The sequence below is a fragment of the Necator americanus genome, chromosome V, assembly GCF_031761385.1.
Source record: "Necator americanus strain Aroian chromosome V, whole genome shotgun sequence".
In the NCBI taxonomy this organism is placed as follows: Eukaryota; Metazoa; Nematoda; class Chromadorea; order Rhabditida; family Ancylostomatidae; genus Necator; species Necator americanus.
This window is the reverse complement of record NC_087375.1, coordinates 34,609,335-34,746,656: the sequence shown is the minus strand read 5'-3', so window position 1 is coordinate 34,746,656 and position 137,322 is coordinate 34,609,335. Positions and strand designations below refer to the sequence as shown.

General features: G+C 37.4%; 9 protein-coding genes across 15 annotated transcripts; 3 read left to right on the top strand and 6 right to left on the bottom strand.

Annotated features, from left to right (window-relative positions):
- Positions 1-22,641: 22,641 nt before the first annotated feature.
- Positions 22,642-27,169, bottom strand: RB195_016122 (uncharacterized protein; the record flags this gene model as incomplete). Its single annotated transcript, XM_013439495.2, has 5 exons — positions 22,642-22,870; positions 25,603-25,742; positions 25,798-25,965; positions 26,041-26,231; positions 26,998-27,169. The coding sequence occupies 5 exons, from the start codon at positions 27,167-27,169 to the stop codon at positions 22,642-22,644; spliced, it is 900 nt and encodes a 299-aa protein (XP_013294949.2).
- Positions 27,170-27,527: 358 nt separating this feature from the next.
- On the bottom strand, positions 27,528-35,895 carry RB195_016121 (uncharacterized protein; the record flags this gene model as incomplete). Its single annotated transcript, XM_064207139.1, has 29 exons — positions 27,528-27,557; positions 28,229-28,367; positions 28,668-28,795; positions 28,878-29,009; positions 29,108-29,235; positions 29,657-29,758; positions 29,824-29,917; positions 30,583-30,683; positions 30,750-30,885; positions 30,940-31,071; positions 31,332-31,469; positions 31,544-31,657; positions 32,060-32,141; positions 32,206-32,340; positions 32,460-32,649; positions 32,858-32,990; positions 33,072-33,187; positions 33,310-33,415; positions 33,518-33,589; positions 33,668-33,831; positions 34,046-34,166; positions 34,239-34,358; positions 34,453-34,578; positions 34,645-34,797; positions 34,849-34,912; positions 34,994-35,139; positions 35,374-35,473; positions 35,547-35,680; positions 35,767-35,895. 29 exons carry the CDS (start codon positions 35,893-35,895, stop codon positions 27,528-27,530), a joined length of 3,465 nt encoding a protein of 1,154 aa, XP_064063020.1.
- Positions 35,896-37,770: 1,875 nt separating this feature from the next.
- RB195_016120 (uncharacterized protein) lies at positions 37,771-39,591 on the top strand (the record flags this gene model as incomplete). Of its 2 annotated transcripts, none has more annotated exons than XM_064207138.1 (3): positions 37,771-37,795; positions 39,271-39,398; positions 39,520-39,591. In XM_064207138.1, the coding sequence occupies 3 exons, from the start codon at positions 37,771-37,773 to the stop codon at positions 39,589-39,591; spliced, it is 225 nt and encodes a 74-aa protein (XP_064063018.1). The 2 variants fall into 2 exon arrangements, with proteins under 2 accessions (XP_064063018.1, XP_064063019.1); XM_064207137.1 differs by lacking the exon at positions 37,771-37,795 and adding an exon at positions 38,265-38,364.
- Positions 39,592-41,232: 1,641 nt separating this feature from the next.
- RB195_016119 (uncharacterized protein) lies at positions 41,233-42,217 on the bottom strand (the record flags this gene model as incomplete). Of its 2 annotated transcripts, XM_064207136.1 has the most annotated exons (5): positions 41,233-41,323; positions 41,390-41,489; positions 41,611-41,670; positions 41,813-41,965; positions 42,199-42,217. In XM_064207136.1, 5 exons carry the CDS (start codon positions 42,215-42,217, stop codon positions 41,233-41,235), a joined length of 423 nt encoding a protein of 140 aa, XP_064063016.1. The 2 variants fall into 2 exon arrangements, with proteins under 2 accessions (XP_064063016.1, XP_064063017.1); XM_064207135.1 differs by lacking the exons at positions 41,233-41,323; positions 41,390-41,489 and having other exon boundaries at positions 41,510-41,670.
- A 1,600-nt stretch (positions 42,218-43,817) lies between these two features.
- Positions 43,818-44,483, bottom strand: RB195_016118 (uncharacterized protein; the record flags this gene model as incomplete). The annotated part of the gene is made up of 1 exon (XM_013439491.2): positions 43,818-44,483. One exon carries the CDS (start codon positions 44,481-44,483, stop codon positions 43,818-43,820), a length of 666 nt encoding a protein of 221 aa, XP_013294945.2.
- Positions 44,484-45,091: 608 nt separating this feature from the next.
- Positions 45,092-62,197, top strand: RB195_016117 (uncharacterized protein; the record flags this gene model as incomplete). Of its 3 annotated transcripts, XM_064207134.1 has the most annotated exons (9): positions 45,143-45,166; positions 53,974-54,097; positions 54,831-55,016; positions 55,089-55,199; positions 55,432-55,495; positions 55,562-55,611; positions 58,614-58,736; positions 60,297-60,449; positions 60,506-60,543. In XM_064207134.1, 9 exons carry the CDS (start codon positions 45,143-45,145, stop codon positions 60,541-60,543), a joined length of 873 nt encoding a protein of 290 aa, XP_064063014.1. The 3 variants fall into 3 exon arrangements, with proteins under 3 accessions (XP_064063015.1, XP_064063014.1, XP_064063012.1); XM_064207133.1 differs by lacking the exons at positions 58,614-58,736; positions 60,297-60,449; positions 60,506-60,543 and having other exon boundaries at positions 45,092-45,166; positions 55,562-55,694; XM_064207132.1 differs by lacking the exons at positions 45,143-45,166; positions 53,974-54,097; positions 54,831-55,016; ... (2 more) ...; positions 55,562-55,611; positions 60,506-60,543 and adding exons at positions 58,458-58,530; positions 58,848-58,860; positions 60,163-60,239; positions 61,872-62,197 and having other exon boundaries at positions 58,587-58,736.
- On the top strand, positions 61,820-62,197 carry RB195_016116 (uncharacterized protein; the record flags this gene model as incomplete). The annotated part of the gene is made up of 1 exon (XM_064207131.1): positions 61,820-62,197. The coding sequence occupies one exon, from the start codon at positions 61,820-61,822 to the stop codon at positions 62,195-62,197; it is 378 nt and encodes a 125-aa protein (XP_064063013.1).
- A 92-nt stretch (positions 62,198-62,289) lies between these two features.
- On the bottom strand, positions 62,290-131,826 carry RB195_016114 (uncharacterized protein; the record flags this gene model as incomplete). 3 transcript variants are annotated; one of them, XM_064207127.1, is made up of 120 exons in its annotated part: positions 63,688-63,730; positions 63,794-63,904; positions 64,188-64,226; positions 64,316-64,444; positions 65,225-65,321; positions 65,394-65,468; positions 66,405-66,460; positions 66,542-67,030; positions 71,962-72,086; positions 73,456-73,523; positions 74,247-74,361; positions 74,677-74,747; positions 75,155-75,244; positions 75,322-75,399; positions 78,751-78,785; positions 78,870-78,994; positions 79,353-79,426; positions 80,224-80,332; positions 80,405-80,475; positions 80,984-81,076; positions 81,467-81,529; positions 82,297-82,416; positions 82,531-82,632; positions 83,321-83,383; positions 83,618-83,714; positions 84,211-84,284; positions 84,403-84,511; positions 85,005-85,075; positions 85,796-85,849; positions 85,936-85,989; positions 86,101-86,154; positions 86,247-86,300; positions 86,393-86,455; positions 86,518-86,614; positions 87,532-87,605; positions 87,956-88,064; positions 88,116-88,186; positions 89,612-89,656; positions 89,794-89,838; positions 89,919-89,963; positions 90,048-90,104; positions 90,234-90,290; positions 90,395-90,451; positions 90,616-90,672; positions 90,731-90,778; positions 90,846-90,942; positions 91,225-91,298; positions 91,418-91,504; positions 91,586-91,630; positions 92,341-92,440; positions 92,510-92,583; positions 92,644-92,694; positions 93,990-94,098; positions 94,161-94,231; positions 94,307-94,348; positions 96,159-96,258; positions 96,328-96,401; positions 96,462-96,512; positions 97,689-97,797; positions 97,860-97,930; positions 98,009-98,050; positions 98,917-99,016; positions 99,086-99,159; positions 99,221-99,271; positions 100,058-100,099; positions 101,059-101,158; positions 101,228-101,301; positions 101,396-101,449; positions 101,582-101,641; positions 102,015-102,123; positions 102,187-102,257; positions 102,334-102,378; positions 102,527-102,559; positions 102,921-103,022; positions 103,197-103,334; positions 103,405-103,473; positions 103,647-103,732; positions 103,842-103,921; positions 104,960-105,020; positions 105,383-105,525; positions 106,294-106,439; positions 106,508-106,582; positions 106,667-106,752; positions 107,139-107,218; positions 107,395-107,455; positions 107,785-107,927; positions 107,993-108,063; positions 108,139-108,166; positions 108,224-108,369; positions 108,438-108,485; positions 108,565-108,592; positions 109,662-109,813; positions 109,938-110,022; positions 110,114-110,166; positions 110,798-110,879; positions 110,938-111,017; positions 111,121-111,201; positions 111,373-111,457; positions 112,270-112,316; positions 115,835-116,002; positions 116,446-116,517; positions 116,681-116,788; positions 116,872-116,955; positions 117,015-117,207; positions 117,293-117,416; positions 117,506-117,563; positions 117,629-117,815; positions 118,129-118,205; positions 119,133-119,316; positions 119,445-119,530; positions 120,742-120,837; positions 120,904-121,023; positions 121,127-121,231; positions 124,429-124,535; positions 127,040-127,239; positions 127,397-127,501; positions 128,193-128,315; positions 128,411-128,542; positions 130,541-130,693; positions 131,746-131,826. In XM_064207127.1, 120 exons carry the CDS (start codon positions 131,824-131,826, stop codon positions 63,688-63,690), a joined length of 10,662 nt encoding a protein of 3,553 aa, XP_064063008.1. The 3 variants fall into 3 exon arrangements, with proteins under 3 accessions (XP_064063011.1, XP_064063008.1, XP_064063009.1); XM_064207128.1 differs by lacking the exons at positions 63,688-63,730; positions 63,794-63,904; positions 64,188-64,226; ... (95 more) ...; positions 112,270-112,316; positions 116,446-116,517 and having other exon boundaries at positions 115,830-116,002; XM_064207129.1 differs by lacking the exons at positions 63,688-63,730; positions 63,794-63,904; positions 64,188-64,226; ... (103 more) ...; positions 130,541-130,693; positions 131,746-131,826 and adding exons at positions 62,290-62,338; positions 67,435-67,540; positions 77,086-77,124; positions 113,651-113,720 and having other exon boundaries at positions 71,926-72,086; positions 108,220-108,335; positions 108,403-108,485.
- On the bottom strand, positions 114,170-114,526 carry RB195_016115 (uncharacterized protein; the record flags this gene model as incomplete). The annotated part of the gene is made up of 1 exon (XM_064207130.1): positions 114,170-114,526. One exon carries the CDS (start codon positions 114,524-114,526, stop codon positions 114,170-114,172), a length of 357 nt encoding a protein of 118 aa, XP_064063010.1.
- Positions 131,827-137,322: the final 5,496 nt, after the last annotated feature.

Below are 137,322 nucleotides of genomic sequence, written 5' to 3'. Positions count from 1 at the left end.
CGACGATGACGACCGTCAGTAGCAATATCCATCGTCGTACATACGTCGTGTCGCATTATTCACTGATGTCAAGGACGGCAACGTCTCAGTATTTTTGTCGGGTATATACGACTAATACCAGGACAAAGAATCGGATTAAATACGCGTGGGAAAAAACGAGTTTTCAGCAGAAAAAAAAACACTACCACCAAAAAAAGCGGAACTCTTACGATAATTCTTGTATTGCATTGTGAAGAGAAAAAAAAAGAAAACTGGTCCAAGCGTAGCGGTTTTATTGCCTGGAAAACGCTTCATTTGACAAGAAATTCTGTGTGTGTGAAGTGCTCATAAAACAAAAAAAAACCCCACATGGTTGTTGTAGAACCGAAATGCGAGGATTTTTTCCCCGGCACTCAATGCGCAAAGAAACGGAATCACAAAAAAAAATGATTTGTTCGCAAAAAAATAGTAAAATAATGATTTGGATTCGGTAGAAGAATCGAAGAAAAACGAAAACGAAGTCATTGAGGTGATGAGCTGAAATTTCACGCAATTGTGTGACTAAACAAAAACACTTATTGTTTACCTATACAATTATTTATAGAGTCGTTTGTTTACTGATGCACTTCAAAGAGACCTGCGCTGATTCCACGCTGTTGAATTTCATTCGACGACGGATCCGCATAACCTTCTGGGCGCTCTTTATAAGGAAAAAATATATGAAATTGAATAAATATAAAAATTATAACAACAATGATACAATAAATAATACAAATATTAAAAAAAAATTCTACTTTTTTCCCTGCTCAATTTTCGTGTCATTACTCTAGCTGGCCTGCAAAATCCTAAAGTAAGGTTCATATGTGTTCTCAAAAACAGAAATTCTTTCCAAACGCATCAGTTTGTGAGGTGGAAACTGTAAAAGAAAGAGAAATCCGAAAAAAAAATGCTGGAAGAGAAATTTGAACTCATTTTTCCGTTCCAGTTCATAAAAAATTCACGAAGCACTAGCCAAAAAACGCAGTTGGATGGGTATATTATGAGAGAGTATCTTCACCGTTTTAAGAAATTACTGTAGAGTCTTAAAAATATCCAACAAGAATTTGGAAGAAACCCTCTAGTGTTAGATTATGCAAGTTCTCCACGCACTTATGTTTACGCAAGCTACCGCGACGCGTCCGCAGCAAATCGCACCGTTCCTCCACCCTCCTCTGCCTCTGCTACACACTCGCTCGACCCTCTAACCTCTCATCCAAAAAGATACACGTCACGACCTAATATATGACTTAGCCTCACACTACTCAGAGAATCTCAGAAAAAAAAATACGGTAGATAAATGCTTCCCTCTCCCCTCTAATGGTTCTCCTTATATAGGTTTAATCAGCGTTTCCAAAAATATCTTCACATCCTTGAGAAAAAGTAAATTAATTTTCCAGTGACGTGAATTTAAAGCTTTAAATCACCTCGGTCCAGAATGAGGGAAGGTTTTGTTGGGTTTTCCAAGGTTTTTTTTTTAATCTATATGGGAAAAAGAGAGTTCACTAGTGTGCGAAAAGTTCTTCGGGACATCTATGGATCATTTGTGCACCTATGAAATTTGTTCCCAATCATAAACAGTTTTAAAAACTTATATTTATTATATCAATATCAATATATGTCAATATTAATTATTTATTATATTAATTTATTTATTATATATTATTAATTATTTATATAATAATTTTAATATATTATTAATTATTTATTGTATTAATCACTATTTACTAATTATATTGTTATTTATTTATTTATATTTTTTAATTATTATTTATTAATTATATCAATATACTTATTATATCAATATTATATTTATTGCATATTATTATATTTATTATTTTTTGTTTTTGTTTTTCTTTTTCTATTTACCACAAATATTTTTTGCCATTCATATGCTTTATTTTGTTATTGACATATTGTACAATTTATTGTGTATACTGTATATTACTTACATTATTTATTATTTACTGTATATTATTTTTTTTGTTTTATTTTATATTTCAGTTCATTATATTCTTACTCGTTCCACGGAACCAATATTTCATATTGCTATATTCCATAGCAATATGAAATATTGGTTCCGAATTTTTTTTAACTAATTTTTTCTTGAATTTTTTTTTATCCTGCCTGAAATATTGCTATATTTCATAGCAATATTTCAGGCAGGAACTAAAAAAGAGACTACCAGAACAGAGATGGATTGTCTTTTTAAAATACCGGTTCGGTTCGTTCGGTTAAGTCATAAATCCTAGAACGAGAAAAAAGAGAGAACGAGAAAAATTAACGGAAGGAAACGATGGCACGTAAATTTCTTGACCTGTATTGAATTGCATGACGGCTAGTTAGCCACGGATGCTGAAATCGGAAACAGATGAACATAGTGTCGTTTAAAATTGTTTGCTCCAAGGATTCCAGAAAAAAAAACTTGCTTAAAATTGTTCTTTCTCTCAAGAACCTCTTCAAAGCAAAACTACAAAACAACTTAAAAAGAGATCAAAAAGGGATAATTATGCGAAGAAGAAATGATGTTCGAACTCTTAGCGGAGGGAAAATTACACCGGAAAAAGGATAGCATCGAGTAGAAAAGTTAGACGAGATCCTCACACGGCATCACATTTGTTCGAGGCTAACGGCCTTGAGGAAAAAAGTGGGGAAATTTTGTGTTCAATGTGAAAAATGAGCTGTAAATAGATGCAAAATTAGATTTGAAGAGCACAAGTAGAAATTGGATGACAGGTGGGAAAAATTTACCATAAGTTTGGAACCGGTTAAGGATTTAGTTCAGTGAAAATGGAAACTGCTTTTTTTCATCGGCCTTAGAAGACGAGAAATAAGAGAAAGAAATTTTCATTCTCATAACTGATGCAAACAAAGAGGAATGAGTGTTTTTTTAAGCGAAGAGCAAACAAATAAGTAAACAAGTAAATAAGTGGCAATATGAGTGAGTGTGTTGATCAATCGAGAAAAAAAAATTTCAAAAAAGAATTGCTCGAAATTTTACTTGTTTCCCATTTTCTATTGTAACACAGAACTACACAGTTTGCTTTAAAAAATTCTTCACGTATCGTTCGTGCAGCGATTTTCCAGATTTTTTATTGAGTTAAAATCCAATCTGATTGTTTTAAAAAATTAGTAAATTTTACCAGTTTCCTTTCTTTTCTTCTGTCTCTACACTATTCATTCCAAGGAGAAATGCATCGCCTTTTATTGATCGTGGTCAGGAATAATATTTTCTAGCGCCTTAATTTCTGGTATACTGCTGCTCTCAGCTTTGTGGAATCAGAATTACTCATTTTCTGGAGAGGTAAATAAAATACAGTAATTTTTTTTTGTTTTAGCGAATTTTATGTCGATTTGAATCGCAGTCGTTATATAAGTGAATTAATAACACAGATCCTAACAAATCAAAAAATTCACATCCTTATTTTTCATGGATTTCTGGGAAACGCGCAGAAATTTTTGGCTTCGCAACTGTTGAAGCTTTGAAGCTATTTGCCAGTAACGAAGTTTAAAAATAAATAAAGTGGAAAACGCGAGAAAAGAAAGCGTGAATCAATCAATAAGGGAAAAAATTAAGGAAAATCAATTAAGGATCCATTGAAAAGCAAGTAATTGTTTGTGAAAAATCAGTTGAACTTAGATCTATCCAGACAGAGAATGTTGTTTTCTTCAGAAATAAACACATCAAGAATTAACATCCAGTATATTTTCCTAAAAATAGATCCATAAAGGTGGAACCGATACGATAGCATTTATTACTGCAGCGGGAACTGCAGAAAAATGTGCCATCGCTATTACAGCTGTATTCAAAAAAAAAGAAGACCAACTGGCTGCAATTTCTTTCTAAACTGAAAAAAATTCTGAGAAAGCTGTATCTGAAGAATGCGATGAGTTTAGAGAAAAATGCGGTTTGCTTATTTTCCGGAAGAAATGCACTGAAAATTCGGGAGAAATGCTTTGAAACACCTTCAATTCACGTAAAAAAATGTGCTGAAGTTGGGAAGTACAGGAAGTAAAAGGGACTAAATGAGCAAAACTTTGAAAATTCGGAAATTTTCCAGGGAAAGAAAGAGTTGAAGCAGATGGAGGTGAACTCCAATACGATTTCCACTTCTTTAATAATAGAACAGACGCCGCCGATCCTAGCGTAGAGAAAGTCCATCAGGATGCTAGACGCGGGAAAAAAGACACTTGAAAATTTAAAAAGGCATCGAAGCGCTCCGAAGCGGTTCTGACAAACGAAAAAGACTCTTGAAAAGTCGTTTTGCTTTTGAAGGACATACGAAATTACAGCTGCAAACGTTTCGAGGAGGTGGCTGAGAGAAATTTCTTCCAGAGTATCCAATTATCGGAACAGCTTCGGAGAGGAAATCGTCGATAATTTCAGCATCTCATAGAACTCATAGGGAAATTTGTAGCTAAGAATTCCGAAACTGCTACTAAAACGATAATAAAACCGCCGAAATGTATATGTGGTATGAAAAAAGTAATATAAATTAAAATTAAATTAAAATTTTCATTAAAAAAAAGATGAAAATTCTTCAGTTTTTCCCTTGGGCCCCCATTCTTTCAGAAAGGAAAACTGAATAGTTCAAAAGAAGCGCCAAAAACTGCAGGAATCCCTGGAAGTCGTTGTCAGGTAGTCCATAAAATTCTGAAAAATATCTAAAAATTCAAATTAAATACTCCCTCAGAGATGTTTTTCCGCAAAAACTTCAATCTTATGAAAAAAAGAATGAGAAAAAATATTAAAGTGAAATATTTGCGGGAATTTATTAATCTAATTGTCTATTTATTCCACTCTCATGCATAATCGTGAACGTAGCGTGTATGCATGAGTTACTTCAGAGGCGTCGCGGTCACCCAGATAAACATAAGTCCTCCCGAAGAAAATACTTTAGTTAGACCTGTCAACGTTCTTTCTTCTGCTCTACCTTGCTGCTCTTTTCGTTTCCGGTTCTTTTTTTTCATCACCTGAATAATTTCATTCTTCTTTTTTTTCAAAGGTTTCCTGCTTCATCTTAGCGTTCAATCAAAATTTCTAGTAGCTCTATCCACATTATCTGGAAAATTGGAAAGTCGCATTGTTCCGAGCCAGCACAAAAGACGCGGGATGGAAAAAGAGTGTCCAGTGCGTTGCTGAGAGCTTGCGACAACGATGTGGGCGTGGTCGGATTCAGTGCACGCTTAATTTCCACAAAGAAAATCCTCCAATCCTCGAACATAATTTCATCAAGAATCACGTAAAACAGTTTTGCAACTTCGAATTTCACATCTGTAGTGGAGAATTCGTGGAAATGGGCCCATTTTGTGATGATTCACGTGCAATCGGCACAGAATTGCGATAGTTATAGTTTTTCTGGATGCGTTGAAGAGAACGTAAGCTGCTGACGCCGCTCACCTTCTTGTAAATCATTAACTTTTTACGGTTAAGTGTTCTGCTCGTTCACGTTCATCACGAAATTTTCACCTTTCCGCAAACAAAAAAAAAAATCGCCAAGAATGTGGATTAATCAGGATACGATGACAACTCCAACAATATCTATTGCACATACATATTAGATAGGTTAAGTAGAAAATAAAGTTTGAAAATAAAGTTGTTTAGAGTTTGCTAATAAAATAATATAAATAAATAAATATAATGAATACAAATAGTAAAAATAAATAAATGAATTTAGCATCATTTACATAAATCATTTACAAAAACTGAGCGGCCTTCCTAGTTTTTTTTCCCCTTAAAAAGCTATTCAACCTCCTCCTTCCTTTCCCAAAAATATTTTGCTACGTAACCTTACGACCAAGTGGCAACAAATTTATATAAAATACTATAAAAAAAACGATAAAAGATGATAGGTATATATGTCAAAGTTTCCAAAATATCAATTCATCTCTTTACAAAAGCTACTATTTTACGTTGGTAGACCGTAGACAGAAAAGAAGAAAGCACTGCCCTGAAAAATTAAGAGCTACACGAAATTTTCTGAGTGTATGCGAGAAACAGGAGGCGGTGTACCAGGCGGTTCGACCCGGGTACACACACACACATACACCTGCGCTGGTTGTGATTCCTCAATGGTATCGGTTGTACCGCACATAAAGTTAGGTTTTTTTCCACGAAGAACAAGAGAATTCCTAGAAATGAAAAAGTGGGGAAAAGTGGGGAAAAGTGTGAACGATTTTAATTAATTTTTTTTGTGGAACAATCCATAACATTATGAGTATCCACGTCTAAACATAAATAATCATAATATACAGCATAAATATATAGATAATAATATATAAACATTAAAGGATTTATCATACTCAATTATTTTATATAATTAACTATAGAAAATTGGTACTTGCCTACTACGAAAAAAAAACCGATCTCCTACTAATAAAAGGCGAAACGAAATTCACTTGTCCGCCACAAAAAAAAAGAAAATTTTGCCGACTTTCCCTCTGCTATCACGGGATATAAAATTCCACAAAAAAAATCCTTAAAACATAACGATCTAGTGATTTTAATTAGAGAATTGTCCAACCATTTCTTTCCGATGCCACTATGTTACGAGTAAGTACAATACCGCTACTAACTTGTGTCCCAAAATCCGTCGCCGACGGATTAATCCGTCGCAAACCGTCGGAATTCTTGGAAATGGTTAAAATTAAATTTTGCAAGTACCATTCGAAAGTAAATGAGCTGCTGATTTCAAATATACTTCGAGAATTTACTTTGACAAATGTGTAGTCTGAAAACGGGCAAAGCTTCCTCAAGCCCCGTTAATTACTTCACACCTCCGCAATCCTCCATTGGCATATCCGCAGATACATCTCCATGAAAGAAAGGGTGTTCATAGGATTTCCGCTTATTTCTCGAAATTGGACAAAATGTTTATTACACGTAATCAGGAGGTTATTTAGAGCATTTTGGTACCCCACATCATATGTTGGTTCGAAATTTCCATTCTCTTCAGAAATTCACGAAAGTGCTCCATCGAAGATTAATAAAACGGCATGCCTTCAAAGCTGTGAAAAATCTCGAAATTTTTCAGCAAACAACTACTTGACAATAGTTCATACTGTAAGTTCCTAGCTTTGAAAATGTCTATTTTTTCCAGTGTCAAACTTAGAACATTACTCATTTCGTTATTTGGTCCAATTTTTGAACAGCTGTCAACAGCTTAGAATGAACGCTAAGTCTCGCGATTCGGTACTTGCCTAGAACTCTCCTTCCTTTACGAGAAGTGAATTAGGCGCTAACATTGGATGACAGCTGGTCATGGTTTTCGAGTGACCAAATTGGAGAAAATTTCGTTTGTTTTCACAAAACAGAAATTTTTGCAGTCTCTGTGAATTCTTTCAGTACCTCAAACAGCTAGTTCTTTTCACAAAAAGACGCTTTTTCGAATGATGTTGAATTCACTTTTATTTACAAGCTTCAAAATTTCAACACTGACTCCGCCCTCTTATAGAGCAGGCGATATTCTATAGCTGGAATGGTTATCGCGGCCCAGGCATGACGCCAGGGATCTCACACCTTCGATAGGTGACTCCCCTGGCGATTCGGCGTCACAGAGAGACAATGATGTTCGAACATAAATGAACAGTGACAACAATCCTACATAGTTCTTATTCACAAAAACAGCAGTGATAATTTGAAACGGCTAGGAAGGAAAATGACTGACGAAACTAAACCAAGAAATAAAAAGAAGAGGAGAGGGAAGAAAAGGAAGAAGTGAATATTATTCTAATTAAACTGCAAGACACGAAAAATTCAAAAATTTAAGATGTTCCTTTTTTTCTTTTTTTTCATCCATAAGACGTCTTAATTTGTTACATGTCTGTCTTTTTCAGGAGGTTTGTTTCGTTTGTTTGTATTTCTTTCCGAAAGCTTGTGAAATTGAAGCCGTATAGTTCTGATGACTGAGAACTGTGTAAGATTGTTGTCACTGTTCATTTATGTTCGAACATCATTGTCTCTCTGTGACGCCGAATCGCCAGAGGAGTCACCTATCGAAGGTGTGAGATGCCTGGCAGACCATGCCTGGGCCACGATAACCATTCCAGCTATAGAATATCGCCTGCTCTATAAGAGGGCGGAGTCAGTGTTGAAATTTTGAAGCTTGTAAATAAAAGTGAATTCAACATCATTCGAAAGAGCGTCTCTTTGTGAAAAGAACTAGCTGTTTGCTGAAAAATTTCCGAGGAGATTTTTCACAGCTTTGAAAGCATGACGTTTTATTAATCTTCGATGGAACACTTTCGTGAATTTCTGAAGAGAATGGAAATTTCGAACCAACATATGATGTGGGGTACCAAAATGCTCTAAATAACCTCCTGATTACGGATGTAATAAAGATTTTGTCCAATTTCGAGAAATAAGCGGAAATCCTATGAACACCCCTTCCTTCCATGGAGATGTATCCGCGGGATATGCCAATGGAAGGATTGCGGAGGTGTGAAAGTAATTAACGGGGCTTGAGGAAACTTTGCCCGTTTTCAGGCCACACATTTATCAAAAGTAAATTCTCGAAGTATATTTGAAATCAGCAGCTCATTTACTTTTGAATGGTACTTTCAAAATTTAATTTTGGCCACTTCCAAGAATTCCGACGGTTTGCGACGGATTAATCCGTCGGCGACGGATTTTGGGACACAAGTTAGTAGCGGTATTGTACTTTATTTTATTTTTCATTTTAACTTTTAATTTATTTTATTATATATTTTAAGACTTTTTTGTAAAAAAATCTATATGGAAGAAATAGTTGTTCATTTCTCATTTATGCTGGACGAGAAAAAGTTTTCGGAATTGCAAAACTCTCTCCGACGAGAATTTTCGGTTTCACATCGAAAGCGATAATTCAATTTGATCCGATAGGTCATTTATTCCATAAAAGAAATCTATCCGTAACATAACTCGAATTCGTCGTAGAGAACGCTGGAAAATGACGGATCATGACGTTTGGAGGGGGTTCGGCGAAAGCGAAGGAATGCGAGACCACGCCCGATGCGTACGTGCTTGCGCGCGTCGTCGTCGTCGTCGTCCGCCGCAGCGTCCGCAGCGTCATCAACGAAGCAAAGAGGCTTATAAATCATGAGAAAACTACGCCTACGCTTGAGAGAATTCATCGGAGAAATTCGAGAAATTAGCACAATTCCTTTTAAACTGGAAAACTCCTGTATCTGAAAAGCTTTGCGAGAACTTTAAACGCTCAACGAAGATCTTTTTTTTTCTTCGGATTTCTCTGAATGATATTGAATGAACGACGCTGTTGAATCCTGGCGGAAATCCGCTCCATGAGAACTTTTAATACAGGAGAGATGAGAAAATCGAAGCGAGCAGAGCAACTTTAAACTCCTCGAAATGAGAATGCGTTCGACAAAGAAAAAAGAGAATAAGTCACAGTAATGGGAACAGAGAAGAAAAAAAGTGAGTTGGTGTGAAAATAACAGCGCGGCGCCGCGCGATGCTGTACGATGCGTGCAATTGCGGTTATAAGGGCGATTGATTACCGATCGCAATAACATCATAAGTATGGATGCGGGCTCGGAACCGGTTCACTTGTTTGTGTTGTTCATCTCGCTTTTTGAAATAATCACAATCTAGGGATCACACGTTAAAAATGTGAACCCATGAAGGAAAAATCTCAAAATCTCCCGGAGAGACAGCTATTATCCGTATATATACGGACATACTATGAATTTATACGGATTTATTTTCACACGAATTTATTACGGATTATAAATTCCTCAGAAAAAAAGTCAATCCAAGACTTTAAGGCTTTAGCGAAATTAAAGCAAGCAGCTATAAAGCATCGAATGACAAGTTTTAGCCGAATGAAAAATTTATAGGTACTCGTTGAGGAAACGATTTCCTAAGAAAAATATCCAGAAAAACGTCGAGAAAAACTTGCCAAATAGCTTTACGAGCATGAAAGATTGATAGCTATGAGCCTGTACTCTCAGGAATTAACCAGTTTTAGGAGAGAATACGTAGCTGAGGTGAAAGGGAATGAATCCAGATATAAAAAGAAAAAGCTGAAAAGTTTTTTCCACCCGAGCAACGAGTAAAATTTTTCAACTTTCAAAATGTGTTCGATGAGTAAATTTGATGGAAAGTTCTAGGAAAAAAAACATTTGCGTCGAAAAATTGCCACAAATGATGGGATTTCTTAATTTGTTTTGAAATCTGAAAACAAAAAGTTGATGGTAATTTCAGTAGTCACCAATGTCCGTGCGTAAAGAAAACATAAAGAGACTGTACACTCATTTTAAAAAAAAAATATCACCTTGAGACGTTTGAACGTTCACTAATCACTGAGCCATTAGATCTTTGAGAAATAAAAAAAAAACTGAACGTTTACGTTCCGAAAAAGAAGATCTCTAAGATCAAAAAACAAAAAAGAGAAACGAAAAAATGTAAGAAAGATATAGGAGAAACGTGGCAGTATCTGGAAACAGAACAAACCACGAAAACTTGCACTTGACGGAAAATTCCACGGGAATTTTGCCGCTTCTTCCATTGCATAGAATCCGTATTCATTTTACTCAGAAAGATGCACGAATTATTAAATCCATAAAAATCACGACTTCCTTAATTCCTTCATTATTTTCCAGTTTTCATTCACTAATGGAATTTGAATGGTCAACCTATGACCAAAAATGATGGTGGATTAAATTAAAAAGCCTATTCACAGTCATATCGAAGAAGGAAGCAATTGAATGAAGAATGATGATAGTTCTTGGAGAGATTGGACCGAGAAAAAGAGGAGAAAGAAAAAGAAACTGAAAAAGAAAAAGAAAAAAGAGAGAAAAGGAAAAGGTACTGTTCTGAAAAACTGAGCGGTACACGAAATTTTCTAAGTGTATGCGAGAAACAGGAGGAGAAACGGATTACCGGTTCGACCCGAGCACACACACCTGCGCTGGTTATGATTCCTCACCTGGTACCGGTTGTACCGCAGATAAAGTCAGGTTTTTTTCCACGAAGAACGAGAGAATTCCCAGATATGAAAAAGTGGGGAAAGATCGAACTCGGCATCAAATATATGTCTGATATTATAAGGCACACTACACGATCACTACCATTCAGTAAAAAAATTGTGGTTGTTAGGAAAAAAAAGCGCAAAATCGAGTGTAAGTCATTTTTTTCAATGAGGTTCAGTATCCCATATAACTTTCTGAGAAAAATCGATAGACGTTTAAGGTTCAGTTCTTTTCCTCGGATAAATTTAATTGAATTAAGTGATTAGTATTAACAATAACAATAAATTAATAAAATAAGAATAAATAATAAAATTAACATTAAAAATAATAAAAATAAGATAAAAAATAAATAAAATTAATAATAAATTAATTATTGTATTAGTAGTTAGTAACTTGACTAGAACGCCGTTCCAATCAAATGTTACACAATTTGGCAAACTTGGTTTTTTTTTCCTAGAACGTCCCGTCTTATTATAAAGAATAATTTAAAAATTTAATTTCTATAAGGCAAGTTTAAGTGAAACACTGAAGTTCACTCGGATTTTGCGTTCCTAGCAGCGCAAGATCGGGCGAAATCCAGGTGTTATGAGAAGATTTTCTACGAAAAAAAAAATTAAAAATTTCTCTATTTTTCTACGAAAAAAGATGAGAGTCCTAAACAACTGCAGAGAACAGACAACGGAAAGTCCTATCATGCAAGTCTACCTTTTCGTGTATTACCTAAAATCAGAGCGATGTTCGTAAAATAATAATTAAATGTTAAATAAAATTGTCCTGTTCCAGAATATTCAATTATTACCTTCTAAAAATATTAAATAAAAAAATAAATTTTTAAAACTTAAAACGTCAATATCTTCAGACAAAATGACTACTGTATAATGCCTCAGTGAATTCCAAGATATAATTTTTCTTCAAAGAAAAAAAAACGCACATCACTGACAACAAAGAATGAAGAAAATCAAAAATTTCAGAAAAAAAAAGCTTCGATGCCGCACGAATCGTGAATCTTAATCGTGAAAACGCAAAAAAAATTAATCAATTAAAACTTAAAATTAAGGATTAAAATTAAAAATTGAATTAAAACGAAGGAACGTTAGAAAAGTTATCATTGATAATGTCATTTAATAAATCGTAAGCACAAAAAAACATGATCAACAGTCGAAGCAACACATCTAAACGATCGGAAGGATCGCTAATAAATATTCCAGAGTTAGCACCGCTAGCCCACTGCTGGTACTCATCGTAACGGTGTTACTTTCGCCGATACAATGAGCGGAATACAGTCAGATCCGTTGTCGCATAACCTGCTCCTCCGCAACGGCACTAATAATACGGTATAAACCCTCCTCCGTCTAGCTCAAACCAGCTCATATCAATCGAATAAATGAGGTAGTGGCGGAATTCGTTCGTGGTTTGAGGTCTCAACCGTATTATTAGCCGTGGAACACATCCTTATCCCTGAAGATCAAGTAGCACGCGACCGTAGCCCACAATCCGCTAACTATTTTTACTGTTATGTTTCGACAACAACAATAAATTACATCCACGGCCACAACTCAAAACCGATAAAAAGTATACTCCAAGACATTCGACTCACTCAAGGACGTACTAACTAATTGCTCAATGACAGCACTCACGTAGAGAGGAAAAAATCTCGTAGCGCTTTTTACCATCGACACAGGGTCAAAGCGAAAATCGTCGCTCGCTTAGAAAGTGAAAACTGGCTGGACAAAGAAATATGGTAATGAGAAGAATTTCAAGGGAAGAATGATAATAAAAAATATGAACTAGTGTAAAAGACAAGAAAAAACAGTAATCAATGCACAAAATGAAATTTCGAGACTTTTCCCACTGTTCCTACTACAAAAATTAATAATAAATTAATAATTAATAGTTAATGATAATAAAATTAGTACGATATATTCAACAAGTGATATTCACTTACTGATCGATTAAAAAAACTTGTTCAAATCCCTATAAAAATATCATCAAGTAAATTTATTTCTTAGTCACATTTCTTCAAAAAAAAAAGAAATCTCTCGCTGAAAAAAAAACTAGCAAAACTTATCAAATGTTTCTTCCCGGAAAAAAATACAAGAAATATTTAACGATAAAGTCAACATAGTCCATCGATTATCCATGAACGCTTTAAGAGAATCCTGAGAAAAAAAAACATTGTGAAATAAAAGTAAGTACTTTATTCGTTTAAATCCTTAGATATACACATTTATTTTATTAAAAAGGATAAAAAGAAAGTATTATAAATGAATAAATAAACACAATATATATAAATGAACAAGAGATGTGGATGAAATTTTCAGTTTCAATTTTAATTTTTTTTTTCAATTCCCAAACACTCCTAACCACGATAACTATAGATTTATTATTATTCAAGGTATAAATAAGTGATATTCTGCGTCCCAAACAGATATGAGCAAAATTCCATTTAGAGACGTTAAATATCAACTGATCCTCAATAATGTTTCCAGAACCGTAATATCTCTGAGTACTTCAATATAGCGACTCTTTCGGATCTAATTTCATCCCATCTTTATTTCTTCAAAAATAGAACCTCCTTAATAAATAATAATGAATAGAATTTAGTGTTTCAGAATTTTCCAGTGATTTCCATGTGATGTCAAGAAAAAGCTCTATAAATTTTCGATTCTTTTTGAGTTTTTTGTTTCAGCCGTCGAAACATCGTTTTTCAGGCCTTAGTCATAGCGTAGATAAAAGCAACGGCATCACAATTATGTCCTCTTATCTGTTGTTGATCATTCACTTTGTGGAAGAAAGAAAACCAATTACACTCTGGGGAACTCTTTAATCTTCACTTTACGGAAGTCCGATCCGTCCTGGAATATCTAAATGGTGCTGGAAAACCGAAACCTATTTTTCAATTTCAAATTCCTAATTAGCCGGAAGAAGTTGGACGGGCGAAATCTTCGAAAGTACAGAAAGAGCAATGAAAGTTTATATGGAATTATGTTATTACTTATTATTATTACTATTATTATTATTATTATTATTATTATTATTATTATTATTATTATTATTATTATTATTATTATTATCTAATTCTTATTAGTTCGCTTCGTCGAGCTCTGTCAAGAAAGGCCAGGAAGACCTTGCGTTTTTTTTCGCACCCTCACCACATTCCTTGGTCCTTCAGAAAAATGAAATGCTGGTGAGGAAGCAACTAGAAGAGCGAGTGCAAAGATTAGTCAAGCGAACGAACCAATCCATCTACGGTTCGAGGAACGCCCTAAAGGGATCTTCTGAATCCTAGCAAAACTGCCGACGAGATCAGGAAAATGTATGCAACATTCTCCTCTGAGAAAGAATTCAACTTCTTATCCTGGGAGGTGGGTAGTCGTTAAATTCCAAGTGCTCAGATTTGTAAGTATTAGCATGCGAGATAGGATACATACTATCCGGAAGCGTGAGAAAACATTCCTCTTTTCTTAAATCTTCTCATATGCATATTTTATAAAATTTCCAGAGTAAATAAAATTTTTCTCTTGAAAAGTCTCTATTTAGTAGAGTAGATAATCCCTTTTATGACACATACAAATATAATCTCGTGGACTGCCTTTTCTGGGAAAAGGAAGGGAAAAGTTTTAGAGAGAAGAGAAAAATCTCTTCTTAAGAAAAACGTACTACAACAGTCGTGTCGTAATATTTGAGAAAAAAACCAATTATTAATTCACCGTAGCGTAGAGGAATATTCATAAATAATGCAAGTGCGTATCGCATCGAATGGTCACAGCATCGAATATCACTGCGAATTACACATAACGATCGTATTCCATCATCACATTATATACATATTACACTAACATTTTGCAAATGACTCCCATCATAGCAACGTGCACAACACGAACGCGACGACATTTCCGCAATTTCTTAAAAACTAGAACGTTCTAAAATCGCAGAGCAAACGGTGAAGGAATCGGGCACACGGCTTTTTTTCGATGGATTACAGCGAAATCAATCGTGCTACATCATTAATAGGATTTTCTACGTTTCTGAGATAATCAGGGTTTAGTGGTGCCATGTGACAACTGATTCCACAAGGTGAAACGCAAAAAGAGAAAACGGATGTGCACGCATCACAAGGAAAAAAAGTCAGTCGCTGTGACACTGGGAATTGACCGCAGGAAGAGGTACTGTAAAAGAGAGGAACAAGCGATCACTCTGAAAAATTGCTTTGGTGATTAGGTTTTGCACATATAAAGGCAGCGTATGCCGATTTTGATGTGGTCATTTCACAAATTCGGAACTCACAGCAAAAGTTCGGATAGTCGATCGATAGACGGAATGTAGCGTTATTCCGTTCGTAATCATTCGTTATTCGTAATCATTTATCTCCTTCTTGGTTGCATCGGAAGCAGGTGTTCATCACAGATGAAGTACAAAGAAGTCTAGGTTATTAAGGGTAGTTAAAGGTTGCGAATCACGATTTCGACGCTGTCCGGAACCCACAGCAAAAGCGTAAGGTTAGGGTAGCAGACTGCGGAACTCAGGCTCATTTTTTAAAATTAATCCTCGTGAAGAAAACGCCGTGGGAGGACGAAAAACGATTCCAGCTCCAACGCGAGCCACCTTCGTGCACACGCCGCATCCAAGTGCGAGCTGTCGAAAATCAATTATAGACTCTCACCAGCCTATTTATATGGAACCAATGAATAGGCTGCTGTGGGGACTGGAGAGTGCATGTAGAGGCGCGTTCTTACGTACCGATGGAAATAAATCGGTCCCTACGCCTTTTTTATGGCGACTGGGGAAAGATGAGCGGAACTATGTACGCTGGGTTCCGCTGTCTACTACCGAAACTCTACGTTTTGTTGTGGCATCTGCAGCAAATGAAAAAGGGATATGCTACCTTTAAACTTACCTTACTAGTAGGCTTATCGTTCGCTTTATAACTTTAAAGAACTATTTTCTATACTCTTTTCTCTCTTACAAAACAGAAATGAATACAAATCACGAAACGAAAACAACCAATAGCTAACGCAACAACAATAAAACACACATTCTTGGAAAATGTTCAAAGAATTGAACCCTCGCTGTGTAATGGACTTCTGAATAACTTCACCTTTCTTATGGTTCACTTGTATCACCTGTGCTCCGTCGTTCATCGATTTGTTCGAGCGGGCATCAGTAATATTTCCATTTGTCCCGATCGCGCGCAAGTGCTCCCCAATGGCATCTCTTCTCGCGATGGAGCATCGTATTTTTCTTTGAAAGACTGAGTAAAAAGGTCTGACTATCGGGTGGACGGTCTTCCTGCGGTGAGCTTGATGTCGCGTGGTATCCAGACGCTTACAAGTTCGACCAACAATTGTTGTTGAAAAGCATCATGTGTCCAGCCCACCTAATTTTGCTTTCCTTGGCATATGCGAAAGCGTGTCTGATCTTCGAAGTAAACTAAGAAGTGAACTTCGAATCTCCTCTTTCACATGCGTAAAGCGGGATTCTCCTAGTATCACCTTTTTAGTTCCGCGTTCTATGACGCTGATCGCATTTTCCTCCTGCTTACAGGAGGCTTACAGGAGAACTTACACGTTTCCGAGGCATAGGTCAAAGCAGGAAGAAAGTGGTGCTCAATAGAGGAGCACAGAACCAGATGTTCTTAGTCCTCTTCACTACATCCTCAATGCTCTTGTCTCAACGCTCTCCAAGCCGCTCATCTCCTCCTACTCAGCTCGGAGGTCAGGTCGTTCATCATGTTCAATTCCCGACCCAGATAAAAGTAGCTGGTGCATTCGGGATATGTTGGTTCAGTTGAGCGTGGATGGGGCATCCGAGACCCATCTGTTCCGCAAGAACATCGTCTTTTGTAGATTCACCTGAAGACTGATGCGTCCACATGTTTCGTCGAATTCGATCCCCGACATAAATAAGGGAAATGTGCACATTTCACATCCACAGCAGCTGATGGCGCATTGGTGATACTTCTGACTGTAAGTTTCTCCTGTAGAAACGTGATTTGCTTTCGTATTTAACGTTTGAAATAGAAACGGAAATTAGCATTCAGCAAATATGGCTGAATGGTAATTTTAAGATTTTGCGTGGAAGTTCCAGCAGTATCCAACGCCTTGAATTTTGCGCAACTCGTCTGCGCGACACGTGCTCTTCCTTTACTCGACACATATCACTTCTCCGCCCTAGGAAAATTAAGAAATTAAGGATTTGGTTAATAAATTTGGCCATAACATTTCCGTTATGGAGGATTGAGGCAAGTTCTTTTCTACTAATAATTTCACTTTCATAGTAAGATAAGTGCGAGTCCTTGAAAAAGCCTTTTTGTTGAATATGTTAAAAGTCGTTAGATTACTTTGAAAAGTGCGGAAGTTTATTGGCATGTGAAAAATTGTGATCAGTGTATGTATGTGTAAAAGAAACTAGCTCTCCAAAACTGTTATAGTAAAGATAGATCGACACCAGCAATGTGGATGATTATCTGAGGACACTCTCTACGATATATCCGCAATCAGAAATCCCTGCATTCGCGTAAAGTGAACTGTAAATGGTAGGAAACGAAAGAAGTTTATATTAAAGTTTATAAGGTATCCACCGCCATTCCGACCTTGTTCCCCTCCTCATCGCTGACCTCTTCAATTACTCGCTCTACTCACTTCAATTACTCAAGCTTCAGGACAGTTGGGTGGTAAGTAGGTAGTCGAGAAAATGTGACAAGCTGCAAAAATCCATCAAATTCTCAGTCTTTCTTTTTCGTGGATTACGAACTGAAAGTTCTCCAGTCTAATAGTCTTTACAGATCTTCTTGTTACTTTCAATAGAAGCGTCTTCTCAAAATCCTCCCAAATGTTCCACAAAAAGGGTTATCAGATAAAAATCGACAGAGGTTATTCGACTTGATTCCTAAAACATGGGAGAACTTGAAGGTACATCATTCGCAACTTTCTATCGCATTAGTCTATAATTACATTTATTCTGACAAAACACAGTTCAGTTCTTGCTTAAGAAAGCAATATGTGCTGACTGATCGTTCTTTTCTGCAGGAAGTATGGACACACTGCATTTTTCGTTAGAAAGAATTTCAGGTCTATGAGTGCGAACTCGAGGAAAAAGCTCTTCAACTTATAAGAAACCCCACGACGGATGAAAGCGGAGCAAGAAGATTTGAGGAGTAAGATTTTGATATTTTTAACAACTTGATTAGTACTCTCATAGAGATGATCATCCTTCATTCTTTTGAAAAGATGAGAATCCCGAAAAGAAAAAGCAGAACGTATGTAATAGTTGGAAAAAAGCACAATGAAAATTCCTGCAGGTCATTTCCGACAAAGTACCGCAATGCACTGGACTTCTTAAGGGTGGCGGTTAAGAACTGGACATTACCCTCCGAAGAGGTAACCTCTGTTTAAAACGATGAATGTGGTGTAACATCTTAGGTATGAGTGAATGTATTAGATTTCGGTTGTGCTTACGTTTGGTGAAGTGGTGAAAATTCAAAACTCGCTTTTAGACGGGAAAATTCGAGAAATTCGGCTGCAGCTTCACTTCGAAAAGAAAGACTGAGAAATATACAGTTGTCTGTGTTTTTGAATGAACACACTGACTTCGACTCAATCGTCAATAAATCATTTTTATCACCTTTGGTTGCATTGGAAGGAGATGTTTATCACAGATAGAGTGAGAAAATGCTCAGGTCCCACATCCAGAGCCGCAGGGAAGATCGGTGTGATTACCAAGGCTAGGCTTATTCTACCCGTTTATAACCACAGCTCCTCTGGTAAAGAAATCCTGGTTATCAAGGGTAGTTAAAGGTTGCATATCACGATTTCGACGTGGTCCGGAACCTACAGCAGAAGCATAAGGTTCGGATAGGAGTTTGCGGTACCTGGTACTAGTTCCGCTCATTTTTTTTATGAATTGTCGTAAGAAAACGCCGTTGAAGACGCCGTGTTTTACCACAATTTCAGTCCCAACGCGCCACCCTCGTGCACGCACCGCAACCAAATGCGAGTTGTCGGGAATCTATGAGGTTTCCTGAGCAATCTATTCAAATAAAACCAATGTATAGGCTGCTGAGGAGATCAGAGTGTGTACATGAAAATATATTCCAACGTACTTCGTAGGTACTAAAGCGGTTTCCACTCTTTTCGTACGTCAATTGGGGAAAAATGAGCGTAATTACGCTGAGATCTGCTACTCGAACTCCACGCTTTAGCCGTGAGTTCTGCACTAAGTCAAAGTCGTGATATGCTGCCTTTAGGGGAACTCCTTGATTTCTACTCATCTTCTGTCTACTAAAACTTGTTCAAAAAGCATGGAATACGAAAAAAAGGCGACTATAAAGAACAAAAGCATTGCAACAAATACAAGAACTGAAAAATTGCTAAACTATTGTCTGGTTTATTTTCAACTTTTCCAGTTAAAAAGATAATTTTTCAAATTTTCATCGTATCTAACATTTCATCGTATATAAGATAACACTTTTTGCGAATTTCTCACTTTTTTCAGACAGAACTACATTTTTTCATAGTTTTAAGTAATTTTTAGCAGGTTTGATTTGACAAGAAAATGGAAATTTACAGCAAAAAGCTCGAATCGATAAACTTTTGTCCACCATCATTTTACATAAAAACTGATGAGCTGGATACAGATTCTACTGTAATGTGACCATCATCTATCCAAAAGAGGGTTAGCATTAAAATTTTGGTTGGAAGAAAAAAAAAACATTTTTCTAACCGAATTAGATTTGCTTCAACGAATTCTCTATTTTTTTCACTATCAGCTTTAATTACTTATTTAGTTTAACTAATTTTTTATAAAAGAACTGATATGAGTGTATCAAAATAGTTGCTGAAATGTGCCCTTCTCATCCGATTTCATATGAATTTACCGGATTTCTTGATGGTATGTACGTTTTAGTCCAACATAGTGATTCCACAATATCAACGGACATACTTGCTATACCAAAATTGAAGTGAATTTCAATTTTCCAAAATGTTGACGTTACCTAATTTCCTTTCCTCGGCTCTTACTGAAAACCTACTACAGAAACTACAGAGCAAAAAAAAAACAGTAACAGCTGGCTGCGTTAAAAATGTGGAAAGACTGTCAGTCAGAAAATTACGCCTTCCACAATGCATCACCGCGTGACATGACACAGCGCGTTGTGCATGACGAACAGACGGTTCAGTCCAGAAAAAATATGAACTGAGCGAAGATTTTGATGGAAAGGTGGGCCAGCGGGTTGTGGAAGAATATAAGAGGGGATTTAAGCGTCGTAATCGTTAACCTGAAGAAGAAGAAGAAGAAGACCCGTTGAAGATGAACTTCTCCAACATTTTTCCCCTCAATTTCCATTTCTACTCGGAAAATATTTGCTGAGAATATCTCCTATTAGTAATTTTACTTCAAAAAATATTATAGAAAAAACAACGAGCTGAAACGACACAGAAATCATGCAAAAAGCTACTGGAATCATTGGGAGTGGAATAGAATTAGCACTTATGAGGAAGGTCTTCAAAGAAATTTCAAGGAATGCCTTTTTTGTCTTGTATAGAAAAATATCAAAATATGATCGAGTTACGTATTATTTATCATTTTTTTATTTATCAACTCTGTAGAATTTCCGCTAATTTTTTTTGTGAACAAACGCTGAAAAATTGTGCCGGAGGTAGTTTCGCTGAGAAGAAAAAAGTTTCTTTCCGATAGGAAATCTTAGCTTAAATGACAGAATGATGAAAAATCGTTCCTTGGCAAAACAAGAAAGACTTTGTCGGTTTAGTGGAACTTTTGCCCGTTAAAGTAGCAAAGTTTCTCAAATTCTAATGCCATCGCAATTTCTTGTCATCGTTTCATGTCTCGAAAGAATTTTCAATTATTCAAAAAAAAAATCGAATACTGTTCAGTATGAAACCGAGAAGAGAATTAGAGAGAAGAAAAATTCCATCTCAAACCTCCGATTCTGCCACCTATGGTTTCCAAATTCTTGGAATTTTGCTTCTGTCTAAAGAGATGGGAGAGACTTGGAGCAAGCTTAACATCGTCATTTAGCACTAACAACTGTCGCTATGTGACGGATATGTTATTGATTATTAAATAGAGGAATATTTTAATTGTTTATATGCTCTATTAATTCAAAAACCGGATCTTGCGCTATTGATATTCACGTTCTGAACTGAATCTCATTATGAAATAGGTCGATTCCTCGATGCCAACCAACGCCTAAAATTTAAATCCGATTATTATTATTATTATTATTACTATTATTATTATTATTACTATTATTATTATTATTATTATTATTATTATTATTATTATTATTATCATTATTATTATTATTATTATTATTATTATTATTATCATTATTATTATTATTATTATTATTATTATTATTATTATTATTATTATTATTATTATTATTATTATTATTATTATTATTATTATTATTATTATTATTATTATTATTATTATTATTATTATTATTATTATTATTATTATTATTATTATTATTATTATTATTATTATTATTATTATTATTATTATTATTATTATTATTATTATTATTATTATTATTATTATTATTATTATTATTATTATTATTACTATTATTATTATTATTACTATTATTATTATTACTATTATTATTATTATTATTATTATTATTATTATTATTAAAGTAGCTGAAATTGCGAGAATAACATGAAAAAATTTATTTGTACTCTTCATTTCAAAAGAAATAAAAAGATGGAAGTAAGCTCAAAAAGAAATTTATACCCGTCAACTACTCAATGTCTTGAAACTGATAGGGTGCAATCCTTGAAATTATCGGAATCTCCTACATACTTCTCAAGGTAACAATCGGGAAATGATGCGAAAAAAGATACAGAAGAGAACGCGAAAGAAAGAAAAAAAGAAAGAGAGAGAATTTTACGCCAATAGAGAATAGACTTCAGAAGAAAAAAGAAAATTTTATACTGTCATCCTATGCTCTCCTTACGTAGATTTAAATGGTTGCAAACAGAGAAATCGGTGATGAATTTAGAATGAACTGCGAATTTTGGAGAGATAAAAATTATGTAGACGGCAAAAGAAAAAATTATCTAAGCAAAGATATTCGCTACAGAATGAAAAAAATCGCGTAGTTTACAGGAGCTCTTCATGAAAGAATTTGTTAAGGTTTCTGGAAATTTTCTTCAGCAAGGATAAGCAACATGTTTTGTCCGAACTGAGCGTAAGAAGAACCTCCTTCTTCCGAAACAAAACACAAAGAAAAAAGAAAGATGCACGACATCAAACGATCTAATAAGAATTTGGCGCGGCGCGCTGCCAGTAGATATCCAACTGTTAATGGTTGATTGATGGACATTTTTATCATTACCGAGGCAGAAAGATATTGCGGCGGGTCGACGCCAACGCAAGAAGGTCGCCAGCACACCACACTACGTACACTCGCACCACCGTACCCAAGTACATTCGCCCGCGCACAACAAAGGCGCAAGCACCTAGTGGATATTTTCGACATGACACTGGGTGATCGCTGGGTCAAGACGTCATCGACGTCGACGTCGTACGTACAGCAGCGCAGTAACTACGGGCAGGGACGCGGAAGATGTCATCCGGTCAGCATCTGCTCAAAACGACGTCAAAATTCGAGATCCACGACAAGTACAGGATTTATTTCAATTTCCACAATGACACCTTCTCATCTTGTGAAGCTGCTATCACTCGATCCTCTCCATTTACTTCCGTCCACAATATCTGCGTAATAGACTCCGTATGTAAGTTGAGGTAGACAAGAATGGTGAGTTTTTGCACAGAATACGCTCGTATGGATCCATCCCAGAAGCCTGCCAACAACGTTTTCCCGGAGGTGGAAAACGCTAAGCTTCCAACACCTCGCGCGCTAAAAATTTACAGGATCAATTTAGTTTGAAGATTTAATTTGAGAAACGTCAGTCAACTAAGTTAACAAGTAAATATTATTGACATAAACGCGGCTTCTACTGGTTGTCTCGGTAAAAAAAACACTTATTTTTATTTATTATAAAGGCACACGTTACGTATACATATATCATATTTTTTACTCTAATTATTACTATTTATTACTTTATTTCTTCATTATTTCTTTATTTATTATTTTATTTTATTTTATTTCATCAACATATTGTAGTTGTGTTACTTTATGTAGTCAATTTACACAGATGAAACAGATGAAACTATAAATTAAATAATTTGCACAAATAATTGTTCAGTTCACAGTTCAGTTACAGTTACAGTTCGCTTCCAAATTATGAAGTAAACTAGTTACCATTTAGGGCAAAGTACACTTTTTCCGATATAGCTAAGTACATTTTTAAGTATTGGTAGTATTTCCCGCACAATCTCCTAAACCTTCGAAAAAAAAACACGGATAAAACACTTAAGAAAAGATTCCTTCTCAGTTTATTCCTTTATTTACTTGTTGTTGAAAGCAACAAACATTTTTAGAGTGAAATAAAGACGGAAAGGAACGAAAAAGCATATTTTTTCCTTTGGGCCTTCTTTCTTTTCCTTTTTTTTCTCCAATTCTCTTAAACTTGATCAATCTCTTTTTACACGGAAATGAATCAAGAGCCTCAGAAAAAATCGCAGGATTCAAGAATTATGTATGTCAATTTACGTGCTTGTGTAAGTCTACGACATTCTAAACCGTATTAGAAACCACCTACCGTATTAAAAAAAAGAAAGGAAAATAAACAATGCACTATAAAAACCATGAGAATAACGTCGTACTTGCCTATTTTAGTTTATTGATTAGTTACTCGATTTTTTGGTCTGAATGATTTTTCCGTCTCTATTTTTCCATCCGTGCGTTTGCGTTATTTCGGGTAGGTAGAAATAAGTCATACTCGACTAAACACTTCTCAATCAATCATTTTACAACGAGACACGGAGAATGAGGTTATTTTACTACAAAATACCAGGAAACCCCACATTATTTGCACTTTGACGCACTAGAAAATCAATAGATGTGATTGTGATATTTGAAAAAAGCGCAACTCAAACATTAGTAGACCCTAACTCATCTCAAATAAACAAAAATTGCAAAGTAACTAGCTGGACGAGGTAAAGGTAGGGATAAAACCGTATATTAATGGCAGGCGCCTAGTCTCCAATTGAAGTTCATCCTAACCACATCAGATAAGCTCGGAACAAGCAATAATTGCTGGTATTTGTAGAAGAATTAGAAAATTAGAAAATATTCATAATGATTCTTTTAGTACCTAAGTGGTGAACGTTAGGATTAAGGTAGACTTCCAGAAAATAATGTCGAACGAAAAGTAACAAAAACAGAATATGTAAACAAATTCGGGCGCCGCTCGTCAAGAATGGTTCAGAAATTTGCACACAGATACGTGATATGTGCTTGGCAATCAACACATGACATTCCAGAAAGTAATGCCAGCAAAACGTCTCCGAGAACTTTTTCTCCTACAATACAACAATCTCCTAGTCTCACAGAGAGTACAGGACACCTTAATATGAGGCGTACATTCCGAATCAATCAGTCCCAATGGATGTGTACTTTTGGTAGGTAAGGTTCCCATAGTGTTACAAAAAATTCTTCAAAAACAACGTATGGAAAGTAGTGCAGTATCGAATGCAGCATGATCGGCGTAGTAGGAGGGAAGATTGCAATTTTATACAATTATACTGGAACAACTATCCTAAACTATAAAGTGGCTAAAGCGCTCGGGGTTTTTTAAACCCCTTTTGGGGTTCGCCTACGCGTTCGACCCTAATTCTGAACCATTTGGGGTTTCTACGTGCAGTCTTACAATGACTTGCGAAGGCTAGTCGATATTTTGTTGATGAAAGGCTTGGTTGGCATCAGAGCGGTCTCGAAACATCGATCAATCGCGCAGTCACAGCGAGACTCTTACCGACTGCATTACACCCGCCAAGGCTCAAGCTGTATTTATAAGAAATGAAAGTAGGAACTAAGTTTATAAACCGTTTTAGATCATAAGAATACCCAAAGGAGAAGACCAGTACAGTACACTGCGATTCTCGTTAGAGAACCGTATGAATGCAAAGAACACGAATGTTAGTGTAAGAATATCCTTCACTAGAATAGAAAACTAAACCACTTGAAAAGAAAAGGTCAAATATCAAAGATAGATTGAAAAGTGCTAGTGAAATTGACAACGGAACTCACTCCCTCTCCTACTGCTTTCCCAGATATACTCTTTCAATTAATTTTCCACTCACTAAATACTGAGCGCAAAAAAAAAATGGTTTAAAAAAAACTATTCAAAACATAAAACTTGGTAGAGTTTACAGATAGATAGCTATTCCTCAGAAAAAAAAAACAGAGAACTAATTTTCTGAGCAACCTATCGTAGATTTCTGGAAAAACATCACCAAAAAAAGTGATGAAATAAACTTTATGCTGATAGCAAAATATGAAAGGAAGTATCCTGGGATGAATGATGCATCTGACAGCATTAAAACTTTCGAAAAACACAGATAATGGAAATATAATCAGTATTGGAAAACCACACAGCTGCAGCGACTAATTAAATGTGAAATTTTGTCAGATAAGTAGAATAATAACCGTCAAATAATTGAATTATAGGGCAGATTTGCACTTGCCTTTGAGGATAATCAATTTTTCGGCGTTCTCCATGAAAATTAGCTGTGGGTACCAGTAAGAGTGGAGACTTAGAAGAACCGCATGCTAGGGAAACAGATGTCGCTGCTACACAGAACACGGGATCTTTGAAGAGAGTGACCTGCAGTACCTAACATCATCTAAAGTAATTTGTGAAAAGTTATGGGAAAACCTACCTCAGCCTCAACCTTTCCCTCGGAAGAGATTCGCGTGATAGTACCTGCTTCGTCTCCTACGAACAATACTTCGTCAACAGAAACAATAGAAAGAGGCAGCTGTTTCAATACCACCCGATTGCGATCTCCTGAATCCACTAGGACGAACCGGAGAAGATGCTCTTCATCCTGGATATCAGTTCTTTTGGTTGTGGATAAAGCCCCCAAAAAAAGATAAATAAGAGCCTGAGAAATAATACTCACTGCCGTATCCGGATACACCAGGAGTGAACCAATCATAGTGGCCCTACAGTAACCGCAATGAGACAGTTTCAAAGTATGTCGAATCTTATCGTCAGATCCGAGCAGAAGCACTCCGTAATTCCTTACATGTACCCATAACAAGTCATCGTCGTAAGCACCAATAGAGGAGATGGCTCGCTTCTCTTCATCCACTACAAAACAGGGAACAAACATGAGGAAAGCGTTAAACAAATTGATAGCATATGGAAACACTTTTAGTGTAGTCGCCATACGATAGCATTTTCCTACAAAACTGCCTACCTCTGATAGATAGAAACAGAAATAAGGACACAAAACACCAAAGGGGAAACGTTACCGTAAGATTTTTTTCAACAAAAAAAGCGCAAGCAAAAAGAGTATAGTAGGGTCAAAACGACATGAAACACGGGGCGTAAGCAGGTGCAGGTGCTCGAAGCGGCGCAGTAGCACTAGCGGTTGGGATCGAGGCGGGACCATCGCGAACTGCAGCAATGAGGGGTGCTAGTAACGGTCCTTTCCTCACTCCACCGCACCGCTTCAAGCGCAGTCGCTTACGCAGCTGCACCGTCCTTCATGTCGTTTTGACCTGACTATACCACAAGGCAATGACACGGTTCAAACTGGGTCAACCGCGCTCTTATTTCTTGAAGCTCTATATTCCTTCTTTCTTTTAGTAGCTTAGCCTTCTGCAGGCACTTATCCGGCTGCGGGTTCCTAACGACCGCCCCCCCCCATTTTAACTCCCAGAACTTGTTTTCGAAAAGTTTTCGAATCTCCACCGCGCCGCTTCGAGCGCAGCAGCTTACGGAACAGCACCCTGGCCCATGCCGTTTTGACCTTACTATATGTACATCACTCCTCTAACTTTCACTTCAAGCTTGTTATCTAAGGAGAAAGAGCACATTGGCAGGATGAAATCAGAATCCAAATAAAAATCACCATAAACTGTCCGTATTAACACATAAGTCTCAGCATCGTATAACTCGCATCTTCCCGCAGCTGTACCAACCAACAAACCGTTGCAGTTGTTCTTGTTAATTAATGCACACGAAGTCACACCTCCCATAAAACCATGATGAACAAATATTGGTTGTGGTGGAGGTCGTGACATACCTACGCGAAATTTAGCTGTAGCTGATTCAGCCATTAATGCATAAGGCCAAGAATTAATCAGGGACATTCGCACCTTAAAATGTTCCGAATAAAGACCTAATATACAGCATTCAATTTTATCTAGAAAATCTCAAATGTACAACCAATGGCAACAAGTAACAGAAAATAAAGATTAGAACACCTAAACAAGTCACCAAAGGATTAATAAATGAATTTCGGAACCCTCAGTAAATACATAACAATAAAGTACACCTTTGAACAAAAAAAAGGAATTCTGATAAGAGATCACTAATGTCGCCAGTAAAGATCCCGTGAAGAGATAGAATCGGATCAGAGCTCCATCAAGCAGCAATCGGCTATCGAGAGTCGCGCTCACGCCGTTCTTTCTAAAAATTTTCATTTCAATAAATAGTAATAAAACCAAAATCTTGTGCAACAACACGATCTTCCAATAATAAGAAACTTCCTATCACTTCTGTGTGAATTGGCTACATCTTCAGAACAAATAATCCTCAAAGTATCAAATGAGAAAGCTATGTTTCATTTCGTGTCTCCATATATAACACACAAGAGTTGAATACGCAGTTTCGCTATTGACAAAAAGGCTCCTGGCACATCCTTCCTTCCTTTCTTATCTCCTTCCTCATCCTTTAATGATTCACATGGGACCAATTCCTCAGTTGTATTTCACTGTCAAGTTTCGAATGGGAAGATTTCTTGCCGAATTCAGCGAAAATCAAATTCTGTTGTGTGTCGAGAGAATAAGAAAATGGAACTTTTCTTTCTATGGCTCCTGTAAATTTGCCATTATCCCCTTTTCGAATTCCAAAAATGAAGAATTATGAAAAAAAAAAACGCATCAGCATTTGATATGCTAAACAATGCATATTCTAAGTTTTCACTTTCAAAACGGATCTTTCTAAGCATGTGAGACGTGAGATTTCTCAATAGGATAGTAGAGCTTCTTTCTCGATAAAAAAAAAATTCCCTTACCAAGTAACTCCACCGACACTTGAAGCAATAGAAAAAGCTAAATTTTTGTAAACGTTATGCCTACCCTATCCCGTTCTCTTTCACGATCCCGTCGATCCAGTCGTATTCGTTCTCGTTCTTTATCTTTTTCTCGGTCCTTATCTTCTTTGTTTGTTTTGTCCTTTTTCTCGTCCCGATCTTTAATCATGTCCACTATAGCTGTGCTGAAATAGAACGAGATTCGCTGTAAGAAAGCATTTGGAGAAATTTGTTTGGAAGAAATAAGTTTCAATCAAACAATCAAAAAAGCAAAACAACAAAATCGTTCAAATATTGCTTGAATAATGTGCCCACAATTCATTTTTGCACCATTAACGAGGTACTATGCGAAACGTAATAAAGACTAAGCCCGCAATATGACCTGTCACTAATTCGAAGATCCTTTCAACACACATGAAGGTATTTTTGAACCCGTTATATTCTAGAAAAATATCTATTTATAATAAATTCATAAAGATTCTGACCTGATATTCTTTTGCTGGTGAGTAGAAAGCGTAGGGAGAAATTCCTTCAGAGCCAAAAGAGTTTCAGCGCGATTGCTATACCCCAAGAACTCTTCAAACTCTTCCATTGTGAACTTTGTCAGGATAGCCTGGAAAGCAATCTTATCAATTCCGCACACAATATTAAAACAATGAAGACGACAAGAAATGAAGGAACTTAAACAAACTTACAGAGTAAGCAACAGTTTTGAGGCTGTTAAGTGCTCGGTAGAACGCTTTTCGAGTGATTTCGTCACGCGATGAAAGATCTTTGGCTATCACCTTCTGCACAATATTCCCCAGGAAGCTGTCTAACGAAGGGTACTGAAACGGAGAGTAAACAACATCCAAGTAACGATTTCCGTAACAAAATCTTTTCTCATAGTGTTAAGGTGGTGAATAAGGAAAAATATGGAGATTACCTTTTTATACACAATAACAAGTGTGCAGTAGAACAATGCTGGAAGCGGATTTAACTCCATTAAACGTTCAATTCCCTCCGCTACAGCTTCTCTGGTCATCGCTCGTGAATCCAGCAACTCTCTCAGATCTGATAACAGCTTTCATGGATATTAAAAATCATTCAGGAACAAACGAACTCAAAAATTTTAGAAGAACCATGTTTAAAAAAACTCAGAAATTTCAGGGAAAAGAACAGGGAAAAGGGTCACAGGCTTGTAAACACTGTATAGTCGGGTCAAAGCGACTTGAAGCACGGTGCATTTGCGTACGCGCTCGAAACGGCGCGGTGGAGGCAGCAGCTGGAACCGAGGTGGGACCATCGAAAGCTGCGGTGATGGGTGGTGCCAGCAAGAGTTCCAGTACGCTCGTAACCGCTACGCCACATCGCACCACCTCGAGAGAAGCCGCGTACGCAATTGCACCGTGCTTCATGTCGTTTTGATCCTACTATATTTACGATTTGCATCACTTGTGTTCAGGTTAGTGTACATTAAAAGGAAATAACTTACTAGCAGTTTGAACTTCGAATTCCTCAGGTGTGGAAGGGTGTACTTTGTGGTACTCGAAAATCAATTCAGGTGCGCTGAGAGTTGGCTCACCGGTGTCGACATCTGAAAAGTTTCATAATTTTCAAAACGTGGCTGAGCAAAACCTACAAACAACTCCAAATCCCCACTTCTTCCAGTAAGCAACTTTTTGAATACAAGGCCAACAGAATTTTGATACGCAGGCTTTAAAACGAACAAAGGCAGAATCCTGATTATGTCTTCCTGAAAAAAATGCAATGATTACCATTCACTAATGAAAATCGTGCTTCATCAGTACTCATAATCCTTAGGAAGACCACATCTTGACAAATCTATCAATGAAAGAAAAAGAAATGAGTGAGAGCGGGGTTAAACAGGGATTTCTTAGTCCGAGGAAAGAGATGCGAAAGAGATATAAACCAACGAAAGCATTTGCGAAGGCGCACGTGTACAAAATAGGGTAGTGGTAAAAAAAAACCTAAGAAATTGCAACACAGTGCTCAACGTCCTTTTCAATTCACAGTTATCATCTATTTTTGAGAACTTTTACAAGCTCAACAAAATTGCGGGTAATGGTTTTCGAGAAAAAAGTAGGCCCAAGATACAGAGATGCATAGAAATCCTGCGCGAGATAGTATCAAGGGATATGTGTCCTTCATTCTTTCATAGGTGACAAGAACGGGTATAAAATCGCGAGAAATGGTTAAAAAAAATAAAATAAAGAAATGATGAAGAGAACACGAAAGTTCTCCTACGCCAAGGAGGAGGGTAAGAAGGAAAAGGAATTAAACACGAACAAAACGCTACGACAAATTAGAAGAAAAAAAGAAGAAAAAATATACATCCGTTTAAAAATCATGATAAATAAAAAAAACTTTGCAGTGGTTAAATAGAGCAAAAACACCAACCCTCTCCAATCCATTAAGAATGGGGATTAGCGACCGTACATCAGTGTGCCTCGTTTCATGCAGTTTCTTCATTCGAGAAACGACTTCCCTCGTCGCGGTATCTGCAAGTAAAGTTCCTTAGCGTTGGTCATCCTTATGTGGTGGGTACTTTAATCCGAATCACTAACGTCGTTCGGTTAGGAGATGAACGACACGAGCAACGAGAGATTCCGCTCCCACAGGACATTCTTCGAGAAGATGTAGCATATCTTGATTATCCATTCCTATGGCTTTTATGGAATTTTCGATCGATCGTAACAAGATCTAGAAGTCGGACTTGTGTGGAACGCTTCTTAGAATTAAACATATAGAAAGTGCCTTTTTGAGAAGAGTTGATGCTTTCGTATACGCTTGTGCAAGTGGAAAAAGAAGGGAGGTGTCCATGGGCAGGATGGCAAGATAAAGGTGAATCCCACTGCGGAAAATTGGCTCACTGAACTCAGTAGCGTGCTGAAAAGTGTACGACATGAAAGATGACATGAGATGAAAAAGGACTCCACGATAGTATATTTCCAGTTGTAAGTCCTATCTGTTTTCTTATGAAAGAGGCTAAAAATAATAGAAACTTTATAATGATCTTATCCTGATAAAATTCTCCTTGTATTTGTGCGACAGAATACAAAAACAACAAGCTACGAACTTTCACACGAATGAATAAAACCTCATTGCTTTCTTCAGACTAATTTCTGATACAGACTGACTAAACTCACATTATAGGCAACAAAATATGGAGGAGGAGTTGGTAATGTACATTCGTTCAGCTGTTCGATGAGCTTAAGTCGCAGATCACGGTGCATGTACTTTAGAGAGCACAACTCCTTCAGAGTATCCACGCAAAGCTGCTTAACCTAAACCACTAACTCTTCGTTATATTTGTGGATAACAGTGCGAAAAGAAGAAAATCGAATCAGACGCAACCAACCTCTGCTCGATCGTAGAAGCATAATTTGAACAACAAATCAACCAATTCGCTACGTTGCCGATTCCGTGTTAATAAGAGTTCACGAAGCGTGGTTATACCAAACGCACAATATACCTTAAACATAAGTATTTAATAGCGTCGTAGGAGTAAGCTAGACAGGAATCTGGAATTTTAGTAGCACCACACTTTTGTACGGTCACCAATATTTACATCCCGAGTTCTTGCTCTCAAGATCTACGAACGGGATAATAATTTCATTTCATTCCGCGCGCTAATCATTGCTACAATCAGCATTTTATCGCGATTTATGATGCATACTTTGCCTCTGAAAATTGAGGAATTCAGTACTGAGTTACTGCCACAGAAATGTTTCTGAGACTATCAAGGGTTACAGCGTTCTAGAATAGTGTTTGAAACTATTACTCGGCCGAATATTCTACACTTATCGAAACGTTGTTCAAAAAAAAATTAGACCATTCTGATCTACATAGAAACAAACACTGGTTAAAAACCTACCTCATCCAAACAAGCCTTTTCTAAAATTTTCAACGCATTTGTTGTGACCAGAGGACAATCGAGCAGAAGTTTGTGGAAGAGCCTAAACAACATATTTGCGAAAAACATAATAGATCACGTACATGAACAAAAATGCGATGACATACGCTTCTTTGTGTTGTCCCTTATCCAAAAGTTTCTGGAGAAGATTGCAGAGAGTGGTGTCGAAATTCTCGAAAAGTTCCTTTTTAGGAGCTCTACCGTACGAGGACATATAGTCATGGTTGAAGCAAACTGTGAACCTAAGACAATAGAGGAAAAATTTGAATTTCGAAAAGTCGAGAAAAATCAACTCGTGTGGCTCACTACGCGCAGAAGCAAAAACAAAAGTAGAACTTCGGAGGGAACTATTAGAACTCACCCTTGATATTGTGAGTACAGTTCCGTTACCCATAACAGAGCGAGATCTGTACGGTAACGATGCTGTGTTGCATCGACAATGAACTCTATTAATTCATTGTACAGTTTCTCTGGTAACGGATGGAATCGTGTGGCTATACGGACAAGGACTACGTGATGCATCGACATGGTTCCTCCTTGCCGAGCTCGTCCTAAATTATAAAAATCTTAAATAAGCAAAAACGAATGTAGCAAATTCAGAAGCGAGAGAAAAAATCTGGCTTGCTGACATCGAGTAACAAATCCACCTCAGTCGCAATCGTTAGTACCCGATTACAACCGGACTTTTTTCTACTTCAGTAACGAGACGTAAACACAATAAAATCAAATAGAAAATGTAACAGAAAGGATGGGACCAACGCTCTGCCTTCATTATAGACATGAAACAGCACTCAAATAGCGATTGTATTTCCTCCCTTGACAACTCCTTCGTATTCGAGTAAAGATTAAATTGTTGTTTCATCTTCGATACGGGAGGAAGCGGAGCTGGAGTCTAAAATTCTTAGAAATTCATGAATAGCCGCAGTACACATTTATTCTCCATCATAGGAGCGAATGAAAATGAAAAGCTCACAGGTCCTGGTAAAGCTCCTATTGGTACTACGGGAGGTTTTTGTTTGGAATGACCTCCCAAATGTATGGCTGGAGTAGGAGGCACAAAGGCTCCATCCTTTCGGGCGGATTGCCTTTCTAAAAACGAAGAGATTACAGGAACTTCTGAAGACCAAAAGTATCGCACAGCCTTTTAGAAGGAAACAGAATAAATTTCTTGAAAAGAAAACTAGTAGCAACTACAACAGTAAGTAACGTACCCATGAACTTCGCTAACTTCTCCTTTCGCATTTGCTCTGCACCGGGACCGAGCTCCTGCGCCGTAGCCTGAGTTGCCATACTACGAGCAAGATGGCGACGATGTTGCTAAAATAAACACTCTTCAAGCATTTTGGACCCGTGAATATCGAGAATATCAGAAGCACCAGAACTAGATCGAAAAAAAGGATAGCAAAATAATGATTGTACCTCGGTTCCAGCCGTAGCAATCTGCGTAAAACTTGAAGCAAATGCGGCAGGCATTTCATCTGGAAGAGTCACCTGAAATGAGCATTTAATGATTGATGCGCTCATCGAACCGATGCAGTGGATACTTTCAAGGGATTCTGTTGTGCTTACCAAAGAAATTAGCACAAGATTGGCTACAAGCTTAGGATTAAGCCTTTCGTAAATCCATTCAGCTGTGATGTCGATGGCTGACTGATGAGCGGAGTCGGGAATCGGCGGTACCCCTTCTGATGTCGACGGTTCGTCATCTTGGTATTCATCGTCATCCAACACAACTGTAAATAAATAAGGAATAGGAATAGGCAACTTTCTCGCTTCAGTTAGATATGGTGAGCGGTCACAAAATATCCTGTTTTTAACTCCATAAAGCAATGTTCAGGATGCCAAACAAATCAAATGTAATCCTGTCGAGTTTTGACGGTGCAAAATTGATTTTCCGACTATTCTACTGTTCTACATGTTTTCTAAACCACTATCTTAGTCACCCACCTCCAGATCCTTCGCTGCTTTTCGCTCTCTTTTTCGCAGCAGGCTCCTCAGCTGCTGTTTGTCGTTTTGATGCCTTTCGTCGCAATTCAGCAATATTTGGCGGCATATTCCGGTTGATCTCCTAAGACGAATGTTTTATATGTTTTCCATGTAATTCCCTCCTTAAGACAATTATTGCGCATAGAAAACTCACACTTTGAGACGCTCCTAAATCAGTGAGCAGAGTTGTGATTCTGGGGTGTAGAAGCAATGATGCTGAGTGCTTCAGAATACGAAGAAGATGAGCTTTCAATTCCTTACGCATTGATTTCACCTAAAAACCAGAATATATTGCTACAATCCACTTACATGAAAATGCTCTGAGCAACAGAAGGGCGGATTCAACAGAAAAGCTATGAAAACAATACCTGACTGGCTCCAAGGGTGGGTGGGAGGTTGATATGCAGAGCTTCAAGACAATCAAGAATTCGTGCCATATAATCGGGCCGTCGCTTTGCAACATTGCAGAGGACGGTTAAAACAGTGAGCAAATTCTAAATTTCAGACATAAATTTGAAAATATTTGGAGTGAGGGTTTAAACAACTAGGCCCATCCCCACCTGCGCTGATATATGCGGTAATGTTGTTTGATCCATAAGAGATTGTAAATTAACTGCAGCTTCTGATTGGAGCTTTCTGTATGAGATAAAGCGATGATCTCGAGGGACATCACTCAACGACATCACGTCCTCACCTCTGCTTACGTCGCTTTCCTAATCATACAGTGTTCAATGGACAAAAAAAATGCGTACTTCACAACATACCTCCGTTTTTGGTGACTGTGAAAGCACTATCGCTTCCAGGAATTTAAACGTCATTGTTCGAATACTAAAGCACACGTAAAATAAGAACAAAAAAAATTTAAAAAAATAATAGAGAAAAGAAAAAGGATGTAGGATATTTCCTTACCCTTCATTGTCAGAATCTGCATGACTAACTATACGTCCTTTCAAAACCGAGAACGCTTCCCAGCATTTCTCTGCATCTGCGTCAGCTTTTCGCCCGCAGGCCCATTTCAAAATGTAGGGATAAATATTGGCACAAACTGTTATAACCTAAAACGAGTGATGAACGTCACTGACACATAGAGTACGATGGAGCTTAACGCTACTCTCTGCATGAATAGTTGGGAAATAAAATTATCCTGAGTGTATAAATGGATGAAAAGGGCTTAAAACAAAAAAAAAACAGAAACCGTGGCAGTTTCATCGTACTAAGCCTGCTATTAGTGAAAACCCAAGAAGGATTAGAAGTCCATATTCAATAGCGTAGAAAAAAAAACCACCTACCCGTTTCATAACAATCACACCTCCTCGAGATTGGCTGCCTGACATCAACAGATAAGAAAGATTCGTTATAGCTTTCTTCAAAACATCTGCATCCTTTTTGCTAAAAAATAAGCGAATATGTAAAAGTAAACAAAACAAGAGAACATCAATAAAATTAAAAACCAGCAGCCTACCATGCTTTTTCTATAAAATTAGCAGAAAAGCAGCGCATATGGAAATCCTCAGAAGAAGTGAATTCAAGCATTTCATCAAGGAAATTGTCCAGAAGATGACCAGAACTGTCAACATTCAGTAACAAATCTTGTGCCTGAAAAAAAATAATCAGATGTTTAGGACAAATCCAATGAGTATTAAAAAAACTGTCTAACAAATCTAATGAGTATAAAAACCAACTTTGTTAAGAAATTCCAATTTCTGTTTAGTATCAGAAGTCGATTGAGCCTCTCGAATGAGCTCTCCGATTCTATCCGCCAACGAATCATTGTTCTCCAATGGTTCTACCAAAATTCCCGCATTTTCCATGACTTCTGCGGAAAAATACCTAAATAGTAGTCATAAAAAAATAACACGAAAGTGCAACAATGGAGATGCCCGAACCACATCAAATCCAGGACAGATCACACAGCCTCCAATAGATGAAATACTAACGCATCAACGAAGGAATCAAGCAGCAAACAATAAGAAAATTCTACTGATTATTATATACATAACCTAGTAAAAGTAATTTAAACAACGTCCCAAAGAAATATAGGAATAAACCTCACAAAACTGACAGCACCGTAGACTTAGGAGGTTAAGCGTGCGATATGTTGTTATTGGGAACTGCTCACACAATGCACAGTAAGAGACACCATAAAATAATGTTCTATTGTTCTGAGATTTTCATTTTCACGTCGTAGTATATGTAAGGTTAGTTCCTTTCCTTCTTTTGTTTAGATATTTATTGTTTTGGCAGTACAGTACAGGGATATGTAGTTGTATGTGCTCTATTGTGTCTATTGCTTTTTCAATGATTGTTTGCGTTCTGTTGTGTGTGTGATAGTTCGCAGGATTGTAATTTCTGTTTTTTTTCCTTTCTCTTCGTAGAATTCCCCTCCGGACTGTTTTCTGCCTTCCGTCATCCATTGTTATCGCATATACGTGATGATGCGAACCTCTGGATGTGCTGGAAAGGAAAGCAGTATATGTGTAGCAGGGTCGTATTTATGAAATATAATCTCTTTTTGTAATGTCTGTTTATATTGTATGTTCATTTACATCCAATTGTTTTTGTACTATTTACCTGTCTACTTCTATCTATTTAGTGTATCTTTGTACATCTCTGACCATCCAGGTTTCATGCAGGCTGGTCAGTATCCGTTGAGGTTTCTAAAAAAGTTGCTCGGATTGTAATTGCTGTTTATAGATTCTCCCAGTATTATCGTTCAAAACAAGCATACCACGAATCTAGGGTGGTACGGATTTCAGGTGGAGTATTCGTATTCGGGATCGTAGATTATGAAGAGAAGGGTGACTCCGTCCATTTCTTGGTAATTGGCGTAAAAAAACGGCCCGAAAGATCTTGCGTGTGCACACGGCTGGCGCGCTCCAGTCGAACTCGTTGTAGAAAATAGTGCCAGCCCTGTGCGGCGCCTTATCTTTCGGGCCGTTTTTACGACAATTAGGAAGAAATGGACGGAATCACCCCCCTCTCCTTAATCTTCGATCTCGTATACGAATACTCCACCTGAAATCCGTACCACTTCATATTCGTGGGGTGATGCCTTTAAATTATCCGTACCCGACCAGTTTTGAATCCAGTCAAAGCGGTAGCTCTTCGATACCTCGTTTTCTTTTTCTTTTGTTTTCTGGAAACACTAGACGAGACACATTTAATGGATAGTTTGCGCTCCATTCTGATGTGTGGTAAAGAGAGGAGCTGAGTTATGTGCTAGTTTCTGGATCTAACTGAATGTTAAGATAAATAAAGTTGAAAAGGATGTTAAACTACATAGTACAAATTTGACTACTCACGAAGGAAACCTAGTTATTACTAATTCCCCTTAAGAAACACCTTGAAACTCTTTATACTTAGAATAATTTCAATAACCATGTTAGTAATGATAATGGTAGTATAGTCGGGTCAAAACGACATGAAGCTCGGTTCTCTTAACATTCTGTGTGATAAATCCATGGGAAAAAGGGCAAATGAAGTGAAGCAGGATTTACTCGAGAAATTTAATAAATCCACATGTTCATCAGATGTTTCAATGTGGTTTTTGTCTTGAGAGAAGCGTGAGTTTCCAGAAAATATCAAAACATTGTTAGGTCAAGCGTTTCATCGTCAAAATACGTGGATTCTCCCGAAATATTCTCTGATCACTGTTGGAAAGTATACCGTATTGTCAAGGATCAAGGATGCAAGAACTCAGTGACTTATTCGGTCAGTGATTGTTCAATGAAAACATACTGGGAAGTTTGTATCCATCGAAGTTTGTATCCACGTTATAGAAATACCCGCAACCATATGAATCGTCTTTTCTGTTGTCCCTGGGAATCCCCAAATCACACTTGTTCTTGTTTTCGGCGGGAAAACAAACTCTCCGCTCTTGTAATCCAATCAAGCAAACCCCGTATAAAGTCGGCGATTACTACTTCCAGGATCCTGGATAACCTTTGTCATTTTTGTTCCACTATTGCTACGATGCGGATGAAGATAAAGTTCTCTTTCAAAGATCCTCTCCTTTTCAGTAAAAAAAAATGACAGGTTTTCTTTTCCGTTTTTTTTTCTTTGGTGGAAATCTACTAATCCAGTCATCAATAATTTTTCCGTATTCACGAAATCTTTTATATATCCGCGTTTTAAACATTTGCAGATGAGACTCCTTACAATTTTCATATTGCTTTTATTAATGGTGGTACCAAACACCTCACGTTTGCTATGCGGTGTAGAACTGGTCACAAGTAACCTCATGGAAATGTTTGTCATGCTTGATTGTCCAGATCTTTTAGGTAATTCTTTAAAAGCTTGTATGAATAGGTATTACTCAACACATCCTGGACATATACATCACAGTGTTTTTTTAAAATTTTTTCAAAAATAAAAGTGAAATGAAAAAAGAGTACTAAGTATTACAAGTGAATAAAAGTCTTCCATAAAATAATTAAACAAAAAGTCGTCCTCTTCTATGGCCATGTGATGCCCAGAGTGCATCACACTGCGATATAGGTACCGTATCAAGAAACTGACGATGTTGGAGTCTCTGTGCGGAAATGTGGAGCTGGAAGTATCGTTGCTTTTCTCCTAATAACTCTAGTAAATTCCATGTAGGCTCCGACGAGGAGCATCGGGATACTGTAGATGGTAACAGTACTCGTAGCAGTACTTAAAGGCATCACTCCACGAATCTGAGACGGATTTCAGGTGGAGTATTCGTATACGGGATGGGAGACTATGGAGACGGGGGTGATTCCGTCCATTTCTTCCTAATTGCCGTAAAAAACGGCCCCGAAGATACGGCTTCAGGCGTTTTGGCGCACTATTTTCTACAGGGAGTTCGACTGGAGCGCGCCGTTTTTTACGGCAATTAGGAAGAAATGGACGGAATCACCCCCCTCTCCATAGTCTCCCATCCCGTATAGGAATACTCCACCTGAAATCTGCACCACCTCAGATTCGTGGGGTGATGCCTTTAAGTAATCTACAGTAGTTTACATGTTTTTTTCTCGTAATTTTCAGTGATTCAAATAGTTCTGTTCCTTAAAAAAAACGAGTCTTGAACATTCTGAGTGCAAGAAAATGAACCAAGATACGATGGAATTTTTTTTTTCTATGAGAGTATCATCAATAGGAAGTGGATCACTAATTAGAAACCAAGATATTTTAATATACGACGAAGTTAGAGCTGAAATTTTCAGAACGGCACAGGAAATGCTGCACGGATCATGGCGTCTGTTATATTTTCCGGAAACCATGGAAAGTATGTGACAGAGATTATTGCGGCTGTGTCTACAAAATTGCTGGAAAAGCTGGAGGGATTTGCCAGGTTAGGTGTCGGTGGTCTTCGATAATTGAGAAAAACCCATTCCTGTTATGATCTCACTTTTCCGTTCAAGGATTACTTTCTTTGTTTCATTTACGTATTTCCTTTTATTTTCTCTTTCCAGGCTCATGGTGAAAATTTCTGTAAAATTGTTACGGATACTGGTCGGAATGTCTACGATTACCATGGAAAATGAATATGAATTTCCAATAACGCACCAAATAAAGAATATTCATTTTACATGCGTCTACTATTTATTTTTCCTCGAAAACATATAGTATAAATACATATATGGTATAAAAATAAATAATATATATACAATATATAGTATGAATATTTATGTATAAATACATAAATACATAGACAAAATTTGTCTGATTCCCAGATGGATTCGACGCATCCGTGTTCAACAACATATGCGCTGTACTTGTTTACTGTTCAGGAAGTTTAAATGCAGATTATACCTCATTCGAGACCAGATAGAGGCTGCATAGAATTTAAAGGCATCATCCCCTCTGGCGTGGTATGGATTTTCGTTGGAGTATATCTATATCGGATTGTAGATTATGAATGCAGGGGTGGTACGGCTCATCTCTCCCTGCGTCATTGTAAACAGACCGTTTCGAAATGCGGTTCCTTACGACATCCTTGCAACACGCCACCCCTGCGCCCCGCCTCCGCCTGCGATTCGTCGAATGAAATGAATTGTCTATCACGGCGTCCAAATGGATTTTCGACGAGAAAGATGAGGGGAAAGATGAGCGGAACCACTTCTGTATTTTCATAATCTACGACCCGATATAGGTACACTCCAACGAAAATCCATACCACGCCGGATTCGGGGGTGATGCATTCAAGCGAAATCAAAGTGAAGTCTATTCCTTCTTGTTCTTGTTTATGACACATTTATGTATAATAAGTATTACGATTGCAACTTTCTCACTTACTAAACACAGGAAGTGTTCAATAAGTGAGGAAGTAGCAATCGTAATTCCTATCGTACAGAGGTAATTGAGGAAATATGGATCGAATTGATCGTTAGTGACAGCTATGTATAAAATGTTGCATAGAAGAGGAAGACGTGTCTAACCTTACTCTATCCGCTTGGGATGCGTAACAAGTCAGTGATTTTATCCTCCCAGACAGGTCTGGTACCAATGTATGGAACGTGGATGAATGAGGAGCTTGGTTGACACGAGAGCGGTTTCGAACCATTGATAGATGGGGGACTCATAGCGGAATCTCTTAGCGACTGCTCTACACCCGCCCATGAATATATAGAAAATTTTATTTTTATTCTATTTTGCTCTTTCGATTACCAATCGAAACCAAAAAATAAGGGTAGCCTGGTAACGTGTTATTAAGTTTTTTTTTTTTTTTTTTTTTTTTTTTTAAAATTTTTTTTAAAAAAAAAATAAATTTTTTTTTTTTTTTTTTTTTTTTATTAATATTTTAATATTTTTTTTTTTTTTTTTTTTTTTTTTTTTTTCTCCAAAAAGATACTAACTGATAATGCTTAGTGAAGTTTACTTTATTTTTTGCTTTGTTTTCTTTTGTAAGCTTTTTCCTGAGGATTTATCCTTATTCTCTAGCAATTTCACATTTCCCGGAAGTACATACATAGTTATATGTCTGGCATTTTTAATAACTTGTCGATTATAGAACTTTTTGAAAAAGAAGAACATTCAGAATTTTCGTTAAAAAAAATTCATGAAAAAAAAACAAAACAGAGGCTAACATCTTATTGAAAAAAACCCGTCGGAAAGAGTGATTTGTCCTAATCCGAAAAAAAGACAAATTGACTAGGAAATGTTATTTTGGTTGACGAGTTTTCCATTCACTGTTGAGCTAAAACGCCGCATGTCCTCATACAAGAATTATAGTCCGGGAAGTTGTTCTCATTTCCAAGTGTTCCATAGAATGAGAATCTGAACGACGGGTTAGCAAATAGGAGAAAAATTTATCTTTTTGGAAAAAGAAAAATTTGTTCTTGCCTCATGCATGTTCTGTACTGGCTGGTGTAGAAGTAACGATCACTTTTTTCACCTCCAACCGCAAATTTTCCAGAATCATAACGTAAATTGCAGAGATATTCTAAAAAAAAGCACCAAGAGTTATGGTGAAAATTCCACTACAGGGAAAAAAATGAAATCTTTTCCTGAAGTTGGACAACAGAATCCGGCATTGCATTGATATCCGCTTGAACAGGATTGACCAGCGGTTGTGCATTGTTGTGGAATGAGATGATCCGTGGAATATTCAGCTCGACATGCAGCTAGAAAATAAAATAAATAAATAAAAACAAGTAAATAAAAACATATCTAAGCGCAGAAAATCATTTGTAAGTCTTATTATTTCATATTATTGTTCTATAATAACATTATATTAGTTTGTAATTGAAAAAAAAAGTCAGCCACATCTCATTGATGCTTGGAGTCCGGCGGTAGCGTCGTCCCTCTGGAGTGATGTGGCTCCATTCCCATCAATACATATCCTCTTGCATTCAGCGGCACTTTCAAAACGATTTCCATTTCCGTTACAGCCATTGTACATGAATGGTTGACAGATTCCTTGAAAAAAAAGAGTGATCATGGATGTTCTTCGATAATTTTTTGTTTGAGTAGCTCCCTTAAGTGGTTACGCAATTAAATTCGTTCCTGTTGTAATAGTTGTATGTGGATAGGATTTCTCTTATTCAGAAATTTTTTGGTAGAATTGAAAACTGTTGCTGCTTTTCTTTCTTTAAAATAGCCATATTAAGGCACTTCTTGGAACGAAATACTAAGGAAGCTCCAAGTTCAACCTTCTTTGAATCTTGGCATCGTAGAGTTTGATTGTGTACTACTTTTTAAGCAGAACTAAGATTGTTATTGATCTTTATTCTGGCTAACGTTTCGGCGTCGTCGCCTTCTTCAAAGCCTGGAAAAATACTAAGGAATACTAAGGCATTGTAGATAGGTCTGAGCTTTGTGGATAAAAGAAATGATTAAAATAAATCCCCTGGCGTATCAATCCATTTGGGATGCACCAACGTGTTTTTACTGCAATTCGTAGTCGCTGAGGTTTTGGAATGCGTTTTAGCCTATACAGTGACTTCCGGGAGTCATCAGAGGATCAAGCTAATTTCTATCCTTCCAGACAACTGTGGCACCATTTTATCAACGTCAGAGGGATGAGGGGCTTGGTTGGCACTAGAGCCGTTTTGAACCATCGATCGCACCGTGCCACAGTGGAGCTCTTACCGGTTGCGCTACACCCACCCTAATGATTAGGTAAGAGAATCGAAAATAATATAATAATTAGGCATTCCTGGTGAATGTTTATCCTAAAAATCCAAACACATGTACTCATTTACTCATTTATCTACCTTTTCGTTCAACCGCATCTACTCGCTTTTCGAAATATATCGAATCATTCAAAAATTAATTTAAAAAAACTAGAATCATATTGTAAGAACGTCCCTTTGCCCCCACAATGTTCTCGTACTAACCCGTAATTTTGATTTTTACAACGTCAGAGGCGTCCCAAACGAAAAAAAAAATGGAAAAAGAAGGAAATGAAAAACTCTAAAGATGACTAGAAAAGAAGCATGAATGTGATAAACGAGCCGACGTTGTACCGAATGGATTGCATCGGATTTTGACCTACCTGTCAATGTGGGGGGCATTACTCTTCAGCATTAGTACATTGCCCTAGTATAACTGCATTTTTATACATACTTATACTATTGCATATATTTCCTACATATATTATTATACATGATTATATGTACCTGTGATTTTATAAATATTTATACATATTAAGGTAAGCATCGTAATTTTAGAGTCTCTTACATATTTTGACTTATCAGGAAGGATTTGACGCCCAACTATTAACCTGGATAGAGGAATGTTAAGATAATCTTTATCTCCGCTTTAAATAGCGCAACGATGGACTGATACTACCTATCATCGTTTTTCGGGCAAGTTTTAAAGGATTTACTCTCAGCTGATCGTTAGGTTGCACCTGTGGTAGTTTTTTTTTTGAAATCATTCTTTTTTCTCTTTTTTGGAACTTCCTGCTGTCTTGAACTTCCCTCTCTATTTGTAAAAAAAAATTCTGTTCTCCTAACTAACGTTGTGATTTCTCGATGGGTACTAAAGAATCGACCCAACCCACGTTTTTTGTCAATTTTTTTCCGATTGAATTTTTTTTTCGTAGAACTATAGAAGAAGAATTGTTTCAAATTCATTTCTTTTTTTCCAAGATAAAATTAGGGTCGATATCAATGATGCGATGATCACCACTGAAGATCCTAAATTGATCGCCAATATATCGCATCGGTTGACCCAATTTTTCCCTTATCCACAACAGTTCAACGAATTGTTAGACGAATTGTTTCCGGTGTAATTCGTCGTATCAAACGGAAATGATAAAGTAAAACTAACTCTGAACCGAATCGAAGTAGAACATCTGTCGCTGTTGTGTGCCAGAGCAAAAATCACCACGAACCCGTGGTGCTGTACAGTCCTTAACTTGATTATCGTATTGAACGGAGAAAGTGGGTTGGGTGGTGGATTTGTACGATGAGGTCGATTGACTCATTCCTGAGTACTGAGTCGTAGAGTTGTACGGCTGCCATTGTTGCAGGTTCTGACCCTGCTGGAACTGGCCTTGTTGATAAGACTGGGGCTGACCCTGCTGATATTGTTGAGGCGGTTGATAGAGCTGAGCTGACCCCTGCGTGTACTGAGATCCTTGCCCCTGGGGATATTGCTGGATCTGGCCCTGCTGATACTGCTGCTGAGGTTGTTGGTAGAGCTGAGCTGACCCTTGGGTGTACTGAGATCCTTGCCCCTGAGGGTATTGTTGAAGGGGACCCTGTTGGTACTGTTGCGGCTGATCGAATTGATACGATGGCGATGACTGGACTGGTTTGTATTGTTGTTGTTGTTGTGGTTGAAATTGGTATTGATATTGTGGATACTGTTGTCCTGCCACATTATTTGGATTCTGATAATTTGTTCGGAAATTCTGATAGCTTCCGCTGTTCTGTGCAACTACAGAACAGATCAAGGTTGTGATCACGATCGTATTGAGTTGAATCATCCTGAAATTGAGAAAAATAATTTTTAGCATGGTCGAGAGGAAATAGAATGAACAAAATCGGGTTGTTTTGTGAAATTTTACCTGCTGTACCTTCTATTTTTAGTACTGTAGCCGTTTTTATGAGTAGGTCAAGAAAAGTTTATTGCGTTTTGAAAAACAACTATTGAAACATGCGGATAGTCATGAATTTACGACTTTTCACTTAAAGTTGGAGGTCAACAATTTCAGGCGCGATAATTCATAATTAATATTATACTATCATTATTATTTACTGTACTATTAATGTTATATTAATATTATACTACTATTATTATATTATTTACTATATTATAGTATTACATACTAATTGCTCTTTTGACAGAAGCAAGCCATCGATATATGATTTATTGATTGCTTATTGATTTGTTGGTCGGCGTATTAAACTAAAATGTTTTCAAATAAAAGGTAATTATGAGCGTGTTTTTTAATGGATGCCAATGAAATGAGAAACTGGAGAGAAAACATCGAAAATGTCACGAGGCTTTACTTTTTCAGTTCAGCTAGAGGATCGTTAGGAAAGTGTTCGGGAAAATTCTGGGTAAATCGAGGAACGTTATGGAATCAAGTGAATGCGTCAAAGAAAAAGGAGAGAAAATCACTCACTTTTCTGCGATGCTCGAATGTGTCGAATATCGGGCGGGCAGGTAAGAAGAGCATACTTTGCTTATGTACCAACCAGGCTTGTTTGCCCAGCAAATAAGCTTTCAACTCGGCGCGTTATGCCATTGCCACTGTCGGCAGCTGGTTGCTCTTTCGTGACCCCTAAATCCTTGCTGTTATCGGCAATGTACATACATCAGAGAATTTCTAGGATTATTCGTTGTTTTTCTCTTCAGAAAACTTTTTCTATTCAAACAACAACAAAAAAAAAACATTAGCTTCAACTTGTTATTACTTCTTAGACAAACAGAATTCTCCAAAGCTGCGTGTGCAATCAAGGTGACGATTAGCGCAGGAACTTTTTTTATCCTATAAATTTGCTGATAATTTAGCTAGCAAACAAGACAAAACAAAAAATAAAAAATAAGAGAAATTTAGCTCCAGCGGTTACTGCCAGCTGAAATCTCCTTTAAATATTTTCACATTTTAGCACAATTTTGTCGTATTATGTTTGACCAGAAGTTCCAATGGGATCTAAGAAATCACATTCATTACATTCATTACATGGTACAAGGAAATCCTAACCTAGTGCTTGGCTGTACTCTAAATAAATAAAATTCAGAGCTTAATGAAAAAATCTATAAAATCCATAAAAATTGAATAGATCCTAAAATATAAGTCTACTTTAAGTTGGGCTAGAATTTCCAACGAGTATCCTAGCAGTTACAGTGCCTACCGTTTTTGTTTTCCTCAGAAACATACAGAAAAAAGACTCAAGTAAGACAGTTGCTGCCGAAAAAAACATACGTCGCTGAAAGAGCGAGTGCCGTAAACCATTGTCTCTGATTTCGTAACTCGCTTCCCTTCCCCAACTGTCGTACCCGGCAGGACTTTCCCAGCCAGCCGGCACACTCTCTCACGCGGCGCGCGGGAAACATTGCCATTGGCAATGTATTACGGTAACGCTCCTACGCCGGCCGCAGTATATAAGGGCCGGCTCCGAACACTCGGGGTTCCAGTTCCTTTTTTGTTTTTATTATGGTATCGTGATTCCGTGCTCATGTTCCTGTCTTTTCGATCGGTTTCCGCACCACAACCGCATGCCCGCATTACATCATCTACCCTGGCTGGCTGTTCCTGGGCCCGAACCGCAACCACAATCCATCTATCGCCGAGGACCACAACCACTGAGCCTATGACAGGCCCCTATATTCTTTCGCCGTTAATGTCGTGTATTTATGCATTGCCGTGTGGTGTCGTTATTAGGGTAAACCACTTGTATGTAATCACTCGCACCGCATTATAACCGCAGAGAAATAGGTTGAGGGGTGGGATCAGGGGGCAACCCCGAGGCCTCCGAAGGGGGAATCGGGGCAGAGGGATGGACCCTGGGCACGTGCCCGGAGGGTTCGGAGGCGATAAGCCGCCACTCGGTAGCTAGCCCAGCGCAGCCCCCTCCGGATTCGGGCAGTCGGCCCCGGGTCCCACCATTGATGCCCACCGCTCCTTCTCGGAGCGGACCCGGTGTACGACACCAACGCGCAAGTCGGACTCTCGTCGCAGCAGCGCGATTCAACATAAGTCATAGGTGTGTGCACCCCATATACACCCGTCGTTAACTGATCTTACGCTTAAGTTACGTAGGGTGTTACACAGGGTGATTTATGGATTTTCTGCTTCAATATCATGTTAGAACTTCTAGATAGATTCTATAGGTATTAGGGTGATTTCAGAAGCGCCATGATGACATCGTTCCCATTTTTTTTTAGACTAAGGTCCGCGGCCAAAAAACTTTGAAAATTTTTAATGAGCCTGATTATTTGTGCGATGATCGGGAAACGTTGTATTTGGCGTAGAAAAGTCTCAGCGATAGTGTTAAACAAAGACCTGATCCACTTTTCAAACTGTGACTGTGTTGTGACGCTTTTCTCGAGGTCAATCGTTCAATTTTTTTTCGGTAGATGACGTTTCGCTCATTTATGACACATTGCGCGCTCGGATAAAAAAAGGGAACATGTGGATATTTAGGAGCGCTGACAATGTTGGTGTTCTTTCGCTGCTGTTATAATTGCCGAATATCATCCTACTGTATCCTTTTGAATATTCGAACATTCACTCGTGCTAGTATTCAAGAAAATGAGAGTCCATAATATTGATTATTCGAGTATTTGACTCTTGTTCTGGAAAATTTTTATTTTCAATTTTTTTTATAATCTCCATTTTACTGTTAGGTGCTCGATGGCAGACCGTGTAAAACGAGTAGGTTAATTTGACTACTTATTTTTCTACATACTCATAGCTTCTACAATTTCATAGTTTCTTAATCACACAACGATGATCGTCCATCATTGTACTTACCATCAGTGGCTTTTCCACAGTGTTCCATCATTCTGGGAGGATTACAATTTCCAGGGACCAAACGCTGAGGATCTGAGATTCATAGAGCAACTCTGCAGCGGATGAGGTCAGTGAAAGATTTGAACAATTTTTGCTTCAGGGAACGTTTCAGAGCCCGAAACCAGTGTTGTCTGATGGAGCGATGCTCGTGAAAAGAGGTGGATGTGGAGCAGTTTCCTAACCCAAAACCTCATGTTGGCAGTGATTGGCCGAAGCGACATGCGCACTCGCACTCCCCAGACTTCACTCAATCAGACTACCACTTGCTCCACTCCTTTAAAGACAACATATCACAAATTCAACAATGTTAGGGCTTCTACGGATAATTACTGAGTTTGGGATGTAGGTTCCGAATAAGAGCGTGACCCTGCTCAATCTTCCTTAATCGTTCTGGAGAATTTCTGGGACCGTGGCTGGTTTCTATATTGGAACGCTCTTCACTTGCGCCAGCATATTCAGCATTTATCCACTGATTTTACTTGAATAGGCTGCTGAAGAAATTTCAGGAAAACTCTCAACCGCTCCCCGCGTGAACGCGTGGCGCGTTCTCATGTACTTCGTAGGAATAAACTCCGTTTCTCACGCAGTTGTTTCAGGACCGTAAGGGGGAATTGAGCTGAACCTCGTTCATACTCGTAATCTACACTCCAAACTCTATAATTGCCTAGAGAGAACCTAACATCGTGATATGCTGCCTTTAAGCGTTCCCTGGAGCAAAAACTGTTTATTTCTTTAGCATGCTGGTGTGCTGTTGAGTTGTTCTTTGAGACTCAGCACCTGGTCTTAGGGAATATTAATTCTTCCAGAGTGATGGAACACTGAGATCGACTCTAAAGGTGAATTCATCGATATATCAATCATCAGTATGCGATTGATGGACTATGAATTTGTAAAGTGTATGCGTGTATGAAAAAATAAGTAGTTGACCTGATACAGTAACTAATTCATAAATAACTACATGATAAGTTTACAACTAAGGACAAAAATGAAAGTCCTTCCTTTTTAGTTGTTGTGGAAACAAGTAGTCGAAACTATAAACATAACATACAGTCAGCATGTTGTTGTTTATTAGAACCATATCGTAAGATGTTATTCTTCTTCTTTTCGGGAAAATGTTTTGTGCTAGTTTCGCTCGACTAGTGCACACATTTAATGAATGTTGATGTAGTGTTTTCGGAGAAAACGAGCGATCTATCATGCGGAATCGTGTCGTCGCCGTTTCTTCCGAAGCTCGTTCAAAGTTTTCGGTTTTCGTCAACTTTCTGCGTGCCGCACGCACACACACACCCACACCTATACACAATGGGGCAACTTTTGGCGGTTGTTCGAACTTTCTCAGGCATAGGAGAGAGTGAGAGAGAGAGCGAGCGGGCGAGTGCGAGCGAGGAGAGTCAAACTCTCTCTCCAACCTGTTTCAATCTATGGGGGCGTCAATAAACAATCGTTCACCGGACAAACTCCTTTTCCGTTTGTTTCGCTGCTATATGTGTTACCCGTAGCCGTGTCCTCATAAATTCTCAGTGCACCGAACTTCCCTCACTCTATATATTCTTTGTTAGTAAGGCGGTCTTCAGTAGATTCTTTTACTCATATCCTGAATAAGTTCATGGTAACCAATCCATCACGCCTATCCTCTTTTTATCCTATATAGGATCCAAACTACTACCGCTGGATACCTTAAGGACAGTGAGTTAAGCTCATGCAAATCTCACTTCACTTATATGGACTTCACTTACATGGGCCACCATAATTTGAACCTCATGATTGAATGGTGATTTGAATTTGAATCTTTGATTGATTGAATCTCAACTTAGCGTCGGAAACGGAAAAAGGAAGCATTTCAACCGTTATTCGGAATTTCCGTAACCGACATGCGATCGCAAGCGATTTTGCACTTTCTGTATCTCCACTTGGTAGAGAATAGTGAAAACACGGTTAAATCCTTCAATAACAATGGAAAAAAGTAAAAAGATAGAGAAAGATAAAAGAGAAAAGAAGATTAGAAGACTAGGGTATCAATCCATTGGGATATGCCAATGCGTTTCACTGGTTCTGGTTGGCTCTGAAGCGGTTTCGAACCATCGACCGACCATCGACACAGCTGTCCTCTTATCGGTCCTACATCCGCCCGCAGCAACAATAAGACTAATAATCTAGAATTGAGTTACTCGTTTTACTTAATCGGCGGATATTACGATTGATGACGCTGTTTCGTGCCTTCTTCGCCGATGCGTCTGTCTGTCCGGAGCTCTGGCTCTGCCTCTGTGGTCCCGTCCAATCTTCTCAAAAGCTCAAGCAGGATCCATCCATTCATTACTGTTCCATATTTTGCGAGACCTGGGGTCTTGAGTGAACTGCCAGTCGACGTCGAACAACCTGAGTACCCCAGGTCAGGAATGTCGGCAGTTCGGCGTGTTTATACGGAGAGTTCCTGCCGCAGATTCCACGCTACCTCCAGATATTTGACCTATTCGTGTTGAGCTTTGGGAGTGAACTGTACCAGAACACCTTTCTGCAATATCCTGCTAACTTCCGCCGAATAACTGTGTAAGTTATGTAGCTAGTACGTGTCCAGAAACGCCTGATTGCGCCTAGTATAAACAGGACGACCGCGAGCATCAGCGAAGTAGCAATCAGACTCGTATACGCGGATCCAGTTGGAATTATCGCCGTTACAATCAACAATAATTCCTAATGTGAGATTCTTGCTGAGGAAGGAAAAGGTTAATTCCGATCCTTCTGCTTCGTACTGCTGGTCAAACGATAAAGGAAATGCGCGAGTTACCGCTCTGTAGCACTTCTCTCTACAGAAATTGGAAATAATTCAAGGACGTAGTAGAAACTGATAATTCAAGGACGTCTCCAGTCTCAGCCTTATCCTGTTTTGCAGAAAACTGCAAAAGTAAGCACTTTTATTGCATTCACATCGTCTATAAAATCCAAATGACCTCGATTATGGCTCACATTAGAAGAGAAACACTCGCATCATATCATAGTAGTACAACCCGGATATTTCTTTTTCCTTTTCTTCCAGTTGTTCCTTCCACCACTGAAGAAATAATAAGCTGATAGCGCTATGAATCTTTCTTTCTCCCTCCTTCTATAATTTTCCTTTTTTTCTCCGAAAGTCGAGGAATGACCGAGCCAGACATAAATTATAACCTTCTGATAAGTGATCTACAGAAATGTTCAATGATTCAAATTGTCACTTTTTGTTGATAAATCAATCGGTGATTTTAGATTTTAGATTTTTCAACTTCGTTGAACAAACATCGCTGTAATATATTTAAAAAAAAACCAAAAATATTCCCGTTTTCAGGGAAATGAATGTTGTAATATAGCTGTAATATATTTCAATAAAAAAATCAAAAATATTCCCGTTTTTAGAGGAACTGAATCATTGAATACTTATTGGAAATTTCCAGCAGTCTCAATCAAAAATTGATAAAAATTTAATTTAATTAAAAATATAAATTATAGATTACAACAAGATTTCCTGATGTTTACTCCAATATTTAGTGTTACAATTTAATATGAAAGTTTTCTTTCACACAATACCCTTCACTCCCTTCATTGCATGGAAATGATGTGTTAAGTTTTCTATCATACGTTACGTCTTTTTACACTTATTCGCATGACTGCTCTCTTACGAGTCAGAAAGAGTGCTTTTGTGTTTAATTTGATGGTAGAACCAGATTTGTAGCTGTTATATTTAATTGTGTTAGACGAATGGTAATTAAGAGCAAAAATGTTAGTATAAAATAAAAATTAAGGTTCTTAGCTCTTCGAAATTAGAGGCGATTGTTTTGATAAGGCACACCTTTTAACTTTATGAGGGAGTTAAAGGATAGTTAAAAGAGTACAGCTTAGAGTCCTCAATTTGATAAATATAAATTTATAAATTAAGTCAAATTTTTATTGACATTTGATGAGCTGTACAAGAGGTTTTTAAACAGTTTTATTATAGATAATAATATAATGATAATCAGCTCAAAAGTCAATTCGACATTCAACTATGCCGAGGTTTATTGAAAGTCAAACTTTTCAAGTCCTCAACTAGCTTGGATTTAAAAAGAATAATCTCATTTATGAATCAATTAGGTCCCAAGAAAATAGCTGTTGAAGTAATCACTGAAAAAGCAGAATGTAGTTGTTTTAAAAATTATTTTCTGTCGGACCATCTCTTCCTTTGTGGAGCTTAGGAAAAAGTAAAAAGCAGAAAGTAGCTTTGAAAAAATTTATTTGTAAAAAGCCTCGGAGAAAAGTTTATAAAAAAAAGCATGATTGCTTTGGACCTCTGAAGAGGGGTTCACGTGCTATACACCTCAAACGTTGACTGGTTTGAGTTCAAGAGCAACCTCAAGAGTCCATATCGAGGATGGGATGCGTGCTTGTCTACATCGTGGTGGTGGTGTCCAGAAGGTTCCGAATCAGTGGCAGAATTACCGTTGACAGAAGATTGGGGATCGTACAGAACCTTCGCAAAGGTTCTCAACTCTTGCTCTTTTTCTTGAAAAGATATGGAAAAAAAGGATTCGGAAGGAAGAAGAAAAGAAAAGATAAAAGGATTCGCTTCAAGCAAAACCAAACAACTATGTGTCATTAAAAGTTCGCTTAAGCTGAAGGATTTTTTTTTATTAATCATTGTTAATATGTTAAAAACTTTTAAAAGGGATTTTTACTGTTCTTATATGAATTATTCTTTTTTATTTTTATTTACTTATATATTTTTATTTTTATTAAGCTATTATTTTTATTACTCTTGTAACAAACTGTTTTCCAGTATCTTAGAGAATGTCCCGGACAGAAGTTGATACAGTACAGCATAGAAGAAAGTGAATAGCTCGTAAAGTATGTTGTGTACATAGTGGTGCTTCACCGAAGTCCTTAATATTTACTTGATCCTTGAAGACGTTTATATTATTCTTTTTTTTCCGCTGAATGGAGAGGGAGAGACTTGTCAACGTCACCGTGTTTATTTGCTCTTTATTTCTCTCAAATGCGAGTTGCCGCGTTGTTTACTGTGTACGCCCATGCTATTGTCGCTTAGCAAACGTCGAGAGTATAAAATCAGTTCGTGTTTGCCTATTCTTGAACTTTGGTACTATTTGACATTCTTTTTTTTCATATGTGGTGATGATTTCCATGGGTTACATTCAATAATCATTTCTGGTTAAAATTTTCTTATTTTACATTATAAACGAATATTTTTTTCTTAGATCTTTGAGTTTTTCTTGATTTTTACGATGAGAAGTCCCACTACAAAGCCTTCTGTACAAGTACAGTTTTACTTGCATACATTTTTGGGTCCTAGTATTTTTTTTGTTCCACATTTGTTTTTTTCACATTATGGGACCCGGAAGTTTTTTTGATATTGGAGCTTCTGAGGGATGATCATACAGTTAACGCCAATCTCCACATGAAGCAAATCCAGAAGCTGAGAGCGGAGCGGTCTGCGAAAAATTCCCAACGCGCCCAAAATCCCTCGAAGTCGTACTGCTAAATGACAACGCAAGACTTCACACGGCACAGGCGACGCGACAGTTTCTGGATGGCTTCGGCTGGACGACCGTGACCTATCCTTCTTAAAGCCCGGATCTTCCCCATTTGACTATCACTCTGTTTCGATTCCTGGAGGTGCAGCTCCGCGGGGAAAAAATTTCAAAGAGCTCGGAGACCTCAAAAACGTTCTCAAAGACTTTTTTTAATCACCGCAGCCCTTCTCATTCCGGAAGAAAGGCTTTGGGACCTTACCCATTTAGTGATTACATGTTTCTGATAATGATGGTAATTACATTGTTGAACCTTGATTTGCACCAATGAAATTTTGAAGAAAAAAAATTGTTTAAAAAATGAGAAGAAGGTATGCAAAGACCCAGCATAAACCTAATCATAGTCCATACCAAATTTATTGTCTCGCCGGTCGCCGCGTCATAGCTGTAGGCGATGCGGATGCACAGATCGATACGGTCAAGCGGTGAAGTGTCGGTGAAATACTTTGGCCTGGTTGTTTTTATATTGCTACTGTCGAGCCGAAGTGATTACCATGTGGAACGAACGGTTTTGGTGAAATATTTGCTAAGGACTACAAATAAATGCTCTCCTTAGTTACTGGTAGAGTGTATGTCCATTAAAAACTCGTTTTTCGCGTAAGATTCTCTGAAAACTTTTACTATTTAAGAAATAAAAGTCAATTAACTCTATACCTTGTGTTAAAATCAGCTGGAGTAGTTATTTTGCTAGATTATTTCGAGGGATTCTTTTCTTTACCGTTTATTTACTTATTTACTCAAGTACAATGTGAAAAAAAACTAGAATTTTCTTCACTCTATGAACACAGCTTCTGTAGGAATACTTCTTTTAAACTGTTTCAAATGTCGTAAATGTAACTTTACGCAATAAATATAATTCATGTTTATTTTTTACGGTGAAATATTTTATTCTAAATTTACAGATGATCGTTTTCATACTGTGCGCTTTACCTGCTTCACTTGCTCTGGATTGTTTGGTTGCGAAAGATGTTGGAGTCGAATGCGATAAACCAACACAGAGAATGTTCTATTACGACAGTCATTACAGTAAGTTTACCATTCCTTAAAAAAGTTATTATTAAGAAGTTCCCTTATCATTTAAGAGGTTTCGCCTTAGCAAGAATCAACAGTTGTACTAATCTTCAGTTCATTCGTATTACATGTTGTTTGGGCAGGACATCAAACTTTCAATTCGTTCCTCAGCGACTCACTTTCCACAAATTTGAAGCTGTGACGTAAAGCAGTTGGTGTGAAGTCGGGAAACTTCTGATTTTGTAGTCGTTCTGTTTAAGTTTCAAAATGTCAGAAGAAATCAGGTTACGGTTATTCCCAAAATCGTTATCCACCACTTACCTGGCCTACAGGATCATTAGGGGCCGATATAGTACGCTCCTGACTGTGATATCAGTTGAAGGGGGTATATAGCTGACCCCAGATGCGTTCATCCGGGTGACCGCGACGCGTCTACCTGAAATTACCCTTCTTCTCTGCTTCACCCTTTATGCTTCTCCATGCACGAATCAAAGATGCCACACCTCCTCATGGTTGAACATATTTAGAGCCGACTATAACTGCTGATAAGTGGGACGAATGACCTCTTTTTTCCTGGTGGCCAAATTTACAAAATTAAATTAAATACTATACGTGTAAATGTAAATGAAATAGTAGTATAATAACAATAAATATAATATAAAATATGAAGCACTAAATTTTAAAAAACAATATAATAAATAAAATTACAATAATAATTAGTAGAAAAATTATCCCGCCGAATTTCCAGAGGTATGTCAACCGTTCCAATACCGTGGATGTGGTGGGAATTCGAATCGTTTCTCAACCGCTCAGGAATGTCGTGAACAATGCCCGAACGGGGGCACAAGCGGGACAACCACAATGTCACCTGTTCTAGCTGGAAGTGATGCCGTCTTCATTCCAAGAGGAAATTCTCACGATCAATGGATGAAAGGTCGTTCAGAATTCAGGCGAATCAGATCCGGGAACAAAATCAAAGTCAAAATTTCTTACGTTTCCATTTCAGCTGAAAAATGTGGCTCGAACTATTTGATACCAAATGCACAGTACATTCGACCGAATCCCTCTTGTCCTCCCAATCACTCTTTGGAGAATGGAGTGTGTTGTCCCACGAAAGGTTCGCTTAAATAATCTAATTTTTAATTTGTGTAAAATTGGCGAAAAATTAAAATTGGAGGATTTTCTCGAGTGAAATTCCCTCTTGAAGTAGGTCATCGTGAAATTAGTTGGGAATCGGTTGTTAGTTATTATTTATTAAGTATTAATATTAGTTATTGCTACTAGTTAGGAAAGATTCAAAGTTAGGAAAACCATAGACACAAAATTTCCATCTTAATATATTCTTACAGATTATGTGTGCTCATTACGAGATGATTCCGGATCATTCATGGACGGGATAGAGGATAGACCTAGGTATGTTTGTAATTCCTTGGGTTCAAATAAGAACTGAAAAAATTTTCATGAAGATTTCTATCCTAGGTTCGCATGGAACCATGCGGTGAAATCATGCGATCGCTTCAGTTACTTCGGTGCAAACGGGAACTACAATAATTTTCCTAGTTTTTACAGTTGTTTAAATTATTGCAAAGATTCCACAAAAATTATTCTGTAATAACTATGGATATCCAGTCTTCACCATTATTTTTTTTCAGTGACCTTATGGATGCGGTTCGTAAATACGGTGTAAAATATATGTAGCTACCAGTAGAATTAATAGTAAAATTACTATCAAATTTTTTTAAAACAAAAGTTTGTCGTACCATCCAATATTTTCGAAGGAATTTTATTGTGCCATATAAGTTTTCGTTTTTTTTCAAATTTTTACTGTGCCATTTTTATTACAATCTGCAATAATAATTTCAAACACTCTTATTGCTTCCCTCAACGATTTAGCTTTACTTACATGATTTATGTTACTAGTATGAACGATATGAATAAATCGTGTTTATTTAGTGTATTTGCACACACATTTAAATATAACGGAAAGATTTTATCTTAAAGAATCAACCGATAAGAACAGAGGTGACAGAAATAACTTAAGAAAACTATACTATTTATGTATGCATTGTAAGCATAAGAAAAATTCAAGGTCAATTTTTAGGTGAACAATTTAACCTGGGCGAATATATTTTACTCAGTTTTTAAACAATTCTCCATTTCTAAGTAGAAAATGGGTTCCTCTAAATTTGAAAAATATGGACCAACGAAAACAGCAGTACATATATGGGGTTAATAAAATACAAAAAAGCTCCACAAGAGAACGAAGCTGGGTGGAGTAGCCAGAAATGACCTAAGAGCGGGAATGCACAAGGAATCATATGGTCATAAGGTTACCAGTCGAAACACGGTGGAGAAAAAAAATCGTTCAAAATTGAAGGGGCCGTAAAAGCAAAAACTTGGATTGAAAAGAAACGGAAGCTGAAGAGGGAAATATCCTACTCATAAAGAAAATCTGGACATAAAAAAGAAAAGAAAATCCCATTAATTAGTACTGATAGCTGAAGTCCACCTTAGAAGTATGACAGGACGATTGACCTAGCATTGAGGATGTACAGGAAAACGTGAGGATCGACCTTGCTTGGGTTTTGGTTTCCCGAAGGCGAAGGGAACGCCAAGGCTGTGATAACGATCAATTGCTAATGTTTTGGTGTCAGATTCTTCGTCAAAATTAAAAGTTTCAAAAATCGATTCAATTCCTTTTAATTCAATCCAAGTCCATCCTTCAGAACACATCACCACATTAAAGGCATCACTCCATGAATCTGAGGTGGGTACGGATTTCAGGGTGAGTATTCGTATACGGGATTGTAAATTATGGAGAGAAGGGTGATTCCGTCCATTTCTTCCCAATTGCCGTAAAAACGGCCCGGAAGATACGGCTTCGGACGTTCTGGCGCACTATTTTCCACGAAGAGTTCGATTGGAGCGCGCCAGCCTTGTGCACGCGGTATCTTCCGGGCCGTTTTTTACGGCAGTTAGGAAGAAATGGACGGAATCTCCCCCTCCTCCTCTCTATAATCTACTATTCCGTACACGAATACTCCACCTGAAATCCGTACCACCTCAGATTCGTGGGGTGATGCCTTTAATTCAATCCAAGTCCATTCTTTAGAACACATCACCACATTGAACAAGCACGTGAATCCCAAACCTATTAATTTAAAGTATATATAGTATATTAATATAAAGTATATATAATATATTAAAGGCTGAAATCATCGTCTTTACTTCAGTAGCAGTAGGATTGTAATAGTGATGGTCCATGTGTGATAGACCTGCTTCTCTATTAATAATAGGAATGCCTTCTGGGACCTTGGCATTCAGGAGTTGGTCAAAAATTCATAAAAAGTCATATTCTACATACAACATACGTTTTTGAATCTTTCTTCAGATCCCGAATCATTGATCTAACACTTCCCCTCCGTTTTCAGGTCCTTGGCAATCTCTAGTATATAAATCTTGGCCTCAATGAAATCTCTGGGAATAATAACATGCTCGAAAGTACTGTACCTCTTTTTGGAGTGTACCTCGAACATTTTTGAGGGTTAGATATCATGTATCTGGTCGGATTTATAAGAAAACAGGAAATGGAAACCGATACAGTTTCTGGATAGCAAATTCAGTATTGCGTTCTCGATCGCTAGCTGATCGGAAATCTGATCCGTGATCTGATTTTTCTGGTGTGATTCTATGTGGTTTTTATGCACATGACTAACCACGACACAATACAAATAATCTTTTAAAATAATCTTTTAAGCACAAATCAAAAATATTTCATTATTAAGGATTGTAAGAAAAATATTTCATATCGAAAGTACCATGAACACGAAACCTGAGGTACACATCTAATCGAATGGGACCTTCTCGATAATTTCGATCGTTGACCGTAACGCCCCGAAATTTGCTTTCCGTGAGTTCAATGACGTCATTTGTTCATGAAAACCGATGCTGAGATCAAGAAAGAGAAGAATGAGTACACAAAAAGTGTAAACTTTTCCCGTAGCGCCACTCGGATTGATTTCTCTGAGGTCAATGACGTCATTCGTTGATGTAAACCGATATTGTGGTGCTAATCAAACTAGTTTTTTTCTTCTGTTGGCCAAAATGTTCCCATCAATGGTTGCTGGTATATAAGGTAACGGAGAATAAACAACACGATCATATGTTTGCTGTATTGTTCTAATTCTAACTAACATTTTATTTTAGTTAAAAAATTACTCGTATAAAATCTAATCCAGGTCTAACCCTAAATTCTTCTTTTCCAGAAATGCTTTTTTCGCCTGAGTGAGAGCTCTCTAACACCTCGAAAAAGCGTTTAAATTTGCATTTTCTTCATTTTTTCCCAACAATTATTTAATTTTTCAATGATTTTAGAATGAAACTCACTATTGTTGTTATTCTACTGTTAGCGATAATATCTACGGTATTGTCGGAACGAAGTCGACGAGGTAAATCCTAACTCAAAATGTTCTTTGATTACAAAAATCCACTACTACCTCTTAAGTGCCCCGTTCCTCATCTTCCCATGAAGGCTGGGGTCGCCGCTTTGGTGGCTACCCTGGTGGCGGTTGGGGTGGTGGAAACGGATACGGAGGTGGCGTGAATCAAGGATATTACGGCGGATACAATCCATACCAACAGTCTGGCGGATGGGGTGAGCTTTTTCTCGCATTTCGACCCTTTTGATAGGTCTTAAATTTGAAATTTCCGATATGGAATCAATTTTCCTGAATGCAATCTCCGATAATATTTTAATTTTTTTCAGGTTGGGGAAAGAGGTAATGAAGAATCCGCAAACAATTGTACATTTGTTCCAATGTGTAAATCTTTCAACTGGTGATCTTTGTGTAAAAAGATTAATAAAAGTTTTAATGCAAACTTCTGTGAACAAAATAATAATAATTCTGAAATAATGTGGATAATTTTACGGAGAAACCACAACCCTGTTTGTTAAAAAACCTAATCATCATCGTAAAAAAAAACCCACGAGAAAAAACACAATGTAGATGTCCTTGGGGGAAAAATTTGGGAAATTGTGCCCTAGAGGATCTAATGAACTTACTAGTTGTTGAGTGCTATCTACTGTGGCAGAACTGCCCATCCGAGATGAACTCTCACAAACCTCACTGATCAGGTATAGCCCAAACTTGAGGACCTGGTTCGATCGTGACGTGCTCATGGGCCACACACGGTAATTTCCCATCGTATGTCGCTAAAGCAATACTTCGAGTTAAATGGAACGATTAAATCACTGAATCTTCTATGACAAAGTGATTTTGAGGGGCGCTCATTGATTTCGGACCGCTCGCAAGTGGACGCGGCGCGTGTACGAACTAGGCGTGGTGCAACGTATCTCGTAGGGACTGAGCTCGTTTCCCACGACGTTTTTCAGGACTATTAGGAGGGATTGAGTGGAACCACTCTTATACTCGTCGTCTAGACCCGGAACTATATCTTTTCCCACATAGGGACCCGAAGTCGTCAATTTCGTGATATGCTTCTTTAAACAACTTTCTGGAAAATATTCGACATCAAAGGTTCCACAAATACAGATGCGGGCAAACCGAAGGCGGAAGGCTTCTTGAAAACTGTAATCGCTCACCGTTACGATCCGATCTGCTCTGTGTTGAGTTCAATGACGTCATTTCTTTTTCCAGAATGAAAACCGATCTTCGAGTTGAGGAAAGGCGAAGTGCATAAACAGTCTAATCCTTGCCCGTAACAATCGAAAATTTTTCTATGAGCTTAATGACATCACGCGTTAATAAAACCGATATTATAGCGCGTATCGAACTAGTTTTATGCGCAGGTTGTTGGCCAAACTGTTGTCACTGTCACCCATAGCTGGTATATAAGAGAACGGAGAATAAACAACAGACGATCGTATGCCGATCTTGTTGTCGTAGAGATTATCTGTCCTTGTGAAAGTGTCTCTCGCGAAGAAATTAGCCAAGACGTAGCGCAAATTTCTTTCCAGATATTTTTTTTTGCGAATCAGAACTGTGCATCGTTTGAAAAAAGTGCTTGAATCTCCATACTCCTTATGATTTTAGCTTTTATTTACTTTGTAATGATTTTAGAATGAAACTCATTGTTGTTGTTGTTGTTGTACTGTTAGCGATAATACTTACGGTTTCGTCTGAACGAAGTCGACGAGGTACATTTTAAAACCACTTTTTTTCTTGAACGGCAGAAAACTATACTTTTTCTTAAGTCCGTCGTTCCTCGTCTTCCCACGAACACTGGCGCCGACATCATTGGGGTCGTGGTTACGGTGGCTACGGAGGTTGGGGCGGTGGTTACGGTGGTGGTGTATATCCAGGATACTATGGCGGATACTATCCATATCAGCAATATGGTGGATGGAGTGAGTTTTTTCCCACTTTGCTACCCACTTGATTGGTTTTTGATTTAAAATTTCAGTAGAAAATCCGTTTCCGCTTTCGCCTCAAATATTTTAATTTTTTTTTTAGACTGGGGAAAGAGGTGATGAGGAATTCGTTAACGTCTGTACATTTGTTTCAATGTGTAAATCTTTCAACTGGACACCTTTGTGTCGGAAATTCAATAAATATTTTGATACGAACTTCCAAGAACACTGAAGTAATGAGATATTTTTAGAGAAAAAACCAGAGGTGAGATGGCTTTAAAAGAAAAAAGGGGAAAGAACACTGTAGACGTTTTGGAAAGAAAATCCGGAAAGTAGTGCCTCACAGGGTCTGATGTCCCAAATAAGCGTTTCGCTACAATGACATAGAGAGTAAAGTTGTCCGTTCATCCGACATCTAATCAAACGAACCACAAAAATCAGGTGTATTCCTCGAAGAGAAGATCTGGCTTCGAATCCGAAGCATACAAAGTGACGAGAGCTGCTCACGGTCATAACCTCTTCGCACCGTACATCATACAGGTGATATTTTGAAATAAAAAAAAGATCGAGGATAAAGTCACTGACGTATTAATCCACTTGGGATGCGCCAACGCGTTTTACCGGAATTACTGGAATTCATAATCGTTGAGGTTTTGGAAGGCGTGTTGGCCTATACAATGAGTTGCGGGGTCCAGCCGATGATCAAATCAATGTTTTTATCCTCCCAGGCGGCATCTGCTACCAGTTTATCGACCCCGGAGAGATGAAAGGCACGATTTGCACAAGGGCGGTTTCGAACCATCGACCGTGTGGTTACAGCGGACCTCTAACTGACTGCGCCACACCCGCAAATTCGCGATATTTTGAAATAAATAATGCAATTAACTTATTAAATCTTCTTTAATTATGCATACTAAAATCATACTAAATTATTAAACAAAGTCATTCCGTCCGTCTGACACAAAACCCCACTGATGATCGATGACTACGAGTATCGGAAAGTTGGGCATCTCGCTTCGCGGAAGCGGATACAGTCTTTCAAGGATACCCCGTGTGATAATTGGGATGGTCGGCTCTGCCCCGTCCTCGCCGTTAACAGACAGGACGTGGGACACGTATAGGAATTAACACATTATTCGAGTGTACAGGAGGATAGCTGTCAAGCATTTCCAGTTTCTAGACTGGAAAAACCTCTCCGTCGATGGATCTCCGAGGATATAGGGAAGAAGACTCAAAAAATCCGCGTATTTGCTCGCCTATTTAACACCACCGTTCTTCCTGCTTTGAGCTACGCTTTTGAAACCTAGCGGTTTCGCTGGCAGGAAGAAACTGCGGTCAGCGTCACCGAACACGGATTTGAAAAGGTGATGCTAGGAGTATCCCGCTTTACGCAACCAAAAGAAGGGATTCGAGGTTCAGTCCTACGTCAACGATCGAAGGTCAGAGACGCTGTCGCATATGTCAAGGAAGGCAAACTCTGGCGGGCCGAACACGTGATGCGTTTCAATGACAACCGGTGGACGAGAGCCGCAAGCGACTGGATACCACGCGACATCGAACGCACCGCGGGAAGACCGCCGACCCGATGGTCAGACATCTTTACGAAGTCCTTCATAGAAAGATATGATGCTGCTCGAGTCCCCCGTGAGATGAGAAACTACTGGACACCATCTGTGCGGGATCAGGACAAATGGAATTGTTACTGGTGTCTATTTGAGCAAATCAAAGAACAACGGGAGCCCTGAGGTCTCAAAGGGTCTCCTCTGGGTTAACGTACGTAGATATCCTGGTAACAATGTGGTCATGTCATGTGTATATGATCGTATCCGCTCGTAAATTAGTACTCGTCGCTCTTCGCGCCGTACATAGTTTCTGAAGCGGCATTTCTGGATCGTCGGATACTTGGATTCTCTACGATTTCAATAGATGTCGTTCGTGTCTGGATTTCTTGACAAAGAGAGCTCCAAGAGCAAAATCAAAGAGAAGCAACATCAAAGAACAGCAACTGTGGATGTTTTTAGGATTTTAGGAATGAACTTTACAATGATCTGCTCAATTTTTGTTTGTTTTTTTCCTGTTAATATTTGAAATAATCATAGTAGTAAATCGATTGTAAAAATGATATTTTACTTCGTTATTATTCCTAAATGTTGCTACTCGTGTGCGACATAAAAATTTTTTTTATGACATATTTATTTGCATTTGTGACCACATCGACAAACTATGGGAGCCATTTATGTCGTGGTATCGTATGTACTGTCGTTAAGAAGAATAAGATTATACTTTTAATTTTTTTGTCAAAATAGATTTGAGGAATTTATTACAACTCATCTCTCACACGAAATAGAAATTTCTAGAAGAGAAAATAGAGAGAGAAAAGTTCAAATAAACCGCAAAATAAGTCGAGAAACATGGTTCACATTGTGTGCGAATTAATTAATTTAACACTACTCTTAAAAAGAGTAGTGGTGGTGAGCGCTGTAGTCTTTCACAGTCATGTAAATAAATTTTTCCTCAGAGATATAGTGGTAAGGGAGGAAAAAGAGGAAAAAATGATCAAAAAAGGACAACATCATGAGAAAGAACTGTAGGCAGCGTTAGGATTTCATCATGTGAAGATGAAAAACAGTATGCGGTTCCAGGAATCTATTGTTCATCTCCTGAAATAAAATATTGAAGTTAGTCGGATTTTTTCTCTAATTCGAAAATGCAGCTCATAAAAATAAACAAGATATATAGTTTATAAATTATGCACAATAATTTACAGTAAATATGGTAGTATAAACAACTTACAAATATTTAAAAAAAGTTCATTTTTAAAAAGTAAATATGTGGGCCTCCATCCTTCATATATGCTGATTTTTAATTTTACGCTTTTTTGACCATCAATCATTTCCAATTCAGTTTTTGGACCCAAACCCCGCTGCACTAAATCTTCAATACGTCTTTTTCTTAAAATATCTTTTCCCATGAATTCCTACAATGCATCGAAAAGGACGCACGACAACAAAGAGTACTATTACATACTTTTACTCTACTTTTACTTTAAAAAAGCAAAAATACTAGAAATGTAAATATATCAGAATGAAGTAGAGTAAAATTTCAAAGTTGTTTTTTTTTAATCAGAAGAAAATTTTGCAGTTATCCCGGTGCAAAGAGATTTCTCATATCGTGACAGAAAAAAATTTCTTGAGAAGATGTGAAGTAATGTTCTTTGATTTTTACTTGTAATCACTTACCCTTTGTAAGATTCAGCGAGCAATCTTACTGGCCATTTCCTGAAAAAAAGTAGGATAGAATATTTTGAAAATTTTCGAAATGTATAAAATTTATATCACCACCTTTGCTCCATACTGGCTACTGGAAACGATTTTTGTGACGAAGAACCTGAGATAGCATAGGATGATGGTGCTTGGCCAGCGCTTGGCGGTGTCGGATAGGTGTCGATATTTCTGGAAAAGCGATTGTTGCTAAAAAAAAAACCTGAGAAGTTCCACATTCAAATTTCTCATCAGTTTTCTTTACTCGCAATTGGTAAAATAAGAAAATATTCGGGAACAACATAGGTCTACTGGTGAGATCTGCAAACTTCAGGACCAAAAAAAACATTTTCCATGAAAACTCCTTACGTTCTTGAAGTTTCTTATGAACTTCGAGATTTCCTCTTCAAAAATGAAAAAAATCTTTCGGCTGACGGATCAGTGAAAAAAAAAACTGGGACAGTAAGAGACTCACCCGTTTCCAGACATTTCAAGTAATCGTACTGGCCATGTTCTGAAAAGGTTACTGTAACCGTTATCCTGACAGAATACATAGAAAACCGCTGTCAATTGGAAAATCCCGTGAATTCTTTGTAGACATACCTTCTTCCCTCGTAGTTAGGTTGATACTTGAGTGCTGGTGAGTTCGAGATCGGAACCGTTGCACCTCCGGTGGCATAGGACGACAATTTCCCTGTGTATGACGAAGAGTACGAGTTGCCAGGGTTATTTCTGTAAAAAAAGGAAAAAAATATTGTAAAAAAAGATTTTTGAGATGTAGATGTCGGTGATATCTCTGCGAACGAACTTAAGACCCAGAAATTTTTCCCAATGACTTTCCAGGTTTCTCAGTAACAAATTAATCTTCATTGATGACAGCTCCTCTTCATCCAACAGAAATTTCTTTTTGCTCCTTGTTTTTATAATCCTAACAAGCACTTTTTAATGCTTAAACCTAACTAAATGTTTTTCTCCGGGATAAATAAATGAGAAAAGGAATTTTAAATAAATGACTTAAAGTATAAATTTTCAGTTAGAGGATCAATTCGGAGGGAATTTCATTTCAGAGAAAGGGCGTCGAAGTAATAGAGAGAGGGAGAACTTTTTTTTTCGCAAACAATTAAAAAGAAGAGGAGCTCTTAGGTCCGATTAGAATTTTGCTTTGAATTTTTTTGAGATTTCATATTTTCGTTGTTGTTTTTTGTTATCTCATAAAAATTTGACAAAGTTGTCAGTTTTCTTCCATACGTATACGACTTGCCTATTTCCGGATTCGCTAAGCAATCGTACTGGCCATCTCCTGCTTTCCGATTGTGGCATCGGTTGTGGTTTCGTAGGAAAGAGATAGACAGACTTCTCAATACTACCTATTACAGTATTCTTATTTGAATTTGTCATCTGTTGTCCACCCAATTGTCTGAAAACATCGTTTGTTGCATAAAATCAGGTGTTTACAGAATTTATCGATTATTTGAACAATTCTTTTTTGGGAATTATTTGTTCTGAACTCACTGAGCAATTCCTGGAGGAGCACATCGAGCTGTATTAGTGTTGTCAACGTAACAAGCGAATCCTACGAAGCATCGGACACCCACACAAGCGTTTCCACCTTAAAATTCTCTCCAGTTCTGTTTTCCAGGATTTTTTTTCTGCTGCAACGATATATGAGAATTGTGGTCACCTCCAAATGTCGCCATGGTAGTTGTCCCGGGTGCTACCGTCGTGCGACCGCCGGAAGGTCTTCCTACGCCAATTTCTAGAAATATTTCATTCATCTTTTTTCTAAAGGCAGATATAACTTTTTCATAAAACCCGAATCCATAAAAGTGAAGGACGTTATTGTCGACGTAGTTGACACAGCAAGAGAATTTGATTTATTGCGAAAAACCCGTGAATGATCACGTGCGGGCAACGGTTTTGACCTTGTTTTCTCGGAGGGTTAAATTGATGGCAGCATGCCACGAGACTGACAATGCTGAGATCACAAGCATTATCATGATCACGCCCAATTCTCCTTACTCTTTCCGAAAAATAGCGTGGGAAAAGACATTCATGCTCGAACTTTCCAACGAGACACCTTATAACTCGCCAATTCTGTACATGTCCAGGTTCTCGCAACAGCCTACACATCGCGCTTGAATACGCTGTCAGGGAAACCTTAGTAAATTTCCTTCGCTCACAGATGCGGTGCGTTTGCGATCGCGGCGCGTCATGAGGTGCGTTGTAGGAAAATTTGAACACGAAGGTAGTTTCTCACGCCACATTTAAGGATCATTAAAAGAGGTTGACCGTGCTTATGCTCATACATGTGATCTACACCAATAATCTTATCTTTCCGTGGATAAATGCCAATATTATTAACTTCGCGGTAATTTGCTCTTAAGGGAGAAACGTTCAGGAGCGGCACACCACTACAAGCTGTTTCCATAAAAATTTTGAACTTTGTTAGCAACTTGCTTTTCCTTCGGGACTTTCCACAGTTGGACAAAGTTTCCCTTAATTTTCCTTCTAGCAGGAGAAAAAGAAAACCTATGAAATTGTTCAAATGGGATGCGAGTGCAAGTTGTTGCACTCCATCTCATTCACTCCGATTGAAAATAAGTTTTTCTCTCAAGTCATAAATATTAATCCTAGATGGGACCTTATCCTTATGAATACGTAGCTTTTGAAGCAGATAAAGGAGGAAACGTACTACGGATGGATGATGGGAAAGGATGACCAGGCCATTGACCAGTTCTTGGAAGACCTCTGAAAAGATGAATATTCTATGGAGCTCCAGAAAATTGCAGAAAACTTGGAACCGAAGGCTAGGTAGAGTTTTGAACCAACCGTGTTATCGTCGGAGGAGGTGCAGGACGATGTACTCCTGGAGGAAGCGGCTGGACTGGTGGTGGCAACGGTTGTAGCTGTGTTCCGGGGACTCCAGGAGGAGGTAAGGGATAACCTCCCATAGAGGACGTTCCTGGATTTGTGGGCAGACCAGGCGACGGGATAGAGATCGGTGCAATAGGACGGAAATTTGGAGCGGTAGGATATGTCGGCGGCGGCAGTGGATATCCCGAACCAGGTGGATTTATACGAATTCCTGGAATCATTCCTGGAATGATGGGTTTCCAGGTGTATCGTGGTGTCGTAGTGGTCGTTGGTCGTTGTGTAGTGGTTGTTGTTCGACGTGTTGTTGTTGTTGTCGTGGTTGCCCTGGTGGTTGTGGTGGTAGGTGTTGTCGTGGTGGTAGCTCGTGTTGTAGTGGTTGTTGTCGTAGGAGCCGCAGTCGGCTGCGTGGATGGTGGTCGAACTGACGGTGGATTTGGCCCGGAGCTAAATTTTTATTATTCAGTATTTAGCTATTATTTCTAATTACTCATTCAGTTCAAAAAGAGAAAAGAAAAAAGGAAAAAGAATAAAAAGAATGGGAGGAAAAAGGCCTAAGCATAGTTAATATTTTCCACTTGAACAAAGGAAAATTTCTAGGTTTCTTTAGGTTCCAAAGATTCATCGGACAATTAGACTCAGAACTTCAATCCAACTCAAAACGCAGCAATTCGATCATCGATCCTTAATTCTGTTCAAGATCTCCGAAAAATTCCACCTTCATGAAAAATATGGGTTTTTTTTAAATCAAATTTGCTTGAGCATTTCATTCTTATTCACTCAATTGTTTTTTTTTTAATTTCTGCTCTTGGGTTCGTTCCCTAACAATATTTAGGTATTACTGGACTTACGTTCTCGCCACACATACAGCTACAGGAGTACAGGAACCTTGAGTACAGGACGTTTCTTGATATATGCATTTTTGAGATGGAGAACAGCTCAATCGAGAACATGCAGCTGGAAAAATTTCTGGATAACATCACCTGTAGTGAAATAAATTGCGAAATCTATTTTCATCCTTAAAGGCATCACCACACGAATCTGAGGTGGTACGGATTTCAGGTGGAGTATTCGTGTACAGGATCGTAGATTATGGAGAGGTGGGGTGATTCCGTCCATTTCTTCCTAATTTCCGTAAAAACGGCCCGGAAGATACGGCTTCGGGCGTTCCGGCGCACTATTTTCTACAAGGATTGGAGCGATTGGAGCGCTCCAGCCTTGTGCACGTGCCGCATCTTCTGCCGGCCATTTTTTACGGCAATCAGGAAAAAATGGCCTAAATACCACCTGAACGTACCTATTGTGAACCGAGATATAATTATTTTATACACTAAATATTAATAACTATAACAAAAACTCATAGCTACAATACCATAAACAATTCTGGCAATCTGCACAAAGTCTTCAAAAATACGTTGTATTTTGGAATCAAAAACATCGATACCATTTCCCCACATTTTTGCCTCTGATTCCTTAAAATTTCCGCATCCAGAAAAAAATTGCGGACGTTTGAGTGGAAAATTCAAAGAGTTTTCTAATGTTATTGGAGAAAAATAGCTGAATTTTTGTTGATTACATGAAAGAGTAAATACACACAAGAAACCTCACCTGAATCACCTGGAATGCAGAGGGGTACTGTACTCAACGCTGGACATACAGTGCTCAAACATGTCACAGGTCGCGTCACACACACAAAAAACGGTGCACACTGGATATCATCGCAGCTTACGGGTAGAACAACACCAGGTGGAGCTGAAAATTTTCTAACTGCTCCTCTTCTTTTCTTAATTAAAAATTTCAATCAAAATTGAATTCGTTCTTTTTTTTGAATTAAAAAGCGGTCTTATTGATTTTTTTAACCGCTTCTCATCGACGGAAAAACTCACCAACATCGAAGTTAGGAAGGTTAGCTGAATTAGCACCGCCTGCGGTGGCTGGAAGAAGCAGGGTCTGGAAAATTCTGAGTTCTTTTCTAGCCTTTCTAAACTCATAATATCTAACTGCTTAAAGATGTTTAGAGTATATTGAAAAGATAAACATCTAGTGTGTTTTCCTGAATTTTTCTACAGGAGTTTGGTCAGAAATGGCCATTTTTCTCTTTAATTCTAAAGTTGTCGACATTATTTTAATTTTTAAATGCATTGTGAAGTATTTACCAGTAAAATCTATTTCTGTGTACAAGAAAAAAAAACTTTATTTGATTTACATTCTAAAAATTTTTTTAAAAAATTCATTCTAAAATTTCAAATGAAGATTAAAATATTGATTTATTAAAAGGAACTGTAGAAATAGAATACGAAAATAATAAGACGAAAAAATTAAAAAAAAGAAAAGTTTTGGGATGAGCTGAAGTTTTTGATCTGTGGATGAATGGTGGTGCTGTGTTCGCGAATATTGCTGGTCAAAAATCACGTGACCTTTTTCTTTCTTAAATCATCCTTCTTAGGAAACGATTGATGAGAATTTTTTTTCGCTTTTCTCATTTTTTTCGATTCACTTCCTTTCTGGACAAAGTTTTTATTCACGATATTTCTGATTAAATGACACTCACCGAAAGAGGAACAGCAATTCGAAGGAGTCGTGCCATATCACAACAATTTTCAAGGCACGTAGGTGTATTTATAAGCAGTAAACAATACTTTTTCGATGTTATCGAATCAATTTCGATCAGAATCGGTCACGGACTTATTTCTTAATCGAGTTAATATCACATCTATGTGTGGCTCCTTAGATGATGTTCAAGGTTCCCGCATCATGTAATTTGAGCCATCATCGTGTCGGCTCGTGTTTGTTTGTGGATGAGATTCCGATTTTGCGCTCTTATCGATCTATTAGGGTTATCAAAGCGGATAATTTTCCGCTAGATATCATCTGTTGACAAAAACGAAATTTTGGAGATCAATACGATCAATATGTTTGTTAGACGATCAATATGATGTTTAGAAGACGTTTCTTCTCAAAATCTTCACTTCTTTCCGATTTGGATCCTTTCCAGAAAGTTTCCGCTCTTAAACACTTGAAATTCTGACCAACAATTGGATTTTCATGCGATCTTTTAGTCCTGATAATAATAATTGAATAATTTACTCATTACTTCATTCATTACAAGTTTTCGATTGGAGGAAACTCAACGTTTATTGATTTTAGTGGTATTTTTTAATTTTCTAATTTTAATTAATAGCATTTTAATGGTCCAACAAGTCACAATCATGGCTTAGCTGAGCAACAGAATTTATTTGGGCGAAAAAAATCGCGACAAATGAGGATAAATGAGCAGAACAAAATATCATCAATGGAGCGGGTTAGCATATAAAAATAGAAATGTTTTATTTTTTTTTTCGTTCAAATCACTAAAAAATTAGTTAACCAGAGACCAATTCGAAATAATTATGATTAGAATCACATTTATCACTGCAAGCACAACGAGAAAATTCGAGGAGAAAACAAATTTTTCGCTTTTCTCAGCAATAAACAATACATTAAGGAATGATTCGAAAAAGTGAAACACGGCCAGGATAATCGCTAGGAATATCAACTGATGATCGTTGGTGATCAATTGGTCGATTGTCGAGCTCGACAATCGATTCTTCGATATGTTGTTGACGTTGTGAGGAGTTGACAGTTATCAATTATGAGAACTAAATAAAATTATGATTACTTTCGATGAATTCCGCTCATGAATTTGATCTACCGAGAATTGCTTCTGCAAAATGAATTTGTAAGCGATTGATTTGGAAAATGTTAGATTTTAAACATGTTTGGTGGCACATACGTATTTTAAATGCATTGTAAAGTATTTACCAGTAACGTCTATTTCGAAAAACAAGAAAAAACTATTCATTTGAGTTACATTCTAAAAAAATTTTTAGAATGTATCTCCAATTATTGCAGATCAAACATAAGGAGTGATCGATAGATCCGCGATAGTGCTGCTCTTAGCGCAGAAATAGGAGGATCGGATCATTTCCACGATTTTTACATTATGAGCGAAACCAGTCACCGCATTACTCGACTCTTTCACCAGTTTTTTCAGAGGCATCGTGTCAGGATAGGATTTTGACGTGGTGCAGGTCCTACAGCGAAAATTTCTAGACTTCGGGTAGTAGATAATCCAGCGCGGTTCCTCCCTCTTTTCACTAATCGTCACGGGAAAACAGCGTGGAAGACGATTAAAGGTATCACCCCACGAATCTGACGTGGTATGGATTTCCAATGGACGAATTCTATACGGGGTCGTAGGTTCAGGGATCAGGGGTGGTTTCACTCACCTCTCCCTAATCGTAGTAAAAAAAAAACGGTGTGAGAGACCCTGTTTTTCACGACGATTTCAGTTGCAACACTACAGATTGCGTGTTTTCTGCCCGGTTTGGATAAAATTGTGAAAATTGTGCCCATTTCTTTCAGAAAACCCTCAAACTCCACCTCCACATCCATCCGGATGGACTTTCAGCCACTTTAGGCGTGTACACGCGCCGCATCCACCTACGCAGCGGTCGGAAGCCAATGAATTCTCCTGGACTGCGTATTCAAGTAAAACCTAATAATAGGTTACTGAGGGGACCAGAACGTGTACATAGAAGTGCGCTCTTACGTACCCCGAAGGAATTGGAGCGGTTCCACTTCGGGGTTTTTTTTTGCGAAGAATGTGGAAAGATGAGAGGAACCACGAGGGTTCCATGAGCTACCATCCGAACTCTACGCTTCCGCCAAGAGTCCCACAGCAGGCAAAATCGTGATACGCTCCCTTTGAATCACAGGGAAAAAATGATGTAAAACGATGTAAATGATGAGAAAAAAATGATGGAAAACGGGATTGTGAGCTGCGTATATCGCGATCGTGATCTTCCATGGATCCTCTATCCTTATCCATGAAAGAGTAAATCTGACAGATGAACCAAGCCGTATTTATGAAAAAAGACATGTGTTTATTCAGTGAAACAGTTTTTTCGCGAGAAAAAACATACGAATCGTTAAATTGCGTCTAGAGGAATACACAGGTGATCTGAATGGTGGCAATGATAAAAGTAATAAAATATTTCCATTCCGCTGTGAACTGTGTACGAGAGAAATCAAAAATCTAGTACTAACTTACATGACAAACATACGAAACTGCGCTCACCGTCAAACCACTGTGTTCGGCTCGTCCCCGTATGCAGTCATCATGTCTGGTTTTTTCGGGAATAATTCCGGAGTTACTGTAAAAAAATACGGTAGCAAGTTGAGCACAATCTCAAGTAAATATATAGGAATTTATCCTATTTGTTACCACCTACATAGGTTCAAAAAATGCACAAGCAATTCTTAAAATCGAAGCAATACAGTATCCTCTAGTGTGAATATACCAGATCGAAGCTGTTCGTTTCTTTTCAGAACCGTACCGTAACGGCTTACCGTAATGTTGACGACGACAGCTTCGTTTCGGTACACAATCGCTATCCTTGCGATAGTAACCACTTTTGCACGTGCAGGCCGGTGTAGTGCATTTTTTGGAACATTTTTTCTTCTGCAAAAAAAAAACTAGTTGTATTTTTCGTGAAGGATGAGGAGAATTCAGCGGAACTTTTCTAAAATCATATCCATTATGCCATTATCATCGATGATCGATAATTATTTTTGAAAAAAAAATCAGTGATACAAACCTTTATGTAAAGATTATCGCATCTTGCCTCGCAAGAGTTACCACAGTCATTGTATTCTTCATTTTTTCCGCAAACTATAATAGAGTAAACTATAATTCACTCTGACCCGAACAGTAGCGAATATTTAGTCGAGCATGACCTTTACCAATGAAAGAATATCGGAGAATTATCCAGGAAGAAAAATTTCTCAAAAAAAATCTCTTCTGCGTTTATCAAGTAAACGGATAGGTTTGAGCTGATATACAAGATCCACAGATTTTTTCCCCACGACTACAGAGACTTCTTCAAAGAAGTCACAGTGGTTTTTTTGTTTTTATTTCTCTTTTTCTCTCCTCTCTTTGTTTTTATTTCTCTTTTTCTCCAAAAAAAAGTCGAAAGTTAAACTTCTCGAATTGTTTCTCACATTAGAATTTGAACAGTGGTTTTGTGATTCGGTAAGCACTCAAACTGTAGGACCGTTGGTCGTTTGGTCGGGGATAGGAGAGTCCCGAGACCCTCAAAGAGACAGTCGGGCAGAGGGCTGGATGGGACTCTGACCATGTGTTCATATGGTTCGGATAGAGCTATGTAGTCGTCAGTCTGAGGCTTATCACAACGCCAACTCTCCTGTATTCAGGTAGTTCGGGTCACTTCCATTGATTTCCTCACCACTTCGTCTCACCTCATCTCCTAGAAGTACGACACGGATTCTGGAAGTTTATACCAAGCTAGCAAGGTTAAAATAGAGCAAGTGGCAGGATATTTTCTTTAAGGTGTCAAACTTGAGCTGGAGAACGATAGAGAATCGCTTGACAGGGCGATCGATTGATTGCAATTTCAAATTTTGGATCACTTTTAATATTTCAGTGATTTTGAGGCTTTTTTGCGGTAGTTCTAATTTTCTAGTGAACAACTTCTGGCTATACGTTCAGGTCAAAACGATCTCCTGACTCGTGGTGCAATTGCATAAGCGCGGTAGTACTATGACGTGGCGCTGTGGGACCCTTGTTCAGTTCCACAGTGACGATCGAATGTGAGCTACGGGGCACTTTCGACCGCAACCACATCCATCCATTTCAGCCACAGGCTAAGTCACTTTGTCCCGAACAGTAGCGAATATTTAGTCGAGCATGACCTTTACCAATGAAAGAATCTCGGGAATTATCGGAGAAGAGAAATTTCTCTAAAAAAAATTCTTCTGCGTTTTTTTTTCTTGAAAAAGAATGCCTCACTCAATGCAGGTATACAGATCACCTTCCCGTTCTCCACCATACATGCTTCCGTTTCTTTACATGGTGCCGGCGATGCGAAGCAAGCAGCATCTAAACAAAATGACAGTGTTTGATGATAAAAAAAAACTGTTTCTCACTTTTTTTAAAATTTTTGATAAGAATTCTGGATCATATAACATCTTCTATAACAGCTTATAACGCATGTGACAGTAGCAATGTTAGTATTCTAAAAAATAGAAAACCAATTGTTAGATAAAAAAGAAGGAATAATTTTTAAGCAATTTTTTTTAAATCCGCCATTTCTTTGCTGAATTTTGTGGTGGTTTCGATGAATTTACAACATGAAAGCTAGCAGTAGAATCTCATTTCAAGCGCGTCCTTGAAGAGGAAATCAAGAACTTCTATTTACTACTTTAGTTGGCGGAGGAGTAATGCGAACATGAAGTTTGAAAACTTAAACTTAAAAAAACGTAAACTTAAAAAATGTTGTAAATAAAAAATCCTACCAGGTGAACTTTTTTTAACGAAAAACGTTGAAGTTTGGCCATATTTCGAATTGGGTGGTCCTATTTATTCGCGTAATACTGAGTTTCTGTTCGTTTTTTGTAATTAGGCTGGTCTTTTTAGTAATTAGGCTCGTTTATTGAATAGTATATCGATTTTCATAATGCTTTCATTTTTGATTCGTTTTTGTTCCGACTTTTGGTTTTAAAATAGTTATTAAGTAAAAGTAGTAAAATTATCAATTCTTTTCTTTGCCTTTTCTAGTTATTTACCAAGAATCGCTTGAATTCAAGGCAGTACACGACAAACCTGGGAAACATTCCTCTTCCAGAACACAATGTCCGAATGCGTCACGATAATAACCTTCATTGCAAGCACATGATGGCCAAGAACATACGTTTGCAACACCGCAGGTTAGATTACCCTAAAAAAATAGATCGTAGAAAGTAATAGGTAGTGATCGGCTGCTGTAGTCGGGTCAAAACAGCATGCGACCTGTTGCAGTTGCGTAATTTGCTGCACTCACGGTCAAATTAGCTGTTCTGAGCGAGATGGGACCTTTCTCATCTCTGGACTCTGGTTCCAATAACCTGGGGTCCCATCCAGATCACGATCATTAGCTTCACCGCATCCGTTCAGGTGCAGGCAGCAACTTACGTAATTACACCGAGTTTCAGCTTGTTTTGATCGGACTATATTATTTACGGGGAAATTTTGTAAGTTAAGGTTAAGCACTCACCAAAATAGTAAGGAGGCAAAGTCCCTCACAAAGTGAGCCACATTCTTGACGAGTTTCATTTTGAGGACATGCTAAAAATCAAAGTTTTAGTCTCGTCTAGTCGGCGTATATGGTTGCCGTCCGATAGCCAAACTATATCTTGAGAATTTTCAATTTTTCTTACTTATTTCTATTTGTTCTCATTATTAACAATATTAGAGTGGAAAAAATTAGGAAAAACTCTAGAAATCACCCTAAATGCGGCAAATTTTAGAATTTTTGGAGCCACTTCACCTATCTTAATTGTTTCTTTTCGAAAAATAGAGAGAGTTTCTAAAAATTTGCTCTAAAAATCGAAAAAAGAGGGGATTAATTGATTGGGATTGAATTGGGAAATTAAAAGAATAAGTTGGAAATTGATTTACCTGTCAATTTTAATTGTTTGTGCCCTATTTTTGGGTTTTTCAAGACTTTTGCTACTTTACTGAAGAGTACTTACTAGTGATCTTCTTCTGACAGTATGGTAAACCATGGTCGAGAGCACAATCTTCATCAGATGCGCATGAAAATTTGTCACACGGATTGGGAACTGCAAAATTCTCAGTCCAAACTACGAATGAACTTTTAAATAGTTTATTAGAGGGAAAAAATTCCGGATGAACTAACCTGGCAAACATCTCGCTTTTCCTTCGATAGGAATGCATTGCCATCCCACACCACATGGTGCATTTGCACAAGGTCCCGCTGTAAGCAAAAAACATATAATTTCCACTTTAGCCCTTAATAACTGATGCTAAATACTTAATAATGCCTATAAACAGGTAGGCAGCAAAGAAGGATAGTGTAACTCAATTAAGGAGGTTAATTCTTTGAAAAATTCGGCCATAATGTATTTATATTTGCATTTAACTCTAATTTCTGCAGTAGGGACTACGTTACGCTCGTTTAATCAAAACTTTCGCAAGAAAATTCGAAAAAATTTTAGGCTTATTGCCCTTTTCAAGTTTTCAAGGACTACGGTAGACGTAATGATCTAGAGATCACACGGATCGAAACAAATTTTAAAGTTTTTGGAATCGTATCACCGTTCCTAAGAGTTGTTTTCTTGACGCAAACTTGAGTCGCAGAAAATTTGCTCAGGGATCACTAGGATTTTTTTCTATGACGTAAGTCTGAGTACAAGAAAATTTCACCTGAGTAATGCAGGAATCAGTAAACAAATAATGAGAATTAATTGAACCAATTATTATATAAAATTAATATTTATACATTATTGTATTAATTTTATAATTAATTGTATATTTCATAATTATTATATAAAATTTTAATAATTATATAAAATTATTAAAAGAAGGATAGTAAGTCAATTAAAGTAGTTAGTTCTTTAAAAAAATGGGCGACAATGTATTTATATTTGCATTTAACCCTAATTTCTGTAGTAAGGACTACCTCACTTTCTTTTCTTTCTTTTAATCGTAGCTCTAACCCTCTCTTGTCATAAAACAAGGAAGTGAAGAAAAAAAAGGTTTAAAGTAAAGTAGTAAAGTACAGCTGAGCTCACTAACTTTCCGGCTCATCCCGAATTCTCCGTCGGTGCTGCGGTCCTAAATCAACAGTTCAAGCAAAATAGAAGTTTACGTTTTGATCAGAAGCGTTTAAAATGTCACTTACCTCGTTTGAAAGTGTCCACGACAGAATATGACATTAAGAAAGCGAATACCTTAAAGAATTTCATTAATTTTATCGAGAAGTACGAAAAGGAAAGAGTGAAAGCTGGATTCTGAATGCTTGATATAAGGTAAAGGGAATTTTTATTCACTTTAAAATTTATTACTCACTAAATAATAGAGGATCTGACACATGTTGCAGCTTTTGATGTGACGAACACGGACGTTTTATATCTCTCAATGGATATGAGTGTGTGTGTGACGATTCGATTATTATGGTCAATGAATCGCGCATCATCGTTACCAGTTTCTCAAGAGATTCTCGTAGCAATAGCCGCATACGGTTCGGTACGATTTACTATCTTACTAGCAACGGGGAAACGAGTTTTTCTGTGCATGAGACATCTGCTGATAGAATTTAAAGGAGGACAAAGGCTAAAGTGTCAGGCGTTAATCAATCCGCTTGGGATGCGCCCCCACGTTCACTTCGATTCAGAATCGTTTGAGGTTCAGGAACGTGTAACTGGCCTATACAATGACTTACGGGGGCTAGCCGATGTGTCAAGTCAGTGTTTTTATCCTCCCAGACAAGTCTGGGTACCAATTTAGTCGACCCCGAAGGGATGAAAGGCTTGGTGAGCACTAGGACGGATTCGAACCTCCGATCGATCGTGCAGCCACAGTGAAACCTCTTACCGACTGCGCTACACTCGCCCTCTTTTTTGAATTATGTACAGTACATCATATCATATATGTAACTCACCTAAATTTACGAAAGTACATAGGCATTTTCTGAGCTCTTCTGAAGCGATAAAGTCTAGATATTTTTCTCCCATGAAAAACTCGGAAAACTGGCATCTTTTATTTACTTGTTGTACTCAAACGCTAAACAGACTACTTTAGTTTTTTCGCTGCTGAACTGTATAATTCCTCATCCGGATACTTTTCAGGAATTAACTAAGCTTCTTAGACATGCAAACCTGTGTGAACTTCTTGTCCCCAATTTATAAAATGGTTTCAAGATGATCTTTTAAAATGAATTCAAAACAATTCTATGCTAAGAGGTTGTGTAACTGTTCAAACCTATAATTTTTCTTTCCCATCACATAGAATCAATAATCTATCGTCACTGAACGTATCCACCCAATCAATTTTGTGTTAGTAAGCGGAAAGATAAGTTTTGTATTACTAAAAACCTTCTTCCTCTGTCAATTCAAAAACGGATTTATTCTAATCCTGCTACCTTCGCGGATATTCTTAAACTTTAAACGAAGATATCACCACAAATGAAAAAACTACAGTTCCAGTCTGAACAGTAGTAATTTCTTCACGATTTTCCCTTTTTTTTGTCTTTTTCAATTGCAACGTTATTTATGATCGTTGGAGTTACGGATGAAAGAGCAGGGGACGATATTTACTCTATAAAAATCAATTTTTACATGGGACCTAAATGAAACGTCAATCATGCTTTAAAATTTAATTCCAATCTTTTTTTCTTTATTATGTTTTCGCGGAATCGTTTTTGTAATTGTAAAAAAAGTTTTCACTTTTATACTGTTGTCTTAATGAAATTTTTTTACTTATTAGAGAGGATAAAAATTAAGGAATCGTATATTTATCTGACAGATAGATCAAGATTTCTAAATTAGAGTTATTATTGTCTTTGTGTCATTAATGTTTTTGTGTCATTTAGTGTCACTACAATCACGACATCAAACTTTTTGGTCATTTTCGTAGCTTGGATCAGAAGATCGGAAAGAAAGCAAAGACCGAAAGACTTGAGATACTACTTTTTTCTTTTTACTTTTACTTTTAACTTTTAATCTTTTTTGTTCAGGATTAACCCTTCAATCGAAGGTCACCGAAGGCGTAACGTGAGCACAACCCTCCACTGCACTCAAGGAGGCTTTTCATATGGCACAAAGTAGTCCACAAAGTGTTTTCAACTTCTTTTCGAGAACACACTCACTTCCTTTACTGATAAAAATAAAAAAAAAATTACCTTTAAAAAATTGTCTATTTAATTTTTTTGTGTTTTAACTGGGACAAATTCTGTTGTTTAGTAAACGTTGAGTAGACGTTTTTGTATTGTACTAAGCGTTTTTCTGGGATAATTTCCTGTTATATATTTCTTATTTATATTTGTATATTATCAACGACTTTCATTTTGTATATTTGTATATTATGTATTTTTAATATTTTTTTTTTGTTTTTTTATATTTATTATATTATATTTATTTCTATTTTATATTTGTTATATATTTATATATTTCATGTTCAAGTGTGCATACGACTCCTTTGTATATTAATTCTACATCGCTTGAGAAAAAGCAAAATACCATATAGGACCAGCGAACAATGTATTTTATTAATTAACAGAAACAAAAAAAAAACTATAAATGTAGCCGTCGATTCTTGTACGAATTACCATTTCCGCCTATTTGTCCTGGTGGTAATGGTGGTCTGTAGAAAAAAAGGCGGTAAAAATTTGAATAGAATGAAAAAAATTAAATAGAAAAATAGAAGATTAAATAGAATGAAAATCACCGGTCAACATACATTGGACAAGCATTAGTGGGCACGCATGGACCTCCACGGTTCAAGCGCAGGTATCCGTCATTGCAGACGCAAGCCGGTGGAGCACAAACTTCAATGCACGGTAATTCTTTTTCCTAAAAAAAAATTACGGTACGTGGAGTATCGCAAGAGAAAGAAAAAGTATTGGTGATCGAAAAGTAAGGTTTTTTAGGGCAAGAAAACAAAAAAAAACGTAGGAGTAGTTGGCTGAATGAACGAGTGAATGAATGAATGGTTGAATGAACAAGTTAACGAGTTACATAGTGAATGAATGAATGGGTGAATGCGGCGTGCATGAATAAATTATCGAATCACCGGACGTATAATTGAATAGCCAAATCAATGAATGAGTAGAGTGGATGAATAAGTGAATGAATGGAAAGAATGAATTGATGAATGATTGAATGAATGGGTGAATGAATGAATGAATGGGGAAAAAATGACTCAACGTACCATATTCAATTTCTCATCACAACTCTTTTCACATAAATCTCCACAAGGATTTGCGTGTTCGTTTGGATGGCAAGCTGTAAATATTTTTGTATATCCGACAGTTTGCTTGAAAATTAAAATTGAAAATAAATTAAATTAGAAAAATTGAAAATAAAATTAATAATCGTTACAGGAAATATTTCGGATCGTTTTTCATTTACGGTGTATAGTCAATTTTAAAGCAGTGATGTTACATATTCAAGGATATGTATAATACTCAACCACAACTCATCAAATCATCCAAACAACTGAGATCTTATTGTTAGCATCCGACGCAAAAGTAAGGATTTTTGAGGGAAGCTCTAATAATAGATTTTAAAAAATTAAGCGTGGATGTGGTCGAAGAGAACATACTCGGAGGTGACTATATCCAGAATTAAAACTGAACGATAGTTCACCGGTTTGACGTACGTCAGTTGCGCATTGTCAGTTGTTTGTGAACGCGTTTATTAACCAGAAATCGAATTTAAAAATTCAAGCACCACGAATCGAATTTTTTTTTTACAAAGCTCTCCTTGCGCTTCGATCGGGGATTTCAATAATTTTAATGGATTCGTGTATGAATAAAATGTTAGAAAGTAATGGAATGTAGTGTGGAAAATTCTCAGTCATTCATTTATTTCGCACTGTTTCGCATTCTTGGATCATTATGCAAATTTATTTACAATGAAGCATTAAGGCGATTTTTTAATTCTCTAAAATTTATTTTTTAAGAATTATTAATTTTATTTTTAGTCTTAGAAATTCAAAAATCTTGTAAGTGAACTGGAATTGGAAAGATCCTTAGTGGAACGGAATGAACTCTCGAAAATTCGCAACAGTAGAAACTCACTTAATGAGCATAATCGTTCGAGGACACATTTCCCGAGACTGTTACGGTAATATCCGTCATCACATACGCATGCCGGCTTCGTGCATGGAGCTTTACACTGTATTGGTCCCTGAAGAGCAAATAGTTAATAAATTAGGAAATTCAAAAAAAAACAGCGATAAAAAATCCTACGTAATCTCACCTTTCCAGCATTTGTGCAATGATTTTCACAGTGTTTACCGCATTGATTCATTTTTTCGTTCTCGCCACATTCTGGAGAAAAAAATGATCCGTACTCATATCAATAAGGAAGTTTATCTCACCTGCTACTTCTATTGTATATCAGTGGACGTTTTCAGAATTTTTGACTGGTTACGAAACGAAAAGGCAGGTGTACTGTACTACAGTACTGTGCCGAATCTCCGATTTTTCGTACTGTAGCTAGTGAATTCAGCGCTTTGCCCACATGAACGAAAATTCTGTGGAATTTAAAGTGTATGTGTTCACGGATAGGAAATAGATGAGAACTTAATAGTTGCAAGGATCATAAAGTTCAGAAGGGACCTATAGAAGCGCAAAAAAAGTTGCGAAATCAAAAAAAAAAACTTAAAAAGATATCATAAGATATTTGAGACTCAACTCTTCTGATTCAAGAGAACTAACTTAGTAGGTGTTATCAGTTTCATCATGGATCAATTCTGTTACGAATAATGCCTTTGAATAATATTGATTTTTTTTGAATAAGTTATATTGTGAATCGTGATCAATAAAAATAACTTACTCATCATTTTTGGGACACATTTAGCTTCACCACTTTGTAGACTACATTCTTGTCCATTCGGACATTTGAAATTGAAACATGGATTTGGTTCGGCTGAAATTATTGAACCAATAGATCGCGAAATAAAACATGAAATGAAAGGCATCCTATTTAAAAATGAGTGATAAAATTTTTTTTTAAAGAAATCTAAAAATATAAGATTTTTAAACAAAGTTATTCAAGTATTGGTGCAACATCTCCATTGAAACTTTTTAACTTAATAATATTGATATCTACGACTTCCTTACAACACTGGAATTCCCATTTTCCAGCAATTTCTCGGAAATTGCGAATTTCTCATTAAGATAAGGTTTAGCCCTACCATCCTCCACAATGGAAAGTCAAAAAGTGTGAAAAAAGCTGTCACAGTTTAGAACAAAGATAATAAAACAGAAAAAAAAGACAAAAAAAATTTGCTCAACGACTAGAAAAAATTGTTCTTACGTCCACCCGTTTCAGGCTCGTCCACATATGTTTTAGTGGATCCTGTAGGCCCGGGAGTTGAACCTGAAATATATTTTCATCTCTGACTGTGATTTGAATTATGCCAATCACAAAAAAAGCGATTATTTGTATCTGTGATATTTCAAATTATCTAAAGTTACGGGTAGTATTCCACGAAAATGGTGACGTTGGGATCTATCCACCAAAAATTAGTGTTATTTATGTGTGTAGATCACTTGTATGAAGGTAATCACGCTAAGTCCCTCTAATTCCCCTGCAATTCAATTTCAAGGAATTCCCCCTAATTGAACTTAAAAACAGTGCGAGACCTCGCCGATCGAACTTCCCTCTTTGCCGATCAACATTCCCCCTTCCCGATCAAATTTCCCTACGAGGCACCTAACAACGTCACTTATATGAGCGTGCGAATATGGGCCGGATCTATCAGCATGACGGAGAAGTCACAAGGGCATCTCACTGATTATTCTTTCGCTCACAGAAGCGGCCCGTACGCGCACGCTCGCATACGTGACGCGTTACTGGGCGCTTCGTAGGAAAATTCGATCACGAGGACCGTCTCCCATGCCGTTTAAAGGAGAATTAGGAAGAATTAGGCGTGAACCCGTTCGCACTCGTGATCTTCACCTTTTACCTTACCTTTTCAGTTAAAAAACCTCAACCATCTCAATTGTATGGTATACTGCTTTTAATCTTAAAAAGCTGGAGACAAAAAGACTTTCTGTAACAATGTGCCTAGTGCGATTTTTAGTTTTTTTTTTGAATTTTTAATTTCAATTTTTTGTCAAAAATTTAAGTTAAAATTGTTCAACCTGTATTTCCGTCTCCTGTGCAAACTGCTTCAGCAAAGCACGCTTTATCAGGGATGCATTCGGTTTCACGATATTCGCACATCGCTCCGGATGGGCATTTCTTCGTTTCACAATTGTCGGCTAAAAATTAAGGATTTCACAATGTCCCAGCCGTATCAAGCTACGATTCGGCTAAACATCAAAGGCGGAGTCTAAAAATGTGTTAATGCAGAAATTAATAGCACAGAAAGGTACCTGGATCTTTAGCGACGCATTTCGCCTGAATGTCTCCCTCAACACACACCATGCCCTCCTCGCAATCCGTATCAGCACAGCTACTTCCTTCCTTACTCGGCACTGCAACAAGAATTTCTTCCACGAAAGTTTTTCCAAGAAATTTCGAACGTAGGTCTCCAATAAAGCTCCAATATCAATTCAAAAAAAAAGAAAAATTCCGGAAACAGAAATTCCTAATTGGCAGATAAAGGACGAGTTCGCGTGTTCAGCAATACAATAGGTGCATTACTGCCGTTACTGTGATAAAGAACCAGAAAAAAAATGCTTGGTTCCAGTAGAACGTAAGGAAAATACTTGCAAAAAATCGTTTCGAGTATCCGAGAAATTTTTTCGGAAAAAAAGCACTGAAAAATCTTTTTATTCTACATATAAAAGAAATAAAATACATTTTCTAACTTTTAATCTGCAATGAAAAAAAGAGGGACACAGTTTCTAGAGAGTAATCCATTTCTATTAAAATTTGTCTACTATGTTGTTGTTGTTTATTTGTTTATGTCTCAAAAAAAGTGTTTTTTAAGCCAAGGATTCGAGAATCTTTCCACAACTTCCACACAAATCCATTTCGATGTGAGAGTCGAACTTATGCACCTATTTACCAGCTCGAAAATACTATTCACTATAAAATTAAAACGCTTACTTATTTCAGGGAAAAATATAAAATTTCGGAGAATAGGAAAAATCTCTTCAACTGAAGACTTTGAATAGAAAAAATAAGATAGGACTAAGATAGATGTGTTCAAATTTTTACCTAATGGTTCATCCACATAACTTGTCATTGTATCCACCTTAGTTGCACTCGCACTCGGTACACCTAAAACAATCGTACAAGGAAGAAAAAACGGTAATATTCCCTGAATATCATCATCGCATTGTCCGCTTTCTCAAAAATCGATTCATGATATATTTACGCTTAAATTAGCGATGTTTTGATAGTGAAAATCAAAAGAGTAAATGGCGCTTGGTCTTTTTCCAGAAAAAGATACTAACTATTGGTGAATTCCAGGTTTTTTTTTGCAAAAAAAGAACCATGAAAATTCCTTCTCACCGCATCCCATCTGTGGAACACATTTTCCATCCTTACGGTAGTAGTCCGGTTTACATACACATGCTGGAGGATCGCATATTTTCACGCAGGCTTTCGGCTAAACGAGGATTTCAAAAAGAGATAATATGATAAAAATTGGTAGAAAACGACAAAGTATATAAAATAAAAAAGTAATTAATTAGTAATAGGGTAACATAATACGTATGTGTATTAGATTTAGTGAACGATGGTAAAAAAAAAGTGCTTGAAAAAATTTTTGGCGATTTAATTAAAATTTAATGATTAGCAGGAGGTCGCGCATCGGTATAGTTAATTTTGTATTCTTGTAAATTTTCTTGCTTTTTCGATTTTTTTTAAAATTATTTTAGTACTTGTAATAATTTTGTAAAAATCTATCCTTTGAAAATGTGCATTTTTCCCCAAAAGATCCAGATAACCATTTACGATTTACATAACCACATCTACATTGAAATCTATCAAATTTGAACATAACTGCAGTATTTGGGTTCTCTAGATTACTGTATTTAGTTACTCCAGATTACTGTATCCTACGCGTAAAAAAAAGAGTTTTACTTGAATCAACCGACACAAACCTTTCCAAAGGCATTCTCACAAGTTGGTTCGCAACGACTCCCGCATGGATTCAATTGTTCGTTCTGGCCGCAATCTGGAAAACACATCGACTAAAGGGATAAAAAAAAACGTAAAATAAAGGAAACTGGGATATGTACGTAAGAGAGTGGGAAAAAATTGGGATATTACGCTTTTCCAAAAAAAAAACCTACTAAAAGGACAATCGATTTCAGCTACACACTTCCCGTCCATGTTTCGATAGTAGCCATTCTTACAAGCGCATGACGGTGGTTCGCAAACAGCCGGGCACACCATGGGACCCTAAACAAAAGGAGTTCTGCCTACAACGAAAAAATCGCAAGATATACGAAATTATTCATTTCATTCACATCTTTTTTTGTGAGACGTGTTGTGCGTCAACGGAACTCTGAACAAAAGGGAGCGCTTAAGTCATTAGCTTGGATTCAGATGGACTTCGTTCCAAATTTTATGTACCATGCTCATTATAACAATGAATAAGCGCAGATTCTCTGGTTCTTCGCAGAAAAAAAAACTCTTTATCCTCTAGGATTTCTTGGATTCATCGATCCCAGTAGATCAGATTCATCTTATTAATGTAATGAAAAAAATGGACCTGGCAAGCACTATATATGAACTTATTTATTTGTTTATTTATTTATTGCAGTGCAGACTCGTAGCAACACGCCTTATTTTGTTCTGTTTAAAAAAAACAAAAGAAAGAAAAGAAAAAAAAAACTAAAGTAGAGAATTTTGAGGAAAAATCCGTAAAGGAACAATATTAAAATCACCCGACCTTTCCAAGATTTTCACATTTCGCTTCGCATATCTTCCCACATTCAGCCAACGTTTCGTTCATGCTACATCCTGAAATTTCAAAACCGTTCAAAGAAGAAAATAAAACTTTAAAAGATTTTTTCTTCAACTTCACAAAAAAAAGATATAGTTCGGTCAGTCTTTATTAGTTCAGCGCATCGTTATTACGACCATATTAATTTTTCATATACAGTATTTCAGGAAATTATTATGGTTCAGCAATTGAAACAAATGAAACGCAATCAGTTCTGGTGTCGTTTCCGAAGTCACGGGTGAAAATTCACTTTCTTTAGTTCTTTTAAGTGGGAACTACTCAAAATCCGTTAAAGTTCTGCACGAAATCTTTGAAACAACAGTAAGGAAACTGCTGCTGTCTCGAAAATTAATGGAAATGGGCCAAAAAACCTTTTATTTCCCTCAAGTATTTCTCTCTTCATATCTCCTCGTATACATTTGTTTATATTTTTTTTGTATTTTTGTATTTATGTATTTTTCTACAATCTTGAATAATGTTATTATCCATAACAGGTCACAATCATTCGCTTAAAGTGCTTAAAACAGTAGGTATAGGTGAAAATGCATGATATTATCTGGATAATTATTGAAGTAACGGTAATTCAGCTGGAAACAAGAATAACTTGAGAAATCCCTCAAAAAGGGCATAGATTCAGGGAAAGCGGTATCCAGAGTCGTAACAAATTTCCAAGGAAGTCAGAAGAATTGATAACTTCTTGTGATCTTTGTTTTTTTTTCTTATAATTTTTAACTTACTAGTTTTAGGTTTCTCCACATAGCTGTTCGCGCTTACTTTTCCATTTGTTGATGCTAAAAATTAAATGGATACGGTTATCGGCGGTGAAATCGTGCATATTCTAGCATTTGTGGAACTGGAAAAGTGTACGGTAGCTTACGTATGATAGGCTCATCCACATAGCTGTTCTGATGTGATTTTCCGCCAGGTGCTGCTAAAATTTAGATTTTTTTTTGGAAAGAAATTATAAAATTTAATTCATAAGAGAAATTGCATGCTTATACAGAACTATCCAGAAAAAAAACCGAAAAAATCTAACACTTACGTGTAATCGGTTCATCCACGTAGTTTTTCTTATTTCCATTTCCTTTCGGGGATGCTAAAAAAAAATTTAAACTGTAGTTTGTAAAAGCTTTCACTCTAGTGGAAAAACGAAACTACAAAGGGATTCAAATAAAATGATGGCCTTACGAGTAATCGGCTCATCCACATAATTCTTCTTATTTCCATTTCCTGTCGGTGATGCTGAAAAAAAAATCGGAAATTAGTTTCGAGAAAAAAATTGTGTTCTGGTGGAGGAATGAAACTACGAGAAAACGGAAATAAAATGGCCTTACGAGTAATCGGTTCGTCCACATACGTATTTTTGTTCACGTTCACGTTCCCACTCGCTGGAGGAACTGAAAATTATTTTTATGTAAGAAGGCGGGTTAGCTACAATTCAAAAAGGGGAAAAACTCACAACATAGATTCTTCGTAATACATTTTCCATTCTTTCTATAGAAGTTTGGTTTACAAACACATGCTGGTGGATTACATATTTCGATGCATACTTTTGGCTAAAATAATTAATTAAATTACTCAGAAACATGATTTTTACACTTACTAAGTGATAAAATGATTAGGAGACAAAGTTTGTCCGAAACTCCAGAAAATGGAAGAAATCTTCACACCCCGTAGAAAAAATTTAACGAAATTGGTAAAAAAAAAAGTTACTACAACCTATCAAAAAACCAAGTTTGTGGATTTCTTCGGATAGAATGTGTATACTATGAAGATAAGAATAAAGGAGAGGAGAAAAGATAAAAAGGAATAAAAACATGAGGGACAAAAAAGTGTAAATAAAAAATATATACAGTAGCAACTATTTAATTTAATTAATTGAATACATCAAAAGATAAAATAAGACGATAAAAACAAAACAAACGTATAATGCAGCACATAAAAATAAATATAAAAGATAAAGACACAAAAATAATACAACCAGATGACAATGGTAAGAGTTCTGGCCAGGTAAACTGCGCTCGAGTTTCACGAGCACCGAATTCTGTTCGGCGCGACTGCGCGTGCTGGCTTACCGCAATTGTTTCACGTTATTTCACACAAAATAAAGAAAAAAAACTTGCAAAATTCATTTTTAAAAAAATTAAAAAAAAAATCAATTAGAGTGAATTTTGAGTGAAGTGAAAAAATAGAAAGAAAGAAATGGAAAACAGTAATGTTTAGAGAAACAACTTATCTCAGCAATTTTTGTCCCGATAAAAAATACTCCCGACTAAAATTTTAAAATGCGATAAATGCATTATTTTTCGAGTGAATTGCTTTAAAATTTAAAAATGCATTTTTTTGCGAGTGAAATGTTCTGCACTTTTATTTGAAGTTTTTCAGAAATGTTCGTTCAGATGGAATTACTCCTTAAACATCAAAAATATTAAAATAGTTAGTGATTAGAATTAACGGAAAATACATAACTTACATTTCCAAATGCGTTCTCGCAACCCGGTTCACATAAATTTCCGCACATGTTGATCTCTTCGTTAGATCCACAAACTAAAATTAAGTTTTCTTCGAACCGTTTTTTTAGATTTAGATGGGAAAGTCTAAAAGAAAAAAGAGAAGAAAATTCAAACAGCGTTATAGTGTCGCTTAGAAAAAAATAATGTTTTTTTTTTCGCCGATCAAATTTGAAATAAGGTTGGTTGTGGGATTATAAAATAACAACCAAAGTGAAGAGTTAATTTTTATCCTTCTACTACTAGTCCAGTTTGTAAAAAAAAATTTCAGGAAATTTCCCACAAACTATCTTTAACTGCACGAAACAAATCAAATATAGCTGTTGAATCTCATGGATTTTTACTTTATTGTATAAATTTCAGATATTTGAACGATGAGTCACCCACCGAGAGGGCAATCCCTGGCCGTTACACATATACCGGCTGAATTTCTATAGTAGTTGTCTTTGCAAGCGCATGCTGGTGGTCCACATATTGCTGGACACGCGATGGGACCCTAAACTCAATCGATAATCGATTCCCTTTCGCCGAACACATCTAAAATCACCTTGCCCAAATTCACACATTTTCCTTCACATAGATTCCCACAACCGCTTAGCGTCTCATTTGCGCTACATTCTGAAAACAACAATTACAAATATATTTGTTTGTTGATTGTTTATTTGTATTTTTTATTATATTTTAGTTATTATTTATTGTTATTTTATTTTATATTCATTTTTTGTTTTTCTATCATTACAATATAATTTAACCTTATAGGTTTAAAGGGAGTTTGTCACGATTCTGGCGATGACATTCTTTAAATCTTCCCACGACCAGCGAAAAATGTTAAGGGTGTAGTAAACGAGTAAGAGCGTAATCGCGCTCAATTCCTCTTATTTACCGAGAAAAGGGCTTGTGAGAAAGTTATGGAATCCATTCTCGCCAACGATTTAACTCATTACGCGATAGATTACAGGCAACTCGGTTGTCGTCTAACATTCGCGATTCAATTAATGTACAATCAATAGCCGATTAGCAACAGCTGTCTGATTCGCACAAGAGAAGCCACGCATCCTGCGTTGCAGGTTGCCTCTGTTCTATGAACCGTAATAAGTTGCATCGTTGGGAAGACAGGATCACACAAGCCTGTTCACACGTATTTTTCTGGATTATCAGGGAGACTTTGGCATGATCACGTTGATTATCATACGCTACACCCTTACCTCTACCTACTCGTGATGGGACCACAACATTTTGCGCTCCCTGATACACGTTGCTTTTGTTGCACAATAGAAAAGTATTCTCATAGAAATTTGAGAGATAGGAGGGCTACGACTGGTCAGAAATTTTCTGTGCGATGTGTGCATTAGAAGAATCTACCGTACACATCTACTTAGCTGTATATTTCCCTGATTTTACGCTATGGATCAGAATCTGTTGTCCTTAACGACGACATTTGAATAGGAACGGTTGGAAAAATTTCTATTCACGTGAAATTGTGGAAAAAAGAATCCCTACAAAAAAGGGAAAATAGGAAATAATAGAAAAGGGTCTACTTATTGAGCAGAGTCTCACAATATACTATCATGAAAGTATTTGAACGGGTTTTGCCAGAGATAACAAAATTTTTCCCTTGTAATACAATGAGGGTACGGCAAGGCCGGAAAATCAGAGGACGGATCTGTGGAAACAAACTAAACACTTTTGTTTTGCTTGTGAAATAAAGAGATTTGTGAGACTTCGCGGAAATTTTACAGAAATGAATTGTGGATGAAAAACCCGCGTAAGTTCGGGTATTTCAGGAATAGAGATGTCATAGGATTTGAATTTTTAATCAAACTATGTGAATATTTCAAAAATTAGCACGTTATGTTCCCTTTTAACTTTTGTAACACCATAGTTTATGGTTAAAAAGTAAAGTAATAGGTTGATCCGAAAGTTTCGCAACGAATTTCAAAGTTTTGTTTCAAAAAAAATGTAATTTTATTGTTCAAAAAAGTGTGCAATGCGGTGCAAAATTTCTTGCGTACCAAACCGAGAAAAAAAAAGAGTTCTACTCACGTGTTTGTGGTCCAACCACGTAATTTTTTCCATTTGTTGGTTTTGCTGAAACAAGAAATGCAAGTAGAAGTAAATCAAAATAACTAGAAGAAGATTATTTTCACAACGATGAATTTTGCATTTTCCGTAACTTTTGGCATTTTAAACTGTGAAAAGATGATTTTAAAAAAAATTACACTCACGCGTGATCGGCTCATCAACATAGGTTTTCCCATTTCCTTGCTTTGCTAGAACAGATTTATTTTAAAATTCTTATAAAATTCTTCTTGGTGCTATTCTTAGAAATGTAATTTGAAGGAAAACTCACGTGTAATTGGTTCATCGACATAATTTTTGCCTTTATCTGGTTTCGCTGAAATCATTTAATGTAATATTGAGAACTAATAAAGATAAGTAATTAATTAAATAAAGTAATAAAGGAGATTTTTTTACGCACGCGTGATTGGTTCATCAACATAGCTACGTTCAGATGTTTTCCCGTAAACTGGTGGAGCTGAAAAAAGTCTTTCTGAGGAAGAATTTACATTCAAAAAAAAGTAGTAAAAGAGTAAAAGTAATTAAATTAAAAAGCAGAGAAATAAAGGAAAAAAAGAAATGACTGTTAATTTTCCTAGGGACTTACGAGTGATTGGTTCATCAACATAGCTACGACTAGATGTCTTTCCATAAACTGGTGGAGCTGTAAAAGAATTTATAAGGAAAATTTTCATTTATAAAATTAAAAAGAGATGTAGAAAGATCTGAGAGAAAAAAATAACAGCTCGATTTTTTTGCGTGACTTACGAGTTATCGGTTCATCAACATAATTGTTTTTCTTTGGCGTTGACGCAGTGGGTGGTGCTGCAAAAAAAATGTTATTTGCCATGTGAGAGAACAGAATCTGAACCCGGTTACTGCAGAAGCGTCACGGTCTCGCAAGTAAACATAAGTAAATATAATTTAATAAAACATCCGTATATTTTCCATATAAAACATATATGTAGTATCAGTAGACTGAAACTTACGAGTTATAGGTTCATCCACGTAACTTTTCGTAGTAGGCTTGGGACTCGATGAAGGGGCTAAAAATCCAGAATTTTTACGCGTGTTTCAGCTATTTATACGAAAAAAAAATGTTACGAGTAAAAGGTTCGTCCACATAGCTCTTTGGCTTGGTTTTTGGTGGGGCTAAAAATGACAAATAGAGCAGGGAAGAAGGAATGAAAATTTTCTAGATTATACGAGAACTACTTACGACAATCCCTCTGTGGAACACATTTCCCATCTTTTCTATAGTAATTCGGTTTGCATACGCAAGCGGGTGGATCACAGATCAGTAGGCAAACTTTGACCTAAAATTAATTATTTATACAGGAGCGACAATATGCAAGTCAACATAGTCGGTGCCAGACGCGTCCAACCACGCCGACGCAACGCGTCCGCGGCAAAGCGGCACTTGGCCTTCCAAGGCCGATGCTAGCTATCGATCGATGGGTCAAAAATTGTGAGCACCAGCGCTTGCCTTCGCCGCGGATGCGTCGTGTTTGGTTGGTTGGACACTTCCGGCGAAACTCCCCACTTCCGGAAGTTGTTAGTTGGGTGGAAAAAGCTCGGAAAAAAGAGAAATCGCTCACTTGTCCGTAGGCATTCTCACACGTAGGTTCGCAACGATTCCCGCAATTGTCTACCTGCTCATTTTCGCCGCATTCTAGGAAAAATCAGTTCAGCACTTCATTTTTCGTTTCGAAAAATATACTAGATAATCAGAATGGAACCACTCGTGTAAAAGAATACATTTACTGGTAAAAAAAAATTGTCGAACTGAACCTGGTATGTTTAGTTCGCATCGGGCACCGCCCTCATCCTGTACACAAATTTCTTCTTTCAGACATATGAAGGAAGAGCAGAGATCAACTGGAAAATCTCAACAATAAAAAGCAAATGGTTAAAAAAAAACGAAACGAAGAACTAGTGAGCAATCAATATTCTGCTTACATGGTACTTCTGGCTCGTCTCCGTAGCTAGTCATAGTATCCTTATCTAAAAAAATCTATCTTCTAAAAAATTAAATTTTTCCTCAAAAATAAATACGAGAAATTATGGAACATAGTAGAAGCCATCCATAGGTTTTCGATAAGATCCAATATCGCAAAAAATTCGCTAAAGAAAGATGGGAAAAGATTCAAAGAGGTAAAAATTATCAGAGAAATAAGGGACGAAGAAAACCTCGACAGCGAATAAAGAATTGTTTAATACTCGTAGTATAATTATTAAACGTATAATTAATTGCATGCAATTATGAGTTATATGTATAACAAACTATTGAAAAAATTATCTAATTTAATTTAATCTAATTTAATTTAATTTAAAGTTACACGTAATTATTAAAGATCTTCTAACCTGCTTCTCTTCGACCTCTGCGAACATTGGTACTTCCTCCTAAATGACTTCTATAAAATAAGGTACAGAAGGTAAGAACGCAATGAAACTACAAAAACGCAGCGCAACTCGCCAGCGACCCGAACTCTCCCACAAATCAAGTGATCTTAGAGCTTGGTTCTTTCTGATTCTTGACTCGCACATATCATTTTTTCCAATAAAATTTTTACAAATTTAAATTTAATTAATTTTAACTTTTTTTTTTTACTATTTAATTGATTTAATTTAATTTTTTTTTCACATTTGGTTTTTTATCCTAGTTTTTGACTGTCTTTTATGAGTCTTTTTTTTATAACAAAATTTCTACAAACCTAAACACTGTTGCTTCGTTACGCACATTCCGTTACGTCGGAAGAGCCCCGCAGCGCATACGCATGCCGGTGGATCGCAGATGGCCGGACAAACCCTCGGCTGAATTGTAAAGATTTTTACTTGACAGAAATTGACTCGCGGAACAAATTTTTAAATCGAAAAGGGTACCTTGCCGTCGACGTTTGCACACGTGGGCTCACATCGGTTACCACATTGGTTGAGCACTTCGTTACTTGCACAGCCTAAAACCAAACAGAGAATTGAAAATCTCCAAGGGAAAACGAGCAAAGATATCCACGAACTTCCTGACGAGGTAGGTGCAGCCACTAATGCATCCGATTGTTTGGAAGAGTCTAAAGGAAAATATATTGCTAACTCATAGATAAATACTTTCATAATTTAACACTCCTCTTCTGATTTCTTTTGTCTTTCTGTTGTTTTTTTTATGACACTGACCGGAATTCTGCCTTGATATTCTTTTTTTTGTAGAATTCCTCCCTACAATTGCTCCTTATCCTTTCCTAGTGGTGGTTAGTCGTTCAAAGATAGCGAAGCTAGTCAGAAATTCCGCCTGAGGTCCCCTACGCTCGGGGCCCCTGACGGACTCGTCCGGGGCCCTGGTTAAAGGCATTACCCCACGAATCTGACCTATTATGAGTTTCCGAAGGACAAACTCTATACGGGACCATAGATTGCTGGATCAGAAGCAGTTCCGCTTATCTCTCTCTCTGATCGTACTGAAGAAAGGGCGTGAAAGACTCAGTTTTTCACGACAATGTCAGTTGAGGCGCTCTACTTTCGCACACGCGCCGCATGCAGCTGCGCAGCGGTCGAAAGCCAGTGAGCTCTCTTGGACTACCTATTCAAATGAAACCTATGAATAGGTTGCTGAGGGGACGAGAACGTATACATAGAGAACGTTCTAACGTTCCTCGTAGGAATTAAAGCGTTTCTCACGCCGCTTTTCAGGATGTTTAAAGAGAGGTGAGCGGAATCGCCTCTGATTCCGCAATATACAACTCCATCTCTAACTTTTCCCTTGGATTTCCTCACCACTTCAGATTCGTGGTATGCTGCCTTTACGTTGATCACCAAAGCCCTCCTGACCGTTTATTTGTAGCGTTCAGGGATTGGTTAAAGGATATCGCCTGAGGATTTCTCAGCTTCTTCAGCAGAAGAATGACCAGTCAACCCATCCATCCAACATACTATGCATGGAAAATCTTTTTAAATAAAACTAATGCGAAATTCTAGGGAGTCTTGTTGCTTCTTGTTTTTGTTTTTTTCGGCATACCTTTAGGTGTTCTCAAAAAAATAAATTAATAAATCACAGTATGGTGCAATCAACTATTAGTAACTCATCTAGAAAGCTCTGTAAACCACACTAGTCAAGCGGAAATTTACAATCAATCGAGAGTTCGATAAGAACTCTTCGGCACCAGTGTCGTATTGTTAATGAACATGAGAACATTACACTAATAAAAGTAATTATTTCGCCAGTTGAGATTCTGGGAGGCAGCCTTAAAGATCTACAGGGGAGGAAACGAAAATATGATGCTATTTTTGTTTTCTATAAATAAAAGAATCACAATAAAATAGCTTTAATTTACGACCTGACAAAAAACACCTATCTTCAAGTTACACTCACATGTTGAACATTGTGAGGCGGTGACACAATTCCCCTTGGAATCCCGATAGAAATTCTCCTTACAAGCACATGCTGGCGGTAAGCAGACGAACGGACATGCAACTGGTCCCTGAAACCAAGGATGATTAGATGAAAATTTAGTTCAGGAAAAGAACAGGATGATTTTCTCACTTTTCCAACATTCTCACATTTCCCCTCGCATAAAGCACCACAACCGCTCAACATTTCGTTATTTCCACAATCTAAAACACAGTGAAATTAGTTGCTTTTACAAAAAAAAATAACATGGTGAAATAGTCTACAGAATAATAACGGACCTTCAGGTTTCACTGGTTTTCTAATGGCGTCCTGTGGTGGAGCTGAAAATAATAGATTTGTTTCATAAGTAGTTCAGCAATCGAAAAATGTTTCCTGAACTGCAGTTAAAAAAAGAAATGGTTCCATATGCCGGGGAAAAGAAGTAATTTCTCGCAGGTAGGAGGTCGCGGATTCCACGCGACTCTTTTCACAGCGCCTAAAGAGTGTGTACCGCGGACGCGACAAAGGTCCCGCAGCTCTCTTCCGTTTCGCGCGCTTTTCGCCCCGCCCACTTTCGCCGCTATGAAAGGAGTCGTTCCGTGTTTCGAAATCATTCATTCCATCAAGTCACCCGGCTTGCGGTAACCGGAACGAGCTCAAGGAGCGGACACGATCGATACGAACATTAGCGCAACTATCGATCAATACCACCCGCCAAAAGGGAGAAGAGAAACTGCAGCGAGAGAGAGGTAACCGGCGTCCCTGAGGCTGTCCAGCGGAGTGGAGCATAGGCTCCCGCGTCCAGGACTTCGCTCACACGTCAGGGGATTTGTACTTGCCGGGCCCGTAGTGAGTGGCTGGTTAGGGCCTGCCCCTTTAATACCGTAGTTGTATATATATATATATATATATATATATATATATATATATATATATATATATATATATATATATATATATATATATATATATATATATATATATATGTATATATATAGAGAGAGCGGGGTGAAGACTGAGTAAGCACTCAGTGTGCTGGAGTGCAGTGGGCTACACAGGAGCTACAAGGGAGAGGCTAAGCAAACCGTACGTGCACAACAAGTGTACGTATGTGTATTGCCAAGGGCTCAAAGATCCCGGGCCACAGTGCTCGCTGGGCGGCGGCCAGCGACTTCGCAGTCATGGCAGCACAAGTGCCAGGGCCTAGTGTAAGGCCGGTATGGGGCCAGAATAAGGGTAAAGTACAGAGGAGTAAGGCGGTAGCCATAGGGCCTCATAAGGTAGTGTCTCGCGAGGCAGAGAGTGAACCATCGAGGTCGAACGCAAGCCTAGTGGCTACCATGACCACGTGCGGATATACTCCAGCCCCGACTGTCCGCACACATCGCATTCCCAGGGGTGTTGGGGTCCTGTGCCCCAACACCCCGGGGAATGGTGCCAGTTCCTCACGGGACCCACACATCAATGAGTCTCCGGAACTGGAGCTGGGAAGCTAGCATCCGGGGACCCGACATAGGAGTAATTTTTTTTTCTAAACAAGAAACTGGTAACTAGAACCTGGTACTGAAGATGAACGATGGAAGTGGAATTTGAAAAAGGAGGAATTCAGAGAAATTTCGACTCGAAATGTTAAGAAATAGAGATAAAAAAGTACTGGTAGTGCTCAACTGCTAAGTAAACCACTCTAGTTAAGTGAAAAAAATTACAATCAGTCGGGAGTTTGAATACATACGTAAACTAGTATTTAGATATTATTATCATCGTTATTTTATTTAACTATTTTACATTAATAGGAAAAATATCGAAAACATCCCTCGATTATAAAACAACAAAATATGGAGCTTAAAAGGAAGCATTAGTGGTTCCGCCCTGGATGAGAACTCCGAGTACCCTATGATTATTGATGTCCGAAACCGATAACCTGTGACAATGTGCCTTCTGCTGCAGACGGAGTGAAACCGACGACGGTCTTACCTCCATCCAGCTTCGGCAGCTGGCTACGCAGCGCCGCTTCGTGCGCATCCGCTTACGCAACCACACTGGACCTGATTTTTTTCACCCTAGTCCTCAGTAAAGGATCCACTACGCTGTTGTCAAGAGACTTTACTCTGATTTTTTATGAGCCATTTTTTCAACAAAATTTCTACAAACCTAAACATTGCTGCTTTGTAACGCACACTCCGTTACGTCTGAATAGCCCTGTAGCGCATACGCATGCCGGTGGATCACAGATTGCCAAACAAACCCTCGGCTGAATTGTAAAGATTTTTACTTAACAGAAATTGGCTGGCGGAACAAATTTTTAAATTGAAAAGGATACTTTGCCGTCGACGTTTGCACACGTGGGCTCACAGCGGTTACCACATTGGTTGAGCACTTCATTATATGGACAGCCTACAAACAAATACAAAATTAAGAATCTCCAAAAAAAAGTGAACAGAAGTGTACACGAACTTCCTGGCGGGGTAGGTCTCCTGATTACTGCATCCGATTGTTTGGAAGAGTCTAAAGGAAAATATATTCCTATGTCATAGATAAAGACTTTCATAATTCAACATTTCTTTTTACTCCATTTTGCCTTTCTGTTCTTTTTAATTGACACTAACTAGCTGGAATTCTGCCTTGGTGTGCTCTTTTTCAAGTTCGTCCCTATAACTGGTCCTTATTCTCTCCTTATTCGGTTATTCGTTCAAAGATAGCAAAGCTAGCCAGAACATCCGCTTGAGGACCTCTTACCTGTTCACCCAGAGCCCCTGACGGACTCGTTCGACCTGGATTAAGATGGTTATCCAAACCCTAGTAACTATTTATATATTGTAGCATTCTGAGTTTGGTTTAAGGATATCAGGTGAGGATTTTTCACTTTCTGCAGCAAGAGAATAACCAGTCAACACATCCACCCAACGTGCTATGTATGGAAAATCTTTTTAAATAAAACTTATGCGAAATTCTAGTGAGCTCTGCTGTTACCTGTTTCTGTTTTATGGGACACTTATGGGTGTTCTCAAGTAAATAAATAAATAAATTCACAGTATGCTGTAATTAACTGTTATTAACTCATTAAAAAATCCAAATTCAGGAAAACAGAGGTTATGCGCACAATGACATCGTATTCGTTCATCAAGCACACAAAATGTCATTATATCCTTTTCAGCCGACAGTAATTGAGCCGTCAGAAAAAAGTTTACCTTTAGAAAAAACTACATAGCTATGATCAACAATTAATTCATCATTGGTTGCAAGTAGGATGATACGCTGCCTTTAATAATTAATAATTATTCTTCTATCAAAGGCTACTACGCTTCTGGATGGAAATTATAACGAATTAAGTGGAGGTTAGGTAGCATTTTTACTCGAATTCGAATGTTATTCCTCGTCAAGAGCGGCGCCCGGCAATTGAGGAGTTCATTTTACTTATTTTGCCAAACCATCCTATCTGTCTTGTTGATCCGATAAGAACACTTCGGCACCGCCGTCGTATTGTTAATGAACACGAGAACATTACACTAATAAAACAAATTATTTCGCCAGTTGAGATTCTGGAAGACAGAATTGAGGATCTACAGTGAAGGAAACGTGAATATGATGCTACTTTTGTTTTTTCTATAAATAAAAGAATCACAACAAAGTAGGTTTAATTTGCGACTTGACAAAAAACACCTATCTTCAAGTTAAACTCACATGCTGAACATTGTGAGGCGGTGACACACTTCCCGTTGGAATCCCGGTAGAAATTTTCCTTACAGGCACATGCCGCTGGTAAACAGACGAACGGACATACAACTGGTCCCTGAAGTGGGGAATGATTTGATGAAAATCTAGTTCAGAAGAGGAATAGTATAATTTTCTCACTTTTCCAACGTTCTCACATTTTCCCTCGCATAAAGCACCACATCCGCTCAACATTTCATTATTTCCACAATCTAAAACACAATAAAGTCAGTTGTTTTTACAATATATTCCAATGAAATGAAGAAATAGTCTACAGAACAATAACAGACCTTCAGGTTTCACTGGTCTTCTAATTGCGTCCTGTGGTGGGCCTAAAAATGTTAAATTGGTTCCATAAGAATATCGGAAATCGAATAATTTTCCCTGAGAATCAGTTAAAAAGAAACGGTTTTGTATCACCGAGGAGAAGAAGTTGTTATTCGCCAGTAATGATTTTTTTTCTGAATAAGGAAACGGTAACAAGAACTTCGTACTTGAGATGAATAGCTGAAGAAGGGATTTAAAAAAAGGACGATTCATTAAGATCTGAATTCAAAATGTCAAAAAATAGAGACAAAAAAGTGCTAATGATGCGAAAAAGCTAAGTAAATCACAGTAGACAAGTGGAAATTTACAATCATTTGGGGGTTCGAATACATTAACAAACTAGGTTTTTTATGTTTTATTGTTATTTTATTTTACTATTTCCCTTTAACAAAGGAACATGGGGAATCTATGGAAAACACCTCTTGATTATACCAGAACGACCACAACATTCGACGAAGAACTCAAGAGGAAACCCTTGGGTGCTCCGAACTGGATCAGAACTCCGGCACCCTATTTTTATTAATGTTCGAAAACGATAATCTGCTGCGGACCAAATGAAACTGACGACGGTTCCACCTCGATCACAACTGCTGGCTACGCAGCGCCGCTTTGGGCGCATCCGCTTACGCAACCACACTCGACCTGGATTTTTTTTCGCCCTACTCCTCGGTGAAGGATCCAATACGCTGTTGTCGAGAGACTTCACTCTGATTTTTGACTGACTTTTTTAATTTCTATATCTTTATTTTCTTTTTTTTATAAATATATAAATATACAAATATATGAAAAGTACAATATCCAAAATACACTCTTTTTCGAAACTTCGGAAAACTCGCACATATCGTTTTTTTCCAGCAAAATTTCTACAAACCTAAACACTGCTGCTTTGTAACGCACACTCCGTTGCGTCGGAAGAGCCCCGCAGCGCATACGCATGCCGGCGGATCGCAGATTCTCGGACAAATCTTCGGCTGAATTCCAAAGATTTTTACTTGATAGAAATCGGATCGCGGAACAAATTTTTAAATCGAAAAGGGTACCTGGCCATTGGCGTTTGCACATGTGGGCTCACAGCGGTTACCACACTGGTTGAGCACTTCATTATATGGACACTCTGCAAACAAATACAGAATTAAGAATCTCCAAAAAAAAAGTGAACAGAAATGTACACGAACTTCCTGACGATGTAGGTGCAGCCACTAAAGCGTTCGATTGTACGGCAGTGACTAAAGGAAAATATATTTCCAACTTACAGATTAATACTTTCATAATTTAACATTTCTCTTCTGGTTTCTTTTGTCTTTCTGTTGTTTTTTGTGACATTGACTGGAATTCTGCCTTGATTTTCCTGTTTTTTTGTAGAATTCTTCCCTACAATTGATCCTTATTCTCGCTCAGGGCCTCTGACGGACTCGTTCGCCCTTGGTTAAGTTGGTCATCCAGACCCTAGTAATTATTTATAAATTGTAGCGTTCTTGGTTTGGGTTAAGGATATCGGGTGAGGATTTTTCACCTTCTGCAGAAAGAGAATAACCAGTCAACCCATCCACCCAACGTGCTATGTATGGACAATCTTTTTGAATAAAACTAATGCAAAATTCTAGAGAGCTCTGTTGCTTCTTGTTTCTGTTTTGCGGCATACCTGTAGGTGTTTTAAAATAAATAAATGGCAATTGCGAAGAGCATTGGACTTATTTTCCCAAACCATCCTATCTCCCTCTCTCTGTCAAAAAATAGGGAAAAAAAGTGCTGGTGGTGCTAAAAAGCCATGTGAACCACACCAGTTAAGCGAAAATTTACATTCAGTCGATAGTTCGATAAGAACACTTTGGCACCACCACCGTATTTTTAATGAAGACGGGAAGATTCAATCAATAAAACCAATTATTTTCCCAGTTGCAATTGTGGAAGGTAGTCTCGAACGGTGTCATTCACATGTCATTGACATTGTGATGCGGTGACACAAAAGATTTCAATAATATATAGAAATAGTCTACAGGACAAAAACTGACCTTCAGGTTTCACTGGTTTTCTAATGGCGTCCTGTGGCGGAGCTGAAAATACTATTTCAATAGATTGGTTTCATAAGAAGATCAGCAATCGAAAAATGTTTCCTGAGCTCCAGTTAAAAAGGAATGATTTAATATGAGCGAGGAAATGAAGTTTTTATTTACCGGTAGAAGTAATATTTCTTTCTAAAAAAATAAATGATTTCCAACTGAAACGTGCTGTCGAAGACGAATTGTGAAAGTGGGAAATTGAAAAGGACCAATTCAGAGAAATTTGAATTTAAAATGTCAAATTTAAAATGCTCCGAACTGAATGGCAACTCCGAGCACCCTATGTTTACTAATGTCCGGAAACGATAATCTGCTGCGGACCGATCTGATGAATCTGAATGAAACTGACCACAGTTCCACCTCTATCGCGCGGATGCGCCGCTTCGTGCGCATCTGCGTACGCAACCACACTCGTTCTGGATTTTTTTCGCTCTACTCCTCAGTGAAGGATCCAATATGCTGTTCTCAAAAGACTTCACTCTGATTTTGACTGACTTTTTAATTTTAATTTTTTTTTCTAAATATATGAATACGCAAATATATAAAATACAATAATCTCCAAGTCCTCTCTTCTTGAAACCTCGGCATTTGATAGTGTATTTATGTTTTCTTGTTGATCAAACGAGGCTTGACGAAACTTTTCCATTGGCCTGACGATCCGACAAACTCGTCTTTTTCAAAAACCCGTTTTACCGACTATCCGGGTTGCTAAACCACACTCGTTCTTAAAGACGTTCTTAAAGTTCGCCTTGGTGAAGGATTCAATTCGCTGTTGTCGAGAGACTTCACTCTGATTTTTGACTGACTTTTTAATTTTTATACCTTTATTTTCTTTTTTTTTATAAATATATAAATATACAAATATATAAAAAGTACAATATCCAAAATACACTCTTTTTCGAAACTTCGGAAAACTCGCAAATATCATTTTTTCCAACAAAATTTCTACAAACCTAAACACTGCTGCTTTGTAACGCATATTCCGTTACGTCTGAAAAGCCCTGCAGCGCATACGCATGCCGGCGGACCGCAGATTCTCGGGCATACCATCGGCTGAATTGTAAAGATTTTCATTTCGTAGAAATTGGCTCGCGGAACAAATTTTTAAGTCGAAAAGGGTACCCGGCCGTCGACGTTTGCACACGTGGGCTCACAGCGGTTACCACATTGGTTGAGCACTTCATTATATGGACAGCCTACAAACAAATACAGAATTAAGAAAAAGAAAACAAAACTCAAGAAAAAAACTGAAACTCAAGAAAAAAAAACTGAGCAGAAGTGTATACGAACTTCCTGACGAGGTAGGTGCAGCCACTGATGCGGCATTCGATTGTACGGCAGTGTCTAAAGGAAAATATATTGATCGATTCATAGATGAAGATATCTATAGATTAATAGATAAGAGATATGCGGTGCGAATAATTTTTAGCAGCTGGAAAAAAAACTGCAAAGCCACAAAAATAAAAGTTAGCGCACTTGGTTCATCACCATATGATGTCATTGTGTCCTTTGGAGCTGATGATGGGTAGGTAGCTGCTAGAAAAAACAATTTTTAAAAAACCAATAATATCATAATTAATAATTAATGTCACTGCAACATTTCGTTAAAGAAATGGAAAACTTTTTTTCTATTGCATCGAATTATTTTTTCGCCAGTGATTCTCGGAGTTCTGAAAATTTATTAGAATGGCGGAAAAACTATAGAAAATGTAAAATAAAAATAAAACTAAATGAAAAAAATATGGAATAAAAATAAATACTAAAAACAGAATATGATATAAAATAAAATAAATAGAAAATACAATAATACAACCCTTCTTTTTTTCTTTCTACAAATGAGAGAATCAAAACAAATTCTCATCAAATACTGGATGACCTGACACATTACTTAACCTCAGGCTACACTCACATTTCGAACACTGTGCGGCGGTGACACAATTCCCCTTGGAATCCCGGTAGAAATTCTCCTTACAAGCACATGCCGGTGGTAAACAGATGAACGGACATGCAACTGGTCCCTGGAGTGAAGAACGATTAGATGAAAATGTAGTTTTGAAAGAAGAATAGGATGATTTCCTCACTTTTCCAACATTTTCACATTTTCCCTCGCATAAAGCACCACATCCGCTTAACATTTCATTTTTTCCACAATCTAAAACAGAATAAAATCAGTTACTTTTACAAGAGATTTCAGTAACATGGAAAGAGTCTACAGAACAAAACCTCACCCTCGGGTTTCAATGGTTTTCTAGCGGCGTCCTGTGGTGGTGGAGCTAAAAATGTTAGTTTTTTTTTCCAATAGGAAATTTTTCCTGAGAGCGTTAAAGAAAGAAATAATCTCATATTAACTAGGAAAAAAATTATTATTTGCCAGTAGAAGCAAAGTTTTTTTTTTTTTGAAGAAGAAGAAGAAGAACTTACTTGGTAACGGAGATCCATTGTGGAAGTAGGGATCTGGAAAAAGAACCAATTCAGAGAAATTTAGATTGAAAATTAAAGAAACGAAGTTAAAAAATTCTGATAGTGTTAGAATGCGTAGATAAGTATATATAAAATTATAGTAGTATATATAGTGATAAGTATACAAGTAAAAAGAAATAGTAAATAATTCTACTTAGATGATAGACTATTACAAATAATCAAGAGTTTGAAAACATCGAATTATAAAAAAAATTCATAAATATTAATTATAAACCATTGTTCGAATATTATTCGAAATTTGATATTCGAATATTCAAATCGAGCCACGGAATATTTCAACTGTATACCATGGAGAAGTTCGAATGAAAAAAAATTTCAGAAGTGCTTTTCTCACCTCTAATACATACCGCTCTCGGATAACAGGGTGGGGCATAGCAGAACACTTTCTGGAGAACGCACATCATACCGGGTTGGCAGAGATTTTTGCAGCTTTTTCCTGGAAAAAAAATCGTGGAAAACCCAGAAAATTCCCACTAAAGCACCAAAATAAACAGGAACACAAGGGGTCCTCTCGGTTTTTTTTTATTTTCTGAAGAAAATAACACGTTCAACAAATCCTTCAATCCCTCGCTATTCTTTGAGGGAAAATTCTGAACGCTGTTTAACTCACTTTCATCAATCACACACGTAGCTTTTCGCATGAAATCCTGACACACTCTTCCATTCCCGCAATTCATTTCCCGGCATTCAATCTGGATTCGTTCCTCCTCACCAGGAGGTAAGAAATTCGAAGAACCTCCGTTCGTGTCTGAACAGTTAATATTTCATTCGATAATAGTACAATGCATTTCTCTGGAGCTCATGAAAAAAATCCACACCTGACTGGAATCGTGGATTTACGCGATCTCGTACTGGGGCACAGTAGGCGTCGGCGCCTCCGCTCGCCTCTGTAATACTTGTATGAGGGAAAATTTCAAAGAATATATTCATTTCGACTGAGTAAATGGGTAAGAAAACGAAGTACGTCAACAAAATAATTCCGAATAGTTTTTTTTTCTTTTTTTATTGATTTGCGTTTCTTCTTTTTTATTGATTTGCTTGAGCTGTTTTTTTTTCTTACCTATACAACGTGTTCCAATATAACAATTCATGGTGTCACAAGATCTTGTCTGGCTACATTGTGCACCAGTTTCTGTTTCAACGCATCTGAATAAATAAGAAAAATTACTTGATGGAAACAGGGGCTTATTTAGACAAAAAAAAATCTGTCGTCTGCAAGAAAATGAGGTGTATTATTGGATTTTCTGGAACTAACCTTTGCCCACCAGCACAACGAACCACCTGACATGTTGTCACACAAGTCCCTTTCACACATCGAGTTCCTCCAACGCATGTCTGAATCCGGAAAAGATGAGAGAAATGCCGAAATTTGAAGAAGTACCGTAAGAAATACAGTAACTGATTTAGTTCCGATATTTGAGAAATTAACTCCTTGAATAAAATAACAATTTCTTAAAATAAATGAATAATCTAATAATTCCTTGAACAAAATAAATTATCTAACAGAGGTTTGTTTTGATCGCGGTAGAATTCAGTCTTTACTTTTTAAAATAAGTTCCAGCAAGCAAGCGCTACCAAGCCAAAAAGATGAAAATTTAAAAAAAAAATTCTCCAATAAAACGAAAATCCTGCAAAGTATCTGTATTCCGAAATTTAAATTCATGGAAAATCTGCCTCCAAGGCACTAACATCTGCAAAGAGTAAATTTTGCACAAATTTCTCAAGAAAAAGAATATTCGGTTTGATCTGAAACTCTTTATATCCAAACTAAGGTTTCTCTAAAAGCATGATCTGAGCATCCAGGAACTTTGAAGGAGGTAGGAGATGAAATCTCGTAGATTTCGTCATTACAAATTACAGCGGCATCAAACGAGCTTCACGTATTCTCCAAAATTGATCTAATAGAATTATTTTCTTCCAAGAACCTCTCAGTTCCACCCCTTGAGCCATTTTTTTAAAAGAAATGAACCTCTTTCCTCCAATTTCAGGAAAAAAGAACAGTAAAATTGAGCCAGGGACCATGATCATCAACTCGCCACCAACCGATTCTATTCAAAGGTTCTCGGAAAAGCTTAAAATTTTCCTAGCCACCACTACATGAAATCGAACAGAGAAAAAAAATAGAAGATCGCAGCTATGTAGTAGTTTTGAGTTACGTTTCCTAGAGAGTCAATAACTAAGGGCTTCAAATCTTGGGAACATTATTCCTAAGCCATTCGAATGGAATAAATATTGAATAAAGGTAACAAAAATAGGTTAAGAGTGGATAGTTGGCTAGGGTGAAATGTCTTAAAACTAATAAAGCATCTACTTTTACCAGGAAATTTTGTTTTCGTAGTTCTAGAAAATTTTTGAAACTGAATTTAATCATACCTGAGCACATCCTGGAGCCGCAACACAACGTGCATTAGATAATCCACCACCGTCAAGGCACCTATGAAGTTCATATTTTTAAGAAATTCTTTTACTCTATTGTTAAATCTTATTTTATTCAATTATGCATCAAAAACTCTTCCTGAATTTTTTCCAAAAAAAAATTTGATCTGACCAAGTTCAGATGTCAGCGCAGTTAAGATTGTGAACAAATTCCTAATAGAGGTCAGATCTCTTTTTTTCTGTTCAATTTTCAGAATTTTCAATTTTTTTTTTGTTCAGTTTTCGAAATTTCTTTTAAAAAAATATCCTCCGATGTTGAATAAACATGAAAAAGAAATACGGGAAAAGCTAAATTATAATTTCTAAGGTCAGTTAAAGAAATAGAATTAATAGAATTAAAAAAAAAATTGTCAACCTAACCTCATATTAGGAGGGCAAAGCAAGGTGTCACATGTGTCGAAGGGAATACATTGCGCATCCTCGTTATCACCGCCAGCAATGCATTGATATCCGCTGGTGCAGTCAAGTAATTCGCAGGTGGCTGTCGGAATACAAATTGCGTCCTGAAACGAAATTTGCTCACGGTTATTATTTAGATTCTGAACTCATAGACCAGAAATTTCAGTAGAAAATCTAAGAACTAAAAATTCCGCGTTTCAATGGTAATATTAAAGGGATCGAGGAGGTGGCGCTTGTTTCGCCTAGGAACTCGAGACGAGGTTCTGTTAGAGTTCTTTTCGGAACCAGCAGTACGGATTTTTAGCTTCGTATCCAGTCGTGCAGTTGGAAAAAAGCGACCTTTAGTGGAAAAATCATTTTGGTTTGGATACATATGTTTTTCAATGGAAACCTGTCCCCAGACTAAAGAATCACGTGACTTACGTACGTTTCCACTCAACGTAGCATTCTAGATGGTCCTGCAAGGATCGGATGGGTCCCGCAGCGAAATGCACCAAGTTTGCGTCTACAGACCAACCAAAAAGCATGGGTAAGCATGATTGGAAATAGAGGTCCCGATGGTTTCGTTTCCAGCGTATTTATCCTCCCAAAGTCAAAAATATTGGACACTGCCTCAGATTTTTTCTTGAGTGCTCGAAATTTCGAATAGGTCGAATTTTGCGAAGATTCGAATAGTCGACTTCTACGAAATGTGTGGGTCGAATAGTTCGATGGTTGAGGTTTGTTACACTTTCCTTTATTTCTACATCTTATTCCCCTCGATTATTCGAATAATCGAACCGCCACGAATCTTCCAGAAAGTTTTGAATATTCAGAAATTTCAGGAGATTTTGAGTTGCAATTTAATCCATCAACGAAAAAAAGTGGTCCACCTGCGTGGGACTATTCTGAAGGCACTTCATCTTTCTCGCGCAAGTAGTTTCGCCGCAGGACCGAACTCGGACACATGATGGGCCCGATGGCGTCACAACGCACGTGGTTCCAATGGCACATGCCAAAGTGCACGGTCTAGGTGCGTCTGAAAAATCGTATTTTATCACGGTAGTAAATTTATAAGTGCTTAAAACAGTATTTACTAAAACTGACCAAACGAGGCCGCATTACGTCCGACAAATCCTCCAACGTTCGCTACGCATCTTGCGTCTCTGCCAGGACCTCCTTCTAAAGAACTTTCCATCGTTATTGTTCCGTTTTCAGCAAAAAGTGCCAAACCATAGAAATATCATCGTATAACGAGATCCTCACCCTGACATTTGAATCCAGCAAAACAAGTCAGCGCAGCGCAAGTTCTCGAAGCCACACAGCTGGCTCCGTTGTCAGTTTGCGAGCATCTGAAACACAAAAAATGGTTATCGAAGGAAATTAGCGCATAGATGTGGTATAGCAGAGAACAAAAATCTTTTTAACTTTACTTATTGATTTTTTTCTTATTGATTGCTTCTTTAGTCATCTATAGATGGTCCTATGAGCTAGAAAATCATTATTCTTTCAGATTTTTAAGATGAGTTATAAGGGATTTCCCCCATTTTTTCATTTCAGTTCTATTTTCCACGATAATGATGTCGTTCTACGTTCATATCCACAAATATCCACCTCAGATTTTAAGATGTTAGAAGTTCCTCAGATCGCTCAGATCATCGAAAATGAGTCTCGGATGAAAATCTACGCTCATTTTTCAGGCAAAGAAGCTAGAGCCGCGTCCTGGTAATGAACTCACTTTTGTCCGGATCCACACTGAGTTTGAGCACAGGAGGTTACACAGTTCCCCTTACGGCATATCGTTCCGGATAAGCACGGCTGGAAACAGGTGCAATTTTGGAGTAAGTAACTTTTTCTGGATGAAATGGATCTTGAGAAATGCCCTAGACAAATAAGTCGAGGAATTTTTGAATGGATGGATATAGGAGACCAAAATTATTCCATTATTTAGAACTCAATCTCGGAATCTCGGAGATCATCGGGTAGTCACTTACTGTGGTGCATACAGCTATTGGTGCACATCGAGCATCCGCCCGACCACCACCCTCGACACATCTGCAAGGAAAGAACTAAAATCAATTTTAATCAATGGAATAAAATTAAAAAATAAATTAAAAATTAAATTAAAAACAGAAACCACTTTCAATCAATAAAATAAAGTAAAGTATTAATAAATGGATATTCTAATCAATTTTTCATTATTCACCTGGCTGCTCTTCACATATTACTTCCGGGAAACATTTTCTCAAATCGTGGAAATAAAATTTAAAAAATATCATTCAGAAGAATGCAGATCGATTTGAAGAAGCACAAATTCGAGGAAGAGGATTGAATTGACAGCTCATTTCATCCGAACACATCCTGACTGTTTTTTTTTAGCTGACCTTGAATTCGAATCACAAGGAGTGTTGCTACACGTGCTGTATGGTACACATTGTGCATCGTTCGACGAGTCACCCGGATAGCATTTCGTACCAGGACCACATCTAAGCGTCGCGCATGTAAGAGTCGGGATGCATATAGTGTTCTGGAGGGAAGAAACAGATAATACAGTAAAATACAGGACTTAAGGCCTGCTGCTATTGTAAGCACCTGTTGTGTTTGAATGATGCACTTCTGATTCGGTGGACAAGAATTAGGAGTGCATACTCCTAATGGATTATCTGAAAAATCAACGAAAAAACTCGAAAATCAAGCTTTGATATGGGAAAACCGGATGGATCTGTATCTGGAATCACCTGATTGAACTCGAGCGCACGATGCAGCCTATAAATATGATTTTTTGAGATTTTTTTCAGTTGAGCTAAAATATAACGAACTTACATAATTTTCATTGTCTTGCTTACATACTTGACCAACTGGACACTTCAATTCTTCGCATGTTGGGCTGGGAAGACATTTTGGTCCAGAAGATGTCACGACACATCTTTTGCCCCTTATACAGAACAGGTTACAGGCAATGGGTCGAGCTGAAAGATCTCGTGATAGAAAGTAATCATCACATTAATCCTGGAGTTAATTCCTGGAGTTTTCTCACTTGGAGGAGATGGTTTAGCGACATAGGAAGTTGTGGATGTTGCTGGTCCTAGAATAGTTTAACTAAGTAATTAACTTAGACGAAGTTTCGAGTTCACTTCAAGTAAGAATATATTCTGAAAACCAACCTTTTGTGTCCGTCACACAGGTGGCATCCTGAAAATATTCGAGATAAGAACAACTTTGACTTCAGAAAAAGTCAAAGAAGAAAAAAACTGTGTCTAAGACTGTATATAGTCACCAGCACTTATATCCAACAACGCGTCTGCCGCAACTCACATCCTGCGCTTAATCCATGTTCCCTTTTACTACCTCTCTACTGTTTCAGTTGGACGCCGATCCGGTCGTAAAAACTGCTAACTTACATTTGTTTATCACCTTTTTCCATCGTTCAGCTACTAGCTAGAGAAGAAAATTTTCGAATTGTCGACTTTCCCAGTCGTCAGACGACGGGAAAATCGCCGCGGGTACCGTACCACTTCAGCTTTCACGCTTGTCAGCCACTTTATGAAGGTCTTCTTCCAGGAGTTTGGGTTCCGGTCTCTTTTGTCGCCATTCCTTGCATGCGACTCCACTTGTTACCTATTTCGCAATCTTAAAAATTATATACCGCATTTGAATTTGTACTCTCCCCGAAGCTGATTTGATTCTTTGATAAAATCCAAAAGCACACCACTTAGAGGGGTGACTGGACGCGCACCAGCGGTAGGACATCTGCCACAGGACATCCGCCACACCATAAACCACTCAAGGACTTGCGCCCGGAAAGTTTGTCTTTTGAGCATCTAATCGGCTCCGTTTTACTGTATACCGTAAGGTGTCTGTACTGATCGTGTAATGCGTTTTCCCAGTTATGGTGTATGTCATTAAGATAAATTGCTTTGTATATAGACCGTGTTTGGGATCGTAGGACACATATATAGGAGCGATTTGGGATATGCAGATTCCAGGCCGGCACTAAGGCCCTTGAAGAGGGAGACGAGGCGAAGAGATGGGACGCTGGCCGCTTGTCCACATGGATTCGGAGGGGCTAGGCCGCCATCTATTGACTTATCCCAATGCAGGGTTCTCCGGATCCAGGCAGCCGTGACCGGGTCTCAGGTCCCGTCAGTGCCCGCTGCTCTTTCTTGGAACAGATTCGTGGTGCGATATAGATAATACGGATTAAATTTTTGGTTCTTTTCCCTCAAAATCGATCGGCAGCTTATAGTTCAGTTCACCTTACCTTAAACTTTTCCGGTTGCTCACATCGCTGTCCTTTTGCGCACTTCAGCTGCGCACACGACTTCACTGCTACACACTTCGGTCCGGATGGTGACTCGACACACCGTGGAGTATCCGGAGCGCATAGCACATTGGCACATGTGAGCGTTGGCACTAGAAATTACAATTTTTCTTTATTTCTTCTTCCTTTTTAATTCTTTATTTCATCCAAGGACAGGTGACAGTTGATCCACTGACGATGTGTCCACTCCACAAATTTTCTAAGCAACATACGAACCTGAATGAGGATTATAGTAGCCATCAGCCATGGACATCGGAACGCATCGTTGTTGAGGTGGACATGGTGCACGGACACATTGAACCTAAAAATGGTGGGATGTCACGGGACTCCGCTGACTAATAACTACTGTTGAAGGTCATTAAATGAATGTAACCGGAAGGAATTCCACGAACCTGCTGGATAACACACTTCTGACCAATCGGACACCGCAGAGTACAAGGTGTGACTAAAAAACAACTCGGTCTCACGAAGAAAAAGCACATTCTAACAATTCTTATAAATCACAAATAATCGCTAACCCCCCTCCTCCCTCAAAAAAAAAAGAACAAACTGGCACAAACGCCAGTGACAGCCTTTTTTGATCTCCTTGTCAATATGGTGAGTTCTAGAACGATCGGGCATCACAATCTCTACCCACAACTCAGGTCATTCTTCATTCTCCTCGAATATTCTTCTATTTTTATTACTATTTTACGTTTGTAACATTAGGAACCGGCTATCATTATCATTTGTGATTATAATGATCGTAATGACGTCCTTAGTTGAATGTAAATTATTTTAATTATTTCATAAATTATTTTAATTTATTGTCACAACAGCGAGCGCTGATGCTCTTGGGAGATTTGAGTGAGAGGAAAGGGACGAGGTAGATGGCTACAACTTTCTGTACGAATGACCTGAAGATCAAAATTTTCTCTGTGAATAACGGATTAATCTCTCTGGAAGTTTTGGACCGTCTCAGGCTGACTTGATTTCTTTTTTCCGTCCACTTTGGCTTATTTACTTCTTTCCCTACAATCTTAATAATTTTTTTTTCGATAATTCTTAATTAATAATATGTCCGTAAGATCAGTCACCTTGCTTTCTTATGTATGCATCATTTGCTGGTCCTGGAACGCATTCCTCCAGTGGAGGACAAGGAGCAGCAAAGCATTGAACCTGAGAAAATCCGGTTTTGAATTTAAAAAAACCCTAACTTCCACTAATCGATAATTACCTGGGTGAGGCGGCATACTTGTCCGTAAGGGCACTGTTTCTTACACTGGGATCCAGCTAAACGTAGAGTTGAATCATTTGCTAAAAAAAATCAGAACCACAACCTAGGAAGCTGCATCAGTGAGAAAAAGCAGTCGCTAGATATGGTGTACGGATGTATGGATTCTAATTTCCACAAGCTTACCAATAGGAACGCATCCGGCCCTCCCTCCTTGAGCGACGCATCTCGTGGTGGCAGTGCAGCGGACGGTTGCGCACGGATCTGCTGGAAAATGTTAGTTCTTGCGCGCAGTTGCAATGATAACTGCCAATCCGCATTGTTCTCCAGAAAAAGCGCGTTTGATTCTCTCATTGTTCGAAAAAGTAGCAGTTGAGTTAGAGATTGCTAAAATCCTGCGAAAAAAATCAAATAGAAGTTTATTGTCTCACTGCTCACTTATTATTTTTCTCGACGTATCATCGGCCATGGAAGCTCGAACACATTCCTGGATTGGTGGGCAAGGTGCTCGTATGCATTGAACCTATAAATTAGGTGGAAATTTATGAATGAGTTCTCCGCAATGTAGTCCTAAATGTTTTGTACGTAATCGTTCTAAATTCGCTTAAAGGCATCACCCCACGAATCTGAGGTGGTGCAGATTTCAGGTGGAGTATTCGTATACAGGATGGGAGACTATGAAGAGGAGGGTGATGTCCATTTCTTCATAATTGCCGTAAAAAACTGCCTGGAAGATGCGCGCGTGCACAACGCTGGCGCGCTCCAATCGAGCTCCTTGTTGAAAACAGTGCACCGGAATGCTCGAAGCCGTATCTTCCGGGCCATTTTTTTACGCAATTAAGAAGATATGGACGGAATCGCTCTCCTCCCCATAATCTACTATGCCGTATACAAATACTCAACCGGGAATCCGTACCACCTCAGATTCGTGGAGTGATGCCTTTAAATACCATTAACAATGTTTTTAAGTGGCAGGATTTCACCAATTTATAACAAAAAGGGACATTGTGGATTCAAGTGATGGGGTGATTTAGTTATTAATTCCATCGCACATACTGTAATCTGTTAAGAGAGAGGAAAAACCTGGAATGTCAGCTATGGAAAATAGTAATTTGAAAATAACTGGTACCAGCTGCCTTTGTTACAGTTTGTTGTTTTATGGAGCCTTTAAAGGAGTTCTATTATATTATTTTCTCACTAAAGTTAAGGAATAACCACCGGAAGCGTAAGGACCTGACTATTATGTAGTTCTAGATTCTGTTGAGATACGGTCCGCTTCATATTGTGTATTTCTATCCGACAAAGCAAGGCAGTATTGAATATTTTAAAGCTTACCACTGTCAATTTGCACATTTGTCCATACGGGCATTGTTTGGTGCATTCTGAAAATGGTAATGATTTGAAAAGTCATCTCAATTAGTACTAACAAATATATTCTAGCATCATCAATCTATATGAAAAGGAGTAATAAGTGTTCAATGTTAGTGACAAATCCTAATTATGTGCTTTGAATTCTGAATACATCATTTAACCTTAACCCTTTAGACGTTAATTATATTCAGATACTTTGACTGTTGGACCTGACGATACGTTTAAACGCAGCTTAAATACATTCGTCAAGTCTAACAATCAAACAAACTAACGAAACAAAGTCACACACAAACCGGCTCACTAATCCTTGCCTTATTTGTTGATTGAACGCTTTATTGATGTTGTATTTTCTGTTATTGCGAATGCGCTTAGCGCTCCATTAAATTCTTATATTTTATTTATAGCAATTCTTTAGTTAAGGTTAAAGTTTCTGGCGTTAATCAATCCGCTTGGGATTCTCACGTTCACATCAATTCAGAATCGTTTGAGGTTTTACGAACGTGTAACTGGCCCATGCAGTGACTTGCGATTGCTAGCCGATGTGTCAAGTCAGTGTTTTTATCCTCCCAGACAAGTCTGGTACCAATTTATCCCACCACCCTACCCCGTAGGGTCGAAAGGCTTGGTGAGCACTAGGGTGAACCTCCGATCGATCGTGCAGGAAGCGGAACCTCTAACCGCTACACTGCACCCGCCCCTTTTCTTTCTTCTTTCTTTGTTCTTTTTCAGGATTTCCTTGTTCTTCCAAAATAGGTCATACACTTGTAAGCGATCTGTTGTGCCTTATAGATATTATTACTTCGAAATTTCAGAGAAATTTTTCTTTGAAATTCTTCTTTGATATCTGAAAGATGTCAGTAAGAAGCATGAAGATGTGAGGTTGTCGAAGTAGAGATATCACTGAAATATTCGGGAAACATGTCGTGATATACTGCTGACTTGCCGAATGTCTCATTTTTTACTCTCAATGTACTGCCAGAAATGAGGCGGCAGAAGTAAATCTTCGTCATGGACTCACAAGTTGTACAACTAGATACTAACAACTCTAGTAATCGCGGTGGCATCGTCCGGCCACGCATCACGCCTCTGCACATTCTGGCAGTCTAAAAACTTGGAAATTGCTGTTCCCCACCAATATACACCGAAATCGATCAAGTTGCTTTACGAATGGATAGAATTATTGGCGTGGATCACGAACGGCGGGCGCGATCACTCCTAACTGCACCTCATTGTATAGAAAAACGGCTTTGTCGCACCGGGTCCCCCTACGAAGGACCTAACAACGCGCCACGTCTGCAAAATCAACAGGCCACTGACTTTGTTCCTTCCGCTTGCTGTCGCTTACGCCTTCTCTCGCATACGTGACGCGTCTCTATGTGCTGCGCAGGAAATCGATTGACAAGGCCGTTTTCCATTGGATCTAATCGCGCTGATACTCGTGATGACAACGGGAATATCGCCGTGGGCACTCTCCAACTGTGGTTCTCCAACGGCCAGCCAGTATGTAAGGGCTGACACCAACCTCTTTGGGTACCGCTTCCAACTCATCATCCTTCACCCATGCACTCTATGGATTGAATTTTCTTACTTCGAATTTAATTTCTTTCTCAGTTTAGATCGTTTTGGTTTGGTTTCGGAATCCACAATCTATTAGGGTGTTCGGAAAGTATCTACCGAAATACGGCAAAATTTCAAAACAACACAACTTTTTAACAACATTTTATTATTCGACGAAATAATCTCCATCAACATCGACAACCTTCTGCCAACGTCTCACAAGATCACGGATTCCTTTCGCGTAGAACTCCGGCGACTTGGAGGCGAAGAAAGCCCGAAGGTCATTTTCGAGGTTGTCATGATCATCCTAGCGCTTCTTTTCCAGGTGATGCTGAAGCGATCGGAAGAGGTGGCAGTCGCTCGGAGCCAGGTCCGTGCTGTACGATGGGTGCGGTAGAACTTCCCATCCGAGCTCCAGAATTTTCTGGGAAGTCTTCTTCGCGATGTGAGGGCGCGCGTCATCGTGCAGCAGGCGAACGTTGTCGAGCTTCGAGTGTTCCCTGTGGATCTTATCGGCCAGTCTTTGCAGTTGAGCGAGGCAGACCTCGGCAGTAACTTTCGTGTTGTCCGGCGGCAATTCGAAACGGTAGATTCCATGAACTCCCCACCAGACGCTCAGCATGACCTTTTTATGGATTTCACCTTTCACGAAAGGATCCACCATTTCATAGCCAGCGCACCACGCACGTTTGTGGGTGTGGTTGACGTAGAGGACCCATTTTTCATCCACAGTGACAATGGTGTCCAGCCAGTCGAATCTGCGGCTTCTGGAGAGCAGCTGAGTGCAGATGCCCAGGAAAAGAATCTATGTCTCTTCTTCCTGTCAGTATTTGCAAACGACCTTGCTCTACATGATAGGAACACAAAATCATTTCGTTTATCATTCTCTGTGTTCGTAATTCACTGGTGGTTAATTACTGGTGGTAACAACTTCATCATATGTGCAACAAACCATGTTTCGCAATGAGCCTTTTCAAGCTAAATTTAAATTTTTATTAAATCGTCATTTAAAACAACAATGTCTCATTCTCATTTTCAACATTTCCCTTTAACGTTATTATTATAATTATTATGGAACAGAATCAATGGAATGAGTAGTAGTGTACCTCTGTACTAAGAAAAAACAACTAAGGGAAATTCTCTCAGTTTAGTAAAATTTCAAGTCAATAAATCCACACCATTTTGAACAATTCAATATTTCTTTAGTTTTTTCTTTTTCTTCTTTATTTTTTACATTCCCCAAGCGTACGTCTATGAAGTGCTCCCGCGACGAATAAGAGCGCTGTAAACTTATCCACGAAACTCATAATTGACTCAAATTACTTAAAGGCATCATACCACGAATCTGAGGTGGTACGGATTTCAGGTGGAGTATTCGTATACGGGGTCGTAGATTATGGAGAGAAGGATGACTCCGTCTATTTCTTCCTAATTGCCGTAAAAAACGGCGCGGAAGATGCGGCGCGTACACAAGGCTGGCGCGCTCCAATCGAACTCCTTGTGGAAAATAGCGCGCCGGGACGCCTGAAGCCGTATCTTCCGGGCCGTTTTTTACGACGATTAGAAAGAAATGGACGGAATCACCCTTCTCTCCATAATCGGCTATCCCGTATGCGAATACCCCACCTGAAATCCGTACCACCTCAGATTCGTGGGGTGATGCCTTTAAGGGATTTGTAGTGCATTTGCCTTGACCTAAATGAAGCGGCTTAAATTATCAAAAAATAATAAAATTGCAATTATCAGCACACGTAATGTTTGCGAGTGCTATTTCCAAGTAGTTTGCTCAAAACAGGTCTGTTTTATAAATCTTAGAGTTCCCAAAAAGAAATCTTAAGCTTCAATGTTAAACATCGTGGAAATATGGTTCTGTAGGTCGAGACAAAAATCAAAGGTTATAGTAAATTCCCAGTGAATTTCTTGATCAAATAGTTACATAACGTTAGACATGGTGGACTGATGAGGAACTAACGTTTTCCAACTGGTTGCGGTGAAGGCTGTGGAGCGATGACATTCACACATGTTGGCACTCCTGGACAAGGTGGATTGTAGCAGCTGTTGTCATCGCTTTTAAGAACGCATCGTTGATTTGCGGAACATTTTGCTGTGCATGGCGGCTGTGCTGCTCCTGTGGGGTCATCTGAAACATTCTGATGTACAAGTTGCATTGTTTTTCAAAAGTAGTAGGCAGTAGTGGGACCCACTCCTGTGTCTCCATCATTAGCTTAGAGCAATATTTGAAGATTGAAAAAAAATTACAGCAAAAAAGTAATTTTGAAGAGTAGAATGAATGCCTTTATTTTGAAGTTACTGTAGCCCATGGGCAGGTCTCAGGAACGCCCTCCTCCCTCTTAAAATCACCCTTACAGTACAGAACTTGGTCTATCTCTGGAAGTTATTTGCTCCAGAGATAGACCAAGTCATTCTTCTTCCTCCATTTTGTAGGAATTAATTAAAGGTAAACAGGTCTTTCTAGTATGTCGTGTCGAGTTTCCGAATGTTTGTACATTATCCACATTTCGAACATTTCGAATGAATGATCGATCGACTGAATGACCAAGTTCATAGCAGACGTAGACTTACCACTAAGCCGATTCGCATTATAGCAGACTCCGCTCCGGCAAGCCAATCCGGGTCCACATGGAGGATTACAGTCTGAATAGATAATTCTGGGAATTCACAAAGAAAATCGTAAAATTTTTGGAAGCAGTAATCGAAAACAAGGGTTTCCACAGATGGGTTTACTCGAGACCCACAAATTACAGCGAGGGCGTCGCGGTCGCCCAATCAAACACACGCACCGACAGTTATGGCTTACCTCCAGGAGGATATGAGGGAGTGCCGCCAGATGCCGTACAAACGCCTTTCCCGTTGCTTACTTGACACGTCTTTCCAACCTCACAAACCACATTTGCACATGGATTTGCTGGAAATTGGGGTCTCAAGCAGTTTTCAAGGTTCCTACAGGTTTTAGGCGTAGGTGTGCCCGCAAACTTCTTTACAACTCACCTGGTGGTGCGACACAAACTGCTTTACCGTCAACATTCTGGCAAGTGGAACCGGTCTCACAAGTAGCGGATGCGCATGGATTCTCTTCAAAAATAATCCCCTATTTCAAGATTAGAAACACTACAGAAAGAAAAACAAATTACGGTTTGGAGATGGTGACCCAGGCACAGTCTTCGGTGGTAACGTTTTCACTACGGTATTCGTTTTCACCGTTAACGGAGGTCGATAGTTGGTGTGACAGAGGTTCTCTTTGGTGCAAACCTTATTTATTCGAGCAAAACCCGGTCTGCATTTGCATTGCCGAACGCATGGCCTCGGCGATGTGCAGATGGGAACCTGAGAAGCGCGTTTTACGACGGAAAAAAGTTTACTTTAAAAAATGGTAAATAAGAATTTAATTAGATTTATGTCAAGGAATCACCGGTTTCGGTGGATTTCCTGCTTGACACTGTTTTTCACAACCTCCACACTGAGTTAGCACTTCGTTAGCGGGACACCTTGTGGGTCCAGCTCGTGGAGCATCCGCTTGTACGGTAGCACTTGGTCTGAAAAAATTTCCGTTTGAGTCCATCTATATAAAAAATTAAGCTCAACTTGGCTTCTTGTAAGTTGTTAGTGATATCAGTTCTCTCACCGATATCCTGGATTTGGAACAACGGGACCTCCTGGATTGAATGGACCAGTGGGAATAACTGAAGAATAATTAGGATTTTCAGATTTCACAATTCTCTAGGATCTTAATACCTTAACCACGTACCTGGCACACCCGGAACACCAATATTAACGGGTCGAGGTGGAGTGGGACCAGGACCGCTGCCATAAGCTGGTGGTCGTGCCGGAGCGGATGGTCCTGATGGTTGATACGACGGTGGTGACGGACCTGGTCTCGGTGAGGGTGGACTCGGTTGAGAGGGAGGATAAGATGGACCAGCAGGAGGTTGTGACTGAAATAAAAGTAGTTCAAAACTCAGAATTATTAGCGGAAAAAAATTAAATAAGGTGAAATATAATAAAATTAAATAATTACATCTAAGGAATAAATATTGGAACCATAAGTCCTCAGTGGTTCTGCAGCTTACATGTTAAATGAGTTTTTGAGACGTATAGTCGGAATTTTTTGATGTCACTCTCTACAACAAAATAAGCCAAATTTTTTCCGACAATTTTCCTAGAAATTGAAGAATGCTCCGGTTGCAAATCCTTATTTTTAAATGTATTCTAGGCTACGCGATTTTTCAACCTCATCAAAATCCTTACCCTCACACAAACTGCTTTTCCTCCTTGATTTTGACAAGTTGATCCGTAGTTGCACACCGTTGTTGCACAAGGATTTGCTAAAAAAAATGGAATAACTCTGCCAATAAGAGATAAATTCTTAGTCTTTGTGGGAACCGTCTGATTTCTTAAAATTTTTTTTAGGTTTCTTTTAAAGCTTAGCTTCCTAGTCAATTATTTTTCTACTCATCCCATCAGTCATGCCTTAAAAGATGAATAGGAAGATGCTTCTGTTGTAAGCACCTATGTTTACTCGGCTGACCGCTACGCTTCGCAGACGTCACGTATTTCCCCTGTTGCCACTTGGGTTTTCTCTTATCTGTATGCTCCCGCAATCATTTGGAGAAACATATGTGAAATGGATAAGGAAACCTCTGAAACCACATCTGGTAAAGGAATATAACTGATCGATACGGTTAGAGCTGTATAAATCTAAAGGGACCATTTCTCGCAAAAGTTGCGGTTACATATTATATTCAGACCTTTTTTCTCAAATTATAGTTACTCAAATTATGTTCGAGTAATTTTAATTAAATCTTAACAAAAAAAAATAAGAAAAATAAATGGGATTCAGTACTTGTTCCTGGTTTGCACACGGGTCTGCCAGCTTCCATGACACATGTCGATCCAGCGGCACACTGAACGTTTGCACATGTGGCTGTAAATCAAAATATTATACGAAATTATGTTGTTTTAAGAGTTATGTACAAGAAATTTCGTGGAATAATAAAAATTCAGTGTTTTCTTCAGGTTAAATAATAATAAAATGAATTTTCTTCACATCTTGTGTGTGTAGGTTCCATTGACGTCGGCTCTTGTGTCTATGGAACGTAATAGATAAATAAATAAGTAAATAAATAAGTAAATAAATAACTTGTTAAATAGTTAGTGTTAAATAATAGAAAACCTATGATCCTGAAAAGCTACTAATACCCTTTAAAACATTATTTCACGGTTTTTCTTTGCTAAAGAGGCTAGAAACTCACTTGGTGCAGGCGGTCCAGGTACCGTATTCGTCGGTTGAACAACTTTTGTTACTGTTTTTGTCACAGTTATTGGATTACACCATGTAGGTCGAACACAAGTCCCAGAGAATTGTCCAGGTTGATTTTTACGATGCCAATTCGGAATACACGCACAACCGGGCACACATTTTTGATTGGGGCATGACTGAAAGAATTTCATTTATGAACTGATTCCATGTGGAGGGGGAGGTACATACATAGATGAACGTTTCATTACAGTACTTCTCTCAGATGAACTTTTCACTATAGTATGCATATTTCTCTGGAATTTACCGGACTTCTCTTCATCACCCAATCAACACATGTAGATTCGCACGGTTTGCACTGATAATATCGTTCATTTCTTCGACCAGCACATTCTGGAAATTCGGCCGTATTAGTACTTTTTTAGTGCATGTGGATACCTTTGCAAGGTTTCTTCTTAAAATAAGATTTTCTCAAATTTCTATGGAAAATTTCCTTTCATTTCTCGAGATTCTGATTATATCAGTTATTTTACTCTAATAATTACTCGCTGATGATTTCTTCATCGACTACTCTTATTTATATTTATAATGTTTTATTTATTTTATTGATTGGTTTTTTTTTATGATTCACCGATTGCATTTATTATTATCCAATCAAAAACACTCCTTTTCAATCGAAATACATCAGGATTCATCTGATTTCAACGGAAAAACATCTATGTAAACAAAGGTTCTTTCACATTATTATTAGTTATTATTCCTTTCACATAATTATCATAAATAATTACCAAATTCATGGAATTTTGAGACTGGATTCTAATTCTGGATAAAGGGACGTATGTATTTCATTTTTAGGCTGGAAACATAGAAAATTCCGAAAGTTGATCTCTTTTTTGAAAACACTAAGAAATAAACTACGCTCTTTTACCAGAGGGGATTTGAACGAATTTCTCCAAATCCAAAAAGAAAAACAGAAAACAGAAAAACAATCGGAAAAAACAAATTCCAAAATTTTGGTCCCACTAGGACTCTTAGGATTTAGAAAACTACGTGTACATGTTGAACAGATGAAATGAAATCCTGAAAAGATTTGATTTCAACCGATCCGATCCGATCCGATGATCTTAACTGGAAATCGCTAAGATAAACAAAATATGACTAAATGGTTAATCGCGATAAAAACGGTGTCATTGACCCTTTACTTCCCCTATTCACGATCAGATCGGTTACGTGTTATCGTGTCATTTCACGATAATACACAAACTGTGTAAGAATAAACTGTAAATAAATAAATAAATAAATAATAAAGGTAATGTATAATATATAATATAACTTTCGCACTTAAAGGTAATACAATTTTGTATGTAGCTATCATCCTTTTGTAGTTAAAAAAAAATCCAGAAATAGGAGAAAACGACGCAATGAATTTTATGTTTCTCGCAAGTTTTCTCTTGTTTTTTCTTCGATTCAGAGTTTGACGAAATTTTTCAACGATCTCATTGATTTTTTCACGATTGATTTCATTGATTTTCACGATTCATTGCAATTATGCTGTTTTTTTTTTCTCTCAGATAGCTATTAGAAAACCTTTGAAATTTACTTACGTGGACTTGCAGAATCCCCTCCTTTAGGAAGATCTTGTTGTACTCCAGGTCCATAATTGTTATCAACTATGTTTGAATTCTCCTCAGGTGGTGGTTCTGAGAAAAAAAAATGGAACAGAATTTTTTTTTCCGAAGAAAATTTTTGCGGTTTTTCAAACAGACCTCGTGGTCCAGCTCTTTTACAAACAGGCTCAGCAAAGCATGCTTGATCTTGAAGACATTCGGTCTCAGTGTATTCGCATACGCTACCGGCATAGCATCTGGTTGTTTCGCAGTTGTTTCCTATATCCAGAAAATTGATGGAAACACAGCAATAGAATTTTTTTTTAAAGGGAAATTGCTAATTTTCTCAAGAAAGGGTCAATTTCATCTCGTGAATACTAACCAGGATCCTTAGACATGCATTTTGAGCCGGATTGACCTTGTACGCAAACCATTCCATCCTCACATTGCATATCCACGCAACCGTTTCCATCTTCGCCGGGTGGAACTGTGGAAATCAGCTTTTATGCATCAAATATAAATTAAAATTAACTAATTAATTAAGAGGGTTCAGTAATTTTGAATAGAATTAATTGGAATTTTTGTACTTTTGAACAGAGACACCATCCAAAGTATTACTCATCTTTTACTTTTCCTCTACACGAGACACTGTATATGTAACTGTTTTATATTCAGTCAGTCAGTTAGATTTGTGTAAATTTAAAAAATTTCTTACTGAAATAAATTGACTGTTCATTTTGAATCCTTAAATTTGCTTTCTACAGTTTTGTTACGGCGTGTCCTCAATGAGTAAACGCCGAGGAGGAACCTCGCCACGATCCTCGACCCTAACGACATACGCCTACGACAAGGAATAACCGGCACCGCTCAACAATAATTGGAAGTTCCAATTAAAATATTTGGAGGAAAAAAAAACTTTCGGTGCTTGCTTATCTTAAAATCTTTCGTTTACTTCGTGTTCTCCTTATTTCCAATCAATTTTTTCACCAATTTTTAACTAAATACTTTAACTTTTTAGATAATTTTCTAAAATAATGGCTTATTTTTGGTCCCATTCAAAAAACATTCTGTTCCATGCAAAAATTATCAACCACTTCGCTTCCTCAAAGAGAAATTGCTAAGTGCTCTCAACGTTCCACAAATAAATTGAAAAATGGAGTAAGTTGCAGGAAAAAAACATTCTCTTAAAGGCTGCGTCAAGCTAAATCTCACGGACACCATGGATTTCAACGAGTTGTTTTTTTCAACATTATGCGGGTAAAAATTGATGGTGCAGTACTTTTCTATGTTTACTTAATAAAATTGCTTAATATAATAACTAAATGTAACTAATGACCTAGTAAAGAAATATATATAATATACGTAAGGATAAGATAAAGTTCGGAACACAGAGTTCACTCAGAGAAGATGTAGATGCAGTTTTCAAGCGTGTACGAAAAGAAATGAGCAGTGGCCACCAACATAAGCAGAACAACAACAAACTCGTCCTTATAGCACGAACTTTAAAGGTTTAGCCTAAATTTTGACATTTTGCCCCGGGTCATTTTTATCTTCTGAGTGATTTCTCGTGGATTATTGTTTCAACTTAGCTAAACCCCCAGTGGAAATCGTAAAACTCTTAAAAGAAGATTATTTCTGGACGTTCTCCTTTAAAAGAAGTTCTCAAAAAAGAAACATTATTATGTTGATTTTGTTCTTTATTTTCTAAATAATTACAAGGAGAAAAAATTGAAAATTAATCAAAACTTACTGTATGATACTGCGAGTGCACAAGCAGTGATAGCTGCGAAGAGCGCAGCACGCTGAAATTTGAATACTTGGCGAAATTTTTGGGATTTTTATCATTATTTTCAATGTTAGGAGCAGAAGAAGCGGCTTCAGTTGTATTTGTTGACGATATTTTTCTTTCTATTGTTCATTTGTATTTTTTGACGATATTCTATTTTTTTTTATTTTTCCGACAAATTATAATATATTCCAATAAAATATTACTGAACTGAGTTGGTGAAGGTATGAAGTATTATGGATGGATGGTATGGAAAGGTTTGAATTAGGTGAAATGAACAGTACGTACAGATAATTTTAGAAGGATACTGTAAGATTATGAGAGTAGGGTACAATGAATAACCACATACGTGCTCCCAGAATAGTTTCCTAGATTTTTTTTGGATAGACAAAGGAAAAGGGAGTAAAAATTTAATTGATACTTTATGACGGAGAGTACAGATTGGGACAATTTCTGAGAATTTGAAAAGAGAAGAATCAGTTTAACAGTAAACGTAAACCAAAATAATACATACCGCATCAAAATTATTGAGTTCTAATAAATAAATAAATAATAATAAATACTAGGTAATAGTGGATAAGTCACGATCTGTTTTTGAAATATTTTTCTTACAGCCTTTCACTTTTATTTTAGGAGAAATATTCTAATGAATTCTTCCCCTTTAGGTACTATTTAATTCTTTCTGAAAAAAATTCTATCTCGAATATTAATGTGAATTTTGTTAATTCCCATTCAAAAAAATTATTTTTCAACATTGAAAACTACTATAAATTTGTTTTGGTTAGGCAGAAAGGCATTTCCACGATTGCTAAGAAAGTTCTGAAAATTTCTCCAAAATGCGTTGAGATGTAAATGAAACTCAGAGGTGGCGGCGGAAAAATAGGGTACGGTAGTATTCATTTTCTTGAATTGGCAATAAATATTCATTGAAACAAGGATAAAGCTGTTAGCTCATTTTTTTGTCAATTTTTTTTTCAAAACTACGTCTTACCCGCAGCATAATCGAGAATAAGCCGACTGCCGATGTGTGCCCAGACGACTACGGTGATTGTTTTTATAGCCGGTATTTAAACGAGCTCGAGGTCATCAACCGCGTTCCCCGTGGAATCGAGGGGGAGGGGGAAAGTTGAACGAAATTCTCGACAAGATCTTTGTTAATAGAGAGTAAACGACGTTACCGTGTGATCCTTGTCTTGTTTTCATTCCGTAGGTGTTTTCTGTCCATAGGTCTATTTTTTTCTGCGTTTATGCGACATCCATGAAAATAAATTTAAAAAAAATTGAACGTAGTCATTGCATCAAATTATATATGACCGAATTGTGCCAAAATTTTTCCATATTTTTTCTTCCAGTGGAATAATTATAAGAAATTTAAGTCGATAAACCACTGACTCTCGTGTAGACAACCGTTCATTTCCGTTCCGGCAGTTCTTCACGTTCACCTTAGAAATAGTCCTAGAATTTTAATTTAGAAATTTTAATTTTTAAATTACTCCATCTTACCTTGCTCTTCCCTTTTGAATTATAAAGTGGTGTTTGGAAGAAAAAAAAACCTTTTTTTAAAAAAAAGGAAGAATAAAGTGGGACTAAATAAATAAATAAATTCAAATAAAAGTCATATCTCCTGAATTAAGCATGAAATCGCTGAATATCACTTAAACTGTACGTATTACTGCCTTTCACCAAGTCTAACAACTTCACTTCAAATATTTTTATTTACACAAATAAATAAATACAAATACAAATAAACTATAAACTGTTTTAATTCTTAACTATTAACTACTACACTATATTTTAAATTACCTTATTTACACAAGTAACTGTTAACTATTATACTTCCTAATTACCAACTACTACACAAGTACAAAACTATTGATTGATCCATCTATTTTCGCAACTTAGCCGAGAATTCTTATTTCGATCCGCTGCCGGTAATACTGTAAACGTTCGATCCTGCTGTAGTTTTCTATTCATTAGAAGAGCATAGATTGATGCCCGTAGCCGCCTGAAGTTAAAAAATTTCCCTTCGAATTATTTCCAAAGTATTCCGGATATTAGAACACTGATATGTTATTTTTGGTATTTTAAACATTACTTATAATAGTTTTTATATTATATAATACATACATATTATTATTATCATTATTTGTATTATTTTTTATATTATACATTTTACTCATTTATATTTTTATATTGTCTATTATTATATTCATTTTATTATTTTATTATTATATATTTATTATATTTCTTGTATTTTTCCACATCCTATGGTTTTTGAAATATTTTTCTTACACCCTTTCACTTTTATTTCAGAAGAAATATTCTAATGAATTTTTCCCCTGTAGGTGCTTGGATTTGTGCTCATGAACTGTAAACCGATCGCGAAAAATCTCTTGTTTTCTAGAAATGAGAATGAGAACCACATTACCTTCATCATATACTCATACTTGAAGCGGGCATGGCCGATTCGGTGAGAGGTTCGGCTGTGTCTGTACGATCCACCGGGGGTTCGGCGCCATCCCAGTGCAAAGCACGGTCCTCATCCCTCCGGGGTCGATGAATTGGCCCCAAATTTGCGTGGGAGGATAGAAAAACTGATTTGACGTATCGGTTTGCCCCCCGAAGTCATTGTAAAGGCTGTTTAAGCGTTCATAAACCTTTCTTAAACGTTCCCTGAACCTCATACGATTCAACGAATTCACGTCAACACGTTGGCGCGTCCTAAGCGGATTGATTACCGGCGGATAGTTTATTTTTCACTTTATATTTACTTTAGAACTTCAGAACTCTAACAACTTGAAGTTCCAAACTCAAAAAGCTACGAGGTTAATGAATAAAGAAAAGAGAAAATTGAAAAAGAAAAAAAAGAATCGGATTTAACTCCTAATTGAGGTTAGCTAACGTAGAGAACCTTCATGTGAGAAATCTACAATGAAACCGTCTTTATCTGGGAAATTTCACTAGTGCGTGCGAATTAACGAAGCAGGAACGTTTCTAAGCGGATTTGATTAGCATCGAGAAAATTAAAATGTTTTATGAGCGCAAGAATGATAAGGTACGGTAAAATATAAATATATATGTACATATTCAAAAAAAACTTTTCATAAATACAAGATAGGGGCTGAAGTTAGGAAGAAGGATCGTTTCACCTCTATCAAAGCGATCTACTTTAGATTTAAGGCCTCAAGCTAAAATTATATTATATTTCTATTTTAAATTAATTTTCTTCTTTTTTTTAAATCTTTTTTATCATTTTTTTTTAATTTTTTCTATTTTATCTCTATTTGTTTCCGTAAAGAATAATATCGTTTTCCAGTGTTTTCGCTGGTTATCTTTGAAATTTCCTCGAAAACTGATTTTAAACGTCGAATCAATCACGGATATCAGTTTCAGATTAAATTTCCGTTTTTTCCATGATGTAATTAAATTAGTATTAATGGTCAAGGCTAATCTACTAGGTCAACAACAACTATTAAGAGCATCGTATCCAATGAACATGAACTCTACAGTAATTGATCTTTAATGCCATCATGGTATTTGTGTCGATTTTAGCTAATTGGACATAGGAAGCGATAAGAGATCTGTGATCATCGGTTCAACAACGCGGATCTGATCTGACACTGATCTCTGAACATCTCAGAGATCAATTTTTATTTTATTTTTAGATTCTATATTTAAGATATTAAAATCTTACTGTTATGTCTTATTAATTTATTTATATGTTCGACTATTAAGGGAATCCTAGAATTTTTAGGAAAAAGGAGAACTTTTTAGGGAAAAAATCCTAGCGTCACATTTTATTAATTCAGTCTATTTATTCATTTATAAGCTCATTTTTTGATTTTTTTGATGACACTCAATTAGTTTTTTTTGTTTTATCATTGTAATTTAATAATGCAACGATGAATATAATATTAAATTATTACTATTATTACATTATTCATTATTATTATTATTATTATTATTATTATTATTATTATTATTATTATTATTATTATTAATTAATTAATTAAAGAAACAGTTAAAGACTTTTATCAAGAAAAAATGATCATTTACAGAGGATGTTAATACTTTTCACTATCAAATGAACGTATTACTCTCAAATAAAGTTATTTAACCCCTAGTTTATTTTATACATAGTAGCCTTACTGGCTTATTTTGCATTAGTTTAGGTTTTTTTTTTGAAATTTTTCTTTTTTCAATTACTGCAACATAGCTACTACTTTATTTAGTAATTTATTCATTACTTTTTACTTAAAAGTGAATTTATTATTAAGTGAAGTCATTAATGAGCCCAGTTCTAGTCTTTCCGTCTTATCTATGTATTTTGCATATATTTACCTTTTCTTGAGAATTTTCCGTTCGAAGATTACTGTAAGCCAACTATCAAGCACTTGTACGCCCAGACGATTTTCGATTTTGGCTGCTCATATTACTAATTTTTAAAGCAAAATATTTGATTTTATTCAAAATTTTATTCAAAATTAATCTGAATTTCTCAACACTCACCTATTCACAATGAGATATACAATTGGATTTGAGCCGGTAATAATTATCCATATAAGATTACTGAAGAAATTCACAAGTTCGTAATTTTCGAGTAAATCATCGACAAATTCCCAGTAGACGAATCCGATCAAAAAAACAAGGGATGAAAAAAAGTGTTGTACGGTTGCGATGAACTCTGAGTATTTTATTCTTCTTTTCTTCTGAAAACAAAATACTAAAAAATCGAAAATTAGTTTTTCTTTTCTTTTTTATACCTCAAAATGGATGGGAATTACGACACAGAAAAAAAGAAGTAAAGAAGAAGAAATAACCAAACTATAAAATAATTTGGAAACAAATAAAAAAAAATTTACTAACTCTTGAAAAAATGTGTACAGCAATGAACGAGTATACAAGAACAGCACAAATAACCTCTACTATGATCCCGTACGTGCCGAAAATATGCGATAAAGTTACAAGAATCTGAAATTAAAATGTATTTGGGTGAAAAAAAAGATACACATTGAGCCAACCCATTTTTAAAAAATCTATGTATTTTATTGGATTTTTATTATATTTTATATTATATTTTTATTTTTATATGAGTATTATTTTTCGACGTGGAATGAAAGTAAATTATGAAAAATGTCTACTAAAGGTCAATCAGAAAAATGGAATAGGAGCGCAGAAATGAGGGAGAGCACTTTTCAGACCATAAAAATTCTAATAACTTTAAAATTTTTTAAATTTTAATTTCTTTTAAAAATAATTTTAATTTCAAAATTTCACGGAATGAGTAATTTCGTGAACGTTACATTTTCTGAGGGATTAAACAACAGTTAGAAACGTTACTGAGAGATAAACAGTAGCTTAGGACGATGTTGCGAGTCTTTTCACCTATTGAGGATCATCCGGTGGTTTAGTGGGACCCCACACTTTATGAGGCCCCATTTGACCAAAGCACAATCCTTAAATTAACACAAACACATTATTTTACTAGCTGTTTACGTAAACAGAAGTAAAGCAAAAAGAGAGGTCGCGCTGAGGCGAACGAAAGACAACAAAACTGTACTGTACGGATCTCAGTGATGCATTTGTTATGGCTCAAATAAAATCAATAAACGCCTTAAAACCTGACTTTTCCAAGATTTGTAAAATTAATTTGCGAATTTACCTCAATATCACCCTTGTGATAAGTCCATTTTAGAGATTTTGGGTCGAAATAGTAACTACTGTACGGTGTCAGCTTCACTATCCATGGTATAAGAAAAACGAGAAGCGCTCCGGCGTAGATCAACTGAAATTAAAATCGATAACGATAATGAATTGAATAACGTTGATTCTCACAACTTCTTTCCCTATCCGAATGATTTTAAAAATTTAAAATCTCACCCGAACGTTTAGATGTGCGAAAACTATACTATAATATGAAGACAGCACAACGGATACGAATCGATTTATGGTGGTGACCATGGATAGGAATAACATAGCAAACCATAACGCATAAAGTGTTGAGCCAAAAAACTGAAAACTAAAATATTAGCCGAAGAAATTTCAGGAAAAAAAATTATTTCTAGAAATTCAAAAATTCGCTGGAAACATTGCAAATAGCCATTTTCAGCGAAAAAAAAAAGAAATTACGAAAGAAATGATAAGCAGCTGTGTACTCGAGGAAAAATTACAGTAATTCCTCAAAAACATTTCGTTACGCTTGAGAAATAAATGTGACTTCTGTCATTAGGCTCAAAATGTAATAAATAGTGGTTTCCTTTTTGTCAATCGTCGTAAAGAGTTGCCTTGGGGACGGCAGGGCCGAGATGGCCGCCGCAACCAAGAGGCAAGACGTCGTTAATCACGGCGCGCCCAACCGTCAAATCGCACAGTAGCCGAGCCCGTGCGCAGCCAAGACCCGCCCACCCACCCTTCCCCACTTTCGCGTCTACAGCTCTATGATGCGCTTTAAAATGACGGAAAAAGATCGGGTAGATGTGTCGAGGTCTACAAAAGTACTGTAAGTTAATAAAAAGAAGAAAAAAAAAGGTTTGTATAAGTGATATGCGATTTGAAAATGCGAGAGAAATCGAAATCCAGTTTCGAGGTGTTAGGTGGAAAACACTCATTCTTCTCTGGGAATGTAAGAGATGTTTCAAAAAATGTCTCACTGATCGGTGTTATACTATCTTCTTTACTTTTTTTGCGCTTTCTAATAATTTCTTTTTCCTTACCTAGCAGGGTAAAACTGGTATCCAACGATTAACGAAGCGCGAATACTGCCTCGCAGACAAACACCGTACCTAAAGGTATATCTCGAAGATACAAAGGTCTCTGTTCGCCCCTAATACGCCTAACCTGTCATATTGATTTTATGTAGAGAATAGATATACATGAAGCGATAAAACTATGTTGAAAGAAGTTTGAAGAACCATACAAAGTTCTGTTATATAAAACTGTATAAAACGTACAAGCAAGTATTGAAATATTGAACATGCGCCCTATATAAACATTACATCTAAGTAAATTTTTGAAAAGATAAAATGAAGAAAGGAGTTTAAAGAATGTATACAAAGTAATAAGCGCATAAAGTTGTTGTTATTATATTATTATAGCTATTATATATTATAGTTATTATATATTATAACTGCTGCAGTTAAAATTTGAACACGAATTCGTTGAAAAAATTTGAAAACAATTTGAACGGATGGCATCGTGACAAACAAATACTTATGCACTGCTAGTTTATATAGAAGACTTGGGGCATGAAATGTGTTAAATAATGAGATGTGTAAAAATATATGAATGTTATTATTTTCCCTGGAGCATCTTTTTGGGATAATATTCGCTTATGTAAAGTTACATTGGAGAGAAGGATCTACTTCTTCGCTTTTATTCCCAATAATACGAGCTTAGTTTACTGTATCCGTACATCACAATTCGCTACGGCAATTCGTTTTTTACTCCCCCTTCCTTTAAAATTCGCACTATCTACCTCTTCGTCGCGGCGCGAACGTCGCGCGCAGCATTGATCAGAGAGCAATAGGGGGCGGGGCGTAGGATCCAGGCGGTCGGGAAGCAGCGGGAGAGGCAGCCGTAATACGCGGAAGAGCGCGGGCGGGGGCGGAGGGCAGCCGGTTTCACGGGTACCTCTTGTCCCGCACTCGTTGCCTTGTTGTGTGTTAAGATCGTAAAGAGTTGTCTTGTTGTGTAAATTGATGCTTCTGGAGTTCCTGAGCTGAAGTTTTGAGCTCCTCTTTCCGAATTACGGATTTACATAAGACCTTCCTCGTTTTCTCCGCTTTATTTGGGAATAATCTTCCAAATCCTAAGTACGAAACGAGGCCTATCTGGGGTGCAAAAGAACTCAATATCGAAAATCCTCCGCAACGCTACATAGAAGGCCAACCGCAAATTTAGAAATTTCCGGGCAAATGCATCAATCCTAAGGTTTCATGTTCCAGGATATGAAACAGTGATCGATTTTGTTTTATGTCAAATGAACCATAAAATCGTGAACTTAAAGCCTACCTTATTAATAGAGAAATAGAAAAATCCTGTTTGAGCTACGGCCATTAATCCAGATAAGGCGAATATTAGAAGTTGACCGAGATCCGTAACACCTATCCAGAACATGAATCGATAAGCCAGAACAGACCAAAATTCTTTACGACAATAGAAAATCTGAAAGCACAACATTTTCAAAGTTTCCTAGAAATTTCTAAACTCACATTTCTGAGCTATTTCTGGGTGGCAAGAAAGGAACAGGCACTATTTCCATATTTTAATGTGTCTCTTCTTTTCTTATTTACACTATTTACAAAATACGATAGCGATTACTCTCAACTTTTTCCTTTTCAAATTCATTTCTAGTCTTTTCTAAATTAATCGTTGATCTACAAATTTTATGTAAATGAATCTAATACTCTAAGTGTTAGGCTAGTTTGTTCATTGGTTTTTATATGATTTTTTTTTTAATTTTGCATTCTTTTATTTCTTATTTATTACATACGGAACGAATTATTTCTCCACAACATTTTTTTAAAAATAAATACTACATCTTAGAAAATATCATGTTCTTATATTCTTTATGGAATCTTTATACTGGTACATCCTTTAAATTTGAGTGATTATTCTGTTTTAGTCGACGATACCGATCCACATTTGCTATACGGTTCCTATTTTTAGCGAGTATCGATCTTATTGATAAATACGATTGCCACGCCCATAATCAATACCTATCAATTATGAAAACATTATCGTTGAGCAGAACTGCAGCAGTCTAACAGTTTATTTCTGTTGTGTTGAGCTGCTACATATTTGTTCACTCCATGAAAACTTTCTGTAAAAATTTCCTCAGACGTAGCGGTTTTTGCGAGAGAAAAACATTATTATTGTCTAAAGATTTTCTGTAGTATTTCTAGTTCAATTTCTTTTTTCCCATTGGAACTGCCCAATGAAAATTTTGCCTGTGAAATGAATTTGAGATAATTTGAATTTTAAAAATTTCCAAAAGAAAAAAATTGATCTAGAAGTCACAATGGAATTCAACTTTAGGGAATCTTTACGTAGCATCTTTTGAATTTTTGAAAAAGGTTTGTTTATCAAAAAAAGTGGAAAAATATAGGGGAATCGCCTAGAACTTTTGAAAATGACATCAACCATTTTCTATTTTACGAAGCAAAAACCGAACGCCCACTCTCTAATCGATTAAGAACAAATTTAACAGAACTTACGTATAAAATAGGAATATACAACATAGCGAATAGAGCGCATATGCTGAATGTGACCGCTCCAGCGATTTCTGCTAAGAACATCTGAAAAATATTTGCATAATAACAAGTATCATTCGCATAGAACGGTGAAAATACTCGAGTAACGTGGTGAAAAATCGTTCCGATACTTGAAAACTGTTAGACGTGGTCCCTAACACGAGTTCGGAGTCTACAAATGGATAAAATATGTATTCCAATTCTAATTTTTTCGTTTTTTTTTTCGGATTCGAGAACCTCTGAGAACAACAAACTCCTCTACCCGCTCACAATCAAGCATACTGTAGCCGGCTAAGAAAGATAATGGTCCTTTTAAACAATTGACTTGGTAACCGTACGGTACCGTTAACCAAATAAATTTTTTTAAATTAAAAATTTCCTTTGTACATCCTGCGCGAGTCCACATTGACCTAGCCGAGCAAAAGTGTTGTATTTATATTTTTTAATTTTTTTTCTCGTATTTAATAATAAATAATGTTCCCAATGTTTCCACAGACACATGTACATCTCTTGAGAATCAGAAAAACACTCTAGAACGAATATTAGCGAATTTATTGATCCATGGAAGAACCGATCAATAATTCTTAACCTCTATGGCACCAACCACACAACATTATCTGTATTTATAGCATAGTAGAGGAAGAACCATCAAAATCACTACACTCGGTTTCAGTGATTTTTCTTTAAAATGACAACAATAAATTAGTATTCACTAAAATAACAAAAGCACGAATGCATAGTCATCGGGGTCTATGTTCACCAGCGCGACCGCGACGCGTTTGCAGTAACCGGCACAATTTTTTCGCATCGTATTTTCTGCTCTCTCCTCTCCTAATTCAACGCCATGGTTGTAGCGGTAATTGCGTCATTTCTAGGTAGTGTAATGCAACTAAGCGAGGAAAATGTGAAAATTTACAATAGTTGGAGTATCTACTGTAAATTTTCACTTCAGGACCCACTCATTAGAAACTGATGATCAGCTCACAAAAACATTTTTGCGTTTTTGAGTTTTTTTTAGAGCTCTAACAATAAAAGAAAATTGAAATATTTCATAACCATATACATTGCAGTCACTTTCAATTTCTTTCAGGAAATTAGTTTTTGTCCGGAAAAATGCAAATTTGTCAATTCCTCCTTCCTTTAGTGCAAGAAAAACAATAGGTTGCCGGAAATTTTTAGAAAAAAGAGTTCTCGGAATCTCGTGCATGAATGAGAAATAACCAGTAATCAATGAGAAAGGACCACAAAAAAAAAAACGGGATGCGAAAAGTGTGAATAAAGGACTTTTCAACAGTTTGCTATCGTTCGCGAAATTATTATAAATTATTATAAATTATTAAATTAGAATTTATTAATGAAAAAATGAAATGAAATGAAATAATCAGAATGAAAAAATTGGCCGATTACTGATTGTAAACTTAAACGTTTAAATAATTTTGTTAAAATATAGTTACGCCATAAATTATGGCAAACAAAACATCACTCGTAGGGTTTTTTTTCACGTAATGAAATAATTCTGGATATGATACGAAAATAATTAGTTTTTAATCATTTTCACCGCCAGGTTTGAAGTAAATAAACGTGAGAAATGCGGGCTTCAATTTTTTCTTGCTTCATCATTTTAGACGAATCAAATGTAGTGAGGAAAATATTAACTGAATTACAATACCTCATTTGCTATGTACTTTCTGAAAGTTCTGAAAGTTACAGTGGTAAAAGTTTTACGCTCCCTGGACAGAGAATAAATTGAAAAGCAATGTACTCTATGCTATAATATAAGAATTGTATAATCAAATATCAAAAATCTACTGTATGTTACAAAAAGTTAAAGTCCAAAAAGAATTCCAGCTAGCCACTCAATAACTATAAATAAAGAGAAATGTACGCATGAATAAGCATGAATTTCGTGACGTTGGTGAAAGTCGATACTAGAAAAAGAAGTGAACACTTATTACTATCATTTATCTTTATTATTGGAAGGAATAAAAAAGTTTTGAGTGATTTACAAATACAGCAGCACTAGCACTAAGTCGCGTATCGGACCATCTTGTAACTATATTCATGTTAAGGCGTCATCATTTCTCTTTAAAAATTAGTATATTTCATCTTGGTGAAGTGTGAACAACCTACTTTCTTTGTACTCTAACTATGCCAACCTTTGCGCCAACAAAACACAATGTATTCCGTGCGGGAAGCGCTGCTTTTTTGTTCTAACTTAAACACGAATGCAGCAAACGTACTTCGTTTGCTATGTAAAGAATATAGGGAACATGGTCCGCAAATAATAACATGTGACTGCTTATTCCGGGGTTTTAAAAGTAGCGATTTTGACATCGGCGACAAAGAACGCTAATGGAGGTCAGTAAAGTTTAAAGATGGTGATTTGGAAGAAATCTTAGACAAAGATTCATGCCAAACTCAAGAGAAGCTCGCTAATGCCTTTGGAATGACTCAATGAGCAGTTTTAAGCAGTTCCAATGCTGTGGATATTGTGCTAAAACAAGGAAGTTGGGTTCCGCATGAACTGAAGCGAAGAGCCGAACGAACGCCGTTTTTTTCACGTACCAGCAAATGCTCCGAAGGCGAAATCATTTTTGGGTTTTCTTCGGACCCACAACCACAACCTAAGGGCATCACCGCACGAATCTGAGGTGGTACGGATTTCAGGTGGAGTATTCGTTTACGGGATCGGGGTGATTCCGTTCACTTCTTCGTAATTGCCGTGAAAAACGGCCTGGACGATACGGCTTTGAGCGATCCGGCGCGCTATTTCCCATAACGAGTTCGATTGGAGCGCGCCAGCCTTGTGCACGCGGTATCTTCCGGGCCGTTTTTTACGGCAGTTAGGAAGAAATGGACGGAATCACCCACCTCTCCATAATTTACAATCCCGTATACGAATACTCCACCTGAAATCCGCACCACCTCAGATTCGTGGGGTGATGCCTTTAAAGCAGAGAGTATCGTGAGATCTTCATACAGCTTTGTCGTGAGGTCCCAACTTCAACAGCCAAACCGAATACTCATGGCAAGGAGCTAATGCTGTGGATCTAGTAGTATCAGCAAGGAGAGATCTACTATGAGCAACCCCAACCTGACAGAATCGTCACTGTGGAACGTTACCAACAACACAACAACAGATCTCATTGAGCCGAGTATCCATACCGCCAAAAGACGTGGTGAAGTGATCTTCCAGAAAGTCAACGCTCGCCCACATGTCGCCAAAATAGTGAAGGGAATTTTGGTGGCGCTTCATTTCGATGTTTCAACCCACCACGGTATCCACCAGACATTGTTCCTTCCGCAACCACTTGTTCCGTTCGATGACCAATAGCCTGCCCAAGCTGGACTTTACTTCTAACGAAGAAACCAAAATTCGGTCAATTCTAGGGTCGCCTCAAAAGACGAAGAGTTGTTTCAAGGCGGAATCCGTTTGCTGTCTGAAAGATGAAGAAACGTCGTAGCGAACAGCGGGCAATACATACTTTGAATAAAATACATTGTACCAACCTCCTGTGTAAAGCTTCAAAGTTACAGTAGAACCCTAAAAAACTATTTGTGCTCCCCTTATTATTATTATTAACATTATCATTATAATTATTACTTATTACGTATTTAAAAAAACGCTAGAAACCAGAAACAAAGTTCCTGCAACTTTTTTGCAACGACTACAGTAACCTTGTTTTTTGATGGTAATTTCAGGGGAATAACCGTACCACTGAGAAGGTGACAATGAATGCTAATAAATAAAATGTATAATGAATAGTATATGAATATAATAGTTTAAATTAAGAGATATAAGGCATAGAGATGAAGTAAATTTGATCAAAGTAAGAATTTACACTGGAGCGCTTCGCACAATTCCACAATTCCACGAGTATTACACATTCTATGCGATAACCGAGGAATACAAGTTGGTAAAAGTAGGGTCTAAGCGACGGGAGTGGATGTGAATGAACAACTTCCTAGTAACCACCATAGCTTATTTTTTCCGCTCGTTTCATGTGAAAATGAAAATGAATTACCTCAGTTCTGATAAGGACAGCAAAAACATTGAAAGGTGTGGGATTTCTCCAGAAAACGAATGTACCGTTGAAAAAAAGGCGAAATTTGGGAAAGATCATTTGAAAAAAAAATCTCCATTAAACAAAACGGAAGTGAAGGATTCCTGGAGGTGACAGATCCATCATCATTAGAGAATTAGGGATCGCCTTTGAACTCAACTTCAAAACATAACGATAGTTCCAAAAAAATCTATACGTATTTCTTCTACAGTGGCGACCGAAGCAAATTTTAATCCGAAAAAAATGAAAAAAAGAACATCAATGGACTAGTAAAGCATAAAATAGCTAAGGACAATTTTTTACGTCTCCGGATTTCTTAGTGATTTCTAGACGGGAAAGTTAAGCAGAGCCTTATTTTTCCTACTTGCATCTCAGAAAGAGCATTGTAGAATATTTTACGGACTTCTGACTTCTGACTTTTTCTGTAGAGAAAATCCGAACAACAATTGCTGCAAGAGCCTTATAATTATGTTCAGCATGTTCTTTATTCACGTGAACCGTTCCTGATGTAATAACAGTGCACATAATTGATAGCGAGCTATGTCTGATACGTAGTAATTATAATTTCATACACTGGAAATAATAATAATAGCAATCGAAACAAGTTGTTCGTTCTTACTTTTCAAAACGAAATTTCAATGGTTTTATATTGGTTTGGTTGAGCTGTCGCCAAGATTCACAATGATCTACGTTAGCAGCTAACGTTTCGGTTTCGTTATCGCCTTCGTCAGAGCCAGGAAAAACCAAGGCCCTCAGTAATTTATTCTCTCATGCGCTTCATCACCCTACAGAAAGCATTCAAACGATAAGCGTGCTCAGCAAGCAACACATCGGCTTGTGTTTATCTCATTTGTTGAATATGGTAACGCAACAGACCACCTCGTACCACAACTGCGAGTCACAAGGGTATCTATGAGGGACCTGACGGCCCGCCCGTACACCAAAACTCGCACGGATCTTTGTATGGGGCTAATTCGTTTGTCATCGCAATGCACTCAACTTTTCTGCTCATTTTTGGACATTTGGCGGTTATCCAAAAGGCCTCTAGTGTTCTGCGTGCTGTGATCTCGGACTCTAAAGATAGTATTGTAACTTCTACTTCTATTTCGGAGTTTTGATGACGTATTCTACGGGGGGGTCTAGGGGTAGAAAGCTCACAACGTGTAAGTCGATCTAGGTGCTTTTTGATCCGACTAGACAGAGAGCACATCGAATCCCGCTTCTAATATAGAATCGTCGCCACGCGACCTGCACGTGACACGATACAGCACTCCTGGTCTCACGCAATCCCATCTCTACTATGAGGGCAAACGACGCAGCTGGGAGTTCTGCAAAGTCTGTCGTATGCGCGATTGCATATCAACTGTCACTTGTAGTTCGCTGGTGGTAAACCAACAACCCTCAGGTCGTTCTGTAGACCCAATTGGCGTAGGCAACTGCACATCTCTCTGCTCATATCATCAGGCAGACAGAACGG